This window comes from Mirounga angustirostris, unplaced genomic scaffold (genome assembly GCF_029215605.1).
Source record: "Mirounga angustirostris isolate CCGP_5_RB_7025 unplaced genomic scaffold, mMirAng1.0.hap1 SCAF_16, whole genome shotgun sequence".
Lineage (NCBI taxonomy): Eukaryota > Metazoa > Chordata > Mammalia > Carnivora > Phocidae > Mirounga > Mirounga angustirostris.
In genome coordinates, this window is record NW_026991724.1 from 46,741,936 (window position 1) to 46,872,000 (window position 130,065).

The 130,065-nt window shown below is 52.3% G+C and overlaps 11 protein-coding genes and 1 non-coding gene across 24 annotated transcripts; 9 read left to right on the plus strand and 3 right to left on the minus strand.

The window, feature by feature from the left end:
• The first annotated feature begins 919 nt into the window (after positions 1-919).
• ZFP36 (ZFP36 ring finger protein) lies at positions 920-5,774 on the plus strand. The gene is made up of 2 exons (XM_045891496.3): positions 920-3,289; positions 4,125-5,774. Exons 1-2 carry the CDS (start codon positions 3,266-3,268, stop codon positions 5,076-5,078), a joined length of 978 nt encoding a protein of 325 aa, XP_045747452.1. The 5' UTR covers positions 920-3,265; the 3' UTR covers positions 5,079-5,774.
• Positions 5,775-8,723: 2,949 nt separating this feature from the next.
• TRNAI-UAU (transfer RNA isoleucine (anticodon UAU)) lies at positions 8,724-8,816 on the minus strand. Its single transcript is given in 2 exon segments — positions 8,724-8,759; positions 8,779-8,816. It is a non-coding gene; the product is annotated as a tRNA-Ile (tRNA).
• A 158-nt stretch (positions 8,817-8,974) lies between these two features.
• PLEKHG2 (pleckstrin homology and RhoGEF domain containing G2) lies at positions 8,975-20,938 on the plus strand. Of its 9 annotated transcripts, none has more exons than XM_045891497.3 (19): positions 8,975-9,956; positions 10,616-10,745; positions 11,562-11,833; positions 11,911-12,011; positions 12,784-12,850; positions 12,962-13,008; positions 13,233-13,383; positions 13,684-13,821; positions 13,996-14,196; positions 14,682-14,774; positions 14,866-14,952; positions 15,316-15,349; positions 15,441-15,542; positions 15,676-15,723; positions 15,803-15,841; positions 16,024-16,040; positions 16,146-16,322; positions 16,433-17,360; positions 17,440-20,938. In XM_045891497.3, the coding sequence occupies exons 2-19, from the start codon at positions 10,637-10,639 to the stop codon at positions 19,029-19,031; spliced, it is 4,203 nt and encodes a 1,400-aa protein (XP_045747453.1). In that variant the 5' UTR covers positions 8,975-9,956; positions 10,616-10,636; the 3' UTR covers positions 19,032-20,938. The 9 variants fall into 9 exon arrangements, with proteins under 9 accessions (XP_045747453.1, XP_045747457.1, XP_054367383.1 ...); XM_045891501.3 differs by having other exon boundaries at positions 10,616-10,703; positions 11,565-11,833; XM_054511408.2 differs by having other exon boundaries at positions 10,619-10,745.
• Positions 20,939-22,896: 1,958 nt separating this feature from the next.
• On the minus strand, positions 22,897-25,204 carry RPS16 (ribosomal protein S16). The gene is made up of 5 exons (XM_045891502.3): positions 25,033-25,204; positions 24,797-24,898; positions 23,395-23,491; positions 23,231-23,278; positions 22,897-23,103 (listed from the first exon to the last, which is right to left on the minus strand). The coding sequence occupies exons 1-5, from the start codon at positions 25,078-25,080 to the stop codon at positions 22,958-22,960; spliced, it is 441 nt and encodes a 146-aa protein (XP_045747458.1). The 5' UTR covers positions 25,081-25,204; the 3' UTR covers positions 22,897-22,957.
• A 99-nt stretch (positions 25,205-25,303) lies between these two features.
• LOC123855015 (uncharacterized) lies at positions 25,304-29,235 on the plus strand. Its single transcript, XM_064581240.1, has 4 exons — positions 25,304-26,614; positions 27,093-27,251; positions 27,371-27,415; positions 28,098-29,235. Exons 1-4 carry the CDS (start codon positions 26,471-26,473, stop codon positions 28,344-28,346), a joined length of 597 nt encoding a protein of 198 aa, XP_064437310.1. The 5' UTR covers positions 25,304-26,470; the 3' UTR covers positions 28,347-29,235.
• A 1,423-nt stretch (positions 29,236-30,658) lies between these two features.
• On the plus strand, positions 30,659-58,370 carry SUPT5H (SPT5 homolog, DSIF elongation factor subunit). 4 transcript variants are annotated; one of them, XM_045891503.3, is made up of 30 exons: positions 30,659-30,791; positions 31,047-31,124; positions 35,705-35,870; positions 39,221-39,286; positions 39,827-39,838; positions 40,336-40,405; positions 40,522-40,590; positions 40,689-40,754; positions 41,006-41,036; positions 41,393-41,461; positions 46,462-46,713; positions 48,049-48,138; positions 48,248-48,318; positions 49,737-49,842; positions 50,089-50,182; positions 50,274-50,410; positions 50,877-51,032; positions 51,134-51,280; positions 52,104-52,250; positions 52,338-52,463; positions 53,327-53,411; positions 53,753-53,872; positions 53,955-54,057; positions 54,146-54,273; positions 54,376-54,481; positions 54,887-55,045; positions 55,162-55,330; positions 55,669-55,872; positions 57,785-57,880; positions 57,959-58,370. In XM_045891503.3, the coding sequence occupies exons 2-30, from the start codon at positions 31,050-31,052 to the stop codon at positions 58,100-58,102; spliced, it is 3,264 nt and encodes a 1,087-aa protein (XP_045747459.1). In that variant the 5' UTR covers positions 30,659-30,791; positions 31,047-31,049; the 3' UTR covers positions 58,103-58,370. The 4 variants fall into 4 exon arrangements, with proteins under 4 accessions (XP_045747459.1, XP_064437308.1, XP_045747460.1 ...); XM_045891504.3 differs by having other exon boundaries at positions 30,676-30,784; XM_045891505.3 differs by having other exon boundaries at positions 30,790-30,808.
• Positions 58,371-59,406: 1,036 nt separating this feature from the next.
• TIMM50 (translocase of inner mitochondrial membrane 50) lies at positions 59,407-66,082 on the plus strand. Of its 2 annotated transcripts, none has more exons than XM_045891507.3 (11): positions 59,407-59,780; positions 60,646-60,802; positions 61,332-61,456; positions 61,565-61,586; positions 63,070-63,128; positions 63,221-63,340; positions 63,748-63,852; positions 63,951-64,049; positions 64,401-64,557; positions 64,888-64,994; positions 65,874-66,082. In XM_045891507.3, exons 1-11 carry the CDS (start codon positions 59,673-59,675, stop codon positions 65,973-65,975), a joined length of 1,161 nt encoding a protein of 386 aa, XP_045747463.2. In that variant the 5' UTR covers positions 59,407-59,672; the 3' UTR covers positions 65,976-66,082. The 2 variants fall into 2 exon arrangements, with proteins under 2 accessions (XP_045747463.2, XP_045747462.1); XM_045891506.3 differs by having other exon boundaries at positions 59,417-59,780; positions 61,332-61,363.
• Positions 66,083-69,516: 3,434 nt separating this feature from the next.
• DLL3 (delta like canonical Notch ligand 3) lies at positions 69,517-80,555 on the plus strand. The gene is made up of 9 exons (XM_064581242.1): positions 69,517-70,773; positions 70,902-71,183; positions 72,023-72,077; positions 73,637-73,879; positions 74,899-75,113; positions 75,758-75,980; positions 77,792-78,383; positions 78,621-78,705; positions 80,285-80,555. Exons 1-9 carry the CDS (start codon positions 70,705-70,707, stop codon positions 80,348-80,350), a joined length of 1,830 nt encoding a protein of 609 aa, XP_064437312.1. The 5' UTR covers positions 69,517-70,704; the 3' UTR covers positions 80,351-80,555.
• Positions 80,556-85,011: 4,456 nt separating this feature from the next.
• On the plus strand, positions 85,012-88,747 carry SELENOV (selenoprotein V). Its single transcript, XM_064581620.1, has 5 exons — positions 85,012-86,610; positions 88,153-88,165; positions 88,305-88,358; positions 88,458-88,532; positions 88,638-88,747. The coding sequence occupies exons 1-5, from the start codon at positions 85,343-85,345 to the stop codon at positions 88,713-88,715; spliced, it is 1,488 nt and encodes a 495-aa protein (XP_064437690.1). The 5' UTR covers positions 85,012-85,342; the 3' UTR covers positions 88,716-88,747.
• Positions 88,748-97,780: 9,033 nt separating this feature from the next.
• LOC123855017 (EP300-interacting inhibitor of differentiation 2-like) lies at positions 97,781-98,986 on the minus strand. Its single transcript, XM_045890377.3, has one exon. It carries the CDS (start codon positions 98,897-98,899, stop codon positions 98,330-98,332), a length of 570 nt encoding a protein of 189 aa, XP_045746333.1. The 5' UTR covers positions 98,900-98,986; the 3' UTR covers positions 97,781-98,329.
• A 6-nt stretch (positions 98,987-98,992) lies between these two features.
• On the plus strand, positions 98,993-101,465 carry LOC123856055 (ferritin light chain-like). The gene has a single exon (XM_045892158.3). It carries the CDS (start codon positions 99,285-99,287, stop codon positions 100,065-100,067), a length of 783 nt encoding a protein of 260 aa, XP_045748114.1. The 5' UTR covers positions 98,993-99,284; the 3' UTR covers positions 100,068-101,465.
• Positions 101,466-115,935: 14,470 nt separating this feature from the next.
• LEUTX (leucine twenty homeobox) lies at positions 115,936-117,313 on the plus strand (the record flags this gene model as incomplete). The annotated part of the gene is made up of 2 exons (XM_045892159.2): positions 115,936-116,157; positions 116,912-117,313. Coding segments are annotated over 2 exons (624 nt in total), but the record flags the coding sequence as incomplete, so codon positions are not given.
• Between the last annotated feature and the right edge of the window lie 12,752 nt (positions 117,314-130,065).

A 130,065-nucleotide genomic window follows, 5' to 3' on the forward strand; every position in this document is an offset into this window, starting at 1 on the left:
GCCTCACCCCAAATAAGGACACAGACACTTGGACACACTGATTTGCGACACACGCAGCTGCGGGGACCATGCACACAGCCACAGCCAGCTACAGTCACGCAGGTGCTCACACACGCGGCTTCCACGCCGCGCTCACAGCCCCGCCTCCCGCCAGGAGGCCCGGCCAGCCAGACCCTCAGCAGGCACCCCTCAAGGAGCTCCCCACTCTTAGGCACCCCAGAGCCCACCGTGGAGCCGGGCTCCGCAGGTGTGCATGTAGGTATGCAAGTCACACGTTCTGGTGACGGCCCCCTCGGAGACAGCTGCAGTTGAGTACACACTCCCACACGCAGAGATGGCTAAAGTAAACAGTAGAGTCACCCACACAAGCGCAGGTGGTTTCACACATGTATTCACACAGCCATGGCGGGCGGCACTGGAAGGACGCGGCCCTCACACAGGAAGCGGGGCGCGCACCCTCGTGTCCCACACCTACTTCCCCTAACTGTGCGCCCCGCCACACCGGGGCACCCACGCTCGCACCTGCAGTACACACACACACGCACACACACACAACGTCCGACCCGGTCCCCCCCGCCCCCCGGCTGGCCCACGCAGCTGCACACTCGGCGGCGCCCGCTCGCGCCCAGGCACGCCAGGCGCGCACACGTGCCGCGAGGACACGCTCCCCGGCTCGCCCGCGCGCTCGCACCGACTCTCACACCCCCGCGTTTCCCGTCCCCGCTTGTTTTTCTGGAAACTCTGCTCTCCGTTCCCCTCCCCCTAGGCCGGAAGTGCCCGCAGTATTTTTAGCCGCTCTGGTTTCCGCCCCTTTCCTCCTCGCTCGGCCCGCCCAGGAGCTACCCCCCTGCACCCCCGCGGGGGACCCCGGCCATCCCCTTCCCCACCGTCATTCCAGAGGGGATTCCCGGCCGCCGCTCGGGCCACGGATTTTCCCGCTGGCTACGTGGGGAGCGGGGAGAAGTCCTGCCCTGAACTTCCTCCCGGGCTGGGCGTCTGGGGCCTGGACGGGGTGGGAAGGGGGATGGGAGCCAGACTCCTAGATGGGAAGGGGGGAGAGGCTGGGGGCTCGGACTTGGACTGGAGAGAGAGAAGGGGGCTGGGCGCCCGGACTTGGGGGTTCTGACGTAGGAGGGGCTGGAGGCCCGGTCTCCTGGATCTGAGCAGAGAGGTGGTTTGGAGATCCGGACCCCTAGATCTGAGCAAGGAGGGGCCGGGGCCCGGGGCCCGGGGTCCCACCCGTCTGCGTTTCGGTGGAGGGTCGGCCCTTCCCCGCGCGAAGCTCCCTCTCCAGCCTCTTCGAGCGTCGCCCAATCCCAAGCGTCCTGGCTCTCGGGGCCGATGACTAAGCAGATAGGAGAGGGGAGGGGGTCAGCCTGACTCAGGGCTGGGAAATGCTCCCTGTCCCTAGGGAATCGAAACTCCTCCGGGATCGCGGCCGGGGCCGAACCAGACTCCGGGGACCCCGGGGTGTCTCCCCACCTCCCGTTTCCCCGCCGCCTCCGTCCTACTAGCGGCACAGGGATCTGGAGCCCAGCCGGGAGGCGGGTACCGGACACCTCCCCTTTCCCCTCTTTCCCGTTGTCCCCGAGGCTGTGTTTACAGGCGACACAAGCCTTGGTTACAAGAGAGGAACCCGAGCGTCCGGGTCGAGCCTCCTCGTCACGGCTTCCAGGAAGCCCCCCTCCCCCGCCCCTTGCGAATGAGTCACGGGCGAGCGGGAGGCTGCAACCGTGCCAAAGCCGCCCGCAGCCGCCCAGCTCACGGGACTGGCCGGGAAGGCCCCTCAGCCCCAGAAAGCGCCGCACCAGGGATTCCCCCGAGCTCTGTCCGATGAGGCAAGTCGGTGTGCCTGCCGACTCTTCCCACCTCAGTACGAGCCCGCGGTCGCAGCTTGCAAAAATAAACTTTCCACCTTTATAACTGCACTCTGTGGCAATGATTTCTACCCCCAGGTTTTCACTCAGGGCAGCCAGCTCACCAAGATCCCCTTAAAAGTAAACTTTCTTCCCAGGTCTCTGTAACAGAGTGTCACTCAGGGCACCCCCTTGACAATCACAGATTTGCCAAACTGGGGCGTAATCCCCGCAAATTAAGAGTTCTCTCGAGGCACACCCCTTTACAAGACACCCCTGCAACCATCGGTCGGGGGATGACCCATTTCTCCCGCCTCCAGACGACTTTCCATCAAGGCAACCCTCCACCACAACAAAAGACCTCCCCCTTTCCAATCTTGAGTTTTCTCAGAGGGCAAACTCTTAGTAATAGGCACTAGGAGAGTAACTTGGCCTTTCTGTGCCTGAGTTTCCTGGTGCGTAAAATGGGCATAATACGCCCTTGAGTCAATCAATGTATGTAAAGCACTTTCATAGAACAGTCGGAAGTGCCATTCATTATCTGTGTGAGCATGAGAGGCTCCCTTCCTGCCTCTCCAGGTATCCCGGGCCCCACGCCCCCGGCGAGTCGGGGTAGGAGGATGGCGAGCGATCAAAGGTCTCCGGATCTGGGCTGTTTGGGGGTGAGACCCAGCCAGGCGGGCAGGTCTCAGAATTCCCCATCCAGCCTGTTGGTCTCCTCTCGGTGTTGCTCCTACGGATTTGTGTTTGTAGGTGTTTGTTTCTCCCTGTTTTTCTCCCTTTTTCTGTTTATGTGGCCCTCCCTCTCGCTTCCCGCTTCGAGTTTGTCTTTCTGGAACTGTCTCTAACATGTCTTTTCTGTCTCCCAACTTCTCTTCTCCCTGCCCTGTCTCACCCTCTGTGTCTGTGTCTCCCAGCGTGTGTCTCTCCCTCCACGTCTGTCTCTCTTTGGGTCTCTCCATTTCTGTCTCTTTCTCTCCCTGCGTCTCTCCCCGCCCCCGTCCGCCTCTCCGGCGCACGCCCTCTTGGCCTCAGCCCGTGTCAATTCCCCCGGGAGCCCTGCCCCCACCACGGCGCAGTTCGATTCTCCACGCCTCCGTCTCCAGCCTTGAAAACTGGGCCGACACCACCCCCACCCCCCCCTCCCAACCCTGGGCACTCCCCGCTGGGTCGGGGCCGCCCGCGGGCCGGGCTCTGGTCCGTCTTGGCCGGGGGCCGGGGGCCCAGAGGGCCTTGCTGGGGGCGCGCGTCCGGGAAGCGCCCCTCCTGGCCCCACCCACCGGGGCCCGCCCCACTGGCCCCGCCTCCACCGCCTCTATAAAAACCCCGGCTCCGCCATCCAACCGCAGCCTGACTTCAGCGCTCCCACTTTTGGCCGACTCCGCAGCCCATCGGCGTTTCGCGCCGCCATGGATCTCGCCGCCATCTACGAGGTGAGCCCCGCCGACCGACACCCCCGGGGTCCGCTGGCTTGACTCCCTTCTAAAACTAGGGCTTTCTAGCGCCGAAAAGTCCGGCCCGGGACCTCCGGCTCCCTTCGCCAACTGCAGCTAGGAAGGGTCGCACACTCCGGCCCGGGGTCCCTGTCTCCCTTTTGAGACCAGTGCGAGTCTCGGGAGGTGCAAATGGAGCTCGCGACTTTCGGGTCTCCGCCGCAACATTGGTGGGGTGGCCCTCGGAGATGGAAAGTTGGAGGACTTTTTTCAGACTCGGGCTGTCTGGAGGCGGAAATGGCCCCACACCTGGCTTACCCCCCTAGGAGTTGCTGAGGGCGCGGTTTTGCGCGGAGGCGTTTCTGGGGTTGGAGTCTCGGGGTGAGGGGAAGCCGACTTCTGTCTCTCCACCCCTTGACCCAGCGGAGAACTCTGGGAACTCTAAACTCGAAAAGATCCCGACTCCTGGGTTAAGTTTGCATGCTTCTCCAGTTGTGAAACTGGAGAACCCCATGCGCGGGGTCGGATCCCGAGGGGCCCAGAGGCTCGAAATTGGGAGGACAGTGGTGGTTGTCTGACTTTGGGGGTCTCCTCTTGATCCGGTCGGGGGATCCGGGGTGCCTGCCTAGGTCCCTCGGGATCGGCGCCTGTCGCGAATAAACTCAGAACGCCCAAAGAGGGATCCCCGCGATCCGGCACCCGTATTTTAATGTGGGCAGGTGGGGCTCAGGCCGCGAAGCCCACAAACCGGACTGGCAGGCTCTTAGGTGCCCTGCAGCTGTGGTGGGGCGTCACCCAGCATTTTCGGTGTCTTAAACAATCCCTGTTCCCACAGAGCCTCCTGTCGCTGAGCCCTGACCTACCATCTGACCACGGAGAGACCGAGTCCAGCCCGGGCTGGGCCTCCTCCGGGCTCTGGAGCCTCAGCTCATCGGACAGCAGCCTGGCTGGGGTGGGTGCCCGCCTGCCTGGCCGCTCCACCAGCCTGGTGGAGGGTCGAAGCTGTGGCTGGGTGCCGCCACCCCCAGGCTTCGCCCCCCTGGCTCCCCGCCCAGGCCCTGAGCTGTCGCCCTCACCCACCTCACCTACTGCAACCCCCACCACCTCATCCCGGTACAAGACTGAGCTATGTCGGACCTTCTCAGAGAGTGGGCGCTGCCGCTATGGGGCCAAGTGCCAGTTTGCCCACGGTCTGGGCGAGCTGCGCCAGGCCAGCCGCCACCCCAAGTACAAGACCGAACTCTGCCACAAGTTCTACCTCCAGGGCCGCTGCCCCTACGGCTCACGCTGCCACTTCATCCACAACCCCAGCGAAGATCTGGCCGCCCCAGGCCACCCCCATGTGCTGCGCCAGAGCATCAGCTTCTCGGGCCTGCCCTCCGGCCGCAGAACATCACCACCACCAGCAGGCCTGGCAGGCCCTTCCCTGTCCTCCTGCTCCTTCTCTCCCTCCAGCTCCCCACCACCACCACCTGGGGACCTTCCACTTTCACCCTCTGCCTTCTCTGCCGCCCCTGGGACCCCGGTGGCCCGAAGGGACCCCACTCTGGCCTGTTGCCCCTCCTGCCGAAAGGCCACCCCCAGTAGCGTCTGGGGGCCCTTAGGTGGCCTCGCTCGGAGCCCCTCTGCACACTCGCTGGGATCTGACCCTGACGAATACGCCAGCAGTGGCAGCAGCCTGGGGGGCTCCGACTCCCCTGTCTTCGAGGCTGGGGTTTTTGGGCCACCGCAGCCGCCTGCAGCCCCCCGGCGACTCCCCATCTTCAACCGCATCTCCGTTTCTGAGTGACAAGTGCCCACCCAGTACAGACCAGCTGGATCTCAAGGGGGCCATTTCTCTTTTGCCGCGGGCTCCACAGGGGCCCCGGGGGCTGTGGGAAACTGCGGGACTCAATCAAGTAGCCTCCCCGCACTTTCCAAAGTGCATTAACCCACTCCCCTGACCCCACGCTGGGGCAGGTCCCCAGTGTACAAGCTCGGTGTTGGTGGTGTTGGGGGAAGGAGAGTTTTCCGGGGTCTTGTAAAAAAAAAAAATGTAGCAGATTTGAGGAAGGCAGTGAGCCCTCTACCCACCCCTCCCTTTCCCAATGCTGTGAATAATAGGCTCCCACTGCCCCCTTCCAATTTCTCCTAGACCCTGAAGTTCCAGTGTCTGGTGGTGATTGGAGCGTCCCCCTGAGGGGGAATCCTGGTGCTCAAATTTCCCTCCAAAAGCAAGTAGCCAAAGCCATTGCCAAACACCACCCCCCCACACACCCCCAGCCATTGGGCCCCTTATTTATGACGACTTTATTTATTCTAATAGATTTTATAGTATTTATATATATCGGGTCGTCTGCTTCCCTTGTATTTTTCTTCCTCCTTTTTGTAATATTGGAAACGATGGAATAATTATTAAGTATACTATAATATATTAAGTAATATATTATTAAAAGTTTATTTTTGTGTTTTTTGGAATTTTTAAATAAAAGGAATCTGCGTGTAAGCTGGAATCCTGGATTTTCTGCGGTCTAGAAGCTGTAAAAAGGAGCGGGGAGGGTGGCGTGGGCTGTTTTCAGAAGCGGGATAGGTAGGTACGGTCGACCGATCGCCCCCTCGAACCCTCGCAGAGCCGCCCGCGGCGCTTACCTGGCAGGAAGTGACGTCACCTGGCCCGGCCGTCTACCTGAAAGGGCGGGGCCCAGGTGAGGTCACCCTAGGAACTCGGAGAGCCGGTTCCCGGGGCGTGGGGGCGCAGGCGCTCCCGTCCAGCCGCCTCCTTGACCCAGCTCGCGGCCGGGCGGGGACGGGGACGGCATGTTTCCGTCCCCGCGGGGCCGAGGGAAGAGGGCGGGGCGGAGCGGAGAGGACGGAATGTGCCGGGGCGCGAGCCCAGGACGGACGGGGGTGGCGCGGCGGGTGGGGGAGGGGGCAGCCCGAAAGTCGGGGCGCCCCAGGGTTCCACCACCCGGCGTTCCAGGACGTGAGAGCCTGGGGGAACTCAGGCTTTCTTAACCCCGGGGCAGGCAGCGTGAGAGCCCCAGGATTCCAGAATCTCAGAGGTAGTCTTGGCGACTCGGAATTCCAGCCCCCTCGTGTTTCCGAAAACTTGCAGGGACCGCAAAACGCAGCATTCTGGCTTTTCGGGCCCCCAGAGCCTCGGGATTGCAGAGTCTTGGCCCGTCGGGACTCGAGAAGTTCGGCATTTGGGGAGCCTTGGAAGATCAAGGGCTCGCGCTCCAGGCGGGGCCGGGGGGGGGGGGGGGGCTCGGGCTCGCCAGGCCCGAGTGTGGGTCGCGGCCGCGTCGGGCGGGGCCCCGGAGACCGCGGCGTCCTCGGACCATACAAGGCAACAGGCTGCGGGAACCACCCTGGGGCGGGGGAGCCGGCCGCCCCGCGCCCGGAAGCCGCCCCGCGTCAGCGCCGGGGCCCCGCCCCCCTTCCGCCGCCTCCTCCGCCCCCCCTCAACCCCTTTCCCCCCCTTCCCTTTCCTCTCCCCTCCCCCACTTCCCTCTCCTCTCCCCACCCTCCCCCCTGTCAGTTCCTCCTGCGCCGCCCTTCCCCTCCCCAACTCTTCTCCCCCAGTAGTCCTCTCCCTTCCCCCTTTTTAATGTGTTCCCCTTCCAGCCCCCACCCCCTGTCCTCACCCCCTCCTTTCTTTCCTTCAGTTCCCCTCCTCCTCTCCCTTCCCCCCTCTCCCCCCCACTCCGCCCTCTCCACCCTTTTCCTCCCGGGCTCACTCACTCATTGTCTTCTCGGTTCCACCTCTCCTCCCCACCCCTCTGCTCCCTCCTGCTGGTGTTCTCCCTCACCCTCTCCAGGCCCTTCCCCTCCTCTGCCTTCTCCCCTCCCTTCCCCCTGCCTCCTTGCCCTCTCTTCTTTGGCTCTTTCTCCTTGCCCACTGGCAGGCCCCGACCACTGATCTCCTCTTCCCAGAAACTGCCCTCCCCTCATTTTTGGGAAAGGGCTCAGATACCCAGACTTAGGAGAAAGGGTTGGAATAAAAGAAAACACGGAGACCCAAAGACATTAGGGAGGTAGAGAGCAAGAACAAGCCACGCAGAGACAATTTACAGACACTGAAAGAACAAGAAACTGACATCTCTGGCCCTTCCCTTAGCAAAAACAGATTTACTGCCCCTTCCTAAAACAAAAGCCTCATTTGAGAAAATGACCCCTACCACCAGCTACCAGTGCCAAACACCTGGAAGTCCCCTTGACTCCTCTTTGTCAAACCCACAGCCCAGTCCAGGAGCAATTCTGTCTGATACCTTCTACATAGATCTACGTGTCTCCTGTGGCTCCCACTCTGGTCTTATCCAGCATCATCTTGCACCTGAACCTTCCTAGCAGCCCCTTCCTGGTTTCACCGGCTCAGGACCTACCCTCAGTCTCTCCCCACTCCCTAACAAGACAACCCCAGGGAACCTGTCCTGACACCTGAGTCAGAGTCAGATCACATAAAAGGCAAAGTCCTAAGTCCTTCACCAGCCTACATGTCCTGGTTCTTTGGCCACTACTGAACTAGTCACGCTGGCCTTCTAGTTATACCTGACCTGCTGCTTCAGCCACAGGGCCTTTGCACTGGCTGCTACCTCTGCCTGGACTATTCCCCCAGGTATCCCCATGACTTACTCCCCTCCTATGGGTCTCTGCTCAGATGTCTCCTCAGTGAGATGGTGTTTGACTATTATTATTACAACCCACACTGAAGCTCTGACACCCTCATCCTCCCTACTTTGCTCTACTTTTTCCATGACATTCACCACCACCTACCATATAAAATGTAGTTTTCATGCTTATAGAAACCTGCCTCTCCTGCTAGAATGTGAAATCCTCAGTGGCAGGGACTTTGTCTTGTCATTGCTGTATCACTCATGCCTAAATCCTAAACAGGAGTCAGTCACAGAGTGGATGTTCAGCATTTGTTGAAAGAAACAAATCAGTTCAGAAAAAGGGAGGAAAAGAGAGAGTAAACTCCAAAACACTGGAGGAAAAAAATAGTAACTATGTGATGTGATTGATGTTAACTGAACTTATAGTAATCATTTCACAATTTATACATATATTGAATCGTGTTGTATACCCTGGACTAATACGGTGTTATATGACAATTATATCTGGGGGAAAAAAATCCAACACAGAAAAGATGGAGAAAGAGGCAGTGCCATACCGTTTGCAGAGGACCCGACACATCTACAGAAGTCTTAAACTGAGATTTGCAGACCCAATTAAATGCTCGGGCATTTAAGAGGCGACACTACCCTCTGGCGGCCCGGATGGAAACGGCACCTCCCCACAATACAGAACACTGCAGGGCGGTCGTCAGAATTCCAGGAGTTTCAGACCGAAAACTCCGAAGATCGAAACGTTCATTCCTCTAAGTGATGATGTAGATGTTTTGGTTGATTTCTAAGATGTATAAACTTATAAAAAGAGACTAAGAGGAAAAAGATGCTCCAGGTGAGGATCGAACTCACAACCTCGGCATCGCTACGCTCGCACTGTCGTATAAGTACCGCGCGCTAACCGATTGCGCCACTGGAGCTCCGGCCGCACCCTCGCGTCGCGAGGTCCTTCAGTCGTTCTTGGCCACGTGACCTCGCTGGACAGCTCCGCCTTTTGCTGCATATGCAAATGAGAGTGTTTTGGCTGACCAATGGGAGAAAGTGCCCTGCCAGTTCCGGATTCTCACGCCCCGAAGGCCCTTGCTGTAAAAGGGAAAAGTCTGAGAGGCGTTTGGAATGTGGGGGCGTAGCCTGCCCGGGGCTCGCCTTCTCATGAATATTCAGAATACGGGGGGAGGGGTCTTAACCCTTTACCGGCTGCCTGGCCGGAAGGCAGCCCCTCCCCCCCGCGGGCGGGAACAGGATATGAGCCCGGGCGGCTGGGGGGGAGGGGAAGCCCCAGGCGCCCGCCCCCCGCCTCACAGCTGGGACCGGACTCTCCCGCCACAGATGTGGCGCCGCCGCCGTCAGAGCCCCGTGATACTCATCCCAGAGCCTGAGGGGTCCAAAGTCGTGGACTCCGGAGTCGCGAGTCTCTGCACCGTGCCCTGAGAGACCCCAAAGCTCAGGCTAAAGGAACGCAGATACCCAGGTGCCCAGCGCCCCCTCCTGGAGGAGCCGGGAGGCCGAGCGATCCTGCAGGCCGAGCTTCCTGCACCCCGGCTTAAAGAACTTGGGATCCCAGACCGGTGATTTACCTCCAGGGGTTCCCAGATATCCGAACCCAGATATCCGAACTCGGCATACGGACTCCTCGCGCCCCAGCCAGTTCTGTTTGGGGCTAAAACGCCCGCTACTTCAAGGGGACCCAGGAATTTGGGACTCCCCTGCGCTCCCGCCTGGAGATGGTTTAATCTCTGCTCCAAGAGTTAGGGAACTCAGGAATCCGGTCGCCCCACGGCCCTATCTAGAAGACTCAGGAGTTTGGGTCCCCAGCGCCCCATCTGAGACCCAGGAGTCGGGACTCCCAGCATCCCTCACTTAGAGGACCAAGAAATTCGGACCGCTGCATCCCATTCTCCGAGAGACCCCGGATTCTGATTCCCGGAGCCTGAGAACCCGAAGTTCACGCCCCTGACTTGCAGAGACCCAGGAGTCCGGCTGTGCGCCTCCCCGGGGACCGTGCTAGGGTCGAATAAGAATCGAGCAGCCTCGGTTCGGGGCTGGAGACTCCCTGGGAGGTGAGGGGGGAGGCGAGGGGCCCCGACGGGCTGGGGGGAGGGGGCGGCGCCGCAGCCGCTGAACAATGAGGGGGCGTGCCGGCGGGGGGCGAGCGGAGGCGCCGGCGGGAGTTTGGGTCTGGAGGGGTGTGGGAAGGCACTGGGGACCCGGGCCGCGGCGGTGGGGACAGTAAGCGGATCGCGGAGGGACTGGCTGGAGGGGGGGGAGGGGCGTCGAGGGCTCAGGGCCAGCGCCCCAACTCGCAGCCTTGGGCGGGGGGAGGGAGCCGTCTGCAGGACCCTGGCATCCGGTCCCCCAGCCTCCTCCGCCCTCCCCTGGGACCCCGCGGCCTCCCGCCCACGGCTTTTCCCAGCCCTGCCCCTCGCCCTCGGCTCCAGCCAGAGCCCAAACGTTCCCAGGATCCCTGAGCCTCCGGCCCCAGACAGACCAGACTCCCAGCTTCACTCTTCTTTGTCTCCACCTTTCCATCTTTTTCTCCGTGTTATTTTCCCTTGTGCCCCGGTTTCTGTCACTGTGCCTTCGTCTGCCCCATTAGTTACTCCCAGGGGGTCCCTCCTGGGTGTAGACCGCGCTCCTGATTCTCTGGCCTAATCCGTGAGTGTGGGCGGCGGGGGAGGCCGATGGGCTCCTGATATCCGAGACGGGGATCTTTCTGAAGCAGCCGCTGAGCCACTCAGCCATGCCCGAGGGAGCCCGTGGACCGAGCCTGTCCAAACCCAGCCCTAGCCTTGGCCGTGGCCCCACAGGTGAAGTGTGTGACTGTGCAGCTGTGTGTGAGCCCCAGACAGGTGAGCGTGCAGGGTAGGGTGGGGTCCGCTGGGCATTGAGGCGCTGTGCAGGCCTGGGTGCTGGGCCCTGCTAGCAACGCGGGGTGACCGAGACGGCCCCAGCCCTGCCTACACAGAGTTCCGGATCAGCTGGGGCAGATGGAACCATCCCCGGATGCTGACAGTCCAGAGGGGGAAACCCAGGGTAGAATGGTCACGGCTGGGACAGGGTTGGGGTGGGGGGTGGAGAAAGCCCCATCCCCTCACTGTGGGAGTCTAGTCCAGTTGCGCAGCCAACAGCTTGGTGCAGGAGGGGACACCTAAACAATTCAAAGATGAGGAGCAATGAGTTGGGGAAAGCAAGGAAAAGTATTCCACACGGAGGGAACAGTGTGTGCAGAGGTGAGAGGAACTGGTTTTTCATAAGTAACTGAAAGCAGTCGAATAGGACTGGAGTCTGGAGTGTGAGAAGTGGTGTGGCTGTGGGAAGAGAGCAGAATGGAAAGGACTCGATGGCCATGTTGCGTATGGCCCTGTGGATCTGAGGAGTTTGGACTTTATCCTGAGGACATGAAGGGGTTGTACTTGGAGTGACGGAGTCAAATGGGCAAATTAATAAAGATCTCCCAGGTTGATACATGGAGGTGGATTAGAAGAGTGGAGGCCAGAGCCCAGAGCAGACCCTGATGGGAGAGGACTGGACAGGACCGGGGCAGTGCAGTGGGGGGAGGAGACGGGAGCCCGGGGGAAAGATAGTGACCTGGTGTGGGTGAGTGTAGGGCAGAGAGCACTCACTCAGTTGGGGAGACCCCCTGATCTCCTGCTCCACACCCCCAGCAGCCCCTGCAGCCCCTGCCATGGCCTCCCCCCGAGGTTCTGGGAGCTCCACATCCCTGAGCACGGTGGGCTCTGAGGGGGACCCGGCTCCAGGGCCCACCCCAGTCTGCTCAGCGTCCAGGCCAGAACCCCTTCCAGGGCCCCCCATCCGCCTGCATCTGTCACCCGTGGGGACCCCGGGTTCGGCCAAACCCTCGAGGCTGGAGCGAGTGGCGCGAGAGATCGTGGAGACAGAGCGGGCCTATGTCCGGGACCTTCGCAGCATTGTGGAGGTGAGGCAGGCCAGCACCTGAGCACAGTGGGAACCCGGGCCAGCCCTCCACCCCCATAACCCCAGTCATCCCCACAGGACTACCTGGGCCCTCTGCTGGATGGTGGGGTCCTAGGGCTGAGCGCGGAGCAGGTGGGCATACTGTTTGCCAACATCGAGGACATCTACGAGTTCAGCAGGTCAGAGGCGGGAAGGATGGGCAGGGGCACCAGTCGGTAGGGTCAGGGGCGGTGGGCTATATCCTAACCCAAACCTTGGAGCTCCGTAGTGCCCTGTCCAGGCTGGTACCTGGGGTGCGGTGACATGGGGCAGGGATCGTGATGGGGAGTGAGGGACCAGAGTGGTGGAGGGTGAGATGGATGGGAGCCTGAGGACCCAGATGAGGTCTAAATACTGGGATGGGTCTCAGCACTATGTCAGGTCTGGGGTCATGATGAATCCAGGGCTCTTACGGGGCCCGAAGGTCATGCCAGTGTGAGCATTTGTGTGACCACCTCGGCCTGGGAACTCCCTCAGTTCCAGATAAACCAGGTGGTTGGCCAGTGGGACCCAGGGAGGAGGATGCTGGGGTCCAAGGATCATGACCCCTCCGAGTGTTTTCATGAGATCTTCATGTTATTGCAGGAGATGGGAGAAAGCATGACAAGATCTCAGGATCGCAATAGGATCTTAAGATCTTCATAGCTCTGAGGGTCATGACACCCCTCTTCCTGGGTCATATCACAAGACACTGCCCCCCCACCCCAGCTGATTTTGAGCTAAGGAATAGGGCGCTGTCCATGGACAAAGTCTGAGCGGGTTGTGACCTCCTGGGTCACAGTCAGAAGACTCCCTCTGGATGTGGTGGCCCCTTGAGAGATCCTGGCTGCCACCAAGGCCCCAGATCTCCTGCAGTCCTCCCACGGGGCTGTGGGGATGGGGCAGTCCCTCACCACCCTCTCTCCCTCACAGCGAGCTCCTGGAGGACCTGGAGGGCAGCCGCAGCGCGGGGGGCATTGCCGAGTGCTTCGTGCAGAGGGTGAGTCGGGGCGAGGGCGCTCAGTCTGGGAGGGGGTCTGGGCTAGGCCGGAGGGGGGCCCCCCTGGGGAGGTGGGACCTCGGGTCTCCCTGACTCCCGTGTCACCCGCAGAGTGAGGATTTTGACATCTACACCTTGTACTGCATGAACTACCCGAGGTGAGGGGTGAGGAGCCCCTGCTGGGCCCCAGGCCTTGCCCAGAGTTGCTGTGCCAGCCAGCCTCCCTCCACCTCGACCCATCCAGCTCCAACCCCTGCCAGACCGTGACAGTAACTGACCTCGCCCTAAGCTGCCCTTGACCGCCCACCCCGCCACTCCCCGCCCCCTCCCAGCCCCACCCATGTGGGGCCACCAGCCTCCCTGACCTGTGCTGTGCCCCCAGCTCCCTAGCCCTGCTCCGGGAGCTGTCGCTGTCCCCGCCCGCAGCCCTGTGGTTGCAGGAGCGCCAGGCCCAGCTCCGCCACTCACTGCCCCTGCAGAGCTTCCTGCTGAAACCCGTTCAGCGGATCCTCAAGTACCATCTGCTGCTGCAGGTAGGCTGTGGCCCTGGGGGACTGCTCGGGGAGGGCAAGGTCCTGTCCGTCGGCCACCTGGTGGGATGTCTGGGGGTGGACCTAGGACAAGTCCCCAGAAGCAGGGACGGCAGTTGGGGCAGGGGCTTGCGGCCAGTAGGGACTGGTCCTAGCTGACCCCACTTTCTGTCTCTGCCTGTGTGTCTTTCTGCTCTGGGTCGCCACTTCTGCCCCTACCTTTTTTTTCTCTCTGTCTCCTGTCATTATCATTCTTACTGTTGTTTCTGTCCCCTCCCTGCGTGCCTGGTGGCTGCCTGGCAGGAGCTAGGCAAGCACTGGGCGGAGGGCCCGGGCGCCGGGGGCCGCGAGATGGTGGAAGAGGCCATTGTGTCCATGACCGCGGTCGCCTGGTACATCAACGACATGAAACGCAAGCAGGAGCACGCCGCGCGCCTCCAGGTGAGCCCGGGGACGGGGGCTGGGGCTGCTGGATGGGGGCAGGGGGCAGGAGGGCCTCCGGTGGGGGCGATCAGCCTCCAAGGGCGAGCTGGGGCAGCACAGCCCTGTGGCTGACGCCCCCGTCTTGGTGCGTGTGCACTTCGGTGCCTTTCGCACCTGGCGGGGTCCCGGCAGGAAGTGCAGCGGCGGCTGGGCGGCTGGACTGGCCCGGAGCTCAGTGCTTTCGGGGAGCTGGTGCTGGAGGGCGCGTTCCGAGGTGGCGGAGGGGGCGGCCCCCGACTTCGAGGGGGCGAGCGGCTGCTCTTTCTATTCTCACGGATGCTGCTCGTGGCCAAGCGCCGGGGACCGGAGTACACCTACAAGGGACACATCTTCGTGAGTTCAGGGTTGGGGGCGAGGCCAGAGTGTCCCCCGCAAGGTTTCTCGTGTATACCTATACCCGTGTCCCTACAGGGAGGCCCGGGGAACGGGGTCTGCAAAGGAGGGACCACCCAGCTCAAAAGGGCCACGTTTTCTTGAGTCCAAGGATAGGGCATGAGGTTTAATGAGGGGTGAGGCCAGCAGGATGCAGGTGAGGGCCTGGGGGGGGGGGGGGGGCTGGATTTGCCCACCAGGCAGGCATCTTCATGAGGGGAGCACATCTTCTTGATCTAGATGAAGGCGAGGGGCTGGTGAGGGGGAGCAGAGCCAGGCCTGGTGGGGAGGCTCAACAGGGGGAAAGGGGACCCACCACGCAACCTTACGGGGCACGTCTTTCTAGAGGGTTCCTAAGCTCAGATACGTGCAAGGTGCACACTGCTGAGTCTAAGGGCTCTGAGCTTGCTGCCCTTTTCTGTCCCCCCCCCGGCCCCCTTATTCAGTGCTGCAACCTGAGCGTGAGTGAGAGTCCTCGAGACCCTCTAGGGTTCAAGGTGTCCGATCTGACCATTCCCAAACACAGGCACCTGCTCCAGGTGGGTGCAAGGTGGGGCTGGGTGGTCAGGGCTCCCCTCAGCCTCTAGACCTTACACCCAGCTCCCGACTCCACCCCTGTCCCACCCCCAGGCCAAGAACCAAGAAGAGAAGAGGCTATGGATTCACTGTCTCCAGCGCCTCTTCTTTGAGAACCACCCCGCCTCCATCCCTGCCAAGGTATGGCTCCTGCCATATCAGTCGGCCTTGAGCGCGCTGGAGGACCACACCCCCATAGCCCCCCAAGACCCTGAGGACAGGGGGACCCTCTTAGACCATGATCAATAAATTGCAGAGTTAGGCTGCCTGGGTTTGAAGGCCAGCTTCACCATGTCCCTGCTCTGTGACTTCGGGCAAGTAGGGCAACCTCTCTGGTCTCCATTTCCTCACCTGGAGGAATCAGCACCGACCCCGTGGAGTTGGGGGGATTACTAATAATCATCAGTCACATGACGTGCCTCGCGTACAGCACCCATTAATGGGACTGTGACCGGGGTGCTTAGGCCCCCTCTGCCATGCAACCCTCATCCTTGTCTCTTTCAGGCCAAACAAGTTCTCCTTGAAAACAGCCTGCACTGTGAGTTGGGGCCTTGGATTGGGAGGATGTGGAAGTAGAGGATTACTCCCAAGGAAAAATAGATTATCGGGTTCCAAATGTCTCCCCATAGGTGCTCCTAAAAGTAAGCCTATCCCAGAGCCCCTGACACCCCCGCTTGGGTCTCCCCATCCTCGGGATGCTAGAAGTTTCACCCCTGGACGAAGGAACACAGGTAAAGATGGAACCCTGAGCTTCTCCCCGCCCCTCCCCCGGTTTCTCCCCCAGGAACCGTCCCCCCAGCCTTCTCCCCCTTCGGGAGCCTGGAGCTGGGCCCCTCATGGGCTTCTAATCTCCCTCTCCCACAGCCCCATCTCCAGGACCCTCTGCCACCCGCCGTGGCCGCAGACAGTCCGGTGAGTGTCCTCCACCTAAAAGTTGACTAGAGAACGCGGTGGGAGCTGGGCCCTTGACATCACTGTGTCCTCTCCCCAGAGCCAGTGAAGGACCCGTATGTTACATTTCCACAGAACGGTAAGTGACCGCCGTAGCCCAGCCGGGTCCAGCCCCGTCTGTCTGTCTGTCTCTTCCCTGTCTCTTCCCAGGGGATGTCCTGTGTGCATGGGGGCGGGGTGACAGGGGCAGCTCATCAGCTGTCAGGAATGACCTTGTTCCCACATCTCACTCTTTTCTCTTTCTCATCTCTCCATCCCCAGCTAAGCCTAGACTCAAGGTAAGAAACACCCTACGACAGGGCCTGGGGACCTGGACTCCTGGGTCTGGGAGAAAGGGATGGAGCCCTCGACTCCTGCCCTCCATCCTCTCTCCTTGCTCACAGCATGCTGGCAGTGAGGGGGAGCTCTACCCCCCCTTAGAGCCTCAGCCACCAGTGCCGGCTTCCGGACCCCCTGAGGACCTGGAGGACTCTGGACCCCCCACGCTGGAACCCTCCGGGACCTCCATCACTGAAGAGATCCTGGAACTGTTGAACCAAAGAGGCCTCCGGGATCCAGGGGTGAGCTGGGCATCACATCATGGTGTGCTTGGGGCTGTCGGCTGGGGCGGGCACAGCTCCGGGGGCTCAGGAGGGCCGGCCCGCCCTGACATCTTTGGTCTCTTGCCCAGTGCCCACTGCAGCCATCCCCCCACGACATTCCCACGTTCCCTGGAGACTCCCAGGTGCCGGGCGACAGTGAAACCCTCACATTCCAAGCCCTGCCCAGCCGGGACTCTTCAGAAGAGGAGGAGGAGGAGGAGCTAGAGATGGACGAACGGGGGCCTTCCCCACTCCACGTCCTGGAAGGACTCGAAAGTTCCAGTGCGGCTGAAACTCGCGACGTTCCCGGCCTTAGCAGAAGTCCAGACGCACCCAGCCTCCCTGAAATTCCCGGCCTGTCTGAAATTCCCAAGATTCCCCGCCTTCCCAGTCTCTCTGACATTTCCAGTGTTTTTGAAATGCCCTGCCTTCCAGCCATACCTAGTGTCCCGGACATTCCTAGTCTCGCCGGTGCCCCCGCCCTTCCCTGTGACTCATGGCTCCAGGGACCTCTGCGGGGGCCCGATGAGGCTCTAGCCACCAGGAGAGAACTGGTCCCCGGAGGCAGCTCGGCAAAACTGGGAGAACCCTCCTCCGGCGGCAGGGCAGGGCGGGAGGAGGCTGAAGAAGGGGAACCGTTCCCAGATTTCCAGCCCCAGGATGTCCCCCGAGATCAGGGATTCCCGGATGGGCTGGAATTCCGCTCTTGTTCAGAGATCCGGAGCGCCTGGCAGGCCCTGGAGCAAGGGCAGCTGGCCCGGCCTGGGTTCCCAGAGCCGCTGCTGATCCTGGAAGACTCGGATCTGGGCGGAGGCAGCGGGAGCGGGAAGGCAGGAGCCCCGAGTTCCGAGAGGGCAGCTTCCCGCGTGCGAGAGTTAGCGCGGCTCTACAGCGAGCGGATCCAGCAGATGCAGCGGGCCGAGACCCGGGCGTCGGCCAACGCCCCCCGCCGCCGGCCCCGCGCCCTGGCGCAGCCACAGCTGTCCCCCCGCCTGCCCCAAGAGCAGGCCGAGCCAGGTGAGGTCCGCGTGTGTGGTCGGCAGAGACGGCGCAGATGGAGACCTCCGTCCTGACTCCGTTCTTTCTGTGCACACAGGGCCCCTGCCTGCCTTCGGACATGTGCTGGTATGTGAGCTGGCCTTCCCGCTGACCTGTGCCCAGGAGTCTGTCCCCCTGGGTCCTGCTGCCCGGGCTCAAGCTGTCACACCGCTGTCCAAGCAGGGAGGCGGCCTGGATGGCCGGGGTCTCCATGTTTCAACTTCGCCTGACCCCGCCACTACCCCTGTGCCCGAGCAAGGAAGCCCCTGGAATATACAGAGTGTGGCTGCAGCCACCACAGCCTTGCCCCGGCAGGAAGACCCCCGAGATGTGCAGGCGCCCACTGCAGCTTTGCCTGATCCGGAAGGCCACCTGGAAATCCAACTTCCAGCTACCGCTTCTTTGCCTGAGCAGAGAGGCCATGTGGATGCCCAGGTTCCAACCAGCCCAGCTCTGCCCAGGCAGGGACGCTGTTCTGATGTCACGGTCTTAGCCACCGCCACTGTGCCCAAGCAAGAAGGCCCCCTACGTAGCCAGAGCCCGACCAGTACCCCGTTAGCTAAGCAAGGAGCTTCCAGGGATGTTCCGTTCCCAGCTGGTGTTTGCGACCAAGCCGTCAACGTGGAGCATCTGCACGGAAGCAGCCTGGACCATCCGACCCCAGGCAGCACGGCACTGCCCTTGCAACATGACCTCCCGGACGTTCCGGTTCCGGGTGCTTCACCTCTGCCTGCCTGGGAAGGCCCCCCAGACCATCAGATCCCAGCCAACAGCCCAGTGTCTTTCCCCCAAGATCCCTCAGACATTCAGCTTCTGGGCACCTCACCCTTGCCGGCACACGGAAGCTGCCTAGACCGTCGGATCCCAGCCAACACCCCACAGTCTTTGCCCCAGAACCTGAATGTTCCAGCCGCCACACCTTTGCCCCAGCAACCAGGCCTCCCGGACACCCAAGTCCAGGCCCTCCCACCTTTGCCCAAGCAGGGAGGCCTCCCAGACATCCAGGGTCCTTCTGCTGCACCTTTGCTTCAGGAACAAAGCTTCACAGACCTTCAGGTCCAAAAACTTACACCTTTGTTGGAGCAGAAGAGCCTCCCCGACGTCCGTGGTCCGGCTGCAACACTTTGGCCTGAGCAAAGAAGCTCTCAGGACAGTCAGGGCCTGTTATCCACCCTGGGTCAGACCACCGTGGTTTTGTCCAAACCAGGATGCCACTTGGCCTCTCCTGTTGCCAGGTCAGAGTCTTCAGAGTTGACCCCACCCCACAGTCCCCCTCCTCCAACCCGGCAACTCCTGGGCCCCAATGCAGCTGCCCTCTCAAGATACCTGGCAGCCTCGTACATCAGCCAGAGCCTGGCTCGGCGGCAAGGGCCTGGGGGAGAAGCTCCCTTGGCCTCCCGGGGTCCCTGGTCCTCCTCTGCCCCCGCATCACGGGCCCCTTCACCCCCACCCCAGCCCCAGCCCCCACCCCCCCCAGCCCGGAGGCTCAGCTACGCCACCACGGTCAACATCCAGGTCGGGGGTGGCGGGCGGCTTCGGCCAGCCAAGGCCCAGGTCAGGTTGAACCACCCTGCTCTCTTGGCCCCCGCCCAGGAGTCTGTGGGCCTTCGCAGGGCCCAGGGAGCTCCTGATGCCCCGTTCCACATGTGAGCCAGGAGACCAGGCTTCTTGAAAAGCAAGGACTTCAGCCAGATGCCACAGACCCTCAGAACTTCACCCAGAAGTCCAGACACTGAACACAGGTGTAGAAATTGCTGCAGCTTTCCAACTCCTGGGAGCTGCTTTGGCGAATGGTCCTTTTTACTTACCTTTATTAACTCAGCAGGGATGGGGAAGGGGATGTCATTAATATTTTGTTAATATTACGAAGTTATGTATCTTTTCCCATTCTGGAGGCAGTGGGGGGATGACAAGACAATGAACGCGAAGGTCGGACACATGAATCAGTGGTTCTGAAAACAGGAGGAATCTCAAACTTGAGAATTACCGACAACCGCCCATTACAATTTGGTGTTTGCTTTTAGGGAGTTTATGAACTACTCGATGCCATCCAGGAAAGGCAAGTTAAGCAGCTTGGTTCCAGGCAGACTTAGAAGTCCATTTCCTTAGCAATTTATCCAGCTCATGCATCCTAGCATCTCATCTGTTCAGCCGTCTCTATGTCTAGCCATCGGCTGTGTGTCCATCTCCTGCCTGGCTACCTATCTCATCTTCCAATCCATATGCCGTGATTTAGTCAACTCTACCCTATTCATCCATTCATCATCCTACCCATTCTTCCATCAGTCCATTCCTCCATTATCCCACCTGTCCATTTTGTCCAACTAACCCTCTCCATTCATCCATGTTCCTCCATATTTCCCCCTTTACCCATTTGTACATCTCATTCACTCAACCATCTAATCCATCAGCACAACCACCCAACGTTCTCTACCATCCATCCATCCAACCATTTTGATCTCTCCATCCATCCTTCCATAATCAGATTCTTCTGGGTCCTGGTACTACAGAATTTCTGAGATTGTTCCACACTAACAACAGAGTCAATTGAGTTTGGGATTCTGCAAAGTCCGTTCCACATCTGATTTCTCACTCCCCAACACATTAATGTCCCAATTCTTGTGCCTGCCTACACACATCAGATCTTTCTACCCCCTCGCTCTAGTTTGGGACCTCTCCAGTGCCTCAGCGTGCCCCCACCCCCAAGAAAGAAATTCAGGTCAGAGACAAAGGCTTTTATGTTAGAATCATTCTGCGCCCCCCAGCAGTGGCATGCTGGGCGGGCAGCATAATTTAAGCAGTTTCTTTGGTAATACTAGCTTCATTCAATGCTAAACCTCTTGTACTTAGCACATTGTCTTATTTAATTTTTCCCGGAATTCCCTGAGGCGCCACGTCATAGCTGAGTTCAAATCCTGACTTTTCTAGTTGGCGTTATGACCTCCCTGAGTCTGGGTTTTCTCAACTGTGCCAGCTGAAAAACTACAACAGTACCTGCCCTGTAAGATCGTTGTAAAAATTCAGTGAGCACAGCCTCATTTCCCAAATGTATTTGAGCCTCTGACTCACCAGGACACTGTTCAACTAACAGATCCCCCAGGATCCAGGATCTAATTCCAACTTATGGAATCAGAACTTCCAGGGCAGGAGCCTGGGAATCTGAAGTTTTAACAATTGGCTAAGTGGACATTTATTGAGTACTAACTGCACAGCAGTTAGTCACTTTATGTGAACTCATTCACTTTGAATCCTCTCAAATGTCCCTAAAAGGCACGTGAGGATGGTTTCTGATCCTCACTTTAGAGATGAGCAAACAGGACAGAGTAAGGGATTTGCCCAGTCACAGCTAGGAAGGGGCAGAGTTGGAACTCAAGATCCACACAGCCTAGCTGGGGTCCATACTGTTAAGTGTTTATCCTGTGCCAGGCACAGTTCAAGAACCACTTCCCTCTGGAATAAGGCTTATAACCTAGTGCCTCAAGGGCCCTGGGTGATTCTTAGCTGAGTGAGGTAGCCAAACAAGGCCTGGCTCAATAAATGTTAGCTGCTGGCTTCTATTTAGTTATTTATTGGATGGTTACTGTGCTCTACAGCAAAGCCGGGGCTGAGCTGGACTCCTCAGCCTGGGCCCGCTCCACTGCAGCCTCCCGGAGGTCAGGACTGAGCTTGGCCCTCCCCTGCTCCACCCCCAGCTACACATTCCCAGCTGAAGGAAAGTTCTCAGCCTGGCCTGGGCTCCCAGTGGCGCCGGAATTCCCGGTATTTGAGGAGGCGGCTGGGAGGGAGAAAGGGGCTGTCTACTCCAAAGCCTCAAGTGGGGAAGGAGAGGGGAGCCCCCTCCGCCTTTCCAGATGCAAGATGCATCCCAGCTGTGCCTCTGGCAGGGAGCCAGGAGCTTCAGAAGGGGGTCTCCAAACCCTGGAGAACCATGGACACCAGGCTTGCTTCAGGCCCCTCCTGAACCCTGTCCCTGGACTCCATTACTCCCACCTGCCAGACTCCTAGCTCTCCTTCACAGCCCCAGCTGACACCTCCTCAGGAATACCTTCCTTGCTGGTCCACACTAGTCTGCCCACTGTTAAATTTGCCCAGCCTTCCTTAGAGTCACAGTTCGACTGGGCTCAAAGTGGGAGGGTGGTGCCCTGCTGCCTTCTTTGGGACATTTACGTTAATGCCAGCCAGACCCTTAACTCATTAACTGCATCTCCAATGCAGAACTAGGTGAGCTGCAGTTTGTGGCCACTAGGCTAATTTCCTTACCTAACATCTAGACACCTGCCTGCCACCAACCTCACAGGGACAGTGCTTACCTGGGCACCTAATTGGTGCCAATCAACCCCACTGTCCATCTGTAAGAAGCACTATCCACGTACACTCCCTGTGTATCCATGTGGTCCTGCAGAATGTTCCTCACAATGGAAATGTTCTCTCATTGGTGCAGCCCAGTATGGCAGCCACATGGGGCTAATGTATTGAGTGGGGCAGATACAAAAAGGGCAACTGGATGATAGATTTCAAGTCCCTTCTTTTATATATATATATATATATATATATATAACTTGTAAAGTTTTCCCTCCTCCATCAATGTCGAACTGCCTCCCAACGTTCTTGCCAGTACCCCCGGCAGCAGGGGGAGCAGTGTGGGCCCCCACCCGGGGACGGATGGCTGATGTATCCAGGTAGCTGCAAGGCTAATGTGGGCGGAGATGCCCTTTCCACTCAAGCTCATTGGCTTCCTGCAAAAACGCGAAGGGTTGGGGGGGTAGGGGAGAGGACCAAAGGTAACTGAATCCACAAGCAACACTTTACTTCCCTAATACACATACATCAGTGCTGTCCCACAGAGCTTTCTTCGACAAGGGAAATGTCCCATGTAGCCCGGAGTAGCAACTGAGAGCCCACTACGTGCTGGCTCTTACTATGATGAACAAGTCCTCAGACACACATTCTGAGCCCTGTAAGAACAGTCACCACAATGAGTGCAACCGGGACCTTTTCCCAGGAAGGAGTACTGACATCCTGAAAGATGAACCAGTCGGGGAAATCCCACCCCACCCCACCCCCACATCCCAAGCCTGTCTCCCTACAGGTTGGCACTAGAAAAAATTCCTTTCCAATCCAGGCACGCCCTTAGCGGTTGACTTCAGAATGCACCCAGGAGGTTCCTTCTGCCTTCGTGTTCAAGTTTACTGATCGTACTCGTTTCTACCGCTCCTCCTTGAAACGCCATCACGACAGCAGCAAAGGGACTGAAAAAAAGACAAGCTCACAAGGACACCTCACACAAGCAATGGCCCACTTGGCCTCCACCGTGCCCACACGTACTGGACTCTACTGGAGGTGCAGGGAGACTGGGAGCAAGCCTGCTCCCACCTGCCTCTCCCACCCATCCACACTGACCCTGGAGCGGTGTCTTCTGCAAAGGCTTGCGATCCAGACTGGCATTGGGCTGGGGCATTTTTTGCATTTGTTTTAGTCCAAGACCCACCACAAACGACCAAAGCACAATCTCTGAAACCGTTAAGTCCCGTGACAATTGTTTATTATAAAGATGAACCCTCATCCTCACGATAGGCTTATCGGTAGGATTTCTGGTAGCGAGCACGGGCACCAGGACCGCCAAACTTTTTGGATTCGCAGCGCCGGGGATCAGCTACCAGTAGGGTCCGGTCATATTGGATGAGGATGTCTTTGATCTCCTTCTTGGAAGCCTCATCCACGTCTGGGAATGAAAAGAGAGTGAAGACTGAGATAGCCATGGAAGCGCCCTCCTAGTCTCTCAGGCTAAAGACGGGGGGTTGGTCCTCCACTTGCCACCCACCCATCGGGAAGGAGCCATTCTCACTCACATTTCTGGTAATAGGCCACCAGGGCTTTGGAGATGGACTGGCGGATTGCTGTGAGGGAAATACATGCACGAGAGAGTGTTGTCAGCTTTGTGAAGGCCCAAGAATAGGGCCTTGCTCTCAAAAGTCACCTCCCCACCTCCACGTGCCCAGTTCCTGGGACTCACCATAAATCTGGGCCACGTGACCACCACCCTTCACTCGGACTCGGATGTCCACCCCGGCAAATCGCTCCTTGCCCAGAAGAAGAACAGGTTCCAGTAGCTGGAGGAACAGGGAACATGACAGGATTTTAGGTCACAACCCGGGCAGCTGAGTGAGCCTGGATGCTTTTGTTTTACCTACTTTAGGTCTCAGCTCACAGATCCCCACATTCACCTCCACCTCCCCCAAGCCTGTCCTGATCCTCCCACCCAGGCAGAAGCCTTCTCTGGGCTCCCCCATCCCCGCCCGGACTATGTTGCAGCAGGGTCTGGTGCTGAGTCCAGTCTGCCTTCTCCACTGGACTAGGAGCTCTATGAAGGCAGGGCCTGGGGATACCTGGATCACTGCTGTGTCCCCAGCACTCAACATAAACTACACAAACAAAACCTTTGTATAAATGACAATTAGTAAGAGTAAACCACAGTGCTTGATGTCTGCAATGCAAAGGAATCCCAGACACTGTCATATTAAATTCTAACTAAACCTGCAACACAAATGTTGTTTTTCAGAGTTAGAAGTGACACTTTTATTATACCTTGCACACCAGAAACTAACATTGCATTTCGAGTACGCTAAAATTAAAAAAAAAAAAGTAATAAAGTAAGAGCAACGCACTTTAAAGAACAAATGCGTTCTCATACACACTAAGAAGCTTACACCGACAAACTATCCTCAAAACAGTCCCTCGAGGTAGAAAATTATCCTTTTATAAATGAACCCAAGGAAGAAAAATGGAGTTACTTGCCTCAAATAACAACATAGGTAAAAGAGGCAAAAAAACAAACCCTGCTCTTTCCATTCTGAGCTCAAGAAACTGTGGCCAAAACTGGCAGGGGAGGAACCCCTTTCACAGCAAAGCACGACAAACCCTAATTCTGTTCCTGTTCTTCCAATATTTAATTATTAAGCACCTACAATGTCCAAACTCTACTTTTAGACACAGTGTGTTTAAGAAACCAACTGATTTCTGTCCCCAGAAAGTGTATACTCTAAGATGCAAGAAAGACTTTAGACTGTAAACACGACACACGTCCCCCATTAACTTACAAGAAACCAAGCCGCACAAGCTCCCCTTATCCTTCAGTCCCCAAATAAGTGGGTTTCCAAATGTCCCCGTTTTGAAAGCACCCTTTTAATCTGCACGTTTTCACTCTGTCCGCTCCTATCACAATATCTGAAGCCCCAAAAATCCAGCTCCATCTCCAAATACCCTTTTTTCTGTCCCCAACTCAGCTTCTAAACATCCCATTGTTGATCCCAGATCCCTCAGCTTCCAAGACCAATGAATTCCAGGAACCCATTTATTTAACTCTCTCTCTCTAGAGCCCTCCACTCAACCCAAACGCCCACCCTCAATGCCAGCACCTTATATTGCAGCGTGCGAGGCTCGATCATCTCCAGTGGCCGCCCATTCACCTTGATGAGGCCGTTGCCCCGTTTGCAGTGCGCCACGGCTGTGGCCGTCTTCTGCGGAAAGCGAGAAGAAACAGCGGAGCCACGTGAGCTTCGGCCCCCGGATCCCAGGTCGACCCCAGAAGCTACCCATAGGCCCCTGAAGACCCCGGCCTCCCTCCGCCCCTCCAATCGGGCACCCGGCCTACCTTGCGTCCGAAGACCTGCACGGACTGCAGAGGACCCTTGGACGGCATGGCTGCGAAGGCAAGAGCTCCTCACCGCGCGGCGCCGCAACCGGAAAAGGAACATGCGGGGCCACCCCGGCCGCTTTTCAGGGTCTGCGCAGGCGCTTTGGCTGCTGTGTCGCGACGGGAGAGCGCTTTACGGCTCATATTGCAGTCAGAGGGCGGGACTTCGGAAAAGCGGCGGGAAGGTGGGTCCCAGAACCGGAGGAGGCGGGACCTGGGAGTGGAAGGGGCGGGGCCTGAAGTGCGGAGGGTGCAATCGCGAAGGAAGGGTAAGGGCGGGCTGTTCTTCACATTCTCGGTCCTCGTTGGTCACCGCCGGTTCATTTGCATTTCGGATCTTTAATAATCTTCCTCCACCCAAAGATCAATTCTCACCCTCCTCTGAAGAGGCTCCTTTTACCCTGTACCACTGGTCATCATCCTCCCCTGTAGACTCCATCCTGCCCTCTAGACACCCTTCTCCCGAAATCCTCCTCTGTCAAAATCCGCAGCAGGAAGTCGGTCAGGATTTCCAGATTCAGGATTCAGAACCCACCTCCTCCGAGAGTCCTCTCCCAGAATCTTTCCTTTTAGCGCCCCTCGCCCAGAATCCACCTTTCACCAGGATTTCCTTCCTTTTAGAGTTTCGTCCTCCCAGAATCCCCCTCCTCAGAGCCCTCACCCAGACTTTCTCTTTCCCTGAATCCTCCTCCACTCAAGAGCCCCAGAATCTACTTCTGCCCGCAATCCACCTTTCCCAGAACAGCCCCGTTAGAATCCCCTTTCACAAAATCTCTCTCGCTTTCAGAGCCCCCTCCTTCAAAATCTAATTTCCTAAGAATTCCTTTCCCTTCAGAGCCTCCTCTTCCCAGCAACTGGTTTCCCCTCGATTCTCCACTCCTTAGAGACCCTCCCCCCATATTGCCCCCCTTCAGGGTCCCTACCCTAGAATCCGTTTCTCCAGGGTCCTTCAAATCATCTCTTCATTTCCTCTGGCAAATCACCCTACTCTCCAGGCTCCTCCCCCACAGAATTCTCCATCCCCAGCATCCCCCCCGATCCCATCTGAGGAACCTCAGGATTGAGTTGCCCTCTGCTCCCCCACACTCAGGATACTCCCTTCCCAGGCAAAAGGCTTCTCTCTCAGAGTTGCAGAGAGCCCACGGTTGCTGCTTCGTTTCTCTGGCAGCACTGACTCAGAGGTCCAAGGTTCAAAGGGTGGTGGTGACTTACCTTGTGCTTGGAAGGTGGAGACTGGGTGGAGGTTGGTGGGCGGGTCTGTGGCAGGAGGGAGGATCCTCAAGCCCAGAGTCCAGCTCCAAAAGGGTGAGAGAGGGGAGAGGTGGAGGGAGGGAGCACCCAGAGGCTGACCTGGGGGGACACAGACCGATACACAGCACAAGAGAGACAGGCACACATGAAGGAGAAAGACAAAGAAGGGGCCAATGAAGAAGAGGAGAAAGAAGATAGACACAGGGTCAATTACAGATGGACCCAGAAAACACAAGTGACGGCGATTCGGAGGCAGAGAGGCCAGCCCTCAGAGAAAGAAGACGGACAGGTACAGGGAAGCATGGAGATTCCAAGATATTTGAAATATGGAAATACATGATACAGAAATAGAAGTAGAAAGGAAAGCAAAGACTCCCAAATATGCACCTGCAAACACAGATAAAGCCTATCAGGGGTGTTTTCCAATGAGAAAACAGGCCACAGGATTCACATACTCTCATGCATTCTGTACTGCCTTACGGACCTGTTGGGGGAGGGGGGTGGGACGGGACTTCCCCAAATCCTCCAATCTCTCTGGGCTGATCCTCCTGCCCTTGCTGAGACTTTTATCTTCCTGTGGGCAGTGGGGGAAAGGTGTCAGGGAACCCTCTGACCTGGACCCTCCCTACTGTAGGGTGACCATCTTCCGCTGGGGCTCTTGGAGAACATTCCCTGAGTATCTGTGGGTTGAGTAGAGCTGGGCAGGAAGGGGTCAGAACACTTCAGTCTTCTAACTTGCTCTGTCTCTCTGTACTTGTTGCTTCCAGGATGCTGGGCTGGGACCAGAGAAAGCCTGGGGTGTGGGCAGGGTGCCTGTGTGGCCTCTCTGGACCATCCTCCTCCTGGTACGGCCCTTGGGAGGCCTAGGATCACCCCTCTGTCCTCAGGAGCCTTTCTACTTCCTCGTTGCCATAATGAAGATGCTGGTGAGGAGGAGGGAGGGGAAAGACAGCAGACAGGCAGGGAGGGGGTGGGAGGGCATATCTGAGGAAGGGTCAGGCTCTCCCCTCCAAGATCTGATTCTTCTCCCTGCCCCAAATTATAGGGAAACAAAAATGATGGCACTCTCTACACCCCAGATGATCTCTCGGTGAGTATTTCATTATCTCCTTACTGGACCTTGGAAGTTTAGGGAGAATCCACTAGGCTCAGTGTTCTCAGCCTTCACAAATACGGTTTGTTCACTGCTGTCTCCAACACCTTTTTTTTTTTTTTTTAAGATTTATTTATTTGAGAGAGAGAGAGAGCACATACACACGAGCAGTGGGGAGAGGGAGAAGGAGAGAGAGAATCCCAAGCAGATTCCCCACTGAGTGGGTAGCCCAATGCAGAGCTCAATCCCAGGACCCTGAGATCATGACCCGAGCCTAAACCAAGAGTTGGTTATTTACTTATTTACTGTTCACACTGACCCTATGAGGTAGATAGGGCCACCGCATATGGATGTGAAGAATGTGTACTGCACAAGGATCCTGCCTCAACAAGGGCAGTATTCACACCTGGACATATTTGTCAATTTCTGGAAGATAACAGTAATGTATCTTGTTCTAACAAACACTTCCAAGTGTTTTAAGAAAGAAGTGTCATTTTCTGGGTATAGGCTAGTGTCAGCCCTGAAGGTAGGAATTCTTCAGAGTTCTCTTCTACAGATGAGGAAACTGAGGGCCAAAGAGGTGAAGGGGCTTATCCTAGGCCATGGTTCAGAAACCCCAGGGTTGGGGATTTGGGTTCAGACCCTTGCCCAGAGACACCAAGTCATTCTGTTCCCACAGGTGTGTCCTGCTGAGACTCTAGGGTGCTTCCGGCTGGAGCTGTCTGTGATCCAGTTTGAAGAGGGCCCATCCTTGGGGATTGCCGTGTTCCGGCTGCAGCGTCTGCTGGATGCACTGGGGTCCCGGCTGTGGGTGACTGGCCAGGGCCCTTGTCCACCCTGCGAAGGACATCCTCAGAGACCTGTCCCTCTCTTTCTGGCCAAACTCTTGGAGTTATTACAGGGGGCCTGTGCTCGGCACCGGCCCTGAGCATGAGCCTGGGAGGACACAGACTCCCTGGTACTGCTGGAGAGGCTGAGTGCAGAGGAGAGAGGACTTGGTCTCCAGCCTCAGCTAGAGTCCTAAGCCTTCTCCTTCTCCTTTTAGGCCAGAGGACTTCATGTGCAGCCCAAAGAGCCAAGGGGAAGAGGAGAGAAGGAGGAAAATAAGATCCGAAGCCTGAAGTCTCTGACCTCCTGGGGTGGGGGGGTAGATAAATTGGCCCCCATCTGCCCCTATTCTCCCTCTCAGACACTCCCTCCTCTCTCCTCTTCCAGGAAGGGACAAAGCATGGCACAGGTGTCTTCTAACTGAATCCCACCCCTAGAGGACAGGGAGGGTCTTGTACCTCAAGTCCCTGATTGCAAATAATTACCACCTGGAGAGATTTAAAGTAATGCTGATGGCTAGGCCCCAATCCAGAGATTTTGATAATTGGTCTCTGGTGGATCCTGAACATCATAGTTTTAAAATCAACTTCACTGAGGTGTATTTGACATATAGTAAAAAGCATACATTTTAAGTGTACATTTCAATGAGTTCTGACAAATGTATACACACAGCCACATTTCCATCACCCCAAAGCATCCCTCATGCCCCTTCCCAGTCAATCTTCACCTTCAGTCGTAGATACCCACTAATCTGCTTTCTGTCTGTATAGATCAGTTTTGCTTTTTCTGGAGTTTCACATGAATGGAATTATAGTATGGACATATATATTATATATATTACATATATATATCTTAGTGTCTGGGTTCTTTCACTCAGCATGATGTTTTTGAGATTCATTCATGTGCATAGCAGTAGTTTATTACTATTCCATTGTATAGACACACCCAATTTGTTTTTTTTTTTTTTTTTTTTTTTTTAAGATTTTATTTATTTGACAGAGAAAGACACAGTGAGAGAGGGAACACAAGCAGGGGGAGTGGGAGAGGGAGAAGCAGGCTCCCCGCAGAGCAGGGAGCCCGATGCGGGACTCGATCCCAGGACCCTGGGATCATGACCTGAGCTGAAGGCAGTCGCTTAACCAACTGAGCCACCCAGGCACCCCACACCCAATTTGTTTATTCACTGTCCTCATGATGGATATTGGGTTGTTTCCACTCTGGGTCTACTGTGCATAGTCCTCTTCTTGCGTCTTCTTATGTACCGCTGGGCTTGAGCGTCGAGAACCACTGATACACCAAGGAAGAACTTTCTATGGGGAGGAAATTACTGTTCCTTCTTGTTCCTGGAGTAAATGTCTTCCTACAGCAATGTCAATAGGCATTTTATATGTGGAATCGTATTTTGAAGAGCTGCCGTTTAAAGGAACCGAGCTTATAGAGGGAAAACATTTTTATAGTGCGACAGCCCCTCCCCAGTCTGTCTTGGTTTCAGTCTGGGATTGCTGGATCAGGGAGTGTATGCTTATATAGACATGCACCTGTGGTATTGGTCATTCCCTGGTCTTGTGAGCCAGCTGGTTGCCCAACCACACCATGCTACCCTGTAACTAGGTGCATATTAAATTTCTGTAAATTGAATCCAGGTGTCTCAATACTTCTGCAAGAAATTTTAGCAATTTTTTTTATTCTTATGTTAATCCCCATACATCACATCATTAGTTTTAGATGAAGTGTTCCGTGATTCATTGTTTGTGCATAACACCCAGTGCTCCATGCAGAATGTGCCCTCCTCAATACCCACCACCAGGCTAACCCATCCTCCCACCCCCCTCCCCTCTAGAACCCTGTTTGTTTTTCAGAGTCCATCGTCTTTCATGGTTCGTCTACAGCAATGTGTTTTAAAAGTTTCTGATTTGTTTTCCCCTTCATCAGATTCATTTTTCTTATCTCTCTCATGCCTGGTCCTCTTTGCCACCGTCAGACAAATAATTACTAATATGTAAATTCACATTGATTTAACTTAGGTATTTGTAAAGGAAAACAAGGATTTTCAGGGTCACCTAAACTTGGGGAGGAGCCTTAGGTCTGCCACTGTGCAGTTAGTTTATTTCTCTGAGCTTCAGTTTCCTTGTCGGCAAAATGGGGGTACTTACCTCCTAAGAATGTTTTAGGGGCTCTAGGAGATAAAGTCTGATTTCTTTGCTAATTCATTATTGTTTGGTCATTCCATGACTCCTCACGGCCTGGCACACGGCATTAGTAAATTCAAGCACGAATTCCTGGCTGGAAATGCGGGTCGGAGAAGGGGAGTACTTTAACCCCTCTTTGACCCTCCCAAGATGTCGACTCCATGCTCTACGTTAAGATAGATCTGCCACTTTCAAGATGGCGTCCTGGAAGTGCGTCGCCGGAGATTAGCGCCGGAAATCTCGCGTTAGGCGAGGCCAACGGGTAGGTTCTCGCGAGAAGGCACGTCAGTCCCAGCCAGGCGTCGTGTGAACAGCTGCTGGTACCGAAGACTGAAATAAAACCGGAGCGGTGAGGGGTGGGTCGGACGCCTAGGTAGCAGGACCGGGGGTCGCCGGGGCCCAGGGAGGCTTAGAGCCCGGATTCGGGGACACGGAAGGTGTAGCAGGTGGCTTAGGGGGTAGCCTTTCGGGCTCACGGTTGCCAGAACGAGGCTGCCGGAAGTGCGCTCAGGGATTTTTCTTCTCCCGGGAACTGGTGGGGAAACTGAGGCTGGGGTGGGGCTCCTGTCTGGAGGACGCACTGAGGCCGCCGTCTTTTCCTGCAAGAGCAGAAGATGTCGGACAGTGAGGACAGCAATTTCTCCGAGGAGGAGGATAGCGAGCGCAGCAGTGACGGCGAGGAGGCCGAGGTGTGTGGCTGGGACATGGTGGGGAGGCATAGCGCCTGGGGACAGGACCAGGGCAGAAAGGCCCCTGTGGGAGCTCAGAGGAGATCAGAACGAGCTCTGGCCTCTGGGAGCTTCCAGGCTGTTGGTAGTGATAGAGAAGTAGGTAAGCCTAAGTCAAGCAGAGGGACAGGTGCGGGAGGCCCGGGAGGCCCCAGGTACAGTGAAGTAACAGGTGATGTGTATAAAGAACCTGGCATATAGCAAGCACTCACTGTTAGTTTTTATGAAGAAGTGTGCTCCGTCATTTCGAAAATACATTTTTTGTGCCTACTGTGTATTAGGCACAATTCTTTGTCTGGGGGCTGCACCAGTAAACAAAACAGATTTTGAAAGTCTTCGCCTCTGTGATCGTAAATAAACATAACTGATAAGTATATCGTTTAATAAGGCAGAGGGTACCCTGGAGAAAAGTAAAGGGGAATAGGGAGTCTTGGTCAGTTTTAAATAAGGTGAGTCTGAGAGGGTGATTGAAAAAACATGTGGGAGTTGAGGGAGTGAGTCGTGTGGAGGAAAAGTGTTGCGGTAAGGGGAAGCAGCACGTGCAAAGTTGGGAGTTTGCATGTTGAAGAAATAACAAGGAGTCGAGTTTGGCTGGATCAGAGTGAGTGCAACAAAGAAGTAGCAGGAGCCAGATCATATAGGATCTTGAAGGTTCTGGTGAGGAATTTGTCCTGATTGAGTGCGACAGAGCCGTGAGAAGTTTTGGAGCAAAGAAGGGGTGTGATCCCATGTTTTGAAAGGATCACTCTGGCTTTGGATTTGTTTCAGGAACCAAATAAATATTTCCTGGGACATACCTGATTTTAAATATTCTGCTATTAACTGTTTTCTTCTTTTGTTTGTTTCTTTCTTTTTTTAAAGATTTTATTTATCTGACAGAGAGACAGTGAGAGAGGGAACACAAGCAGGGGGAGTGGGAGAGGGAGAAGCAGGCTTCCCGCTGAGCAGGGAGCCCGATGCGGGGCTCGATCCCAGGATCCTGGGATCATGACCTGAACCGAAGGCAGACGCTTAACGACTGAGCCACCCAGGCGCCCCTTCTTTTGTTTATTTCTGACTTATTTGTTGATTAAATGTTTGAGCATCTACTACTGTGTTCCAGATTCTTCTGGGTGTTGGAGAGAGTGGAGCAAGGCAAATTTTTGCTTTCACAGAGTTTACACTTAGTAGGCAACAGTTAACAAACAAACAAAGAGATGACTCAATGATTGTAGATGTCTCCTTTAACCTCCAGAAACGTAAACCAATTTTTTAAAGTTAATTGCCAATACTTGTAAGGGCTATTTCATGTAAAAATCATGATTTTTCTGGGAAAGTGAGAGAAGCCAGCAACCTGAGACCCAGGATTGTTCTACCTAGCAGCTCTTTGCTCAAAAAGTATCAGCCTGCTGGAGAATGGGGAATTTTCTCCCAATTCCTGGGATATATTAGTTGCCATCTATCATCATGCCTACCTTATGGGGGATTTAAGTAAAGGAAAGATTTCATGTACTTGTGTCCTGGGGAATATCAGGTAGATAGAGAGTGCCATGGGTTTCCTTTGAGCTGTCCTACTTACTTTGGTTCTTTTCTTGACCTCTGTAGGCATTTGATTGTCAATCCTTGTGCTCTCTGGGGAGTCCTCAGCTTCCAGTGAAGAGTTGGAGGAATTGGGAAGCCATGGTGGGGCTGAGGCAAATGGGAGGATGCTAGGAAGGACTTTTGTTTCAAGCAGTAGCACTGGGTTCTTGGTCTCTCTGACTCATGGCTTCAAGGCATTGCTTGTGGTTAAATCCTGGTGGTAATGAGATCAGGATCCTGGGGTACTTTTCCTGGCTGCGACATCTGGTTTGCTATGTGCAAATGTCACTTACCGAACGCCACACCAGGCTCCTGACTCACCTGCTGGCTCGTCTGCTGTCACCACATGAAGCAGGTGGACAGTGAGACGCCAGCCAGAGATGGGACTACATAGGCTTTTTGGACAGCCAGAAGTTAGCATATCCTTGAAGGACCAGGCCCTGTAGAACGAAGAAGGTAGGGATGGCAGATGATGAGCCACTATTGGGGGAATGATCTGTTTCACCATTCGCAGCCCCAGTAACCTGCTCATTCATTCATTGAACAAGTGTTCCTAGTTTCGGTCATGTTGGAATCACTGGCTCCCTCATGGAGCTCTCTGTCTTGGGGTGGAGATAGTTTTATAAACAGATGGTTCCTTCAGGGGATTGTGAGGATGGACAGTGTAAGAGCACATTCAAGCCCCAAGATAACACAAAGATAGTAACGGGAGTCCTCTTCTCGGGGACTGGGGAGCCAGGTTTAGAGAGAGGGTTTTGCTGGGACTGAGCCAGGGGAATGATGACAAGGTTCCTTGAAATCAGGCTGTGGTCCTCTTGTGGTTTGAGTTGGTAAGATGTGGGACATTGTGGATTAGTCAGAATATGTACTAAACAGATCTTTCAATTGTCTTCTGTTCCCATCCCTGGACTGAGTGATGTTGGGAACCCAGCAGTGCCTGAGATAGCCTGGGCCCTGCTCTTAGGGAGCTCTCAGTGGTCAGGGCTGTGATGGAGGATGATATGCCTAACTTTGCTGGGGGCGGGGGATAGGCATGACTTCCTGGAAGAGGGGATATTTTGATTGAAGTAGGAGTGAGAGGCAAAGGAGAATAGCTTTTTTTTTTTGCAGAGGACTAGCATGAATGCTGGATAGCACTGAGAGAGCATGGTACAAGTGTTTCATTGTGGCTGGGACCTAGCATTTGGAGGGGGAGCCCAAAGAGGCAGGATGAAAGGGAGAGGCAGTGTGTGTGTGTTTCTAGTCTAGGCTGCTAGGGAGCTTGTTCTTTACCTGAGAGCAGTGGGGAGCCATGGCCATGTTTGAAGCAGGGGACCAAATGATCCGTTTCATGTTTTAGATCATATTTAGTTTGCCAAGACTACAGAATATACTCTAGGTCGGGGGTGATGAGAGGTGCTTTTAGGTAGGAGAAGAACAAGACCTTAAGCCACATTGAATCATCATGAAGTTATTTCCTGTATAAGTTGCATGTCCTGTCTTTTGATTGGGTCACGGAGAAAGTTTTACTTTGGTGCTACTGTGTCTGAACACTTTTCTGAAATTTGCTTGTCTCCATGTTTATCAGGAGAACAGGCTTTTGGCTTAGAGCCTGCAGCCGGCAACAGTATCATGCTAGGACCTAATAATAACATTGTTTTGCTTTTATCTTTATGGTTACTTGTTGCTTGTGACAAGCTAAATTTGAAAATGTTTTTACTTCTGAACTATTTCAAAGTGTGGAAAAGTTTCTCTGTTAAGCTAAATGAAAACGTGAGTGAATTTAAAGAAAATACCAGGTAAATGAATTTAAAGAAAATAAGTAAAGTGAATTTAAAGAAAATATCAGGAATATCAGGTAAATATTAGGTGAATTCACACTGATGTGAACTTGGCAAAAAAGCCTGAAGTAAGTGAAGAAAAGATTGGAGTTTGGGGAACACTGTTTTGTCTGGATCATTTCCTTTTGTGACTGGTTTGACAAGAGGGATTAGAGGCCAAGAGGCTGGGCAAGGAGCTAGGATTTAGAGGGCAGTGTCCCTGTCCAGACTAGGGGCTGTAGGGATGGGGAAGAAGGGACAGATTGGAGGGACAACGTTCCAAAAGCAGAAAGGCCAAGAGTTTGGTGCCTAATAGAAGCTAGAGGGAGCCAGCACAGGTCTGGGGGAAGACATTGAGGTCAGTGTAGGATGTGGTATGTGTGCAGGGCTCAGAGGACATCTGGGGGAGCCATTTGTGGAGGCTGCTGACACATGGGGGCCTCTAGTTCTGGAAGAAAGTGTGGACTGGAGACAGATGGGGTATCACCTGCAGAGACAGGATCTGAGGCTATGGAAGGTAAAGTGGTCCGGGGAGAGTGTATGCAGCGAGAAGCAGAGTGGGCCCCCGGCTGAAACCTGGGGACAGAAGCCAGCACTTGAGGGGTGAGCAGAGAAAGAGGGGAGTGCAGAGGATCAGCCAGAGAAGTTGGGGAAAAGCCAGGGTACTGTGATGTGACAGATGCCAAGGGAAGAGCTTTTCTCTAGCGACGGAGGATCAGTGGTGTGAAGTGTTTTGTAGGTAAGGAGTAAAGATGGTTCATGGAATTAGCAACAAGAGGCAGGCAATGACCTTGGGGAGCAGTGTGGACTGGAACTAGAGACGTCCAACAGCCAAGGGAGCAGATGAGATGGCCTAGGGAGTTGTAGGGTGGAAAGAGATGAGGGCCAAGGACCAAACTTCATGGAGCTACATTTACGGGCCAAGCGGAGGCTAGCAAGGAGCTCTAGAAGAGCAGGGGGTCTGGGCCAGCTCCCAGGTATTGGGTGGGTGGGTGACAGTGCTGTTACTGAGATAGGATGGCTAGCAGAGAGGCCCAGCCAGGGGGGAAGGGAGTGTATGCAGAGCAGAGGGGGTTATTGACTAGCCAGGCAGAGCTGGCATCAGATTTGAGGGTGGGGGGGCTTGGTGTCTGGATTTGGGGGTACAGAGCCTTGGTGCCCCAACCCTACCTGACTCTCCAGGTGGAGGAAGAGCGGCGGAGTGTAGCAGGCAGTGAGAAGGAGGAAGAGCCTGAGGAAGAAGAGGAGGAGGAAGAGGAGGAAGAATATGATGAGGAAGAGGAAGAGGAAGATGATGACCGGCCTCCCAAGAAACCCCGCCACGGCGGCTTCATTCTGGACGAGGCTGGTACGTCACAGGGGTGTCCGGTGCTGAGCAGCAGCTGGACTTCCACCTTCGCTTCTATTTCTTGAATGTACTTTTTAAAAAAAATTTGGGTAAATGTCAAACCCACAGTAGTAGGATAGTGTGTGGAACCTCCGTGTCCCATCAGCTTGCCTCAAGAGTTAACAGCTTAGTACCAGTCTTGTTTTGTTTCTTCCTCCTCACTTCCACCCACTGCTGGATGATGTGAAAGCAAATCCCAAATACATAATTTTGCCCTGAAATATTTCTCTCTGTATTCCTAAAACATCAGTCCTTTTATTTTTTTATTTTATTTTATTTTTTTAAAGATTTTATTTATTTATTTGACAGAGAGAGAGACAGCAAGAGAGGGGGAGTGGGAGAGGGAGAAGCAGGCTTCCCGCCGAGCAGGGAGCCCGATGCGGGGCTCGATCCCAGGACCCTGGAATCATGACCTAAGGCGAAGACAGACACTTAACAGCTGAGCCACCCAGGCACCCCACATCAGTCCTTTCCAAATACAACCGTTATAGTACTGTCATCGTCCTTTAAAAAGCTTGAAATCTGTGCTCGTCATGAAAAGCTCCCAATGACCTAGACGTAGGCAGGACAGCGTCGTGGAGGCCGACAGGCCTGGGTCCCTCCTGGCCTGCCTCTGCTCTCTTCTCCATGTGGCCCTGGGGGAGTCGCTGTCCATCCCTTGGAGCCCCTTTTCCCCTCCGTAGAGCGGGGACAAACAGTCCTTCGTATTCCAGAAGGGATATTTTGAGGACTGGGGGGGGCCGAACACATAAAGTACATCAGGTAGATGGCAACCCAAAGCGATGTGCCCAGCCTAGAGGGGGTTACCTATCAACACTCTATAGTCCCATGTCACACCTACCGTTCTGTAAACTGCTTTTTTTACTTTCAGCGATGGTGGAGGAGCATGTAACGTAGCGTAGATTAAATGAGTTAAGTCATGTAAAGAAAGTTTTCTGAACAACTTTTGGCACCTCAGTGCTCAATAAACTTTAGCAGCTATCATCATCATCATTGTCATCATCCTGGAAATACCCATTCTTTTTCCCCCATGGCTACATAGTACTTTTTCCATAATCTGTTTTATTTGACCAGTGTCTTATTGGATATTGAAGTTTGTGTTTTTCATTATTACAAGCAGCATTGCTGGGAACACCTTTTTATGTACTTAGACACATAGACGCAAGTTATTTACCTAGATCGGGGGTTCTTAATCATAACCTTTTTTGTGCTATGGCTCCTTTGGCAGTCTGGTGGAGTCTGCAGACCCCTTCTTAGAACCATGATCTGAAATGCTGAGGGGGGAAAATAACAGGATTCCGAAGAGAACAATTATACTGAAATACGGTACCTAAATATTCACAGAATGTGTGGGCCTCATCATGAATGCATTGAAATAACAAGATTTAGTGGAGGGTCTGATAAGAGTCTAATTTGGAAGTAGCAATGAGTGCAAATGACATTTTGAGGTATCTGCAGCTGTAACATGCTGGGAAAATATCAGAGTTCGCTGCTAAGGTTGTTGTGATTTATTTCCATTGTTTGTAATTGACATAAATATGACTTTTCAGTTAGAGATGAGTGAAAATGTAGTATTTTATCTGTCATGGAGCCCGAAGATTTTCTACATGGTAAATCCCTATAAGTCAGACTGTTGGGCAAAGGGGATGCATATGATTTTAAAGACTTTTCGATGTCTGCAGCCAAATATTGGCCCCTGAAAAGGCCATACCCGATCCTCCCACCAGCCATCCATGAGGGCGCTTCTTCCCTACCCATGTAAAGGAGAACCCTTGGAATGCCATCCGCCGTTTTCTTGGGACCCTCTCCCCTGAGGGAACAGAGGGGCAGGAGATGCTCGGGACACTCCTGGTCCTCCCCTCAAAGGCTGAGGGGAGGGAGTCCTTTCTTTGAGAAGAGGTCTCAGATAGCAGAAGGGCCAGATCTAGAGAAGGGATAACACGCCGTGTGACACGGACTGGACTGCCAGGGACAAGCCCGTGTTGGGGTGGGAGCTTTGTCGGGCACTGCGTGTGGGAAGGCTGTGCAGCGGTGCCCGTTGATGTTTAACAGGCAGGGACCCTTTGATCCAGGAGTTCTTTTTTCAGAATTCACCCGACAATTAAACCCGCACAGGCGTGTAAAGACACGAGGCCAAAGACAGTTGCGGCAGTCCTGTTTTCAATTGTAAATGTCTGGTGACCTAAATGTCCACGTAAGGGCCTGGGAAAAGAGTTACAGGGCAGGTCATCAGATAGCAAATGAGGCATGGGCTTCTGTGGAAGCGCCCCAGGCTCGTAGGATTGTTTAGAAAAAGAGGAAGGTACCGAACAATGTGTTATAAAGTTGCATTGGGGCAGGTGGTGGTGGAGGGTTTAGACGCATTTCTTGTATATGCACAGGTGATCTCTAGGCAAGAAACTGGTTATGGAGTTGCCTCTGGGGAAGGAGACTGAGCTAGCGGGGGCTAGAAACGGGAGGGAGACTTCCCTGCACACTGTACAATCCTCTGAACGCTTTGGGTTTTTTCATCACGTATGGGTATCACTGTTCAGTTTTTAGTATAATACTCGCTACATACGGAAGAGCATGAGTAACGTAGTGAAGAGGTCGGTGCATGAACCCGGGAGCTAGCCTGATTCTCCGGGACCAGCTGAGAGTCTTGGGCCAGTTAGGTCCCCTCTCTGGGCCTCAGAGCCCTTGGTGGACAATCCGAACGGTGCAGGTACTGGAGGATTCGGTGAGGAGTCTGTGGCAAGTGCTCACAGCAGGCAGGGCACGCGGGACACTCTCAGTGAGCAGTAGGGTCACAAACCTGAGGGGATAATAACAAAACCAACAGATTGTGGATCGTGTCTTTAAAAAAAACTATATACTGGTCTTGATAGTTGGAGAGAACTTTTGTGTCTGCTTCTTTTGATCTGATTTTTTTTTTAAGTTTATTTGATTATTATTATTTTTTTTTAGTAATCTCTACACCCAACATCGGGCTTGAACTCTTACCCCAAGATCAGGAGTTGCACGCTCTGCTGACTGAGCCAGCCTGGTGTCCCTGTCCGGATTTTTTAAATGGACTTGTGGGTGGGGTCGGGGGAGGGATGGGTTTTAGAGCCAGGTGGGGTTGGAGCTGCCTGGGAGACGCGATCCTGTGGCCTGAAGCAGCTCTGTGGTATTGGGCGAGAGCCTCACTTGTGCGGGCGTCTCTGCCCTGTCCTGACCTGCAAGGTGCATGGTTGTCCTGCCCACCTCCCAGTGATGTCTCCCGGGAGCCACTGTCATGAGGTCACCTCTGCTGCAGCTGCCTCCCTGACCTCTTGGCTTTCCCGTTGCAGATGTGGACGATGAGTATGAGGACGAGGACCAGTGGGAGGACGGAGCAGAGGACATTCTAGAGAAAGGTTTGTGGGGTCCCCACCTCTGCAAGACCGCTTTGGGGTGTGACCGAGAGGGTCTTGAGAACCCATCCCCCACCCATGCCCTGCACCCCCCCCCACCCTCCTCACCTCGCTTCTTTCTGTCGTTGCCAGAGAGACCAGCTCTGTACCCTTTTCCTTTTAGGCCCATGAGTTGGGGGGCGGGGGCTGTGGGTGGTGGGTGTGGTGGGAAGAGGACTCTGGGATCCCAGGGCCCCAGTGAATCCCTTCTGGGGGTTGTGGGGGGGGGTGGGCTCTGTCCCAAGATACCCCCCACTTCCTGGGCCAGTGCCCCCACTTCCCTGTTATTTTCCGTTTTGTGCGCCTCATACATTTCGGCTTCTCCCCCAACCACCTGGTGCCTGGCCTTTACTTTTGATTTTCAACCTTCCTGTGTCCCTCCCTTCCCCTTCCCCCAACCCATTGGTTGATTTCGCTGCTATAATTTGGCTCATACTTTGTCTGCCCTCGCCCACCACCACCACCACCACCACCACCACCACCACCTCCTCTTCCTCCAAGTAGAAGAGATCGAAGGTAAGAATCTGGAAACTGTGATTCCCCGACCCTCCTCCCGTATCCTGACATCTCCTTCCTGCCCACAGCACCCTTCCTCCACCCCTGACCCCCGTCTGGCCCTGGGGGCTCTGACTCATAGAGGGTCCAGAATCAGGGAGTTCTGAGGCCAGGTCTCTAGCCGTTGGCCTGGGAAAGTGTGTATGTGTTTATGTGTGTGGGGGGGGGCGTTGTGGGCTGCAGCGATGGGTGGGGTGGGATGGAGTTCAGGGCATAATTAGTGGCTGTGAGATGGGGAATGGCTGGGTGCCCCCACCTGTTGGGCCCTGTCCCCCCAAGTCTTTTTCATGAGAAGCAGGATTGCTGAGTAGGACAGAGTAGAGGGTGAGGGTTGGGGGTTCCTAGTGAGGTCTCTCCTGCCCCAGGGCCCAACTCCGGCCCTCTCAGCCCCCATCACTTCCTCCAGGCCCCTGCCTTTCACCTCCCCTTACTCACCCCATTTGCCCATTTTTCTGTAGCCTCCAATATCGATAATGTTGTCCTGGATGAAGACCGTTCTGGGGCTCGCCGCCTACAAAACCTCTGGAGGTAAGCAGGAAGGCGGAAGGGTGAGACTGGTTCCCAGGGGAGACTTGAGGGCAGGTCAGCCCACCCTTCTCTCCACAGCCTTTCATTCATGTTTACTTTCCCCCTTCACACCCCAGGGACCAGCGAGAGGAAGAACTGGGCGAGTATTACATGAAGAAATATGCCAAGTCGTCTGTGGGAGAGACGTAAGGGCACAGGGTGGGGGCAGGTGGTCCCTTTTCCAGAAGGGTCAGGGCTCTGACAGAGCATCACCCCCCCTTCCCAACTGCTATCCTCTTTCCAGGGTGTATGGAGGATCTGATGAGCTCTCGGATGACATCACCCAGCAACAGCTGCTCCCAGGAGTCAAGTAAGGGGGGATGGTGTGGGCGGGCTGAGATGGGGGAATCTTGTATTGGGGTGATATGTGTACACAGACACAGAGTGGTCGATGGTGGGGACTAGTGGCAGGTTGGTGCTCAACCTCTTCCTCCCGCTTATGGATGGAAGGATGGAGAAGGAGAGGGGGTGGAGGGAGAGGAAGGAAGATGGGTGTGGTGATTCGGGTCTTTCGTGATGAGGCCATTTCACTGAAGGGCTTCCTTTTCCTCTCCTGTCTAGGGATCCAAATCTGTGGACTGTCAAATGTAAGGTGTGTTCTCTGGGAGGCAGGGGAATAGGGGAGGTGGCCTTGTCAGGGAGAGCTCACCACCTTTCTGTCCTGGGTCTCCTTGGCATGTCAGTCTCTCGGTCCTGTCTCTGCCTCTTCATCCCCCACCTCCCAGCCCCCTGCCCTCCCCTCACTTACTCACTGTCTCCCACCCCTGTCTGTCTTGCCGCCCATCCCTCTTGCTCTGTACCTCTTCCTCTCCTGCTCTCTCTCTCTCTCTAGTGTCTTTTATCTTTCTTGCCTGATGATTCTGTCTGCCTTGCTGCTGTCTCCTGTCCCCTTCCCTGTGTCCGTCCTTCATGTCCTCATCTCTCTGAAGTCTGTCTCTCTTCTTCCAGATCGGGGAGGAACGGGCCACAGCCATTTCCTTGATGCGCAAGTTCATTGCCTACCAGTTCACAGACACGGTAAGTCGGGTAGGCAGGCAGCATGGAAAAGAGAGTGAAGCCCAGAGGGAGGGACAGTATAGGTCCAAGGGTACTAGGTGCCCGTTACATGAGCTGCTTTAGCTAAAATGATCCCTCCCTGGATTGAAGGGCTCTTCATTATCTAACAGAGGTGCCATCTTCACTGTCTTTGCATTCCTGGCAGGGTCACCGGCCCCTGTAGCCCTCCAGAAGTCAGCCTTCTTAGCTTCCTGAAGCTTTTCTAAGCCAGTTCTGCCTTTTCACCAACTCTGTTGGGCAACTGTCACCCTTTTACTGTTTGGGAGGACTCCTAGGATGGAACAGTGTGGCTGAGTGTGTCAGGGGACAGGCCTGTCAGGGGGAGAATTCCTTCCTTCTCTCTTTCATGCAGTCATCACATATCCGCTGAACCCCTGCTCTGGGCAGGTCTCTGCACTGGGAGGTGCTAAGGATACATTGGTGACCTTTCCAGAGCCAGTCCCGCCCCTTCAGGGCTCACTCACAGCACATAAAACATGAAGATGCTACATTGAGTTCACAGATCTTTCTTTAGACTGTGGGAGTTTGAATCCTGCCCCTGCTGCATCCTGTCCCTGCTGCGTCCTAGTCCTGTGACCTTGATCAAGCCACTTCCCCTTTCTGGGTGCCCTGCTTGCCCCTCAGCATCATTAGGATTAAGTAGCTTTAGACATGTCCAGCTCTCAGCCAGGACTTGTTCTGCAGCTTGTATTCAATAAATACAGTTATTGTTGGAGGCATAATTGTCAGTTTGGAACACGGGCAAACCCTGTGAAGGATATACTCAAAATTGACGAAACATGGAGCGAATACTAACCCTGTGCTGGCTGCTGATTTTCTCACTTAATAGGATCCGTGTTAGGCCGAGTGCATTGCTTTTACTTGCTGAAACAGTGGATGTGTGTCAGTGGGGCCAAGTGGATAGTTGTAGGATTTGCAGATCATTTGAAGTGTGCTCAAACCTCGATCATGTGTCCTGGGCAAAACACTAGTGACCATTTGAGTTAGGACTGATTATTGTTTTAGGTTTTGATGACCAAAGTAGTATATGTGTATTGTAGAAGGCCAACTCTCCCTCCCTGAGTCCCAGTTTTCAGAAGGAATTACTGTCAGTGTGTGTCTTTCCAGGTCATCTTCTCTGCAAGTCAAAAAATGTCAGTTTTATTTGTTTTTGGGGTTTTTTTGTTTGTTTGTTTGTTTGTTTTTCTTAAAGATTTTATTTATTTATTTGAGAGAGAGAGAATGAGAGACAGAGAGCATGAGAGGGGGGAGGGTCAGAGGGAGAAGCAGGCTCCCCGCCGAGCAGGGAGCCCGATGCGGGACTCGATCCCGGGACTCCAGGATCATGACCTGAGCCGAAGGCAGTCGCTTAACTAACTGAGCCACCCAGGCACCCCTGTTTTTGTTTTTTTAAATATTTATTTATTTGACAGAGAGACACACACACAGAGAAGGAACACAAGCAAGGGGAGTGGGAGAGGGAGAAGCGGGCTTCCTGCTGAGCAGGGAGCCCAATGCGGGGCTCAATCCCAGGACCCTGGGATTATGACCTGAGCCGAAGGCAGACGCTTAACGACTGAGTCACCCAGGCGCCCCATGTTTTTATTTTTGTTTTAAACAAAATGGTATTACATGATATATGTATTATTTTGCGGTGAGCTTTTTGTCAATGCCTTAATCATCTTCTCATGCCCAGTAAATAGAAGGTGGTTTCCATTTTCCGCTCCCACAAGCAATTCTGAAACAATTTAGTTGTTTCTTTTTTAATTGAGATACAATTTCCATACCGTAAAATCCAGGGTCATGGTGTATGATTTTTCTTATATGTTGCTGAATCCAGTTCTATTTTATTAAAGATATTTGCATCTGTGTTCATAAGAGATACCAGTCTGTAGTTTCTTAATGATGTCTGTTTTTGGTATCAGGTTAATATTAGATCCATAGGATGAGATGGGAAATGTTCCTGTTCTAGAAAAGAGCTTGTGAAGGATCGATGTTATTTTATTTTATTTTATTTTATTTTATTTTTTTAAGGGTCGATGTTATTAAAATGTTGGGTAGAGAGGATGTCTGGGTGGCTCAGTGGGTTAAGTGTCTGCCTTGATCAAGCCCCACGTCGGGCTTCCTGCTTAGTGGAGAGCCTGCTTCTCCCTCTTCCTCTTCTCCTCCCCCTACCGCTTATGCTATCTCTTTCTCTCTCTGTCTCTCTCCCTTGCTCTCACTCTGTCTCAAATAAATAAATAAAATCCTTTAAAAGAAATAAATAAAACGTTGGGTAGAATTCACCAGTGAAGCTGTCTAGTCCTGGCTGTGTGTGTGTGTGTGTGTGTGTGTGGAAATTTTTTCTATTGCTAATTCAATATCTTTACTTCTTGTAGGTCTATTCAGATTTTCTCTTTCTTTCTGAGTCAGTTTTGGTAGTGTACGTCTTTCTACAGAAAACATTCGTTTCATTGAGGTTATCTAATCTGTTGGTGTGCACTTGTTCATACTATTGCTTCATATAATCCTGTCAGGTAGGTGTTAATGTCCTTTTTTCCATTTCTGATTTTAGTAATTTGAGTCTTGAGTGACTTGAGTCTCTTGTCTCTTTCTTGGTCAAACTGGCTAAAGGTTTGTCAAATTTGTTAGTCTTTTCAAAGAACCAGCTTTTGGTTTTGATGGACTTCTCTAGTTTTCTGTTGTCTCTTTTATTTATTTGCACTCTCATCTTTGTTATTTCTTTCCTTCTGCTTGCTTGGGGTTTAGTTTTACTTTTCCTTTTTTTTTTTCCAAGATTTTTATTTATTTGACAGAGAGAGAGAGTGAGCACAAGCAGGGGGAGTGGAAGGCAGAGGCAGAGGGAGAAGCAGGCTCCCCACAGAGAAGGGGGAGACCGATGTGGGACTCGATCCCAGGACTCCGGGATCATGACCTGAGCCAAAGGCAGTCACCCAACTGAGCCACCCAGGCGCCCTTCTTTTCCTTTTCTAGTTTCTTTCTTTTTTTTTTTTTAAGAGGAGGGGAGGGGCAGAGGGAGAACGAGAGAGAGAATCCCAAGCAGGCTCCATGCCCAGCACAGAGCCCGACGTGGGGCTCGATCCCACAACCCTAAGATCATGACCTGAGTGGAAAGCAAGTCGGACGATTAACAGACTGAGCCACCAGGCGCCCCTCCTTTTCTAGTTTCTTTTTTTTTTTTTTTTTTTTTTTTTAAAGATTTTATTTATTTATTTATTTGAGAGAGAGAGAGAGAAACAGCATGAGAGGGGATAGGGTCAGAGGGAGAAGCAGGCTCCCTGCTGAGCCGGGAGCCCGATGTGGGACTCGATCCCGGGACTCCAGGATCATGACCTGAGCCGAAGGCAGTTGCTTAACCAACTGAGCCACCCAGGTGCCCCTTTTCTAGTTTCTTAAAGGTGAAAGGTTGGGCTATTGATATGAGACTTTTTTCTTTTTTTTTCTTTTTTAAAGATTTTATTTATTTGAGAGAGAGAGTGAGCGAGAGAGAACATGAGCCGGCAGAGGGAGAGGGAGAAGGAGGCTTCCCTGCTCGAAGGAGGCTTCCCGCTGAGCAGGGAGGTCAATGCGGGGCTCGACCCCAGGACCCTGGGATCATGAACCAAGCCGAAGGCAGACACTTAACCGACTGAGCCACCTAGACGCCCCTAGACTTTTTTTGTTTTTACAGCTGTAAATTTACCTCTAAGCACAGCTCTCTCATGTTCCGTAAGGTTTAATGTTTTTGTTTTCATTCATCTCAAAATATTTTCTAATTTCCCTTGTAATTCTTAGGTTTTTTTGTTTTAAAATATTTTATTTTTAAGTAATCTCTGCACCCAATGTAGGGCTTGAACCCACAACCCCGCGATTTAGAGTCGCACACTCCACCCATTGAGCCATCCAGGCGCCCTGTAATTCTTACTTTTAATCCATTGGTTACTTGTTCTATTTCCACATAGTTGTGAATTTTCTAAATCTGTTACTAATTTCTAATTTCACTCCCATGTGGTTGGAGAATGTATCTCATATGATTTCAGTTCTTTTACATTTGTTGAGACTTAACTTAATGGCCTAACATATGGTTTATCCTAGAGAGTGTTAAGTGTGCCCTAAGAGTATGCATTCTGGTGTTATTCGACAGATTTCTATCTGTAGATGTGTGTGAGGTCTAGTCGGTTTATAGGATTGCTCAAGTGCTCTGTTTCCTTGTTGGTCTTCTATCTAGTCCTATCTATTTTTGAAAGTGGGGTATTGTCCCCAGTTATTATTGGTGAACTCTCAGTTTCTCCTTTTATTTCTGTTGCTTTTTGCCTTGTGTCTTTTGAGGTTCTGTTGTTAGGTTCATAAGTATCCGTACTTGTATTTTCTTAAATGATTAAACCGTTTATCAGTATAAAACATCCTTGTTTGTCTCCAGTAGCTTTTGTCTTAAAGTGTGTTCTGTTTGTTATTAGTATAGTCATTCCTGTTTTCTTCAGTCCAGTTATTTTTTACACAAAGTATACGTTGTTTACCTTTCTTTCTTTTTAAAGAGAGAGAGCATGCTTGCAAGGGATTGGGGAGGGGCAGGAGGAGAGAGAGAATCTCAAGCAGGCTTCACGCCCAGTTTGGAGTCCAACGTGGGGCTCGATCTCACAACCCTGAGATCATGACCTGAGCTAAAATCAAGAGTCGGACACTTAACCGACTGAGCCACCCAGGCGCCCCTATGTTGGTTACCTTTCTGTGTCACTACATAGAGATTTGTTACTTTTTAAGTGCTACGTTATATTTCGTGGAATGATTATGCCATAGTTTAACAAATTCCTCTTGGGGGCATTTACAAACATCCAGTCTGTTTGCTGTCATCAATAACTCTGCCACGGATATCCTTGTGTCCGGGTCGTTGCACGAACATTTCTGTGGGATGAATTCCCGGAAGAGCGAGCACTGTGGTGGCAGCGGTAACTGTTCGGGGCACTCGTGTCTCACTGTCCCCTGCCGTGGGCTCGGCCCTGCAGCCCCTGCAGATTAAGTCAGTGGTGGCGCCGGAGCATGTGAAGGGCTACATCTACGTGGAGGCCTACAAGCAGACGCACGTGAAGCAGGCCATCGAGGGTGTGGGCAACCTGCGGCTTGGCTACTGGAACCAGCAGATGGTGCCCATCAAGGAGATGACAGATGTGCTCAAAGTCGTGAAGGAGGTGGCCAACCTGAAGCCCAAATCCTGGGTCCGCCTCAAGAGGGGCATCTATAAGGACGACATCGCCCAGGTGCCAGGGCTGGGGGTGGGGCAGGGTGGCTGAGGGGCTCGCGGCGGTCACACTCCTGCTCCCCTGTTCTGTCCCCCCCCTTTTCTTTTTATCATTCCCGGCCCCTTCCTAGTTCAGAGAGCAGACCTCCACTCAGATTAGGTGATGCAGAGCCTAGATTTTGTTGGGAGCACACAGGATTGTGTGTGTGTTCAAGGCATACTGAGTAAGATCTGAAGGAGGTGAGGGAAGGAGCCTTGTGGAGGTCTTGGGAAGAGTGTCGCGGCAGAAGACACAGCGTGCAAATAGGTCCGCCCTGGCTGAAGCAGAGTGTGCGAGGGTGAGAGCGGCGGGAGGTGGGCTCAGGGAGGGGACTGCGCCGGTGGCCCATCATAGGGCTTTGGCTTCTACTGGAGGTGGAGGGACACAGTGGGACTTGGATTTTATTTATTTTATTATTTTTTTAAGATTTTATTTATTTATTTGACAGAGACACAGCAAGAGAGGGAGCACAAGCAGGGGAAGTGGGAGAGGGAGAAGCAGGCTCCCCGCTGAGCAGGGAGCCTGATGTGGGGCTCGATCCCAGGACCCTGAGATCATGACCTGAGCCGAAGGCAGACGCTTAACTGACTGAGTCACCCAGGCGCCCCGAGACTTGGATTTTAATAGGATTACTCTGGTAGCTTCACTGAGAATAGACTCCTGGTTCTCAAGCAGGGGCAATATTGTCCGCAGGGGACTTGTCTTGGTTGTGTCAAGTGAGGAGGGAGTTGCTGTAGCATCCAGTAGATAGAAGCCAGGATTGCTGCTAACGTCCTGCAGCATAGGGGACAGCCCCCCACAACAAAGAATTACCTGGCTGTCAAGCCCTGGGCTGGACCGGATGGGGCCACAGGAGCATGGAGACCAGCGAGGAGACTGCCGCCATAGTCCTGGTGGCAGGTAATGGGACAGGCCCAGGGTTGCAGTAGGGAGGAGGGGGAAGAGGTCAGAGCTGAAGACAGAGCTGACAGGAGTTGCCGGCACACTGGAGATGGAAGAGGAAGGGAGAGTCCAGAACAACTCCCAGGCGGTGTGCCAGAGCAGAGGGAATGATGGAGGGGAGAAGCAGGCTTGGGGACCAACAGGAGGTTAGTTGTGGGTGGACGAGGCTTGAGGGGCCTTTCAGATGTCCGAGGAGAGGTGTCAAGCAAGTAGTGGGTATTGTGCTTCAGAGTTGAGGCGAGACAGGCTAGAGAGAATGTGGAGAGGTGTCTGCAGTGTGATTTCTTCACCACCACCCCCTGTCCTGCCCTTCCTGTGTCTAGGGTTGGGGAGGGAAGGCCAGGGCCCTCCTGACCACCTCCTTCTCCTCAGGTGGATTATGTGGAACCCAGCCAAAACACCATCTCCTTGAAGATGATCCCCCGCATTGACTACGACCGCATCAAGGCCCGCATGAGCTTGGTACTGGGGGGTTGCCCTGGAGCTCACGGGTGGGGAGGATGCTTGATCCTTGCCGGTGGCCGGGCCCTCCTCCTCCACCCTTCCCACCCACACCCCCTTTCCTCCACAGAAAGACTGGTTTGCCAAAAGGAAGAAGTTTAAGCGGCCTCCACAGAGGCTGTTCGATGCCGAGAAGATCAGGTGAGTGCCCCTGGGGCCTGGCCGGGCGGGGTCCCCTGAGCTGGGATGCAGGGCGTGCCTCTGACCCATCCATGGTTTGCTTTGCGAGTGGTCAGCTTGGCAGCACTGCCTCCATCAAGTTATTGAACGTCCCTGGGCCTCTGGCTTCTCTGCTGTAACCACCAACAGTGACGCCCCCTGCCTCCTGGGGTTGTCGTGAGAGATGAATTAATGCGCACGTGTACCCAGAATAGCACTTGGCCCCAGGATCACGGACTGAAATGGGATCTCTTGGCACATCAGGCTTTGTGAGGTCTGTTTCCCTGACCTCCTGATGCCCGGATAGCGGAGGTGGGGCTCCGGAGCCCTTCCCCGTCAGGGTGTGTCCCTCGCCCTCTGCCGCTGGAGGGAGCTTTCGAGCAGCCCAGTGAGCCCAGCGTTCCGGGGCTAGCCAGAGGCCTCCCGATGGGGAGGGCGGGAGAGGAGGCGATGCAGGAACAGAGCTGCTGGTCCTGTTCTAGAATGCCTCGTGAGCCACCAGATGGTTTTTCATTCCTTTAAAGGGGGATTACAGAACGCATTCTGAGCTGCATCCCAGGACTTGGCTAGTACTTCACATGCCCGAATTAGGCCCCCTTGCCCCCCTGCTGTCCACCTGACTGGACCTCCTCTTACTGAGTGCCCTGACCTGCCCCGCAGGTCAGCGAACTCAGCACGCCAACGAGAAGAGGATTGAGTGGCAGGAGGAGCTCGGCCTGCTCCCCCATGCTCCCTTTTTTGGGACTGGGGCAGGCTTTCCCTCCTCACTCTAGAAGCGTGGGCCAGAACTCTGTCCACCACCCCACATGCAGGGCCAGGAGAGTTAGGGCATAGGCTTGGGAGTCCCATCCCCCGAATTCGAATCCGGACACAGACCAACCTAACCATGAGGTGTGCCCCGTGCGAACCTCACTCCCTCATTTCCCTGGGAAATGTGGGTCATGTGTGATGTCAGAGGCTTTGGGGAGAAGGTCCGTGAGGTGTGTGGCCAGGCCAGGCACAGGCTGAGTGCTTCATGTGTGAACCATTGGCGCGCTCCAATGCTGGGTCCAGCTACTATTCACCGAGTGCCCCTGCTGTAGGGGAAGTAGCAGTGAATGAAAAGTGTTAGACCTCTGCCCTTCAGGAGCTGCCATTCTGGTTGGGGAGACGCATTAAACAGTAGCTCATCAGAGGTGAGGTGCACTATGCTGCGCAGTCAAGCAGGGAGAGAGCGCAGCGGAGTGCAGGGAGGAGTCTCTGGGCTCAGGACATGTCACTTGGCCAGGAGGGCACACGGTGGGATGGGATGGGGCAGCCATCCTGTGATCCTTCCCCATCAGCCAGCAGAGGAGCCTGAGGGCCAGCAAGATTCTCTTCTTAATCCCCCTCCCAATCTTCTCTCCCCCACAAAATCCCAGGTCCCTGGGCGGTGATGTGGCCTCCGATGGTGACTTCCTCATCTTCGAGGGGAACCGTTATAGCCGGAAGGGCTTTCTGTTCAAGAGCTTTGCCATGTCTGCCGTGGTGAGGGTCCCGGAGGGCATCTTGCTTACCATGCTGGGAAGCAGGGAGGCCAAGTTTTCTCTCCCTCCTTCAGTCCAGGCCCCAGAGCAGTGGGTTATCTGGGTCTGTCCTGGATAATCTTCCAAGTCAGGAGCGTAGGAGCGTCCCTAGGGAAATAAATCTCACCATCTCCCTAGCCTGCTCAGCTGGGCTGTGACACCGACCTTTGTCTACTTCCTTCTTTTTCCCTTGTCTCCTGGGGCTCAGATCACGGAGGGTGTGAAGCCCACGCTCTCTGAGCTGGAGAAGTTTGAGGATCAGCCGGAGGGCATTGACCTTGAGGTGGTGACTGAGAGCACAGGTACTTGGTCCCTGTTGGTAATTCAGGCCAAGGAGGAGGGGGCGGCTCATGGCGGGCCGCCCCCAAGTCAGCCACGCACCTGCCCCTGCAGGGAAGGAGCGGGAACACAACTTCCAACCTGGGGACAATGTGGAGGTGTGTGAGGGCGAGCTCATCAACCTGCAGGGCAAAATCCTCAGCGTGGATGGCAACAAGATCACCATCATGCCCAAGCACGAGGACCTCAAGGTAGGTGCCGTGCTGCCCGTATGTGTGTACTGGGCTGAGAGCACGGTGTAATTGTGGGGTAATCCAAGGTGCTGCCTGGTTTGAGTTTGCTTTAAGGGCGCATGTGTCTGGGTCTTTGTGTCCGTCTGAGGGTTTGTCCGGGCTAGCACGGTGTGTCTGGGGTGAGGCTTTCTCCGGAGAGGCCTGAGGAAGTGTCTAGTCTGTGTCATATGTTTTGGGGACCGGCTTTCTGTGTGTGGAGTAAGGAGTATCCGGGCTGATACCCTTAGTCTGAGGTGAGCTGTCTCTGGGGTAGTCTGAGGGTTGTCCAGGCAGCCTACAGGAGTCTGTGGTTGGGTGCCCTGAGCCTGGAGTGGGTCTTGGCAAGGTCTTTTCTGTGAATACGAGTGGCTTCTGGAGACGGGGAGGTGGGCAGGATGTGGTTGCTTCCCTTCCCCGGCTCAGCGTGCCCACACCCAATCCCCAGGACATGCTGGAGTTCCCAGCCCAGGAGCTTCGGAAGTACTTTAAAATGGGGGACCACGTAAAGGTGATTGCTGGCCGATTTGAGGGTGACACAGGCCTCATTGTGCGGGTGGAGGAGAACTTCGTCATCCTCTTCTCTGATCTCACCATGCATGAGGTAGGTGGGGGGAGGTGGGGAGCAGCGTGGAATGTGCCAGGACCAGACCCAGGCCCAGCGGCTGCTTGGACCCTGCTTTACCCCTTTCCCATTTCCCACAGCTGAAGGTGCTCCCCCGGGACCTGCAGCTCTGCTCAGAAACGGCATCGGGCGTGGATGTAGGGGGCCAGCATGAGTGGGGGGAGCTGGTGCAGCTGGACCCTCAGACCGTGGGTGTCATCGTGCGACTGGAGCGGGAGACCTTCCAGGCATGTGTGTCGTACTCAGCGGCGGGGCTTCCTTGTGGGGGTCTCCCTCTCCCTCGAGCTCCTCATCCTGGGAGGTGGCGGAGCGTGGTGGCCAAGAACCCAGACTGCTCTGGGGGGCCGATTGAGCTCTGTCAGCCAGGGTTGGCTCTGTGGTGTCGGGCAAGTGGCATGTCATTTACCCTCTGTGTGTGTTTTGTGCCCTGTAAAATGGAATGGTAGCATGTACTTTTGTTATGACTAAGGCCCTGAGATCAGGTGCTTGCTCAAGGGCTGGGGGCTGCAGGTGCCCTCCTCCCCTCCATCCGTACCCTGTGGACGTGGGAGTCAGAGCCTGATGCTTAGGACCCTGGACTCTGGATTCATATCTTGGCCCTACTGCTCCATGCTGTGTGACCCGGGGCTAGGGACTTGCCCTCTGTGGGCCTGAGATTCTGCCCTGTGTAAAATGGGAACCGTGACCACATCCATCTCAGAGGGAAGTTTTGAGGCTTCAGTGAAACCTTGTGTGAAGAATTTAGTAGGGGGCCTGGCACACAGTGACGGGTAAACATTATGTTAACATCTACTCCTGCACCCATTTCTCAGGTCCCTGGTGCTCATTCGGGATGGAGTCTCCTCCTGAAAGGTGTTTTGGAATGATTGGGAACATTTTTGTTTGACCCAGTGCCTGGGCGGTGGTGCCCCGAGACTGCCAGGGGGTGTAGACTTCTGCAGAACTCGAGGCGGTCTCCCACAAGGAAAGATCATCCCACCTTAGGGAAGCCCTGCTCTATGTCACCCCTTTCTACTCTCACGGCTCAGCATCCTCCCCTCCGTCCGTTAGGTGCTGAACATGTATGGGAAGGTGGTGACCGTCAGGCACCAGGCTGTGACCCGGAAGAAGGACAACCGCTTTGCCGTGGCTCTGGACTCGGAACAGAATAACATCCATGTGAAGGACATCGTCAAGGTCATTGACGGCCCCCACTCAGTGAGTATAAGCTCTTGCCCGTCGGCCCCACCTGAAACTGCTGGGGTGGGCCACAGCCCCAAGAGTGACCATCCTTTCCCCGTCCAGGGCCGGGAGGGCGAAATTCGCCATCTGTTCCGCAGCTTCGCCTTCCTGCACTGCAAGAAACTGGTGGAGAATGGGGGCATGTTTGTCTGTAAGACCCGCCACCTCGTCCTGGCAGGGGGATCCAAGGTGAGGCGGGTGCAGTGGCAACCTGGCTCTTGGGTTCCTGGCCTTCCCCGGCCCTAGCAGTGACAAGAATGGGCTTGTGGGGGATTAGGAGGGCAGATGTCAGGCTCAGGTCCTTGGCAGGGTTTACTGGGATTCCAGGCTTTTTACCAAATCATTCATCCATTCAGTTTTTTTGAGCACCTGTCCAGGCTAGCAACTAGAGCTACAACAGTGAATAAGATGAACGTCTCTGCTTTTCTACAGCTGCTAGCCCGGAGATGAACAAATCAGTAAATACAGACGTTGTACAGCATGAGGCGAGGTGATGACAGGCACCACGAAGAAAAGTAGAATAGGATAGGGAGAGAGAGAATCATGGGGGGCTGCTGCTTTAGATGGAGAAGGTTCAGGAAAGGCCTGCTTGAGGTAACACCTGCACAGAGACCTGAATGAAGGGACCCAGAGCCGCGTGACTGTCTCTGGGGAGCAGCAGATACAGATGAGGTGGGACGTGTGGGAAAGCTGTACAGAACCACGTCTCAGGAAATGAGGCCCGGGCTCTGGGGAGCTGGGACCAGGGAGTGGTCCTCACAGCCTTGTGCATGGGGTGAGGAATTCTCCTGACTTGCAATCTTTATATCACCGGGGCCAGAAAGCCCTGGCCAGGGGAGAACCGGGCCTCTTCATTGACCAGCCCAGAGTGGCCTCGAGGCGGCAATTTCCCCAAAGGGAAATGGAGGCATCGTCACTAGAAGGAGGGAGGGATGGCCGCCAGGCCAGTTCAAGCAGGAACTGTTCCCAAATGGAGGCAGGCAGTGGCATGGGAGCCGGGAGCCTGTCCCCCAGGCCCCTGCCTGACGGTTCACTTCTCGTCCCTTCCCTAGCCCCGAGATGTGACCAACTTCACAGTGGGTGGCTTTGCCCCCATGAGCCCCCGGATCAGCAGTCCCATGCACCCCAGTGCTGGAGGTGAGGGGGAGTTGGGCAAGGATGTGTCTGGGGGGCTGGGGGAGGGCAGTTATTCAGCCCCCACTCTGGGTGCCTGCTCCGCTGGCCTGGCCATGTTGGGGTTCAGGGCTCACAGAGACCAGGACCCTCCCCCACCGCGGCCCCCAGTGGCAGGCCAGGGTGGTTGTGGCAGTGTCGGGGCTCTGGCGGGGGCTGCCCGGAGGAAGCTTCTAAACCAGGCGGTGTGCGTTGGGAGAGTCAAGCAGGTGGAGAGGGGGCTCGAGGGCTCTCTTGTCTGTGGACATAGCATGGGAGGGGAGGACATGGCCCTGGGGACTGCTGACGTTGTCCTTCCTCCGCAGGTCAGCGCGGTGGCTTTGGCAGCCCCGGTGGCGGCAGCGGAGGTATGAGCAGGGGCCGGGGGCGGAGAGACAACGAGCTCATCGGCCAGACTGTGCGCATCTCCCAAGGACCCTACAAAGGTGACCTTGAGGGCCATATTGGAGGCCTGGGGAGGGGCACGGTGGGGACCGCACCCAGCCTGACCCCCCGTCTCCTCACCAGGCTACATTGGTGTGGTGAAGGACGCCACCGAGTCCACAGCCCGCGTGGAGCTGCACTCCACCTGCCAGACCATCTCTGTGGATCGTCAGCGGCTCACGACGGTGTACGGGCCGGGGCAGCACCGGGCCAGGCGGGGGGTTGTTAGGTGGCGAGAGGGGCTTACTCATCTCACTGGTTCTCTGTGTCCACAGGGGCTCACGGCGCCCGGGAGGCATGACCTCAACCTATGGGCGGACGCCCATGTACGGCTCCCAGACGCCCATGTATGGCTCTGGTTCCCGCACACCCATGTATGGCTCTCAGACCCCTCTCCAGGATGGTGAGCATGCCCTGGGGGACGGGGACGAGGGCTGGCGTGGCGGGGCCTGGAGACAGGGCAGAACGGACAGACATACACATCTGTCCCATTCTCTCATTTTAGGCAGCCGCACCCCGCATTATGGTTCACAGACACCCCTGCATGACGGCAGCCGCACTCCTGCTCAGAGTGGGGCCTGGGACCCCAACAATCCCAACACGCCGTCCCGGTGAGGATCAGGGGTGGGGAACAAGGTTCCCTGATCCCGTATGTGTGAGTGGTTATGCTGGGTGTCTGCGGGATAGAGGGGTCTGTACGGCCCTCCCTGAATTCTCTGCTCCCAGCGCCAGGCTGCTCACATGCGAAGGGGTACGTGGGGCTGGGGCTGGTGGTCAGATCTCCAGTCCCCACCAGACTAGCCTGCTGCCGTTAAGACCTGGGCTCAGAGACAGATTTGTGTGCTCTAGGTCACGTGATCAGTTGTGTGCCCTTGGGCAGGCAGCCTTGTCTCTGCCTCCCAATGAAATGGAGGCCTCTGGATGGGGCTGTTGTGAGGTGTTCAATGTTATTCTGGAAGCATTTCCTACATCGTTGTGATTACCAGTCATTCTCAACAGACTTCTCTCTCCAACAGGGCCGAGGAAGAATACGAGTATGCCTTCGATGACGAGCCCACCCCGTCCCCACAGGCCTATGGGGGCACCCCCAACCCCCAAACACCTGGCTATCCTGACCCCTCATCCCCACAGGTCAACCCTCAGTATAACCCACAGACGCCAGGGACGCCAGCCATGTGAGTCCACTGGGGCTGACCCTAATCAAACGTTGCCCAGACCCTCTGTGCTGCTGTTACCTTCTTCTCTCCAACACTGTCCCCAACAAATGTCCTTTTTGTCTTTGACTCTCCAGGTACAACACAGACCAGTTCTCCCCCTATGCCGCCCCCTCCCCGCAAGGCTCCTACCAGCCCAGCCCCAGCCCCCAGAGTTACCACCAGGTGGCGCCAAGCCCAGCAGGCTACCAGAATACCCACTCTCCAGCCAGCTACCACCCCACACCCTCTCCCATGGCCTATCAGGTATGGGTGAGCTTGCATGCCCTTAAGGGTGGTGGACTAGGGGGCGCCAGGGTGGCGCAGTCGGTTAAGCGTCTGACTCTTGGTTTTGGCTTGGGTCATGATCTCGGTCTTGAGATCGAGTCCCGAGTCGGGTTCCAAGCTCAGCAAGAAATCTGCTGAAGTTTCTCTCTCCCTCTGCCCCTCCCTGTGCTCGCATGCTCACTCTCGCTCTTTCCTCTCTCTAAAATAAATAAATTTTTAAGAAAAAGGGGGGGTGGGCTAGGATGGGCCTTCGGCCTATGTGGACAGCCAAGGTAGAGGAGCTGTTTGCAACAACACTGTCCCCCTTTCACCCACAGGCCAGCCCCAGCCCGAGCCCTGTTGGCTACAGTCCGATGACACCCGGAGCCCCCTCCCCTGGTGGCTACAACCCGCACACGCCAGGCTCAGGCATTGAGCAGAACTCCAGCGACTGGGTAACCACTGATATCCAGGTGAAGGTGCGGGACACCTACCTGGATACGCAGGTGGTGGGGCAGACAGGAGTCATCCGCAGCGTCACAGTAAGTGGGGCCCAGGCCGGTGGGTGGGCAGGTGTCCTCTCCTTCAGGGTCCCCAAGCTCTGTGGTTACTGGGTTTTTGCTTTTAACCACCTAAACACATTTCCAGTACTCTGGGAAAGCAGGGTTGGAAGGGCTGGCCTGCAGGGCAGGGGTTTCTCCTCGGCCTGGAGCAGTGACTGGCACCCAGGAGCTAGATTACACTTTAACATAGTCCTCTGAGACCAGTTCCGTAGCACGGACTGAGCGTTCCTCTGTGCCTGGCTTTAGCTTAGCGCTGGGCACCCCTACCCTTAGCATTCCCCCTGCTCCAGCATTACTGGCCTTTCCATTCCTCACCGTCCCCGAGTTCCCTGCAGCCTCAGGGCCTTTGCTCATCACTTCCCTCCGTCTAGAACTCTCTTCCTTCCACCCTTTTTCTAGTAAACTACTACTCATCCTTCAGGGAAGCCTTTGAGCTATCTCAGATCTGTCCTCTTATAAGTCTGTGTAATTTTTTTCATGTTACCTACCTGCTGCCTGAAAGCTTAAAGTTTACTCAGGGGGTGATTCTTTGGTTACTGAGCCTGTATTTCATTCCTAAGTAGTCCTAGTTCCTAGATGAGGGACCAATAGCCTGTTGGCCTTCCAGTAAATATTATTTGAATTAATTAATTAAACACCAGAGTCTAAAACAGCTCCAGGCCTTGCCCTCACATAGCTCACATTCTAGTTGGGGAGGCAGACATGTCCCCAAGAGGGAGAGCCTGAGTGACCACAGAGCTGGGAGACAGGAAGCCCCAAGGGCAAGGGGAGCTATGGGAACCTAGAGGAGGCACCCTTACTCAACTTTGGAGGGGCTCGGGGGGTGCTTACTGGAGAAGGAGGCGTCTGCATCGAGACCTGAAGAACGAATAGGAGTAAGCCAAGAGAAGTGGCTGGGGAGGGGGTTAAGTGTGTTACAGAAAGAGGGGACTTGCAAAGGCCTGGAGGTGAGGGAAAGCCTGGTACATCTGGGGAGTTGAAGTATGTTCACTGTGGCTGGAACATAAAAAGCCTAGGGGGGGGAGGTGAGTGAAGGCCAGAGAAGTGACTGGGTCAAGTCACGTGGCAGGCTGGGGACCTTGGACTGTGTCCTGAGGAATCTAAGCAGGCAGAGCAGTGGTGGGATCAGGTCTGTGGTTTGGAATTAACTCACCATGTTGCTCTAGCAGGGATGGATTAGGGGGGTGAGACTGGGGGCTGGGAGCCCTGGGGGAGGTCAGGCTAGCCTGTAAGGCTGTGAGGAAGAGAGGAGGGGGGGAGGTGGCAGAGACCTTTAGGAGGCCAAATGATCACACCTCAGAGCTGGAGGTTGTCGGTGAAAGAGCTAACATGACGTCAGAGCTCCGTCCAAGGACTAGGGACTGTGAGGACATCCCTGAGATACGGGTGGGCCCAAGAGGGGAAAGATGAGATCCACTTGGGACATGAAGAGTCACGTGCCTGAGAAGCAGTCTCTTTTGGCCTAAGTTAGCTTCATTCTGGTGCTTCCCATGCTGTCTGGTCACCCTGCCCCCACACACCACACGCCCAGGAATCAGGCCCAGCTTTTGGCTTTTCTTGCCTGTATCACCTTGGGAAAGCGACTTGTAAGAATGAGCCCTGAGGGGGCGCCTGGGTGGCTCAGTCGGTTAAGCGACTGCCTTCGGCTCAGGTCATGATCCTGGAGTCCCGGGATCGAGTCCCGCATCGGGCTCCCTGCTCAGCGGGGAGTCTGCTTCTCCCTCTGACCCTCTTCCCTCTCATGCCCTCTGTCTCTCATTCTCTCTCAAATAAATAAATAAATAAATAAATAAATAAAAAAAGAATGAGCCCTGAGCCCATGGCCCCTGAGTATGGGCAGCAGTGCCGCACTGGAAGCAGGCCCGACTGACCAGGCTGTCCCTACCCACAGGGAGGCATGTGCTCTGTGTACCTAAAGGACAGTGAGAAGGTGGTCAGCATCTCCAGCGAGCACCTGGAGCCCATCACCCCCACCAAGAACAACAAGGTAAGGGGGGGCCAGGGGACGTGGGGGCCCTGGGCTGCTGACACGGACCCTGACCCCGTGCCTGCCCCCCCTCCCCAGGTGAAGGTGATTCTGGGTGAGGATCGGGAAGCCACAGGGGTCCTGTTGAGCATCGATGGTGAGGACGGCATCGTCCGCATGGACCTTGATGAGCAGCTCAAGATCCTCAACCTCCGCTTCCTGGGGAAGCTCCTGGAGGCCTGAGAAATGCAGGGCGGGTGGACTTTGGCAGATATCTGGCAGATGGAGAGTGTCCCTCCTTCCTTCCCTGGCCCTTGGCTCTGACACAGGGTCTGGGGCCTGGACTAGGGCTAATCTGGTTGTTCAGGATTTCCTTTCTGGGTTCCTATCTCCCTCCCTGATGTTCATAGGAATCAGAATAGAGTCTGGGGGAGGGTCCCCACCTTCTGTACCCTCTCTTCCCCAGCTTGCTTTTGTGTTATGGTCTTTCAATAAAAAGCTGTTTGGTCAAGGGTGTGTGTCTGTGTTTTGTAAGTGGGGTCATTTGCAGACCCCACTTACTTCCTGGGCAAATAACTGAATGGTACCTAAGCCTCAGTTACCCCATCTAGAAAATGATACTGCCCACGCCAGAGGACTCCAAGATGAATGTATGAGGAGACATTGGAGATTATTAGACCAGAGCCTGCCTGTGATTGAAGTTACAGCCCATTCTCGCTTATGTGAAGATCCTTAACCGCCCCCCAGGAAAACCTAAATTCCCCCTACAGTGCAGGGTACCGCAGTTGATGGTCCTCTCCCTGGAGCCCACATAGCAGTGACACCAGAATTGCTGTGGCTTGTCTGATGGCTTGAGGGTGGAGATGAGCAAGGTAGAGAATGGAGCTTATTAGTACCTTGACCTTCCTTCACCTTCCTTATTTGACAATCAAATGTCTTTTTTTTTAATAAATGCAATATAAAATATATTTCCGATGTTCAAAAAAGATATGACACCCGGAACACCCATGTCCCCACCACCCAGCTCGGGAAACCGTACGTAGCAGGTGGGACCCACTTTAAGCAGCAGCCCCAGTCCATTCCCCTACAGAGGTGACCAGAAGAAGCTTGACCTTAGTTAACTACCCCTAAATGTTTCATGGTCGTTTCCCATGTTTTGAAAGTCTACATAAGCAGTATCTGACCTCCTTTCCTCAAAGTAAGGAGGGAGATTCTTCGTGGCTACCTGTAGCCCCTTATTTATCGACTTCGTCTCGATACGCCTGACCTCGGAGAGCCAGCCGCGACTCCTCTGGCTGGGACCTCGCTGAAATGGCTTGCTTTCCAGACCCTTCCTCGGACGCTCAGGGGAGGAGGAGCAAGGAAGGGCTCTGAGGACGGGAGAGAAGGCTGATTCGGCCTCCAGGCTCCACGTGGGGGAAGAGCTTGGGAAGGCTGGCTTCCAGTCCGCTTGCTGGACGGACCTCCTCTGGGCGAGACGAGCTAGCTCGCGGGTTTCCTCTCTCAGGACACCATCCGCAGCCACAGGGTTCCCACGCGGCGGCCTCAGCCGCACCGCCGGGCACTGGGTGTGCCGCCCCGTGGGGCTGCAGGGGCCGGGGAGCGCCCCGGGGCCCGAGAGAGGTGTGAGGCCGGCGGGCTGTGTAGCCAGGTCGGCCGAGGTCAGCACGCCTGCCGCTCTCCGCCCGCAGCCCTTTGTCTCTCTCCGGCTCCCGTCCGCCCGCCCCACCCCTGCGCCCCCATTGGTCAGGGCCCGGGCCCGGGCCCCGAGGGGAGGGAGCGAGTGGGCGGGGCCGCGTGGCGTCAGCGCAAGATGGCGGCCTTCGCGGCGCTGTTCCTCCGCTTGCGGAGCGAGCTCCGGCTCGGCGCGCGGGGGCTGTGCGCGAGGCTGGCGACGCCGCCCCCCCGGACCCCGGACCAGGTGAGCCGGATGGGGGTGGTCCCCCGAGTGCGGGAGTCCCTTTCTGGAGTTCCGGGCGGACCGCCGCCGCGTGCGGGTTCTGGGACGCAGCACCTCAGGTTGCTGAATGGAACGCCGCCCGCGTTTCGGGGCGCTTCCCTGCCTCCCGGGGTGGGCAACGCTTGCGCCCCCCAGCTAGATGCTGCGGGCTGAAGTGCGTCCTCTGAACGCCACTTCCTGTGGACCCCACGTGGGTGCCGGGGGAAGGGAGGTCACCTGTTTCCCGTCCCAGTGACCTCTCAGGTAATACTTGAGGAGAGCTCGGGATGCTGGGGTCCCAGCCTGGCGTTGGGGGTACTTTCCCCGAGGTGATGATGAGGTAGATGTCTGGGCTTTTGATATCAGCCTGCCTCCACATTGACAGAGATCCAGCCATTCTGACCTCACTTCGTGCCCTTACTTCCCCAGGCAAGCGATTGCCCGTCTGTCCCCGCTCCCATCCCTTCCCCTCTATACCCCACTACTGTGAGCCCCGGGCATCCGGATGCCTTAACTCCCCGTCCAGTCCCCTTTTGTGCCCTCCATTGCCTTGCTCCCGGCATCCCAGTGTCCAGCCAGGCTCCCTGATTTCATTTCCCTGCCCCACAGGATCCTGGGCACCCGGCCTATCAACTCTTGAACCCCTGGGATTCTGGCCCCAGACAGTCTAGTTCTTGCCTATTCTAAGAGACCCAATCTCCTGGTTGCCCCTCCAGAGACTGAACACCCTGAGGCTATGTGGGTGTCTGCTTCCTGGCTCCTGACCTTGATTCTTCTACCAGGGTACCAGAATAATCCTGCCTTTTCGCACTTCCCTTTGGGCTAACCTACCTCCTGTCAATTGCAGGCCACGGAAATTGGGAGCCGCACAGGCACCAAGGCCCAGGCTCAGGGGCCACAGCATCAGCGGGGCACAGAGGGTCCCAGCTACGCCAAAAAAGTCGCACTCTGGCTTGCTGGGCTGCTCGGGGCTGGTGGGACCGTGAGCGTCGTCTATATCTTCGGTGAGACACATATGCCTGTTTCCTAGTTTTGTTCCCTTGGCCCTCTCTTCTGCATAGCCTACCCCCTTTTCCCTCTAAGGGTTTGGCCCATCTTCATTGCCTGGCTCCTCCCTCATTAAGGCAGCCATCTAGAACATCTGCCTTGGAAATGGAGGACCTACTTTGCTCAAGGTTCCACTCTTAGTTGGTTCTGCACTAGGATCCAGAGAGTCATTTAGAAGAGGGAAAGTTGGGGAAGGAGAGGCCTGGACCAGCCTCCTAAGCTGCCTCTTCCTGCAGCACCCCAAACTCCAGCCCTCCCCATCATCCCCTCCTCCTTCAGAGACTGAGACCCAGCCCCAGTCCCAGTCCCTCTTCTCTCGGAAACCCAGGATCCTGACTACCAGCCCCCTCCTCTCTTGATCTTAGGAGACTATGCCTTTTCCTTCTTCTCTCAGACCCAGGAATCCAGGCCCCCTGCCCTCTTCCTTCCTCAAGACCCAGGAGACCAGGCCCCAATTTCTCTCATTCCTCCCTGTCTCCCTTACAGGAAACAACTCTGTGGATGAAACGGGTGCCAAGGTGAGGGGGAGAGAGACCCAGAGGCTATGCCAGGGGTCCCAGCCTGTGGGTCCTTTCCCCTTTGGTCTGCTCAGGCTCATTTCTGGTCTCGGGGTGAGCCCTTTGCCTACTCCTCCCTGGGCCCTGGAGATTCCTTTTTTGGGTTTGATGGGGTTCTGCCTCTGCCATCCCAAACCATATATTTTTGTCTCCACCTTCCAGATTCCTGATGAATTCGACAATGGTGAGTGAAAACAAGCACAGATTCTGAGGTCCCCGAAACTCCCTGTTCTGCTGTTTATAGGGATGTTGCCTTTCCCATCTGGTGCCCCCCCAACCCCTCCTCCTTCCATTGGTGGGTAGGGGAGTCAGCAGCTGGGTGGCTTTGTGGGGAAGGGCATTACAAAGCCTCAGTCCTCTTCAGTCCTCTTCACTGGCCCAGGAGCAGATGGTCAGGGACAGATGGGGGAGGGGAGTCCACAGTAGGCCTGCTTGGAGAGAGGGGGCTGTCTATCACCGGACACATGGCTTCCTGTGCCTTAGATCTGAGCGGCTGCAGCCCTTAATCCCCTCCTCTTTATAACAGCCTCTTGTTTCCCCCCAGCCCCCCACCCCATCAGGCTCTTCATTTCCAAAACAATGTCTCTTTCCTCCCTCCTCCTTTTAGTTAACCAGCTTTTGGTGGAGAGTTTCTGACAAATTGGATAGTAGAGAGTAGTTATCAGTCCTGTCACACCTGGCCCTTCCCAGGAGAAAAATAAAATTGGTAGGTCCAGAAAGCCGCCTGTTCGTGCTGGGGAAGTCTGCAAACCCACATGTTAATACATAGGTTACTTAAGTTGGGCAGGTGGGTAAGTATGATCTTTTAACTGGGTAATCTTTCTGGTTCAGATAAATCAACACACTGATGTAAATGGGGCAGGTAAACACGCAGGTTTAAAAAGTGTGTGTTTGCGAGCATAACTCGTTTCAGTATTTTGGCTGTGAAAAGGCAGGCCCATACATAGATAGTGGCTTAACTAGACTAAAAGTACTGTAATGAAGTAGGCAGTCAGGTAAACTTCCTGCTTTCAGCTGGCTTCAGTATATCCATTTAAACCAGGATTTTTCAGACTTGGCCCCCTTGGTACTTTGGGGCAGGTAGTGCATTGTTGTGGGGGGTGCGCCCTGTGCCTTGGAGGGTGTTGAGCAGCATCTTGGGCCTCGGTCCCCTAGACGCCAGTATCTTGACAATCACACGTGTCGTCAGACATTGCCTAAGTTCCCCGGAAGATGGTGGACCAGATTGCTCCTAGTTGAGAACCACTAGTTTATAAAGTATATAAACGTATGTATATAGTTAGTGCGGTTTAAATAGACTTGGCGTGTTAGCTTAAAGCAGACAGATCTGGAGGCCTGGTGGTTCAAAATGGACTGAACACACTGGCATAATGTCAGCAGAGTTCTGTGTATGTGGGTTCTGAGTGGGCAGACGTATCAACGTTCTGTTTTATATGGGGGGTGGGGTGTAAGTATTCACATTAAAACTGGGCAGATGAATAAGTGTATTTACTCCTGCCTGGCGGTTATGTCCTTGCCATCTACCTTTGGACTTAGGAGTGAGCTCATTCAGACCAGGTGGGTATGTAGGCTTGTTTGTGTTGGGTAGGTAACTAAACCCCTGGTTCGTCCTGGAGGTTGTGCAGTGGCTCATCTTGGAACCCCTTTGTGCCCTGCTATCCTCCTAGATCCGATTCTGGTACAGCAGTTGCGCCGGACATACAAATATTTCAAAGACTATAGACAGGTGAGCAGGAGCCCTGAGCCCAGTCCCCATCCCTCCAGCCCGGGCCCCCGCCTCCTCATCTGAGTGCTCCCCACTCCGTCCCTCTCCCACAGATGATCATCGAGCCCACCAGTCCCTGCCTCCTCCCAGACCCTCTGCGGGAGCCGTACTACCAGCCGCCCTACACACTGGTCTTGGAGCTCACAGGCGTCCTCTTGCACCCTGAGTGGTCGGTGTGTCCTGGGGAAGGCAGCGGGTTGAGGACACTAGAGAGACATGGTGGCGGGATCGCGAAGATAGGGCTAAGAGCAGAGATGCTGGAGCCCACTCCACTGTGTGATGTTGGGGAGGAGGCGTCGCTCTCATTGCTTTTCTCACCTGTGAGACTGCCTACCCCATAGCTGCTTGTGAGCGTGCCTGGGCGTGCGTTCCGTGCTACCGAGGAGTCAGCTCTTAGTCTGGGACCCAGACCCTGTAGACTCCAAGGCCCTCGGTCACGGCCATGTACCTCTGAGCCCCACCCCAGAGCTAGAAAGATGGGGGAGAGCACTCTCGTTCTGGGGACCCCCCCCAGGCTGGGGCTTTGTTCTTTTGGGGGTTTCTGGGTCTTGGTGTTTCACTGTTCTCCCTGCCTCCCTAGCTGGCCACTGGCTGGAGGTTTAAGAAGCGTCCAGGCATCGAAACCTTATTCCAGCAGCTTGCCCCTTTGTATGAAATCGTCATCTTTACATCCGAGACTGGCATGGTAAGGCCCCGGGACAGCGGAGGAATGGTCAGTGTGGCCGGAGAGTGGGAGGGTCAGGGCTCAGCCTGACCCTGTTCCCCTCCCATCCCACCCCCCAGACTGCATTCCCGCTCATCGACAGCGTGGACCCCCATGGCTTCATCTCCTACCGCCTCTTCCGGGATGCCACAAGATACATGGATGGCCACCATGTTAAGGTGCCATGTGGGGGCCCATGGGTGGTCCTCTGGGACTTGGGGGCGCTGGCACTTCCTGAGGGAATGAGGCCCCAGCTCTGACCCCAGCCTCAACCCTGCTTCTGCCCTAGGTCTGATCCTGCCCCTGCCACAGGCTGGGCTTCTAGGTTCTTCTTCCTTCCCCGGTATCTGGGGATGGGAGTGGGCCGGGGGGATGGTGGGGGGTAGTGTCTCCAAAGGAGACAGTTGGGGATAACGGAGGGATATGAAGTTTGGAAGCCATCTGCTGTCTCTGTGTCTGGAGCCGAATGTCTCTGGGACTGTGTGATTGTGGTAGCTTATATGAGACTCTGGGCCTTGTTTGCCTCCCAGGACATTTCGTGTCTGAATCGGGACCCTGCCCGTGTAGTCGTCGTGGACTGCAAGAAGGAAGCTTTCCGCCTGCAGCCCTACAATGGCGTCGCCCTGCGGCCCTGGGACGGCAACTCCGATGACCGGGTCTTGTTGGACCTGTCTGCCTTCCTTAAGAGTGAGGCTGACCCCTGACCTCCTGGCCTCTGACCTTGGAGCCCTTGACTCTCAAGAGGAATGATAGATTTTACCCATGTAAAATTGGGTACTTCAGTGTGGGAGGTTCACGAGCATCTTACCGTCTTTAGAAGTTTCCGAGAATGTTTGGGGGTTTGGGGTGCTCTGGAATATTTAGGGAATACTTGGGGGATGTCCAGGGGAGCCCTTTTAGAGCGTTAAGAAATGTTCTAGGTAGCTCTGACCAGCCCCAGTGTCTGACGTTACCCTTGCGGGCCCTGCTTCCCTGGGGCCTTTCTGCCTGGCCGACCCCTGCCTGCTGTGCCCATAGCCATTGCACTGAACCGCGTGGAGGATGTCAGGACTGTGCTGGAGCATTACGCCCTGGAGGATGACCCCCTGGAGGCTTTCAAACAGCGGCAGAGCCGGCTAGAGCAGGTGGGTCCCCGGATCTGCAGGGGGATGGGTGGCATCGCATCAGTTCCCAAGGCTCCCAAGAGAGGGGCCCTCGAGCAGCCTGTCTAGCCTGTCTTTGCTCTGGCTGTGAGACCTTGAGCGAGGCCCTTGTCTTCCACACAACCTGTCCTGTAGGGCTCTTGCAATGGGGGAGGGGGTGGTTGATTCCACAGCCTGCTCTGAGAACAGGAGGCATGAAACGCCAAGCATAGATCTTGGAGAGGGGTAGTCCATGATGGTTTCCAGCGGATCTGAAGGCCCCGGTTTTGTGTGGACGGGAGGTTTGGGTCAGGTCTGGGGAGAGGGATCCCTGGACACTTGGCCCAAGGGACTGGGCAAGGAGTTCTGGTGGTCTCAGTGTGATCCTGGTAATTTGGAAGTGGGGGCTAAGAATATGGATTGAGTCTGGGAAAGAGATCCTCGGATCTAGACTGAGGTTGACCAGGTGGGTTCCTGGGAGCAGGGCTGGAGCTCCTGAGTGCCCAAAGGAGGAGTCCTGGAGATTTGGGCCTGGGATCCCCCAGCATCCAGACAAGGGTCATGCGGCTGAGGGCTGGGCACCGGGGCCCAGGGAGCAGAACAGTGCAGTCTGATGAAGGGCCTGGGGTCTCGCCAGCATCCAGGTTAGGGTAAACAGGGTAGGTTCCCAGGGTTCAGGGGAGGGGCCTCCTGGGATCTGGGGAACGGGATTAGGACAGTACCGGGATTTGAGTCTGGGCTCCTGTGTCTGGGCTGGTGTTCTGGGGGCTTGGGGAAGGGGTCTGGGCTGGGCCCAGGTTTAAGGAAAGTGGCCCCTTGGATGAGGGAGCCTAGGAGGAGAATACCCACCCCGGTCTGACCCTCCTCTGTCCCTCACCCCAGGAAGAACAGCAGCGCCTGGCTGAGCTCTCCAAATCCAGCAAGCAGAACCTCTTCTTCGGCTCTCTCACCAACCGCTTATGGCCTCGCTCCAAACAGCCCTGACCTCTGAGCCTCCTCAGACTCACTGCCTGGGTCCTGGGCCCTAGGCCCCAGTGCTCCCAGACCATGGCTTGGGCAGCCACATCCAATAAAGTCCATCCCAGATGCCACACTCCTGTGTCCGGAGAGTCTCCAGCTGGGGCCATCGGGGTGAGGTCCGGGACTCTTTGGTCATCGTCCCACGGTGGCTGATGGGCTGCCCAGCACGGAGTAGGTCCTTTGGTGGATCAGGATTGGTTTTGAACACTGGCCTGGGAATCCGCAAACCTGGGTCCCTCTGGCCACGTCTTCCCATGTGCCATGTGACCTCAAAAAGTGCGTCTCACTCCGTGGCCCCAGATTCCTCATCTGTGGGAAAGGGAAGAGAGGGCAGCAGGGGGGTTGGAGAGGCAGGTTCCTGCGAGGCCGCTGTGTGCACACCCCAAGTGTGGGCTCGGGGAAGGAGGAGGGTGCGGGGGGAGGGGGTCTCTGGCAGAGCAGAGCTCCTCCTGGCCCGAGAGGGTGGCTGCCGCCCCCTCTGTCGGCTGTGGCCCTGTGGGAAGGTGGCCTGGCGTTGCTTGATCTGCTTTTCCAATAGAAGCCCGAAGTTGGGATTTTCATACTAAGTCTCTTGTGAAATGTTGGCTCCTAACTGGGACAGACAGATGGTGTGGCGGCACTGTGCGCTGGAACTTTCTGTGATGTTTATCCCGTGTCCCGTGTCTGCACTGTCATGGTCGGATGGAGCCATGGAGTACCTGCAGCGTCATGAGGGTAACTGAGGACTGGAGCTTCTGCTCGTATCATTTTAAGTAACCTTGATTTAAGCAGCCACCTGTGGCTCGTGGCCCCTGCAGGGGATGGCACAGTCGCATGCCCTTCCCCAGTCTGGGTTCCCGAGTGGCCACGTTCAAATCCCAGCTTTGCCACTTCCCGCTTTGTGTGGTCTCGGGCAGGTTACTTTGCCTCTCGTGCCTCAGTTTCCCCATCTGTAAAGGTAACAGTACCTAGCTGGTAGGCTAGGCTGGAAGGCTGAGTGAGGCGCTCAGATGGGAGCTGTGGACCCTGGGCCATGCATCTGTGTGCCTCTGCCACCTCAGCTCACAGGTGGGGGTGACGGTAGGACCTGTCTTCCAGCAGTTGTGAGTAACAAGACGGCCCACACTCAGTGGTGTGTAGATTCCCGTGGGCCTTCTCCCCCGGTCCCCGTACTGGCTCTTCACAGACTGAAATATCCTGGACTGCTTTGACGTGGCCCCCACCCCCAGCTGGCCCAGCCTCTCCTCCAACCAGCACTTAGTGCTAGTACCAGTTAAATATTTTTAAAAGACATCCCCTGGTGTTTGTTACAATAATTAAAATGTAACTGCGTGGGCCAGATCGAATCTCTGGACTCTAAGTTTTGTTTTTGTTTTTTTAATTTTTATTTATTTGACAGAGAGGGAACACAAGCAGGGGGAGTGGGAAAGGGAGAAGCAGGCTTGACCTGAGCCGAAGGCAGATGCTTAACGACTGAGCCACCCAGGCACCCCACTATGTTTTTTTAAAGTCTCACAGAGAAGTGTTAAAATTTGCATACCTGCCCAGCCCCAAGGTGTACTATCTATAACCCGGGCTAGGTCTCAAGGGTCTTGGTTTATTCATTCCTAAGAGATTCATTATAGTACCTCCCTCATTCATTGACTGACTCTCGCCAATATTTCCTAAGTGCTGATTGCCCAGCCTTGTTCTAGTCACGAGGGTGCGTCAGTGAGCAAATTAGATAAAAAGCTCTCCCCTCGTGGAGGAAACAATGGTCAGATATTTCTCGAGGTAATAAATGCATAAAGAAAAATAAGGTATGGTAAGTAGAGTGGTTTGGGGACTTGAGGTGCTGATTTAGATTGGATGAAGCAGTCAAGGAAGGTCTCTTGGGAGGGTGTATCTGACAGATCACAAGGAAATGAGGAAAGCCATGGGGATCTCTGTGTCAGGCACGGTCACCTCAGGGCCTTTGTACTTGTTGTTCCTTCTGTCAGGAATATTTTACCAGGATGCATATCACTTCCTCTTCTTCCCCCCACCTTAGATCTTTGCTCAGATGTCACCTCAGCATGGCCTGTAGGCACTAAGATCAGCTGGTAAGGAAGAGTCCTGAATAGCCAGAGAGACTCCATGAAAATCTCTTAAAAGTATACCTCACACACAGATGTGACAGAATTCACCTGAAACATTATCATGTCTGGCACAAACTTTCAATAAAGCCTGGCTATTTTTATAATCTTTAAAATGTTTGAGATAGACCTGGAATCTGTTACCTTCCCAAGTTATCATCCAGGGCAGGACTTTGCCTTCTCCCACAGCCGGTTCTAAAGACTGTCCAAATTCCATTTGAATATCTCCCGTGATGGGAAGCTCACTCCTCCACCTACCCCAGTACAGGGCCTAACTTGACTCCCAGTAGTTGGTCCATGAGGTTTGGCTCTCTGCTTTGGGCAACAGAGCCAATTTGAGTAGGGGGACGTGGGGGGGGGGCCTCAAATGTCAACCTTAGAGTCTTGGAGGGTATTTTTCTTTCTTTTTTTCTTTTTGTTTTTTTAAGTAGGCTCCATGCCCAGCGTGGAGCCCAATTCAGGGCTTGAACTCAACCTGAGATCAAGACCTGAGTTGAAATCAAGAGTCAGACGCTTAAGCAACTGAGCCACTGAGGCATCCCTCAGAGTGTACTTTGAAGGCACTGGGGAGCCATGCAGGAGTCTGCAGGAGAGGGACATGGTCAGATTTGTACTTAGACCCATAGACCAGAGTGGTCACGGCTGGGAGAGAGGAATCGGGGCTATGGGACTCAGAGAAGGTGCGTGGCCACCTTGGTGAGTGTTAGGGAAGTGCCTGCAGGAGGGGGAATCTGCCAAGAAAGGAATTCAATAGAGGAGGGAGTAGAGAGGACTCCAGCAGAGGAAAGACCTGTGTGAAGGAGCCTGGGGTGTCTGCACAGTGACCATGACCCTCCCCTGCTCAAAAGACTTTCATGACTCCAGTCCTCAAGATTAAGAGGAAACTTTTTTTTTTAATTTTTTTTGGGGGGGGGCCTGGGTGGCTCAGTCGGTTGAGGGACAGACTCTTGATTTCAAAAGGCTCAGGTCATGATCCCAGGGTTGTGGGATGGAGCTCAGCATCCAGCTCTGAGCTCACTGGGGAGTCTGCTCTCCCTCTCCCTCTCTCTTCCTCTGCCCCTCCCCGCACTTGCGTGCTCTCCATAATTAATGAATCTTAAAAAAAAAAAAAAAATTGTATTTTTAAGTACTCTACACCCAATGTGGGGCTTGAACTCACAACCCCAAGATCAAGAGTCGCACGCTCCACCAGCCAAGCCAGCCGGGCACCCCTAAGAGGAAACTTTAACTGAACTCTCTCCTTCATTAAGAATTGATGAGCACTTGTGTATGCCCCGTTCTGCTGGGCTATACTTTACTGATCATTCTATCTTCTCTAAAACAAAAATAATTTTGTAAATCGAACCTGTATTTCCCCCTGTAAGTATTAGCCTGTAAGTATTTAAATGTTTTCTTGCGGGGCGGGGGGGGCGGGGAAGGAGTTGGCGTCACCTAAGGACTTTACTCAGCACCTGGCACAGAACGTTTATGACCAAGAGGCTGGAGCATCTGCTCCCACCACCGGGTTTTTCTTGCCGTGGTCCGGGAATACTTAGGGGCTTCTGGGGGTGCCCCCTCGCCCCATTGTGAGGGAGCGGGTTCCCCTTGATCTGTGAAGACGGAATTTCCTGCCCATTTGCTCCTCACACCTTCCGGAGGCCAAACGGGCGGCCCAGCTGCGGCCCAAAGGGGGAGGGGCGCGGCCGTCCGGCAGATGGCGGCATTTACATACAGCTGGAGCCCCCTCGCAGGCGGGGGGCCCCTCACCCCGGCGTCTGGTGCATCCGTGATGCGGGGTTTGGAAGGGTGGCTTTGTCTTCCGGAGGGGAGCACACACACCGCGCATGTACACAGGTCCACAAAGAACCCCGGATCTTTATCGTACCCACACACGGCTACACCCATGGACTTCCCAACACCTAATCTCTTTCACACTCGGACGCTCGGGCGCTCGGTTATTCACAGCTGACACAGACCCTACCACACACACACACAGCCGCCTAGAGGGACCTGCACAGACCACAAAGAGGTTCATGTGACTCCACACAGTGGTTCAGGATCTCACATTTACTCCTATACACACACAGAGAAGCATCCACAACAGCCGCACAATCCCCCAAAGTCACACAATCATGAAGTCACGTACGCCTATGTTCTCCCATGCAGGTGCACACGCATACACGCACACACACAACCACAGACTCTTACAACCTCGCAATAGTCTTAACCATATACAACTTTAGGCACACGTGGAGCCACGTAGTCTCAGCTAGGCACACAATCACAAAGTCACGTACAGCCTCCAGCCAGCTCTTGCTCACACCACACGCACGCACAGAATCTTAAAATCATATATAACCTCACACACTGGCTTAACCCCCTAGCCCCACCCCATCCTCACACACAAAGTCGTGCCCAAACCACACACAAGATCGCACGCTCACTACATTGCCAGTGCCCATACCACCATTCACGGTTGCTCCAGCAAGCTCCCCTTCCCCTGCGACCTCCTCCCCTGGGGTCTCCCGGAGCCCGGCGGCTGCCTGAAGGGGCGGAGCCGTCCCCTCAGATATAAGGCTCGGGAGCTAGCCGCTGCGGCTCCCAGCACCCCCCGAAAGGCCATGGTCAGCCCGCAGATGCCCCAGCTCCTGCCCCGGACGGTGATCCTGGCGCTTATTTTCCTTCCCCAGGTCAGAGCAGGAGTGGAAAGGGAGGAATGGGAAGGGGTGCGACCCCGGGGTCTTGGGGAGGGGCCGCGGGGCGGACGGGACGCCTGGGCCCCGACACCTCCTCACCCTGCGCCCCTTTTCGGCCCCAGGCACGGCCGGCAGGCGTCTTCGAGCTGCAGATCCACTCTTTCAGGCCGGGACCAGGCCCGGGGGCCCCGCGGTCCCCCTGCAGTGCGCAGGGCCCGTGCCGCCTCTTCTTTAGGGTCTGCCTGAAGCCGGGGGTCTCCGAGGAGGCCGCCGAGTCTCCGTGCGCCCTGGGCGCGGCGCTGAGTGCGCGCGGACCCGTCTACACCCAGCAGCCCGAAGCGCCCGCGCCTGACCTGCCTCTGCCCGACGGCTTCATGCGCGTGCCCTTCCGGGAAGCCTGGCCGGTGAGAAACGCGTGCTTGGAGGCCTTACCCAAACCTCTACGGCCTTCTGCCCTCCAACTTCCAAGACCCCAACCTTTCCCTCTGGGGACCCCAAATTCCCAGACCAGTAACTATCATCTAGAATCCCACATTCTTAAGACCCTGTGGGCTACCCACAGTGGACCCCAAATTTCTGAATCCCACTTCCCCTTTAGGGATCCCAAATGTTCTGACGCCCACCCTGCATGCTTGGGACCCTAAGTTCCCAGAACCTCAAACTCACCTTCTGTAAATCCTAAATTCACAGAACCTTACCTCTGTTCCTTGGGGATCCCTAAACACTGGAATCCTTATCTTTATCTTCAGATCTCCCTGCACTTAGGGACCTTCCCACACCCTGTCTCCCCAATCTCCTCTCACCTTATCCCTACTCAGATCTTCCAGTTGGGGCCCATATTCATGACTTTTACCTCCAAAATCCTATCTCCTATCCCACAACCCCAAAAGCAGACAGGTGAACAGACCTGTACTTGAATTCTAGACCCCTGTCCTTTTGGACAAAGTGGCTTTCCCTGTTCCAGCCTTAGTTTCCCCATCTGTAAAATGGGATCATCATGGTACCTCACAAGGGTCCATCTTGAGGGATTCAACCAGGTATCTCCAGTCTAGTGTTTACCCATAGGAAGTGCTCAATAAAGGAAGCCCAAACTGTCATTCCTTCCGTGGGCCAGCCCCTCTGGGAATTGCCCCTTGTCTGCCTGGTCCCTGAATGACCTCCCCCCCACAAAGTCTGGCCTTCACTGAGTACCCACCCTGACCACAGTCTTCCATTCTTTCCTCTCCTTCCTCCACCCAACCAGGGCACCTTCTCTCTCATCATCGAAACCTGGAGAGAGGAGTTAGAACAGATTGGAGGTGAGTGTCTTCAGTCATCAGACTAAAGTGCAGACTGTGGGGGCTCCAGGGAGTTGGGGCCCCATGTAAGATCCAGGATGGTGACATGGGGCTGTCTATAGGGTGGAGCATTCACGGGACTCCCCCCCCCCCCCCCCCCCGCCGCCCTGCGGTGTCCTCACAGCTCCTGGAGTGCAGTGCTGGGTGTTGGTAGTCCCAGGGCTCTTGGCAGGTCGTGTAGGACTGTCCTGGGACTGGATGTAGGAGTCTGTGGCCTGATGCCAGGCAAAGTACACTCTTACTACCTTGGAATCGAAGCCACCAGAGCAGGAGGATATAGCCCAGTCCTGTACTATCACCATCGGAGTTTGATAAGCCGGGGTACAGAATGAGTTACTTCTGGTTCTTCTATTCAAAGCTCTGTCATGGTGTCTACATAGGGGTCCCAGAAGCCCTACAGGACATCGCATGTTGACCAGAGTGAATATTGAGCAAAGGTTTCAGGGAGGGAGATGGGGTGATTTTATTCTTTTCTAAAAAAGATTTTATTTATTCATTTGAGACACAGAGAGAGAGCATGAACAGAGGGAGAGGCAGAGGGAGAGGGAGAAGCAGGTTCCCCGCTGAGCAGGGAGCCCGATGTGGGGCTCGATCCCAGGACCCTGGGATCACGACCTGAACCGAAGGCACACTTAACCATCTGAGCCACCCAGGGGTCCCTGGGGTGATTTTATTCTTAATTTGAGGGGATTTGGGAGCCATGTAAGGCCCACAGTGTATGTGTGTGTGTGTGGGGGGGGGTTCTGTCACCATTTAGATATAGAAAACTCCTGTGGCACAATGTGGGGGTGTGACAGCTTTGCTGGGGAGAAAATGCCACTCTCTCTGTATCCTGAGGCTTCAGGCAATGAGGGTAATTTATGGTCTAGTAATTGGGGTCTCTGTCACCATTTTGAAATAGGAAGATCCTGAGGCACAGTTTCGGGATGTTATGATCTCACTTCAAAAAAGCCTGAGTTGCGCCTTGGCCATATAGCGATATCAAATGGCACAGGGTGTTAGTGTTAGAGGTCTCATTACTGCTTTAAAAAAAAATTTTTTTTTTTTTTTAAGATTTTATTTATTTGAGACAGAGAGAATGAGAGACAGACAGCATGAGAGGGAGGAGGGTCAGAGGGAGAAGCAGACTCCCTGCCGAGGGGCTCGATGCGGGGCTCGATCCCGGGACTCCAGGATCATGACCTGAGCCGAAGGCAGTCGCTTAACCGACTGAGCCACCCAGGCGCCCCTCATTACTGCTTTAATATACAAAGATTCTGGGGCAAGATCTGGGGGTATTCCGGCTTCTGTGGGAGGACTGTTATCATCGCGATGGTAATAGGGTACTAATGGGATGGCGACCTCATTATGGGAGTTCACAGCCTTGCTAAGGGGGTAACTGCCATTCTCAGGGCTCAAAAAGGGGTGTTTTGGCCTCGCTAAGAGCGGCAGGGAGAGTGCAAGCTCCATCTGTATCGCCAGAGTCCGGTCGCGGCCCGGCCCGGCCCGGCCCACCCCAGCGCCGCTCCCTTGTCCCGCAGGACCCGCCTGGAGCCTGCTGGCGCGCGTGGCCGGTCGGCGCCGCCTGGCTGCCGGGGGCCCGTGGGCCCGGGACGTGCAGCGCGCAGGCGCCTGGGAACTGCGCTTCTCCTACCGCGCGCGCTGCGAGCCGCCCGCCGTCGGGGCCGCATGCGCGCGGTTCTGCCGCTCGCGCAGCGCCCCCTCGCGGTGCGACTCGGGACTGCGCCCCTGCGTGCCGGTCGAGGACGAGTGCGAGGCCACGCGTGAGTCCTGCGTTCCACCCCACCCCATCCCCGGCCCTTCCTTACTTAGCTGCACTTACGGCCCCCAGGCCCCTTTCACAACCCGGTTACCCTCCTCAGGGAACTGGGAACCCGAGAGCTCTGCCTGGGTGCCGCAGACCCCCCTCTCCAGGAAACGGCGGAATGCTGCTGACCGCTTGCCAAGTACCCCAGGCCCCCCTCTAGCCCCACTCGCGGTCCTCAGCCCCCTCCCACGATCCAGCTGCCACCCTCGGGGAAACTGAGGACCCTGAGCTTCCCTCCAGACTTCTGGGCACTCCAGCCCCCTTCCCTTTCTCTTCCCTAACAGGAACCCCACACCAATATCCCATGCTGGTACTACCCACCCCCCTTCGTCCTCTAACGCATGCGCACACCCCTTTCCAAAGGCGAGGCCCCTCTAACTCTTCTAATGCTGGGGCCCTTCCTACCCCCACCCAGGAGCTTTGGAAACTCCTCGCAGTTTCCCTCAACCCCCTCACCAAGGGTTACTTTATCCTCCCTTCCTGCAATTGCAGGCCAGATCTAAAGCTTGGATCCCCGACTTCCGTTATGGGGACCCTCAGACTCCTCCCCAAACTTCTGAATCCCACTGAAGCCCCTAGGACTCCCGGGCTTATCCAGATTCTCCCAGGGCTGCCCTAATTCAAGACCCCCCTATTTCCCCTGAAAGACCAGGGGCCCCTCCCTAATCCCCAATCCCCTTCTCTCATTCTGCTCTCTCCAAGCTCAGACCCTGCAGGCCCCACTCCAGTCTCCTTCTAAGAGCACAGAGTCTGGAGCTCAATGGCCTAGGTTCACATCCTCCATCTGCCACTTCCTATGTGCCTCTCTGGGCCTCAGTTTCCCTGTCTGGAAACTGGGGGTCACAATACCCTCTAGCCCAGAGGGCTGTCTGTCACAAGGATGAAACAAGGTGGCGCTCAGAAACTTCTGTTTCCTATCCTCCTGACCCTGCCCTCGTCAACGTCACTCTCCCTCTGCCTCTCCTTCCCCCATAGCGGCGTGTCCAGCGGGCTGCAGTCCCGACCACGGCTTCTGTGAGCAGCCCAATGAATGTCAATGCCTGGAGGGCTGGACTGGGCCCCTCTGCACCATCCCTGTCTCCAGCAGCTGCCTCACTCCCAGGGGCCCATCGGCTGCCACCCCTGGATGCCTTGTACCCAGGCCTGGGCCCTGTGACGGGAACCCGTGTGCCAACGGGGGCAGCTGTAACGTCAGTATCAGCCCCTCCTACCTCATCCTGGGGAGGGCTTCCTGGAGGTGCCCAGGCTTCATCTGGGGCCTTGAAGGATTGGGGAATGAATGGGTTTGAGTGAATGAATGAAGCGCCCGTAGTAACCAGGTGAGCGAGCGGCCTGGGGTCAGCAAAAGTGTGGCGGTGGGAATGAGCCTGGTGTGTGTACTGGGATAAAGTGGAGCCCAGCGTGGGCCACCTGGACACTGCCACCAAGGGACAGTGAGAAACAGGGTCAGGTTAGGGGGAGGGCCTGAGGAGGGGAGATCCAGAGAAGGCTTCAAGGAGGAGGTGGGCTTAGGGCTAGGACCCGGAGGTAGGATTCGGCTATGCGGACGGAAAAGCGGGGAGGGCAGACCCAGCTGGCAGCATTTGTAGGCAAAGGTGAAGAGGTGGGAATGGGTCGCTCTGGGCCTCCAGAGCTTCCCCTCTGCGGGGTTGGCCGGGCAGAGCCAGAAACGTGGAGTGCAGCGAGGGCTTGTTTCAGGGGACTCCCTAGGTGCGGCCCCTGAAGACTGGGAGGTAGGACTGGACAAGGTGCAGCCCTCCATGGTCAAGATAGGACGGGGGAAGGATTTTGCTCCCAGGAGACCCCGTTCTGAAGTCCTCCTGCGGCTGCCCAGGAGACCCCAGGATCCTTCGAATGCGCCTGTCCCCGCGGGTTCTATGGACTGCGGTGCGAGGTGAGCGGGGTGACATGTGCGGATGGACCCTGCTTCAATGGCGGCTTATGTGTGGGAGGCGCGGACCCTGACTCTGCCTACATCTGCCACTGCCCGCCGGGGTTCCAAGGCTCCAACTGTGAGAAGAGAGTGGACCGGTGCAGCCTGAAGCCATGCCGGAACGGTGAGGTGGGGAGGCCAGGCGGTGAGGGACGGGGCAGGGGGGTCCCTGCGTGGTCAGTGGCAAAAGCGGGGCTTGGCTCAGACAGCCCTGGGTGGGAATCCTGGCTGAGCTTTCTCTACCCTCTGGCCCAGGGAAGTGACCCTCCCCCTCTGCCCAGCCTGTTTTTGTTCTTTTTTTCTTTGTCTTTTTTTAAGATTTTATTTATTTATTTGAGAGAGAGAGAACACAAGCAGGGGCGGTGGGAGAGGCAGAGAGAGAGGGAGAAGCCCTGTCCTCATAGAGCTGATGGAGCAGACAGACAATAAACAAGATAAATAAGTAAATTATAGGGGAAGTTAGATGGTGATAAAAACTAGAAGAAAAGAGACACCTGGGTGGCTCAGTTGGTTGAGCAGAGGACTCTTGGCTTTGGCTCAGATCATGATCTCAGGGTCATGAGATCAAGCCCTGCATCAAGCCCGTTTGCTTGTCCCTCTCCCTCTGCTCCTCCCCCTGCTCACATGCCCTCTCTCAAATAAATAAACAAAATCTTAAAAAAAAAAAAAAAAACTAAGAAGAAAAATAAAGCCAGAGGGGGATGGGGAGTGTGTATGGAGTGGAGGGTTGACATTTTAGCCAAAGTGGTTAGCGAAAACCTTGCTGAAGGGTAGTGAAGGAGGGAGCCATATGGGGATCTATGGGGAAGAGTTATGTTTCAGGGAACAGGAATAGCAAGTACAAAGACCCTGAGGTCAGAATGTGCCTGGCTTGTTGAGGATCACAGGGAAGCAGGTGTAGATGGAGCAGAGTGAGAGAGTGAATGCAGGGAGAGTGGTGAGATATGAGGTCAGGGAGGTGAGCGAGACAGATTGAGGGGGCCTTCATGGGCCATGAGGAGGATTTTGGTTTTATCATGAGGGAGATGGAGCCACAGGAGTGTCCCTAGAAGTGGAGAGATCTCATCCGATATAGGTGTTACAAGGTTAAATGAGATCATTAATGTAAAGGGCTCAGCACACTTTTTTTTTTTTTCAAGATTTCATTTATTTATTTGAGAGAGAGAGAGCAAGCGCGAGTAGGAGGGAGAGGGAGAAGCAGGCTCCCCACTGAGCAGGGACCCTGATGCGGGGCTTGATCCCAGGACTCTGGGATCAGGACCTGAGCTGAAAGCAGACCCTTAACCTACTGAGCCACCCAGGCGCCCATGAGCATTCTTATAGTACTAATTCTCTCCAAAACACTGAGTGTTCACTCTGGGCTGAGTGGAACTAGGGACACAGCAGTGACTAAGACAGCTCTGGGCCCCATCCTCATGGGGGTACCAGCCCAGGCGGGAAGACACACTTGTCCTCGGAGCCCAGAGTTGTCAGGGGTGTGATGGGGGAGCGCAGGGTTGAGGGCTTCCTGGAGGAGGGGACATCTGAGCAGAGACCTGAAGGCTGAGCTCGGGGAGAGACAAGGTGAAAAGAACGGGAGGAAAGGAGGAAGGGAAAAGGGAAGGGGCATCCCAGGCAGAAGGCATGGGCAAAGGCCAGCTGGTTCACACATGTTCTGGGACTACTATTTGAGTATGGTTGAAGCCGAGAGAAGGAGGAGAAACAGAGCGCCAAAGAGGTGAGGCTGACTCAAACCAAGACTTCACTGGAGAGGAAAAGAAGCAGGTCTGCTTTCCAGGCCAACTCCCAGAGGCTGGCCCTAGAGTTAGATGGAGACAGCGGGGGCTCAGAGGAAAGGGCGGGCAGGACTACACAGCGGAGGAGCGGACGCGCGCACAGCTCAAGGACTCCCGTCCGGGCCGCCCCCTGACGCCCCTGACGCCCCTTCCCCGACAGGCGGGCTCTGCCTGGATCTGGGCCACGCCCTGCGCTGCCGCTGCCGCGCCGGCTTCGCGGGGCCGCGCTGCGAGCACGACCTGGATGACTGCGCCGGCCGCGCCTGCGCCAACGGCGGCACGTGCCTGGAGGGCGGCGGCGCGCGCCGCTGCTCCTGCGCGCTGGGCTTCGGCGGCCGCGACTGCCGCGAGCGCGCCGATCCGTGCGCCGCGCGCCCCTGCGCCCACGGCGGCCGCTGCTACGCCCACTTCTCCGGCCTCGTCTGCGCTTGCGCGCCCGGCTACATGGGCGCGCGCTGCGAGTTCCGGGTTCACCCCGACGGCGCGGACGAAGGCGCAGGTGCGTTGCCCGCGGCGCTGCCGGGCCTGAGGCAGGGGGACCCGCAGCGCTTCCTTTTGCCTCCGGCTTTGGGACTGCTGGTGGCCGCCGGCTTGGCCGGCGTTGCGCTCTTGCTGGTCCACGTGCGGCGCCGTGGCCCTGGCCAGGATACTGGGTCTCGCCTGCTGGCGGGGACTCCGGAGCCATCGGTGCACGCGCTCCCAGATGCACTCAACAACAGGAGAGCGCAGGAGGGTTCGGAGGATGGGCTGAGGTAAGGGGCCGCGCTCTCTCTCGCCTTGTCTATCTGGCAGCTTTCGTCCATCTCCGTAGTGCAGTTGGCCTGATTCCTTGATAGACCTCGATTGGTCCCTTCCTCTTACCTGCTCCCAGCCTTTTCTGATTGGGTCGTTCCGCAGTTACGCTAGTTGGCTTTGGGTTCTCTCCATGGTGGGTGGGGAAAACAAGATCGGAGAATTGGAAGGGTCTGGATCTTCTTTTCCTCCCGCAGCCAGCCAGCGGATTGGAATCACCCCGAAGATGGAGACTCTCGTGCGATTTACGTCATATCTGCTCCTTCCATCTATGCCCGGGAGGTAGCTACCCCCCTGTACCCGCTCTGCACACACTGGGCACGCTGGGCGGAGGCAGCCCCTGCATTTCCTGTAGCCCTCTTTTACTCTATCTGTAAAACGAGGAAGGTAGGGTCTCTGGGAGGTCCTTAAGCCAACTTTCACTTGTGGCTTAATTTAGTCCTGTCTTGTAGCCCTCTTGCTGTCGTTTGGAGCTATGTGCCATCTTCTCTTTGGAACATCATATGACCTTCAGAGGTCACGATGGGGAGCCCCAGCCAGAGCTTCACTGTTTCCCACTCACTGGGGAGAGGGAGAGGAGGCCGAGGGGCAGCCCTTTCTAATGCCTCCTACTCATTTCATTTCTAGGCCTGACCTGCCCCTTTTCCATCAGCGCCTGGAGACAGAACCTGGATATTTTTGTATTTACTTGGTGGTGTCCAATCTCTGCCTCAGACACTTTGGAACTGGAGGGGGTGTCTGCAAGGATTTTACCTTTGGGAGTTGTACATAATGGTTATTTAGATCCTATTCCCCCTCCCGCCATCTCTCCAGAGACCTCTATAAAAAGGCTCTTATTGTGATCAGCTTTGACTCATTGGGCTAAGTGCTTTGTACTTAGTGTTGGGACTGAGGGGAGAGTTATTGTCTCCTGAGAAGAATAATAGGACTCTGCTGGAGGGATCAGAAACAACTCAAAGTGGCTTAAATAAGAAGAATTTATTAGTTCATAAAAATGAAACATCTTGTGGTAGGTGTAGCTTCAGCAGGGCTGGATTCGGGGACCAGGTGCCTTCAGTATGTTTTCATCCAGTTGTGTCTGGGAATGACTTCATTTGTAAGCGGGGCTTTCATTGGCTCCAGTTTGTCACATGGCCTTGCTTGGAGGGGGGAAGGCTGAATGGCTTATTCTGATTGGCCAGTCTTGGCTATTTGTCTAGCGTGTGGCGGGAAGTAAGGTCAGTCAGCCTCTCCAAATTAAGTGGAGTGCGCGGGTAAAGCAGCGTCCCTCCCTCTACCCCAAATCTGGGTTTATTACTAGACATGAGTATCGTAGCGGGCCGGCAAACCCACTGTTACAGAACAAAAACTCAATAAATTTGAAGAGTTAATTGGCTTTATTAAGCGATTCATGAATTGGGCAGCGTCCTGTCTGGGGAGTAGAGGGGAGGTTTTTATGGGAAGGAGGGTGGGGCCACGGTCACCTCCCACTAGGGGAAGCGCAGGGAATCTTTTTTTTTTTTTTAATATTTTATTTATTTATTTGAGAGACACAGCGAGAGAGGGAACACAAGCACGGGGAGTGGGAGAGGGAGAAGCAGGCTTCCCGCTGAGCAGGGAGCCCGATGTGGGACTCGATCCCAGGACCCTGGGATCATGACCTGAGCCGAAGGCAGCCGCTTAACGACTGAGCCACCCAGGCGCCCTGTGCTTTTTTTTTTTTTTTAAGATTTAAAAAAAAAAAAATTTTTTTTTTAAAGATTTTAAGTAATCTCTACCCAACATGGGGCTTGAACTCACAACCCCAAGATCAAGAGTCGCCTGCTCCACCTACTGAGCCAGCCAGGCGCCCACAAGGTGTGCTTTCTTTTTAATACAACAGAACCAGTCAATGAAAGTGGAAAGGATCCATTTTACAGAAGAGAAAGCTGAGGCTCAGAGAATTTGAAGTAACTGCTGCAAAGACAACGAGCGAGTGTGGGGTTTGGGATGCAGTCGTCCTGCACGATGCCTTTGTGCTAAAGAGCTTGTCGGATTTTTGTGGACCTGTGTTGTACTTCCTTGTTTCTAAAAACCGAAATGCAGCTGTGTTGGCCACCTGCAACACCCTGATGTGTTTAAGGTATCACACAAAATAAAACATCTTCTAAGGAGTCATTTACTATAACTTGCAGAGTGAAAAAATTCACATTCCCTTAAATTGGATGGTTTCGTGTCTAGGACTTTACCCTACACTTACACTTTGACTTGTGCACGAAGGTGTCTGTAGTTCAGTGGTTGTTGGTGATGGCCAAAGGCTGTAAACAATCTAAATGATGAGGGGACTGGTTACCTTAATTAGGGGCCATTTATAAATAAGATATTACACAACTGTTAAAATGACGAGATACAGAGATATAGATGTGCTCGTATGAATTTTTTTTTTTTTTAAGATTTTATTTATTTGACAGAGAGCATAAGTTGGCAGGGAGGCAGGCAGAGGGAGAGGGAGAAGCAGGCTCCCCGCGGAGCAGAGAGCCCGATGCGGGACTTGATCCCAGGACCCTGGGATCATGACCTGAGCTGAAAGCAGCCGCTTAACCAACTGAGCCACCCAGGCGCCCCTCGTATGAAATTTCTTTGATATATTTTGTCCAAGGGGGAAAAATACAAGGTACAAAAGAACGAACAGGGTGCTATGGTTTGTGTTTTAAAAATGGACTGTATGGAGTTCCACTTCTGGCATGACCAAATGAGGAGCTTGGCGGACCTGCCTGCCCGCAAACTGGTGCAAATTATAAAAACAAAATGACAAGGGCGCCTGGGTGGCTCAGTCAGTTAAGCGTCTGCCTTCAGCTCAGGTCATGATCCCAGGGTCCTGGGATCGAGCCCTGCGTTGGGCTCCCTGCTCAGCGGGGAGCCTGCTTCTCCCTCTCCCTCTGCCTGTGCTCCCCCTGCTTGTGTTTGCGCTCCCTCTCTGTCAAATAAATAAAATCTTCAACAAAAAAACAGAATGGCAGCCCAACCATTTGAAGCTTCTGGGGATGATCCGGAGGGCATGTAGCAAATTAATAAACAAAATCTAAAAATTTGGTGAGAACAGGGAGAACCAATGATGGGTGAACCAAGACCCTCCCCCTAGCCCCTCCATTTCTGACTGGGCTCCCTCCCCGCCTCCAACTCCCAGTTGGAGGGCAATACTCTGGGGAGGGGCAGAATGTCAGCCTTTCTCATCCTGCTCCCAGCTACCTGTTGCTGAGGCCAAGTTCTGGGGGAGCACAGCCGAGAGGGGGGTCTCCCTTCCTCAGCCCAGCCCATACTTGTGGAGTGCTTGAGAATACTGGGGCCCCGGTTACCCCTCCCTGGCTCCTGGGGCAGGAGTTTCACATCAAGAGGACAAGCTAGAAGATGGGGGGCCTGCCGCCTCACCCCACTGAGGACTCAGCTCCGAAAGTGGGGTCCCTCTGAGTGAAGCCGACCATTGTCCCCACCCTGGTATCAGAGCCATGGCTCAGGGATTTTGTCTGTGGGAGAAGCAGCCTGCAGAGCAGAGAGCTCTAAATATTTCCTCAAAGGAACTGACTCTTTTTGGGACCGAGTGAGAAGTTCAAGGCTAACCATGCCTCAGAGACCGCGGAGGTCGTGGTGTACGTAAGGCAGATGGAAGGAGATTGACAGACTCTGGCTAGTTTGCCGGAGAGCCAGGGAAAGAGACAGCTGGTGAGAACCCTCCTTGGGTCAGAACTAATCTCAAACTGATTTGGGGGACTTGGGGAGTAACCCTTCCAAGGATCCCTAATTTGATTGGATCAGTCTCTGAAAAAGTTTATGCCCCCTGAAGTGCTGAGAACAACGAGAACAGTAGAGCAAGCAGCTGACGATGGGTGGAGCTCCCCTGCCCAGCATGGTCAGGGAAAGTCCCGGAGAACCTGCCCAAACCCACCAGCCCAGGATGACTGGGCATATCTAAGGCTCTGCACGCTCCCTTCCCTGGCTCTGCACTTGCTGGAGGAAGCAGAGGGACAGACTGAACAAATCATGTGACCAGTCACTAAACAGACATAAACCCCAGGACGGGGACCAGCACCTGGAGTTGCCACAGTGCGCTATCTGAAATGTCCAGTTGCCAACGAAAAAAAATGATATAGGCGAAGAAACGAAAATAAGACCTGTACACTGGAGGGGGTGGGAGGAGACAGAAACTGCCGGGGAGAGGGACCAGAGACGAAGGTTGGGATGAACAGACAAAGCCTTCAAAGTAGGCTTCGCAGGGGCGCCTGGGTGGCTCAGTTGGTTGAGCATCCAACTCTTGATCTCCGGGTGGTGAGTTCAAGTCCAGCGTTGGGCTCCACACTGGGCGTGGAGCCTTTAAAACAAAACAAAACAAAAACCAAAGTAGCCATTGCAAACAGGTTTGGAGAGGGGCAGGCAACTGGTAAGTAAAGAAGTGCAGGGAATAACAACGTTGCACCAAGTAGAGAACAACAGAGGGGCGGATGCTATTTTAAAAAGAATCTGATGGAAATTCTGGAGTTGAAACGTACAGTATCTACAATGAAAAATTCTCTGGAGGGGCTCAATAGTAGATTTGAACTGTCAGAAGAAAGCATTCTCAAGCTTGAAGATAGATTGAAAGAGATCCTGCCATCCCAACTGGAGAGGGAAAGAGACAGAAAATGAACAGAGCCTTGGAGAAATGTTTTATTTATTTTTTTAAAGATTTTATTTATTGGGGCGCCTGGGTGGCTCAGTCGTTAAGTGTCTGCCTTCGGCTCAGGTCATGAACCCAGGCTGGTCCTGGGATCGGGCCCCACATCGGGCTCCCTGCTCTGCGGGAAGCCTGCTTCTCCCTCTCCCACTCCCCCTGCTTGTGTTCCCTCTCTCACTGTGTCTCTCTCTGTCAAATAAATAAAATCTTTAAAAAAATAAAGATTTTATTTATTTATTAGAGAGAGAGAGCGTGCAGAGGGAGAATGAGAGGGAGAAGCAGACTCCCCGCTGAGCAGGGAGCCCGATGCGGGGCCCGATCCCAGGACCCTGAGATCATGACCTGAGCTGAAGGCAGACGCTTAACCAACTGAGCCACTCAGGCGCTGAAGAAATGTTTTAAATATGCACAAAGCATTTAATATCAGAGGCTGGCAGATAACAGATGCTCAGTGAGCATTAGTTCTCAATATGACACTATAAGAGGAAAGCCCATTTCACAGAGAGACAAACTGAAGCCCAGAGAGGGGTAGAAACTTGCTTAGCATCACACAGAAAATTCAGTGTCTCTCATGATCTTCATAGCTTTTGAGACGCAGGCCCAAGGTTTAACACAAGAAGGGCTCAGTGCTTGCAAAGCACAGTAGGTCATAACTTTCTTCCCCCCTCCCCGCTTTTTTTAAGATTGATTTATTGGACAGAGAGTGAGAGAAAGTGCACATGAGTGGGTGGGTTGGTGGGGGAGGGGCAGAGAGAGAGGGAGAATCCTAAGGAGACTCCCCGCCAAGGAGCCCGATCTGGAGCTCCATCCCAGGACACCAAGGTCATGACCCAAGCCGAAATCAAGAGCTGGCCACTCAACCGACTGAACCACCCAGATGCTCCTAACTCTCCTCCTTTTAAAACCCTCCCATGGGGCCCCTGGGCATCGCAGTCAGTTAAGCGTCACCCTTCGGCTCAGGTCATGATCTCAGGATCCTGGAATGGAGCCCCATATTATGCTCCCCACTCAGCAGGGAGTCTGCTTTTCCCTCTCCCTCTGCCCCTCCCCCAGCTCATGCTCTCTCTAAGAAATCTTAAAAAAAAAAAAAACCCTTTCATGATTCAAAATAAGGTCTGTACCTGACCTAATGGTATCGGGCCAATGTCACAGCCCTGGTTTTGACAATGTACTGTGGTTACATCTTAAGTTCCCATTGGGGAAAGCTGGGTGGAAATGATACAGGATGCTCTGTACTATTTTTCTAATTTCTTGTGAGTGTTACACTGTTTCAAAATAAAAAGACAAATATTTAGGAAGCACCTCCTGTGCATCTCCTGTGAACCTCCCGTGAACATGCCAGGCCTCCTTCTAGGAGCTGTGGATTCAGCAGTGAACAAGACAGGAGTGGTTAAGTGCCAGGACGCCCAAGCCTGACAGTTTCCATTTGAATCCCAGCTGTGGGGACGCCTGCGTGGCTCAGTCGTTAAGCATCTGCCTTCAGCTCAGGTCATGATCCCAGGGTCCTGGGATCGAGCCACATGTTGGGCTCCTTGCTCAGTGGAAGCCTACGTCTCTCTCTCCTCCTGCCTGCCGCTCCCCCTGCTTGTGCTCTCTCTCTGTCAAATAAATGAAATCCTTTTTTTAAAAAACTGATTTAGTTTTTTTTAAAAGATTTTTATTTTTATTTATTTTTAAAGATTTTATTTATTTGACAGAGAGAGACAGAGCGAGAGAGGGAACACAAGCAGGGGGAGTGGGAGAGGGAGAAGCAGACTCCCCTCTGAGCAGGAAGCCCGATGCGGGGCTCGATCCCAGGACCCTGGGATCATGACCTGAGCCGAAGGCAGATGCTTAACAACTGAGCCACCCAGGCGCCCCTGGACCAGGGCTTTCCTGATTAGGGCTCTGACGTTGGAGTCTCTCAGCCCAGGAATGTGCACACAGCAGGTACTCAAGAAATATATACTGAACGGATGAATGTTTAGCGACAGTGAGGAGAACACTGGAGCAATCTCTGTGTTCCTTACCCTGGAGGTGGGGTTTAGGGATGGGAATTTTTAGGTGAGATCTAGAGGTCCCTCCCGCCTGGTGCCTGGTCCTGAGCAATAGAACCTACGCACCGGGTGGAACACGATGTCACAGTGCCCCCTTGTGGTCGTGTCCCATTTTAGAACCCTGGTGTGGGTGAGGCTCTCCCCGCTCAAGGAAGGAGCACCGGGCAGGATCCCACCCCCCACCCCCGTTATCCCGGGGGGCCCCCCTGCCCCCACCATGAACAACCAGGCGAGGGCTCCTTCCCCAGCCCGGATTTCGACCTTGGTCCGGGCTTCAACCCCAGTCAGGACCTTGACTTCGGCCCGGACCCCAAAAGCCGTCCAGATCCTGACCCCCGCCCGGACCCCGACTCCCGTCCCCACCCGGGCCTGGACCCCGACTCCCGTCCGGGCCCCAGCCTCAGCCTGGGCCCCCACTGCCGTCCAGACCCCGGCGGGAACCCTGGCTCCCGTCCCGACCCTGGCCCGGACACCGACTCGCATCCAGACCCTGACCTCCGCCCGGACCCCGGCTCCTGCCCAGACCCGGGCCTCAGCTCGGACCCCCACTCCCATCCAGACCCCGGCCTCGGCCTGGACCCACACTCCCATCCAGACCCCGGCCCGAGCCCCGGCTCCCGTCCCGACCCTGGCCCGGACCCCGACTCGCATCCAGACCCTGACCTCCGCCCGGACCCCCACTCCCGTCCAGACCCCGGCCTGGACCCCCACTCCTGTCCAGACCCAGGCCTTGGCCTGGACCCCGAATCCTAGCCAGACCCTGGCCCGGATCCTGAATCCAGTCCAGATGCTGACCCCGGCCCGAACCCCGACTCCCATCCCGACCCCGGCCTCCGCCCGGACCCCCACTCCCGTCCAGACCCTGGCCTCGGCCTGGACCCCCACTCCCATCCAGACCCCAACCCCGGTCTGGACCCGGACTCCCGTCCGGACTCTGACCCGGATCCGGACCCCGACTCCTGCACGGATGCTGACCCGGGTCCAGACCCCTATTCCAGCCCGGATGCCTACTCCAATCTGGACCGTGCCTCCGGCCCCGGCCCCAACTCCAGTTCCATCCCGGGTTGGGATCGAGATCACAGCCGCGGTCCCTGCCTCGGAATCCTTCCCGGACTCAGTCCTGCCTTTGGATCCACACCCAGAACCCGCTTTGGAGGAGCCCGCTTTGTCACCTGACAAGGATCTTTCGCCCAAGCCGAGCGTGAAGCACTTCCCATCCGTCGCCAGTGGATTCGGGTCCAAGCAAGAGTCCATTCTTGTCCACACTCCATCGGCCACTGATTTCCTGGGGCTCACCCTTGGCTCCACCTCGAGGGCAGACTCCTCGGCCGCGAAGTTGACAGATTCCACTCCCAAGTTTGTTCTGGTGCCCATCCTGGGTCCCGACCCGCTCGCCCCCACCTTACCCGAGTCCACCAACACTTTCACTCCCACCATTGAGAGCTTCCCGATGGACAGCAAAATCGTGATTCGAGTGATCTACTGGTGAGGGGTGCCCTCGCCCACACCTGCCTCCCCCCCCCCCAGAGGCTGGAGGGGGTGGGGCGCTGGGGCTTTGGGGATTTGCTGGGGTGGGGGGGAGTCAAGATTCCCAGGTGGAAACGCCTCCACCTGTCACTCTCTCTGCGGCTAGAGATCTGTGGCTTCACATCCCTGCTCCGAGCCTCACCCATTCACCCTCACTCCTTTATTTGGAGTCTGCTGCCCTCCATGGGCTGGGCCTATGCGGGGATGGAGCGCTCACCTGAGCCCCCAGCTTCTCTCTCCAGGCCGAGCTGGGCTTTGCAGACGCAAAGCCAGATTCGGGGCGGGGGAATTGCAGACTGGACGTCAGGGATGGCCTCTCCGGGCGGCCTCTAAGTGAAGATGGGGCGTCGGGAGGGGATCTGGGTAGGAAGGCGGAGGAGGAGCCCAGGTGCAAAGGCCCAAGGAAGTTGGCTTCAGTTCTCATCGGCCCCAGAGCTGAGTCTCTGTGTCAGTGGTCCCAGTAAGGGCAGTGGCCTTCCCAGGCGGGGGCTCGGTCTTCCCCTCCAACCCGCTCACCTCTCTCCCGCTTTAGAAGGTTCTCTCCCCGTCATCTCTCCCAGTTTCACTCACTCCCTCCCCTCCCACCCCGTTCCTATCTGCCCAGCTAGTCTCTCCAGGCAACTCAGTGTCTTTTCCTTTCCCCATATTGTGGATCTTTCTCCTCCCCATGTTTCCTCATTTCCCCTCTCTTTCTCTGCCTCTTTTTTTTTTTTACGATTTTATTTATTTGATAGAGAGGGAAAGAGAGAGCACAAGCAGGGGGAGTGGCAGGCAGAGGGAGAGGGAGAAGCAGGCTCCCAGCTGAGCAAGGAGCCCGATGCGGGACTCGATCCCAGGACCCTGGGATCATGACCTGAGCCGAAGGCAGACATTTAACTGACTGAGCTGCCCACACACCCCTGCCCTTCTCCTTTCTAGCTCTTTCTCTGACTCCATGGATTCACTAATTCACTAATTCATTCCGTTGATAAGTACCCACCTTGTACCAGGCCCCGTCCTTGGCACTAGGGGCACAGCAGTGATTAAGACAGATCTTTGGGGCTCCTGGGTGGCTCAGTTGGTCACAGTTTTAGCTGGGGTGGTCAGGAAGGCCTCCCTGAGAAGGTGATGTATGAGCAAAGACCTGAAGGAGGGAGAGAAGGAGCCATGTAGATATCAGGGAAAGAACATTCTGCAGAGGGAGCAGGCAGTGCAAAGGCCCTGAGGCAGGCATGCCTGGAGTATTGGAGGAGGAGCTCCAAGGTCCCTGTGGCTGGAGCAAAGTGGGCCAGGGGGAGAGTGGAGGAGGAGATGGGGCAGAGAGGTGATGGGGAAGCTCCCGTGGGGGCCTTGTGAACCATGCTTTTTTTTGCTCTGGGTGAGCTGGCACTGTGGGAGGGTTCCAAATGGGAGGGACGGGATCAGACTCAGGTGTTCCCAAGCTCCCTCTGGGCTGGAGGAGATCCTGATGCAGTGTCTTCCCTCCATCTCTCTCTGCCCTCCCTCCAGCGGCCTCTGAAGCTATGGCCTTCGGGTAAGTAGTTTTGACTTTGGAGGTGTGGGGAGTATAGGACATGAAGTCTGGAAGGAGGTCCTGTTTCCCCTCCCTCCAAGACCTGTGACCCCACAGTCCTGGGATCCCCTGACCCCACAATCCCATCTCCACTCTGCAGTTCATTCTACTGAGAAAGAGTCTGGAGCAGCAATTTCCAAATCGACTTCTCTTTGTGAGTGGCCCGGGGGAGGTGGCTGGTCAGGGCTCTGAGACCCCAGGGGCCTGGAGGAGAGTGCTCACCTTCTCCCAACCCCCAACATTCCCTCTCCAGCAGGAGGAAAGAGCTGCCCAGGCTACAGGGGAGTTTGAAGTGTTTGTGGATGGGAAACTGGTCCATTCAAAGAAGGTGATTCTGAGCAAGGGTCCCAGACAGGGAGGGAGGGCGGTGGTGCTGGGATCCCCCCGGGGGCGGGAGACCCACATGTCCACGCTCTTTCTCCTTTGTGTCCAGAAAGGTGATGGCTTTGTGGATGAGGCCAGGCTGCAGAAAATTATGAGCATTATCGAGGAGGAGATCAGCAAAAGGTAGCAGGCAACTGGCTGGAGGTGAGATGAGGGAGGTGAGGGGGGTGAGGTGGGGGGTGGGCAGGGGCCGGGGCACTGTCTTGGAGTCAAAGGCACTGGAGTCCCAGTCCTAGTTCAGCCTGTCCTCCCTGTTCAGATCAGGACAAGTCAGCTACACGCTTTTCTGAACCTCAGTTCCATCCTCTGTAAAATGGGTTTGTTGAGATTCTTCCATGAGACACCTCACATAACGTAATAAATTTACATCGCTCAGAGAAGGGCTCAGTGGATGTCAGCTAAATTTTTTTCAAAAGAGCTTAAGATCTTTTTTTTCTTTCTTTCTTTTTCTTTCCTTTTCGTTGTAAAGCTGTACTATCTAATAACATCCTGCTGCTTTGCAATTTACAATTAAAATGAAATGCAATAAAAACTCAGTTATTGGGACACCTGGGTGGCTCAGTCGTTAAGCGGCTGCCTTCAGCTCAGGTCATGATCCCAGGGTCTTGGGATCGAGCCCCACATTGGGCTCCTTGCTCAGCAGGGAGCCTGCTTCTCCCTCTGCCTGCAGCCCCCCTCCCCCCAGCTTGTGCTCTCTTGAGCACGTGCGCTCTCTGACAACTAAAAAATTAAAAAAAAAAAAAACACAACCTGTTATTAGTCACACTGGCCACATTTCAAGTGCCCTGTAGCTACATGTGGCTACTGGACTGGACAGTGCAGATATAGGACATAGAACCCATCACTGCGGAAAGTTCCACTGGTAACGTTGTTTTAAGGTATTAAAGCATTTGCACAATAATTTATTTGCCACCAGTACTGGATTTTATTTATTTGCCCCATATACTGGATTTTTAAAATCACTTACTATATATACACATTTGCAAGCTGGTACTGACTTAATACTTAATCTGTTGTGTATCTATTTTTTACAAAAAGTTGTCACTTTTTTGGGGTATAAGTGATGTCTAAGAGATAGTACATGTTTAAAGCGTATGAGTTAATGAGTTTTGACATATGAACGTACCTGTGAAACCATTTCCAAAATGAAGATAATTAACGTATCTGTCATACCCCCAAAATTTCCTCGGGGACCATCAGTAATTTCTCCTGCCCTTGTCCCTGTCCCAGGCCTCTGCTGATCTGCTGTCCATTATCATAGATTAGTTTGCATTTTTCTAGACTTTTTTTTTTAAACTTTTATTTATTTATTAGAGAGAAGGAGGGAGAGAGAGAGCAGGAGCAGAGGAAGAGGCAGACTCCCCACTGAGCAGGGAGCCCGACAGGCTCGATCCCAGGACCCCGGGGTCATGACCTGAGCCGAAGGCAGATGCTTAACGACTGAGCCACCCATGTGCCCCTACATTTTCTAGACTTTTTACATAAATGGAGGTTATAATGTTCTCAAACATTTTTGTTAGAAATTTTTAAATATATATACTAGTTGAGAGACTAGTGTAATGAGCTCTATGTACTCATCAACCAGGTCTACTATTACCAACGTTCTCTTATTCCATCTATTTTCCTTCTTGCCTTTTTTTTTTTTTGGCACAGTGGTATTTGAAGGTATATTCTAGACCTCATGTTATTCCACCTGTAAGTACTTCAGTATGCATCTCTAATAAGTTTTAAAAACAAGTATAAGGCCATCCCCACACCGAACAAAAATTTAATTACATTAATTATATATTTTTTTATTTATTAAAAAAAAATTTTTTTTTTTAAGATTTTATTTGCAAGAGAGAGAATGAGAGACAGAGAGCACGAGAGGGAGGAGGGTCAGAGGGAGAAGCAGACTCCCCGCTGAGCAGGGAGCCCGATGTGGGACTCGATCCCGGGACTCCAGGATCATGACCTGAGCCGAAGGCAGTCGCTTAACCAACTGAGTCACCCAGGCGCCCAATTATATATTTTTAAAGCTTTTATTTATTTGAGAGAGACAGATAGTGACAGAGATAATGAGAGAGAACGCAAGCGGGGTGGGGGAGGCAGAAGGAGAAGCAGGCTCCCCACCGAGCAGGGAGCCCAACGTGGGACTCGATCCCAGGACCCTGAGATCATGATCTGAGCTGAAGGCAGACGCTTAACCACCTGAGCCACCCAGGTGCTCCTATTTTATTTATTTTTACGTAGGCTCCACACCCAACATGGGGCTTGAACTCACAACTCTGAGATCAAGAGTCATATGCTCTATCAAGTGAGTCAGCCAGGTGCCCCCCCCGCCCCCAACAAAAATTTTAAGATGTCTTAATGGCATCTAATACCTCAAGTGTCTCAAAAATATCTTTTTAGAGGTTGTTTGGGAATCATGATCCAGACAATGTTCACATGGTATTTTAGCTGTTTTTAAAATAATTACAAACAGGATTTCTGGAATCCCTACTATGTGTCAGGCTCAATCTTTTCTCTGTCTAAAAAAAAAAATCTTTTTTTTTTTTTTTAAATCTGTAAACACCTGAAAGAAGTAAGGGATTGAACCATGTGGATATCTGGGGGGAAAGTATTCCAGGCAGAGGGAGCAGCAAGTGCAAAGGGTCTGTGGTCAGAATGTGTCTGGTGTGTTGAAAAATGGCAAGGAGATTCAAGTAGGGAGCATTAGGATGGTGCCTGACACATAGTAAACCCTAATATAAGTGCTATTTTTTTTAATGGAGTTGTTATTTTAAATAACAACTATTTATTGTATTTTAGATAATTTTCTCTTTCTCTATTTCAGGAGCCTCAGCAGGATGCCGGAAAGGGCTGAAATGTTGCCAAGTGAGGTCCTTTTCTGATGGTGGCTGGGGCTGGGGTGGGTCGGGGAGGGGAACAGGGAAATACATACAGTCTGCCTCCCTGCATTCTGGTCTGACCGCGTCTAATGTTGGCCCACCGTCTCCTGAGGTCTATGGCAATCGCCTGCTCCTGGGCTCTGGGCATTGCCAAGGGTCTGGACTGGGAGATGGGGGTGGGGGGAAGGGAGGGAAGCTTTGAAGAGAAGCCTCATCCTGTTGCTCCCCAGGTTTGCTCCTGTCATCTAGCCTCAGGTCCTAGAATCCCAGTATTAGGAGGGGTCTCGGTGACCTGGGGGGGAGGGCCATGCGTGGATTCATGGAACATTGATGGGCCCCCTATTCTGCACCTGGCACTGTGGGGTCACTGGGCATGAGCCAAGAGGTCCCTGCAAGGTGTGGGAGTCAGACCTTTACCACATAGTTGCTGTGACCTCCAACAGGGACCCTCCCTCTGGGAGCCTCAATTTTCTCCTCTGTAAAATGGGCATCATAACACTATTTAATCATGGAATTCTCAAGGCCTGGCACAGAATAAGTAGGTTTCAGTTGGGGTGTTCTTCTCTCCAAGTAACAGCAAACCAGACTATCAGTGGCTCACACAACAGGACAAATAAATTGTTTTTCCTGTGAACTGGCAGGAGGGGGCCGGAGTTGGCTGGCTGCCCAATGATGCCATCAGGGACCCAGAGTCTCAGGCCAGATCCTGGAAGAACTCTTGAGAATAAGCGCCTCCCTGGGTAACCTGATAAGCAGGAACTCCAGGCTGACCTCCCAAACCCAGGGAGACTGTTTGACCTTGAGATACCCACCACAGCAGAGAGCGAAAATGGCGCCTCAGCAAGACTACTTTGCAGGTTTATAGGTCATGGGCTTATATTTAGTGCCTGCCGCCCTCCAAGTTACCACAGAGTGCAAAGAGAGGCATCTGATCAAGAAAGTCAGTCACTCTGAGTCCGTGAGGACACATTTGTCTTCTAAGTCCCTACAAATCCACTGCTCTTACCACAGGGCAAAGGAGGGAAAGTGGCGACAGGACCCTCACCCTCACCACCCCAAGCACGGACCCAGACAGTCCCAAAGGAAATGCTACCAAACCTTAATAAGATGATGCCAGTGCATTTTAAAGTGTTCCAGAATTTAGGAAAGGAAGGCTTCGGATTATTTATATGATGTGATGATAACATTAGTATCTAAAAGTAATAAATACTGCACAAGAAAACAACACAGCAACCTCACAGAATACTCATGCAAACCTCCTTTAAAAAAATTAAAAAAGCAGAGGGGCGCCTGGGTGGCTCAGTCCTTAAGTGTCTGCCTTCGGCTCAGGTCATGATCCCAGGGTCCTGGGATCGAGCCCCGCATCGGGCTCCCTGCTCTGCAGGAAGCCTGCTTCTCCCTCTCCCACTCCCCTTGCTTGTGTTCCCTCTCTTGCTGTATCTCTGTCAAATAAATAAAATCTTTAAAAAAAAAGAAAAAAAAACAAAAGAACAAATCTACTTAAAAAAAAAAAAAGGCAGAGGGGCGCCTGGGTGGCTCAGTCAGTTAAGCCGCTGCCTTGGGCTCACGTCATGATCCCAAGGCCCTGGGATCCAGCCCCACATTGGGTTCCTTGCTCAGCCGGGAGCCTGCTCCTCCCTCTCTCTGCTGCTCCCCTGCTTGTGCTCTCTCTCTCTCGCTGTGTCAAATAAGTAAATAAAATCTTTAAAAAAAAAAAACAAACCAGAAGCACATTAAAAGGATTATACCTCATTTATAAATAAGGATCATTTGAAGAATGCAAAGATCATGCATTATCAGTAACAAATTCATCATGGTGATGAATATAAAAATAACCCTAGGATCACTGAAGACTCTGAAAAGGCCTGAATAGGTCTTTGACAAAATTCAATAATCATTCTTGGTAAGACACACATCCACAGAGTGACAGATGCATATGTGAAGAATTTCCACAAAATCGGGAACAAGACACGGATGCCTGATTATCCTTCACATTATTTTACATTAGGCAGAAGGTACTGGAATTAATAAGGAGAAAGAAGTTCAAGGTATAAAAGTTGTAAAGCAGCGGGGCGCCTGGGTGGCTCAGTCGGTTAAGCGTCTGCCTTCGGCTCAGGTCATGATCCCAGGGGCCTGGGATTGAGCCCCGCATCAGGCTCCCTGCACAGTGGGGAGCCTGCTTCTCCCTCTCCCTCTGCTGCTCCCCCTGCTTGTTCTCTCTCTGTCAAGGAAATGAAATCTTAAAAAAAAAAAAAAAGTTGTAAAGAGGCAATACTTTCACTATTTGATAGCACCTGTTTTCCAACATAAGAGAACCACATGAAAAACTAAACCAGAGAATTCAATGTGGTAACAGGCTATCAAATAAATATGTACATATCAATTCCTTTTTTTTTTTTAAGGTTTTACTTATTTATTTGAAAGAGACAGCGAGAGAGGGAACACAAGCAGGGAGAGTGGGAGAGGGAGAAGCAGGCCTCCTGCTGAGCAGGGAGCCCGATGAGGGGCTCGATCCCAGGACCCCGGGATCATGACCTGAGCCGAAGGCAGATGCTTAACCGACTGAGCCACCCAGGCGCCCCTCAATTCCTTTTTTAAAATAAATTATTTTCAAACACACAGGAAAACTTTTAGAAAATGTAACAGAAACAATCCTCACTTATAGAAAAAACAAAGAAAGGTAAAAGTATCTAGGAATACATAACTAGATCTGTGAAAGGCCTGCTTTAGGAACATTCATTTGAGGACAAACATTAATACTCTTCTGAAGGACACAAAGGAAGTCTTTTAAAAATGGGAAAATAGGGGGCGCCTGGGTGGCTTAGTCGGTTAAGCGGCTGCCTTCGGCTCAGGTCATGATTCCAGGGTCCTGGGATCGAGCCCCGCATCGGGCTCCCTGCTCGGCGGGAAGCCTGCTTTTCCCTCTCCCACTCCCCCTGCTTGTGTTCCCCTCTCTCGCTGTGTCTCCCTCTGTCAAATAAATAAAATCTTAAATAAATAAATAAATTAATTAATTAATTAATTAAAAAAAAGGGAAAATAGGGGCACCTAGCTGGTGTGCAACTCTTGATCTCGGGGTTGTAAATTCAAGCCCCAAGTTGGGTATAGAGATTACTTAAAAATAAAAAACTTTAGGGGCGCCTGGGTGGCTCAGTTGGTTAAGCGACTGCCTTCGGCTCAGGTCATGATCCTGGAGTCCCGGGATCGAGTCCCGCATCCAGCTTCCTGCTCAGCAGGGAGCCTGCTTCTCCCTCTGACCCTCCTCCCTCTCATGCTCTCTGTATCTCATTCTCTCTGTCTCAAATAAATAAATAAAGTCTTTAAAAAAAGATTAAAAAAATAATAAAAAAATTAAAAACTTTAAAAAAAAAAAAAGGAGAGGCGCCTGGGTGGCTCAGTCGTTAAGCATCTGCCTTCGGCTCAGGTCGTGATCCCAGGGTCCTGGGATCGAGTCCCACATCAGGCTCCCTGCTTGGTGGGAAGCCTGCTTCTCCCTCTCCCACTCCCCCTGCTTGTGTTCCCTCTCTCGCTGTGTCTGTCAAATAAATAAAATATTAAAAAAAAAAAAAGGGAAAACAGACCATCAGGATAGAAGACTCAATATCTTAATGATAGCAGTTGTCCCTAAATTAACTGTCGTGTGATTCTAATAAAAAAGCCTTGCCTGAGAGGCCCCTGGGTGGCTCAGAGTTAAGCGTCCTGACTCTTGATTTCAGCTCAGGTCATGATCTCAGAGTTGTGGGGTTGAGCCCTGTGTTGGCCTCCGCGCTTAGCACGGAGTCTGCTTGAGATTCTCTCTCTCCCTCTCTCTCTGCCTGCCCCTCCCTTCTCTCTCTCAAAAAAAAAAAAAAAAAAAAAATGCTTTGCCTGAAACAAGGTAAGTTGACTTTGAGGCTGACTTAAACAAAAACAGCTAGAAACACTCTGAAAAAGGAGTATAATGAGGAGTTTTAGCACTACCAGATTTAAAACTATGTAGTCAGAAAATCGAAAACACACTTTAGTATATGATGAAGAGGCATCTTTAAACAAAGTTAGTGGGGAAAAGGTGGACTAGTTAGTAACTGGTGTCAGGACAACCAGTAGCCATCTAAGAAAGAAAGTTTTTAAACTTACCTCCTACTATACATCAGGATAAATTCCAAGTGCTTCAAAGACACACACACACTCACACACACACCCAAGAAAATCTTGAGATTAAAAATCTTACCTGTTTAGGGCGCCTGGGTGGCTCAGTCGTTAAGCGTCTGCCTTCGGCTCAGGTCATGCTCCCAGGGTCCTGGGATTGAGCCCCACATCGGGCTCCCTGCTCAGCGGGAAGCCTGCTTCTCCCTCTCCCACTGCCCCTGCTTGTGTTCCTGCTCTCACTATGTCTCTCTCTGTCAAAAAAATAAATAAAATCTTTTTTAAAAAAATAAATAAAATCTTTAAAAAATAATAATAATAAAAAAATAATAAAAAATCTTCATGGCCATAACTCACAATTTAGACAAAACTGACAATGTTCCTAGTAAAATTAGAAATAACATAAGCTGGGCGCCTGGGTGGCTCAGATGGTTGGGCGTCTGCCTTCGGCTCAGGTCATGATCCCAGGGTCCTGGGATCGAGTCCCACATCGGGCTCCCTGCTCGGCGGGAAGCCTGCTTCTCCCTTTCCCACTCCCCCTGCTTGTGTTCCTGCTCTCACTACCTCTCTCTCTGTCAAATAAATAAATAAATAAAATCTTTAAAAAAAATCTTACCCGTTTAAAAGAAAATCGCAAACAAAAACAAAAGCAAAAAATCTCTGTGCCAAAAGGCTTTCAGGAAAACCAAATGCAAATGACTAACTGGGAAAAAATACCCGTAACTCACATTACAAGCTATTATATCTCATATCACTATTACACAAATAGCCCTGGACAAAATTCTTCAGGAGAGAAATGGATAAAAGATAGGAACAGTTCATGGAAAAGGGAATATACAGAACTCTCAGAAGAGATTTTTCGCTCGTACAAGAAAAGCAAAACTGATTCTGTCGGGGCGCCTGGGTGGCTCAGATGGTTGAGCCTCTGACTCCTGGTTTCGGCTCAGGTCATGGCCTCAGGGTCCCGGGATTGAGCCCCTGGGAGTCTGCTCGAGCGTCTCTCCCTCTCCCTCCCCCTGCTAGCGTGCACGCTTGCTCTCCAAATGAACCAACGATATACTATCTTTCAAGTATATAGATTGGCAAAATGCAGACATCTGATGGCTTACTGTGTCCGTGGGCTGTAAGGAGATGCCCTTCGGTTGCTGGCAGAAGTGGAATGTGGTACAACACGGCGGAAGGCAACTCTGCAGCGTCTGTAACATTTCAAATGAGTACCTTTGGCCCAGGATTCTCAATTCTGTAAATTCACACTACGGCTATAATACATAACAAAGAATCTAAGAAGCTGCTGATTATAAGATGCCCTGTTGTTTTATAAAAGTTAAGGAAAAAATGCTGTATTATATTGTCAAGGGGCGCCTGGGTGGCTCAGTCGGTTAAGCGTCTGACTTCAGCCCAGGTCATGATCTCAGGGTCCTGGGATCGAGTCCCGCGTTGGGCTCCTTGCTCAGCGGGGAGTCTGCTTCTCCCTCTGCTCCTCCCCACCCTGCTTGTACTCTCTCTCTCTCAAATAATAAATAAAATCTTTAAAAAAAAAAATCTAAAGAAAAAGATGGGGAACCACCCAAATGCCCATCAGTGCATTCCTGGATAAGTAAATTACAACATAACCACCACAGAATTAAACAAAATGCAGCTCTAAAAAAGAATGAGGAAATGTAGTGGTTTGGAAGGATCTTCAAGATACGTTCTTACTGGGGCGCCTGGGTGGCTCAGTCATTAAGTGTCTGCCTTTGGCTCAGGTCATGATCCCAGGGTCCCGGGATCGAGCCCCACATCGGGCTCCCTGCTGGGTGGGAAGCCTGCTTCTCCCTCTCCCACTCCCCCTGCTTGTGTTCCCTCTCTGGCTGTGTCTCTGTCAAATAAATAAAATATTAAAAAAAAAAAAAAGATACATTCTTACTGAAAAAGCAACTTTTAAGTCAGTAAATATACCAACTTTTGTGAATTAAAAAAAAAAAATCACCCAAATTCGCATTTGCTTGTGTGTACATGAGGAAATTGCAAGGACAGAAGAGGCACCTACAGATGTGGGTTGTGGTACGCACTGGATGGAGGCGACAGGGATGGAAGGCTTTTCAGCGTGTATTTTACATTTTGGAGGTGTGTGAATACATTTACCAAAAACAACAACAAAAAACCCCCAAAAAACCTTAAGTTAAAAAAATGAAAGAAAATCCAGAAACTTCAGAAATTCTTGAACACGTAATTTATCACGTAATATATACAACAGTTACATCGTTTGCCACTTGAAATGCCTCCGAGAACACAAAATCGACTTAGACAAAACCTTCTGTGGAACCTGCGGGCGAGGGGAGCACATATTCTGACAATTTCAAGTTCCCTCCGTGGGCTTCCAGTCTCTCCACAGGATAACTCAGCCGTGACTCCTGATTCCCACCACCAGTTATCTGACAATTTCTCTCATCACCACGGGCTCCATTACGGGCAATATTTCTTCATCGAGTCTCAGGTTCATAAAACTTCTCCTTCACGTTTTGGGGCAGCAATTTTTGAGAGACGTTTCCACCACGCAGGGCAAAGAATCTGTTATCAACCGCAAACCCAACGTCAGAGGAGTCACGAGGCTTTGAATCTTTTCTCGCTCTTTCCCGACGCTTTTTTCATGATAAACTTCCCTCCCTCCCCCAACTATGGCCTCATCCCGTATACAGTGACTTTTCAAAACGCGACAGGACCGGTGTTTAAGTCCCGCTCTCCTCGAGGCAGTTCCATCACCAGACTATTCCCTACTGATAAACTTATCACAGCCAAGTTCTTCTATCAGAGGATTGATGACCTCAGATGCGGTGAGAGCTATAGTAAATGTCAAAATGTCAAAATCCATCCTCTGGGGATTCCGCTGATACTCGGCATCGAACGCGGCTTCCCGGGCTCGGCAGGCTTCCACGAACCTCCTGCGGCGTTCTTCCAGCTCCTGGATTCTGCCCGGAGCGATCGGGTAGTGTTCCAGGTAGTGGCGGAGGAACTGCTGGTAATTAATTCCTAAAACACTAAGTGGGTGACGGAGGCGGAGGTACGGCAACGCAGCCAGGCCCGGGCCGTTCGCCGGCCGGGACCGGGGTCTGGCCGGCGCGCCCTCTTCCTCCGCCGGCCCCGCCAGCTCGCGGGCGACCGCTGCCTCGCGGGCCTCCCCGGCCGCCGCCGCCGCCGCCGGACCTTCTCCGGGCTCCGCGGGCCGCGCCGGGGCCGGCTCCCGCCTCCCGCCGCCTACCTCCGCCTGCCGGACGTCGCGGTGGCCATTCGCGGCGTCCGTCTGCCGGACACTGCAGTCGGCGGGCAGCTCGGACATCTCGGACGGCGGGGTCAGCTCGGCCGCTCCCAGGAAAACTGCGAGAGCCGGACGGCACGACGACGGCCGTGCAGCTGAGTGCGCGTGCGCCGGGCGCGCCGGTAAACGCAGCGTGCGAGCCCGTGTGCGCGAGCGTAGGCTACGGATCAACCTAGGAGCAGTGCGCACGCGTCATTCCCGGGCGCCCGCGCTCCGCCACACGCCACCTAGCGGCCGGATGTGCCATCACAGCTGAAACTGCCCCGAGGTAACCGAACTTCCCAGGGCGGAGCCATATTTTCCATCTGGACCAGCTTAAGGTTTACGAGGAAAGTCTTACAAGACTGCTTCTTGTTGGCTTTCCCAAGATCCCATCCAACATGCTTCACTCTAAGCTTCTTCTCCCATGATTATAATGCCCCATCAACAGTGCGCCCGGCGGGCCCCTGGATCGGTCCCGTGTTTCAACAGAACTTGTACCGAACAGACCCAGGGACACCCCTTATTCCAGCCTCCGAGCACCCTCCAGCCGCTTGTACAGCCTCAGTCCTCGGAACCATCTTCCCGGTTACCCTCCGCCTCCGGGGCCAACCAACACCGGTTTGTGAGCTTAGCTCCCTGTTGCCAGTCAACCATGAGCTGTCAGATCCGTCAGAATTACTCCGCCGAGGTGGAGGCCTCCGTCAACAGCCTGGTCAACATGTATCTGCGGGCCTCCAACACCTACCTCTCCCTGGGCTTCTATTTCGACTGCAGCGATGTGGCTCTGGAGGGCTTGGGCCGCTTCTTCCGCGAGTTAGCCCAGAAGAAGCTCGAGGGTGCCCAGGAGCTCTTGGTGTTGCAAAAGCAGCGCAGCGGCAGCTCCCTCTTCCAGGACGTGCAGAAGCCGTCCCATGACAAGTGGGGCAAAGCCCTGGACGCCATGGAAACTGCTGTGGTCCTCGAGAAGAACCTGAACGAGGCCCTTTTGGATCTGCATGACCTGGCTTCTACCCACGCAGACGCCCATGTCTGTGACTTCCTGGAGAGCCACTTCCTGGGCGAGGAGGTGAAAACCATCAAGAAGATGGGCGACCACCTGACTAACCTCCGCAGGCTGTCCTGCCCCCAGGCCGGGCTGGGCGAGTATCTCTTCGAAAGGCTCACCCTCCAGCGTGACTGTCAGCCTCTGGAGCCCAGCGGCCTTTGAGGGGCTCCTCTGGCATCCCCTTAGTGCCGGGGCTTCTGTCTGGGTTTGTCCGAGCAGCCGCCAGGCAGCTCTTTAACCACCCTGGAGCCCGCGCCCAAGCTGTGGACCAAATGAAAACAATAAAACTTTTTGCAGGGGAAAAAAAATGCCGCCTGTATTATATACCAGAATAGTCTAGATTCAGGGGCTTTTGTTGGGGGAGGGGGAGGGTGTTCTTTATTATTTTCCATTCATTCATTTGTCTGTCTTCCTCACAACAATCCTCTTAACTACTAAAGCTTTCTAATCACAGCCCCTTCTTATCTTTAAAATTTCTTTGGCCACTCTTGGGCATTTTTTTCCCCTAAATCTTACCTGTGCAGTATAACATATGCAGAAAAGTATATGAAATATACAGCTGGATGATTTATCAGAAAGCGAACATCCATGTAACTACCACTGGAAATTGAATTTCCAGTATTCCTGAACCCTTCCCCCTGCTTCACTGTCCTTTCCCTCCTACCCAGAGGTAACTACTATCCTGGTATTTATGGTAATTGTTTCCCCGCTTTGCTTTTTGTTTTACTACCTAGGGGTGCATTCCTGTATTTTAGTTTTGCTTATTTTTTTTAACTTTATATACTCTTGGATATAACGTGTCTTTCACACAACAGTATTTTTATGAGATTCACCCGTTTTTCATTTTTTCATGGTTATGAATAGTTCATTTTCTTAAAAAATTTATAAAAAGTTTTTAAAGATTTTATTTATTTGAAAGAGAGAGAGCGAGCGAGAGAGAGAGAGCAGGAGCAGTGGGGAGGAGCAGAGGGAGAGGGAGAAGCAGGCTTCCCGCTGAGCAGGGAGCCCGACTAGGGGCTCGATCCCAGGATCATGACCTGAGCTAAAGGCAGACACTTAACCGACCGAGTCACCCAGGCGCCCCTTTTTAAAAAATATTTAAGTAAACTCAGCCCAATGTGGGGCTCTAACTCAGGACGTGGAGATTAAGAGTCACATGCTTCACCCACCCAGCCAGCCAGCCACCCCAATGGTTCATTTTCTTAATAGTGTCTTTTTTTTTTTTTTTTAAGATTTATTAGAGAGAGGGAGAGTGCAAGTGAGCTGGGGGGGGAGGGGCAGAGGGAGAGGGAGAGAGAGAATCCTGGAGCAGACTCCATGCTCAGCACGGAGCCTGATGGGGCTCCATCCAAGGACCCAGAGATTGTGACCCCAGCCGAAACCAAGAGCGCCACCCAGGGGCCCCCCTGTACAAGCGATTTCTAATAAACATCATCTGTTTTCTTTCTCTCGCATTCACTGTTCATTTCCATGACGCTGAGACTCAAGAACCTGGTCTTGGGGGTCTAGTAACACTCTCATCAAGAAGTAGGGTTCTTTTTCTCCACCCCTTGAACCTGAGCTGACCTTACCACTTGGCTCTGACCAATGGGATGTGGCAGAAAGGATGGTGTGTCAGTTTTGAGACTGGAACTCGCGAGGCATTTCATGCTTCTACTGTCTCTCAGACTCCTGTTGGCACCGGGAGAACAACCCTGCACCAGCTTGTTGGAGGGCAGAAGACAATATGGAGCTGAGGAAAGTGGCTTCAGACAAGGCACCCAAGATCAGTCTGTCTCGGGGCGCCTGGGTGGCTCAGTCGTTAAGCGTCTGCCTTCGGCTCAGGTCATGGTCCCGGGGTCCTGGGATCAAGCCCCGCATCGGGGTCCCTGCTCGGCAGGGAGATGGCTTCTCCCTTTCCCGCACCCCCTGCTGGTGTTCCCTCTCTCGATGTGTCTCTCTCTGTCAAATAAATAAATAAAATCTTAAAAAAAAAAAAAAGATCAGTCTGTCTCCAGTGGACCTCCCAGCCGACCCTTAGGCTCAAAGGCTAAATAAATGTTTCTTGTGTTCTGCCACAGTGTTTGACGAAGCTTGTCATGTAACTGCTCCAGAAACTGGTACCAGGAGTCCCAAGTAACAAAAGAGTGACCTATGTGGAAAAAGTAGTGAAGACATTGTTATCAAACCAGGAAAAACGATGACCCATGTTATGATATATTGAAGTCACCGGTAAACTGTTGCCTGTGGTTACTCAGCAGATGGAAAATATTTATTTATTTTAGAGAGAGAGCACACAAGAAGGGGGGGCCAGGAGAGGGAGAGAATCTCAAGCAGGCTCTGACTCCCTGCTAAGTGCACAGGACCTGATGTGGGGCTCGATCCTACGACGCTGAGATCATGACCTAAGCCCAAATCCAGAGTTGGCCGCTTAACCAACTGAGCCACCCAGGTGCCCCTTTATTTATTTATTTATTTATTTATTTATTTATTTATTTATTTATTTATTTATTTATTTATTTATTTTAATTTTAAAAAGATTTATTAGAGAGAGAGGGAAAGGGGGAGAGGGAGAGAGAATCCCAAGGGGACTCCACACAACCTCGAAGTATCTTCCCATATTCGTTAGTTACTGTGGTGGTTTTCATATATGAAGACAAAGTCTTTGACATTTTCCCCTCCAGGAACAGAGGACGGACAAGTATGCTGGGGACTCGTGCAAAACTAAATGCTATGGTCAAGGGTTTGATCTTTACCTGAGAGCAATGGGAAACCACTGATGTGTGACAAGGGAGTGTGACATGCTTCCATATGCATCTGGAAGGATACATCTTGCTACATCTTGGAGAATGGGGTGTGAGGGGCAGGGCCCTGAGTCTTGGCAACCACAGCTGTGCGACTGGGAGATGTTGATAAGCGGGCCTAGGGTTTGACAGAGATAGGAAAGTGGCCATGCCTGAGGGACATTTAGGAAGAAAACCTGACTTGCATGGACGGAAGGGGATTGGTTCTCTGACTTGTTTGCCATGGACGGGCGATGTTGCTAGTCACTAAGATGGGGAACACTGGAGGATGTTCGTTTGGGAAAAAGACATCAGGATTTTGATTTGGGAGATACAATGATCCTTTGAGATAGTCAAGATGAGATCAGAAGTCAAGATACACGAGCCTCCAGCTCAGGGGAGAAGCTGATGACAATACTGTTGTGATTAAGACAGGCAAATTTTAGACTGGAATTGGCTGGATTCAAATCCTGATTCTGCTACTTGATTAGCCCAGGGGTAGAAACCGGTTACTCAAAACGTCTGTCCTGCATCACAGGGTTTCTGTGAAGATTGGAGGAGATAATATACCAAGGCACCTTAGCACCGTGCTTTAAAACACTGTAAATACCCAATGAATGTTACTTCTTGCCATAGAACTATAGGCAAATCTAAAGCTTGAAATGGTGTTATCTTTGTCTAGAGTGGATTAGCTTCTCACGCAGTGAGAATGGTGGGGGACACATTCTTTTAATCCAAATAGTGTCTGAGCTGATCAGATTTAGTCCTTGATGGCTTTGAGAGCTGATTGGTGCACTTCTTCCCCTAGGGTGCATCCCTCTCGGGGCCCCAACTTCAGTCGGAGGTGTTAACCAGATCCCCTCCCCTTGGCAGGCACTAGGCTCCCATCTTTGTACCTTCCACAAGACCCATAGCCGTTCTGCTCTGTCCTGCTAAAGAATAAGTGACTAGTACACACTCCACATTTAAATCTCCCCAGTTGTCCAAAAACATGTCCTTTATAGCAGTTTTTTAAAATTTTATTTATTTATTTGAGAGAGGGAGAGAGCGCACAAGCAGGGGGAACGGCAAAGCAGAGGGAGAAGCAGACTCCCCACTGAGCGGGGAGCCCGATGTGGGGCTCGATCCCAGGACCCTGGGATCATGACCTGAGCCGAAGGCAGCCACTGAACCACTGAGCCACCCAGGCGCCCCACCTTTTAGCAGTTTTAAAAATCCAGAATCCAATCAAGTGCCCTGCATTCCATGGGGTTGCTCTGTCTCTTGAGTCTCTTTTAATCCAGAACATTCTCCCTGCATTTTGTGAAGTTTCCAGGACAGCTGTCATATAAAAGCCTCCAAGCACAGGAATAAGCTTGGTGTGTCTCGGGAAGTGAAAGGAGACCAGTATATCATGCTTTTTCTGCACCCTATTATCGCCTCTCAGGCTCCCCTTTACTGCAGCCTTTACTGAGGTGACCAGGGCCACACAGTTTCCCTGCTAGTTTCATCTTCATGCAGGTGCATGCTGACAGCGCCTTTCCTCAGCACTGTTCTTTGCTTACCCCTGGGCTGCTTTGACCCTTGGCCCCACACCCCTGCAGAAGCCCTCTCAGCACCCATGTCACTTGCAAACCCACACTGCAGGGAAATTAATGCCAAGAGCACAAGCACAAGCAGGGGCGAGGGGGAGAACAACTGGGGATGAGAGCAGATGAATAAATACTTCCTTTTATCTCCTAGGCAGGGAGTATGAAGAAACACTGCACCATGTAGAAGGAAGGGTGGAAACCAAGCTGATGCCAGAAGAATCCTAAAAGACAGCTGGACCCTTATAATTATGGGAAACTGAAGCTGGATCTCTCATTGGTCTGGTCACAATAAAGACCTATCGCTAATGGTGAAAACCTATGACATAGTATCATGCTACTAAGCCGTCTTCTTCTTTAGAGAGGGAAGAGAGAGAGAGAGAAGAGGAGGCAAGGGAGAGAGAGAGTCTCAAGCAGGCTCCACACCCAGCACAGAGCCTGACATGGGGCTCGATCTCACAACCCTCAGATCATGACCTGAGCCAAAATCAAGAGTCGGATGCTTCACTGATTGAGCCACCGAGGCACCTCACAATGTCCTAAATTTAAGACTTTTTAAAACAAAACTACCATTAAAACTTAAGGTTGGTAACATTTATAGTAGATATAGAGTTGGCCTAAGGCTTCATAGTTCATCCAAGAAGTCACCAAGAGGTCTCAGTATCTATGAAAAGATGACCCTGGGATTGCTAGGAACAGTGGTTCTCAAAGTGTGGGTCCCAGACCGACAGCATAAGTACACTTGGGAACTTCTTAAAATGCATATTTATGGATCCCAGCCCATACCTACTGAATTAAACTCTGGAGGTGGGACCCAGCTGTGTTTTTACAAGCCCTCCAGGTGGTTCTCATGCACACTAAAGTTTAAGAACCACTGGCTATAAAAGATCTTTCATCGGGATGCCTGGGTGGCTCAGTGGGGAGCATGCTTCTCCCTCTCCCATTCCCCCTGCTTGTCCTTGTGCTTGTGCTCTCTGTCAAATAAATAAACGAAATCTTAAAAAAAAAAGATCTTGTATCATCTGGTTTTTTAAAAAAAAGAAACCTACAAACTCTCAAGAGATGAGAAGACAAGCCACAGACTAGGAGAAAATGTAGCATACATACCTGTTTTTTTTTTTTTTTTAAGATTTTATTTATGGGGCGCCTGGGTGGCTCAGATGGTTAAGCGTCTGCCTTCGGCTTAGGTCATGATCTCAGGGTCCTAAGATCGAGCCCCGCATCGGGCTCCTGCTTGGCGGGGAGCCTGCTTCTCCCTCTCCCTCTACTGTTTTCCCTGCTTGTGCTCTCTCGCGCTCTCTGTCAAATAAATAAATAAAATCTTAAAAAAAAGATTTTATTTATTTACTTGAGGGAGAGCAACAGAGAGAGAGCACAGAGGGAAAGGGAGAAGCAGACTCCCCAATGAGCAGAGAGCCCCATGTGGGGCTCAATCCGAGGACACTGGGATCATGACCTATGCCGAAGGTAGATGCTTAACCAACTGAGCCACCCAGGCACCCGAGCACACATATCCGTAAAAGAAATAAACAGCTCTTTTTAACAGTAAGAAGATGAACAACCTAATTTAAATATGGGCGAAAGGGGTGCCTGGGTGGCTCAGTTGGTTAAGCGTCTGCCTTCGGCTCAGGTCATGATCCCAGGGTCCTGAGATCAAGCCCCACATCGGGCTCCCTGCTCAGCAGGGATTCTGCTTCTCCCTCTCCCTCCTGCTCATGCTCTCTGTCTCACTATCTCTCTCTCTCAAATAAATAAATAAAATCTTAAAAAAATAAAAATGGGCAAAAGGCCTGAACAGACACCTCACCAAAGACATATAGATGGCAAATCAGCATAAGATGCTTCACACCATATGTCATTAGGGAATTGCAAATTAAAACAATGTAGGGCTCCTGGGTGGCTCAGTCAGTTAAGCATCTGCCTTTGGCTCATGATCCCAGGGTGCTGGGACTGAGCCCCACGTCGGGCTCCCTGCTCAGCGGGGAGTCACCTTCTCCCTCTCCCACTGCCCCCCTCCCTGCTTGTGCTCTCTCTCGCTATCCCTGTTGCTATCTCTGTGTCTCTCTCTCAAATACATAAATAAAATCTTTAAAAATAAATAAATAAGTGAAACAATGAGATACCACTTTATACCTAGTAGAATGGCCCAAATCTGGAACACTGAGAGTACCAAGTGCTGGTGAGGGTGAGAAGCAACAAGATCTCTCATTCATTGCTGGTGGGAATGCAAAATGGTACAGCTCCTTTGGAAGACAGTTTGGTGGTTTCTTACAAAATGAGACATACTTTTACAATATGCAGTTGTAGGGGGCACCTGGGTGGCTCAGTCATTGAGCGTCTGCCTTCGGCTCAGGTCATGATCCCAGGGTCCTGGGATCGAGCCCCGCATCGGGCTCCCTGCTCTGCGGGAAGCCTGCTTCTCCCTCTCCCACTCCCCCTGCTTGTGTTCCCTCTCTCGCTGTGTCTTTCTCTGTCAAGTAAATAAATAAAATCTTAAAAAAAAATTATACATCAAATGTTAAATGTATAGGGGCGCCTGGGTGGCTCAGTCGGTTAAGCGTCTGCCTTCGGCTCAGGTCATGATCCCAGGGTCCTGGGATCGAGCCCCGCATCGGGCTCCCTGCTCCACAGGAAGCCTGCTTCTCCCTCTCCCACTCCCCCTGCTTGTGTTCCCTCTCTCGCTGTGTCTCTCTCTGTCAGGTAAATAAATAAAATCTTAAAAAAAAAAACAAACAAAACAATATGCAGTTGTACTCCTAAATATTTACCCAAAGGAATTGAAAATTTATGTCCACAGAAAAGCCTGCATGTGAATGTTTATGGAGGCTTTATTGATAACCGCCCAAACTTGGGCACAAATAAGATGTCTCTCAGCAGGTGAGTGGATAAATAAACTGTGGTCCACCCGGAATATTATTCAGCGCTAAAAAGAGATAAGCTGTCAAGCCACAAGAAGACGTGGAAGACCCTTAAATGCACGAAGACCCTTAATTTCACGACTAAGTGAAAGAAGCCAATCTGCAAGGGCGTCCTACTGTATATGACATTCAGGAAATGGCAACATTATGGAGACAGTAAGACAATCAATTGTAAAGTCTAAAATTTTGTTGATAATAATGTAGCAATGTAAATTTCTCAGTTTGGGGAAATGTACTTGGGTGTGTAAGATGTTAACAGCAGAGGGATCTGGACAAAGTGTATATGGAAACGCTGCACTGTCTTCCCAACTTTTCTGTAAGTCTACAATTATTCCAAATGAAATGTTTATTCAAACAAATGGAAAACCACTACAAACTCTACCTGGAAATCTTAAGAGTCTAGGAGGCTACAGGAACCAGTTCAAAAAAGAGCACACAATTAGAAATAAGTTCAACAAGGTACATACATATGGTCTTTGGGGAAGGGTAATCCCCCAGTCTGGATCTTGGGAAAATCTCAGAAAATATGGAACATACTCTTACATATGTTCACCAAAATACACGTACAAGAATGTTTACAGCGGCGGGCGCCTGGGTAGCTCAGTTGGTTAAGCGACTGCCTTCGGCTTAGGTCATGATCCTGGAGTCCCGGGATCGAGTCCCACATCGGGCTCCCTGCTCGGCGGGGAGTCTGCTTCTCCCTCTGACCCTCCCGACCCTCCCCCCTCTCATGCTCTCTCTCTCTCTCAGTCTCTCTCTCAAATAAATAAATAAAATCTTTAAAGAAAAAAAAAAAAAGAATGTTTTCAGCGGCACTGTTTGTAATAGCCCCAACTGCCCAAATACCCATCGATATTAGGATGAATTTACAAACCAGTGCATTTACACAATGGAGTATGATAAGAAATGCAAACGGATGAATAAATTATTGATGGAAACAGTATGTGTAGCAAAAGAAGCTAGACACAAAAGAGCGCCATACTGTGTGATCCATTTTTTTTTTTAAGATTTTATTTATTTATTTGACAGAGAAAGACACAGCGAGAGAGGGAACACAAACAGGGAGTGGGAGAGGGAGAAGCAGACTCCCTGCCGAGCAGGGAGCCCGATGCGGGACTCGATCCCGGGACTCCAGGATCATGACCTGAGCCGAAGGCAGTCGCTTAACCAACTGAGCCACCCAGGCGCCCCTGTGTGATCCATTTATATAAGGCTCAGAAACAGGCAGAACTACTCTGTGAGGTCATCAGTCGGAAGAAGAGTTACCATTAGATGGGCAGAGACTGGAAGGGGATAAAAGAGGCCTTTAGGGTGCTGGTCATATTCTGTTTCAAGATCTGGGTGCTGACTGTGTGTGTGTGAGAAATCACCAACTAATACACTAATCATTTGTATACTTTTCTACATGTATGTTAAATAAAAATAGAAAATAAAACTGTGGCTTATAAACTTATAAACATGCCTGAGACAGGCCAGTGGAAGTGTCTTGTGGTGCAAAGTACAACCTAAAGTGACAAACGATAGATAGATAGATAGAAAGATAGATGTAGCTAGTTAGTTTGGGCTTTTTGTTTTTAAAGATTTTATTTATTTATTTGACAGAGAGAGAGAGAGAGAGAGAGATCACAAGTAGGCAGGCAGGCAGAGGGAGAGGGAGAAGCAGGCTCCCCGCTGAGCAGGGAGCCCAATGTGGTGCTCGATTCCAGGACCCTGGGATCATGACTGGAGCTGAAGGCAGACACCCAGCTGACTGAGCCACCCAGGTACCCCATAATTCACCAATTTAGAATTTACAATCCTGCAATAGACACTAAAAAGAGTGGACCCTTGAACAATGCAGGGGTTAGGGATGTCGACCCCTGGCATAGTTGAAAATCTGCGTATAGCTTTTGACTCTTCAAAAACATAACTACTAATAGCCTACTGTTGACTGAAAGCCTTACAGATAACCTAAATAGTTAATTGACATGTATTTTGTATGTTTTATGTATTATATACTGTATTTTTACAATAAAGTAAGCTAGGGGCACCTGGCTGGCTCAGTCGGTGGAGAGTGCGACTCTTGATCTCGGGGTTGTGGGTTTGAGCCCCACATTGGGTGTAGAGATTACTTAAAAATAAAATCTTAAAAAAAAAGAAAATTAAAAAAAGTAAGCTAGAGAAAAGAAAATGTGCTGAAGAAAATCAAAAGGAAAATACTGTGCTATAAAAAATAAATAGACTCGTACAGTTCAAACCCATGTTGCTCAAGGGTCAGCTGTAATCGAAAGTTCTATTTATGTTCAAACTCCTGCAGTAGCAAGGTCAACCACAGCCACACTTTTCTCCAGAAGGAGTCCAACATTTTTTCACGCCTCCTAAACCCTCGTAATGAGCAACTACCATGGACCGGGTCCACTGAGGATCCTCCCACTGAGGATCACTGGGGAGGGAAGGAGCCCTTCCTCCTGGGGAGAAGCATTATCAGAACCCACACAAATAAACCCAGGAAGGTTATAAAAAGTACAGGAATGCTGGCAGCATAAAACAGAGGTCCTGACCTGGTTCGGGGGGATCAGAGAAGGGTTTTATGAGAAGGTGGTGAACGGGGCCAGGAAAGCCGATGCTCAAAGTAGGTGGAACAGAAAGAGAACATCAAATCCTTTCCAGCCCCAGCTGAACCTGCCTATCAGGTGAATGCCTGGCACCTCTGGTAGCCCTCTCAAGTTGAAGTTACTTTGTCTCTCATTTCTCAAACGTCATGGGAAAAGAGTGGGCTGGGTGTCTTCTTCTCTCCAGGGGCCCCTTAAATGGTGTTCTACTTCCCTTGGAATAAAGTCCAAACTCCTTCAATGTGATCTGGTCTTGGTCTGTCTCTCCATCTTCATCTTCTCCCACTATCCCCCTTCCATAAAATACCTAGGCTACAGTGCCCCTCTGTCCACCCCTCAGATGTCAAAAGGTTTCTCGTGTCTCCAAGCCTTCGAGTTTGCTGTTCTGTTTGCTTAGAACACTCTTCCTTATCTTTCAGTAAAAAAGACACTTCATCAGAGCCGTCTTGCTTGGGGCACCAGTCTCATGCGGTTCCTCTCACCAGCGGTGTTGACAGCATTCATAATACCAGTACACATCACATTGGCTTGCTTGCTCATTTATTTTCTGCTTCCCTTCCTAGGGTGCCAGCACTTTCGAAGGCAGAGATAAGTTCTATTTTTCTAAATCTTGATTTCCCGTTCACCAGAACAAGATGTTGGCAGACCGATCACTCAAATTACTGTTAAGTGAGCAAGTTGAAGAAGAGACAGGATTTTTTTTTTTTTAAACATGAATGCCTGCAAAATCCTCTGCTATTTTGACTTTCATACTTTTCAAATACACCACCCTCTTCATCCTCATTCGCTTCACAAGGAGACTCCAGGGTTTGATTCTAAAAGTTTTTTTTTTAAGATATTATTTATTTATTTGAGAGAGAGTGAGACAGCGAGAGAGAGAAAGAGCATGAGCAGGGGGGAGGGGCAGAGGGAGAAGGAGAAGCAGACTCCCCGCTGAGTGGGGAGCCCGATGCAGGGCTCGATCCCAGGACCCTGGGACCATGACCTGAGCTGAAGACAGATGCCCAACCGACTGAGCCACCCTGGCGCCCCTCGATTCTAAAATTTACATGGAAAATTCGAGGCCTGCCTTTACCCCTTTGAATAGATTTTTGGAGAGGTGTCTCTATAGTTGATCACTTCAAAAGTTTCCCTGAATTTTCTTCTTGTATGAGACACAGATAGGCCCTTCAATCGTTGCGGCCTTGGGCTACCCACCATGTTTCCAGAGCCAGTGTTCTTCGGCTCTTTCAAGACCTCTCCAAGCCAGGCTGATGTGGGGATGGGGGATGAGGGTGGAGTGGGGGGCAGCTGAGACCGGCCAAGGCCAGAGTCCCAACTCCAAGTCAGAAAAGCTGGGTCCACATCAGGTGTGGGGCGTCCAAGGCAGATGACCAGGAACTAGAGCCAACTCATTCACCCAGTTAGACCCCTCTTAGGAATAACCAGTCCTGGAGAAGAACATTATGGGGAAGAATAAGTAAGCGAGCAGATATGTCACCCGAGAAGGGGAGAAAATGCAGAACAGAGGGACGGGGAATGGGAAGCTGGGAGGCAAGAGGGAGGCGTGATTTAAAAAAAAAAAAAAGGCAATTTATATGTTGAGTTCCTTTGCTCAGAACTCTCCTTGGGTTTTTGACGATCCCAAATGCAAACTCCTTAACAGAATTTACAAGGATGTCTATGATTTAGGCTCTGCCAAGAGCTGCACCCTTGCCTGTTGCTGCCTCATTTGGGAACAGCTGGGTAGGGGGATGGTGAGAGGCTTTCCCGTGCTCCCCGTCCCCTCTCCCCCTGCTCTGCGGGTCTCACCAGGAGCTGACCATGCATACAGCCCATCCTTCGCCTTCTGGATTCGCTCGTCTTACCATTTTTACTCTTTTTTTTTTTTAAGATTTTATTTATTTATTCATGAGAGAGAGAGAGAGGCAGAGCGAGAAGCAGGCTCCCAAGGAGCAGGGAGCCCGATGCGGGACTCGATCCCAGGACCCTGAGATCATGACCTGAGCCGAAGGCAGACGCTTAACCATCTGAGCCACCCAGGCGCCCACCATTTTTACTCTTTACCATGTTTACCCTTTTGTCCTGAGTGCCAGTTTTGGACATTTTATCCATTTTTCTGTTTGCTTGACTTCCGTTTGTTTTCCTCCACCATTTGAGGTCAGAGATTAAGTCTGGGATCCCTGCTTCATCCCAGGACCCAGCACGGCACCAGGCACAGAATAGGTTCTTAATGTGCATGTATTGAATGGATTATTAGAGGGTGTGACGTTAGGGAGGGATTGGGCAGGGACCTGATTACATCAAAATTTTGCTTAAATGGGAGAACCCTAAACCCAACAGATACATAGACGAAATTCAGGAGCTCGGAAAACACAGCTGAAGGAATCACTGCACCTCAAGAGGTTAATATGGCAGGTAAGCTGGGGCAAAGTGTTTCGGACAAGCAGAGGTAAGTGGGTGGGACTTTGTTGGTAGGCTCTTGCCAACACCAAGTGGCCAGTTGGGAAACCAATAGGTTATACCAACAGGGAGCACTGGAAAACACTTTGTAACTGGACTCCACCATTACTGTGAGATTTTGTTTTTCCAAGTCCTTTTTTTTTTTTTAAAGATTTTATTTATTTATTTGAGAGAGAGAGAATGAGAGACAGAGAGCATGAGAGGGAGGAGGGTCAGAGGGAGAAGCAGACTCCCTGCCGAGCAGGGAGCCTGATGCGGGACTCGATCCCGGGACTCCAGGATCATGACCTGAGCCGAAGGCAGTCGCTTAACCAACTGAGCCACCCAGGCACCCCCAAGTCCTTTTTAACACTTGGTCCTGTCAGACTTTCAAATGTCAGCCGTTTGGTGGTGTTAAATAAGGAAATTCAACCGAGTAAATTGTTAAGATCCTACTGGCTGTGTTTGACGATTTGTGAACCAGGCAGCATCCAATCTAGCCAATAGAAAGGACCTCTGTGGAACTGTACTAAAAGAAAGACTTTTCTGGGCAGAAGGGAGTGGGGGGAGAAAGGAAGTTATACTAGACAAACAAGTGGATTGGTTATTGCAAGGTTGGTTTCCTGTGGGGGATGGCAGGGGTCTATCAGGTGATTCCCTAACTAGTAGAGATCAAGCAATTCCTGATTGGTTTAAGAGTCCATTCTTGGGAGAGCAGAAACTATGGTATATGACATCATCAGTATGGTGATGTGGGGATTAGCATGAGCCACTCCATTTTGGGCTCATTGTCTTGTTTCTAACAGTGAGTATAAAATAGTACTTGATATTTGATCCATTTTCCATTTCTTTATTACCTAGTGAAATTGAGACTCCTTGCACTATTTTTCTTTTTTTGAGAGAGAGAGAGAGTGCACTGGGAGGGGCAGAGAGAGAATCCTAAGCAGGCTCCACACTCAGCAGGAGCCTAACTCGCGGGGCTTAATTCTACGACCAACCCTGAGATCATGACCTGAGCAGAAGAGCAGAAATCAAGAGTCAGATGCTCAAGCAACTGAGCCACCCAGGCACCCCTCCTTGCTCTATTTTAAAGTCCATTCTGCTTTTCTCTTGTGTGAATTCTCCACTTGTCCTTTTTTATTTTCTAGTATTTTTTTCTTGAGGCTTAGAACATTTTTGTTGTATTTTAGACACTAATAATTTCTCTTATTTGTTGCAAATATGTTCTCTCATCTGTGGTCTGTATTTTTCAATTACTTATGACTTCTATTGTCCAAATATTTTAAATATTGATGTTGTGATATTTATCAATATTTTCCTTTTATTATTTATTTTGAAAGCCTAGTTTAGAAGTGTCTTTCTTTCTTTCTTCTTCTTCTTTCTTTCTTTCAAGATTTTACTTATTTATTTGAGAGACACAGAGAAAGCACCCATGTGGGAGGGGCAGAAGGAAGAGGGGAAAGAATCCCAAGCAGGCTCCACACTGAGCACGGAGTCTGACACAGGGCTTGATCTCACGACCCTGAGATCATGACCTGAGCTGAAACCAAGAGTTGGGTGCTCAAATGACTGGGCCACCCAGGCACCCCTTTAAGACTTTATTTTTTAGGGGCGCCTGGGTGGCTCAGTCAGTTGAGCGGCTGCCTTCGGCTCAGGTCATGATCCTGGAGTACCAAGATCGAGTCCCGCATCGGGCTCTCTGCTCGGCAGGGAGTCTGCTTCTCCCTCTGACCCTCCCCTCTCTCATGCTCTCTGTCTCATTCTCTCTCTCAAATAAATAAATAAAATCTTAAAAAAAAAAAGACTATTTTTTATTTTTATTATTTTAAAAAGATTTCTTTCTTTCTTTCTTTCTTTCTTTCTTTCGACAGAGAGAGAGCACAAGCAGGGGGAGCAGCAGAGGGAGAAGAAGAAGCAGGCTCCCCGCTGAGCAAGGAGCCCGATGTGGGGCTCGATCCCAGGACCCCGGTATCATGACCCGAGCCGAAGGCAGATGCTTAACGGACTGAGTCAACCAGGCACCCCGACTTCTATTCCTTTTCTTTCTTTTTTTTCTTTTTTAAAGATTTTATTTATTTATTTGAGAGAGAGAGAGAGAGGTAGCGAGAGCAGGAACACAAGCGGGGGCGTGGGAGAGGGAGTAGCAGGCTTCCCGCTGAGCAGGGAGCCCGATGCGGGGCTCGATCCCAGGATCGTGGGATCATGACCTGAGCTGAAGGCAGACGCTTAATGACTGAGCCACCCAGGCGCCCCTTCTATTCCTTTTCTTAAGAAAAATGTTTCTGTCCGTTAATTTGTACCTCTTCCTCCTGCTTCATCTTTTCTCTTGCTCTGTCTCTGTGTCTTAGTCATGTCTGAAGGCTTCCTCCCAGGTCTTATAATTTCTGCCCCCCCTCTCTGTGTTCAAATAGATGCTGAAAAACTGTGAGAAATCTCTGACTGACCTCTTGTCTTCACATTGGGGTGCTTAGCAGCATGCTGGCTTTTTTGTATGTATGCCTTTGTATGAAGAATAAGGGCCTCCTACATAAATAGAATCTCCTATAGAAAATGGATCAAATATCGCTAGATGACGTGGTTTTACATTTATATTTTAAACAATAGTAAAAAAACTCCCATTCTGTACCTATTATGCACCAAAGCCCATAATTAACAGACTTGCTTTCTGGATAGTCATCTCTTCCCCAAAGCGAGTGAATTATAATGGGACCATTTTACTGATAGAGAAAAGAGGCAAAGAATATAAGTGTCACGGTACTCCCAGAGTGACAAAGCTAATAAATGGGATAATCAACATTCTTTCTCAGGTCACTAAGCTTCATACCTGCTTCCCTAACTGGCCTCATTAATAAGTGGCCAAATCAATAGCTTCAGGCTCTCACACATCTACCAGTGTAGAGAACAGTGCCCCTAAGCCCTGTTTCAATTACTTATGACTTCTATTGTCCAAATATTTTAAATATTGATGTTGTGATATTTATCAATATTTTCCTTTTATTATTTATTTTGAAAGCCTAGTTTGAGACAGGGTCTCAAACACTCAAATACTCTCTGAATCATATGAACTCAAATGAATCCCATGTTGATATCATGTCACTATGTTATCCCAATGAGGACAGATATCTTTTCTCCCACTAGTCTGGTTCATTTTTCCAGGCTATGAGTTTCCAGTATATTCCTCTAGAACAAGTGGACAGTTACTTACCCTTAAAACCAGGCTTGAACCATTTTCTAGTAGGGGAAACTGAATTTCAAGGGCACAGAGCAATCCCAGCAAGATGGTGAAGAGTGGGTTCCATGAGTCAACTTTTTAGACCAAGCTCTTAGCTCCCAGGTCAGTCTCAGGTCAGAAGTTTACCTTAGTGGGCGCCTGGGTGGCTCAGTTGGTTAAGCGACTGCCTTCGGCTCAGGTCATGATCCTGGAGTCCCGGGATCGAGTCCCGCATCAGGCTCCCTGCTCATCGAGGAGCCTGCTTCTCCCTCTGACCCTCCGCCCTTTCATGCTCTCTCTCTCTCAGTCTCTCTCTCTCAAATAAATAAATAAAATCTTAAAAAAAAAAAAAGATTTTATTTATTTGGGCGCCTGGGTGGCTCAGTTGGTTGAGCGACTGCCTTCAGCTCAGGTCATGATCCTGGAATCCCTGGATCGAGTCCCGCATGGGGCTCCCTGCTCGGCAGGGAGCCTGCTTCTCCCTCTGACCCTCCCCCCTCTCATGTGCTCTCTCTCTCTCTCATTCTCTCTGTCTCAAATAAATAAATAAAATCTTTAAAAAAAAAAAAAAGAAGTTTACCTTAGAGTGTTTTTTTTTTACGAAAGCCTTTTGTCTATTTCTTCTGCAGAAAATCCAAGGTATGCTCGCCGGGCCCGCACACACTTTAGTGTGGAACAGCTCCAGGCCCTGAAACGTGTGTTTGAAGAGACCATGTACCCAGATTGGGCGACCACGGAGGAACTTATTTCAGTTACTCATCTTGATGAGTCGGTAATAAAGGTATGTCCCTGAGGATGTCTCTAGATAGCACACCTAACCCAGAGCGTCACACACATTTAAAATTCACACATCTTGTAAATCCTGTTTATTGAACAACTGGTATGTGTCAGGACAGATGTTCTATATTTTCACTCTTATGACCATCCATTTTATTGAGGAACACTAAGGTTCACAGACTCCTCCAAGAATTATAAACACAAGAGCTAGAATTTGAACCCAGACCTTTCTGACTCCAGAACCACAATGCTACAGGGGACCTTTTGGGGATGGATCTCAGATAATCCCCTTGGGGTCTGTTCCTGTTTATATTTCTAGGTTCTCCTTAATCAGGACATTCACAGTCATTTAGATGCCTTGTAACGAAGTTCCCACAGAGAATTTGGGGCATGAGGACCCCTGGGTGAATCCTGAAGGCACCCCAAGCTAGACTCCTACTCCATATTCTCAATCTTCAGAATTCTCTCTGAAAATGCTGAGCATCCACCAAGACAGAAGCACCTTGCCTTCTCCCCATCCTGATCTGGTGTTTGAGTGCTCTGTCCCATTCCACCCACTGCAGGCACGATCTTAATGCCCCCTTTGCCTTCTGGAACTCAGGACAGCAGAGGATAGAAGGAACTTCCCTTGTTCAGATAACCGAAGAGATGCGAGACTAGCCTTCTCATGCCAAAAGAGCCTAATTCCTGAGGAACATGAGGATTCCCCTTTGGACCCACCCCCCTTTTATTAACCTTCTCACCTCCTCTCTCCTCAGACTTGGTTCAAGAACCAGCGCGTCAAAAGGAAGAAAGAGCAGCAACCAAATGGATCAAATTCATCACGAAAATCACCAAACCCGACCGTTCCAGGCAAGGAGGAGGAGGAGTCCTTACCTGTAACCTCGGCAAACACTCATCGCAAGAGTCCCAGCATTTCGGATGCCTCTGACCATGAACTGCCTCAGTTTTCTGAGAATGATGAACCTGGTCCCTCCAGAGGGAATTCATCTTGGGATTCTCAGCCTTCTGATCTCCAAGAGCTATGTCTGGGGGACTCTGATCCTCCTTGGGCCTCCAGTCCCTATGACATAGATCAGTTTATACAGCTATATGCCTTACCTGGGGATGATGATCCCAGCAGTCTAAATCAGTACCTCTCCCCCAAGTGCCGCAGTTGAAGTGGTATGGCTGACACACCCATTTACTAATTTATTGAGCAACTGGTATGTGCCAGGACAGATGTTCTGTGATCCAAATCTTGACCAACTTAAGAGACATTTTCCATATGTGTTTAATGGGTCAACTTGAGTCTAAATGGATTAGAGTCCACCAATTCATCTAGTTCTGTAAGAAGAAAGAAATCTCTCTACCTCGGGCGCCTGGGTGGCTCAAGTTGGCTAAGCAGCTGCCTTCAGCTCGGGTCGTGATCTCAGGGTTCTGGGATGGAGCCCCGCATTGGACTCCCTGCTCAGTGAGGAGTCTGCTTCTCCCTCTCCCCCTGCTCATGCTCTCTTTCTCTCAAATAAAATCTTTTAAAAAGGGGCGCCTGGGTGGCTCAGTCGTTAAGCGTCTGCCTTCAGCTCAGGTCATGATCCCAGGGTCCTGGGATCGAGCTCTGCATCGGGCTCCTGACTCAGCGGGGAGCCTGCTTCTCCCTCTCCCACTCCCCCTGCTTGTGTTCCCTCTCTTGCTGTGTCTCTGTCAAATAAATAAATAAAATCTTTAAAAAAATTAAACAAAGAAAACCCCAATGATTTAACAAACTACTTACTGGTGAAAACAGCTCGGAGAAGAATTGTGGAGAACAAGAAGCTGCAGCAACCCAGGGGAGCACGAAACCCAGGCCCTCCTAGAAAAGCAAAGGAGGCGGGCGCCTGGGTGGCTCAGTTGGTTAAGCGACTGCCTTCGGCTCAGGTCATGATCCTGGAGTCCCTGGATCGAGCCCCACATCGGGCTCCCTGCTCGGCAGGGAGTCTGCTTCTCCCTCTCCCACTCCCCGTTTGTGTTCCCTCTCTCGCTGTGTCTTTCTCTGTCAAATAAATAAATAAAATCTTTTTAAAAAAAAAAGAAAGAAAAGCATAGGAGGCATTTTACCTGTGTCACCTCATCCCCAAATTCTATAGCGTTTGCTGCCAAGAGGGATCCCCTTGGCTGTAATGCAACCCCCCAACTTGAGGAGAAAAGGAGAAGACTCCAGCAGCTTTCACCATGAGGACCCAAGGGGGGACACCTACACTTTTTGCCACCGAGGACTCACCCAGGGTTTGCCCACGCTAATCCCAGCTGATGGAGCTGCCTAGAGTCCACGCCACTGAGCTGAGCTCCTGCTGGAGGAGGTCATAGAAAGGATGTGATGGCTGGTGGACCCATGAGCGGGACACCCGCAATCAGAGGCTCCTTAGCCCCTTCCTTGTCCCTGGAATGTGCTTTCCACTTGCCTTTCCCCAGTCCTAATGTGAATTCCCTTGTTTATTAAACCTTTCACTTACCAAGCTGGAGTAGTCTGCCTCTTTCTTTTGTCTCTCCTTGCCCTTTCTGTATGGTCGCCAGTTTCAATAATACTTGCAAGCCAACAGCCCCGGGAACAGGTGCGGACGCTTCTACCCCATCCACACGGGTCCTGGCCCACCACATGAACATCCACACCCATGCTGCCTAGGTGGTTATTAAGAAATGGGGTGAAGAAAGGGAACACTGATGGGGCGCAAAGGTTTTACTAGAGTACTACCAAAGGTTGGGCAGGCCAAAAGGACCCCCTTCGTGGCCTCCCGACATTAAAGAGCCCCAAACAAGTCTGTTCTATTTACCTTAGTTTGGAGAATTTTTAAAGCCAAGAGCCCAAGATTATAATGAGAGAACTGCCTGGCAATTGCCGCAGACAATGAATGATTAGGCAGATTACTCACGATGAAGACTGACAAAAGGTCTCTTGGCTCACCCCCCTCCCCGGAAACCCAGTCTTTTGCACAAGAGCTGGTTAGGGGGTGCGGCAGAGGTGTCTGTCCTTGGACGAACTGGCAGCTGTGTCTTACATCGCGGCCAAGCAGGGGTCCTGATGGTAGGAACCTGACTGGGTAGTGTGACCCCGAAGGGCACCAAACAATGTCCTGAGAGTTTGGGACAATGGGTGTAGCCAAGACCTGGACACCTCCCGGTTCGTGGCCTCATTGCCTAACTCCAGGGTCATCACCCACATTTGAGCTCTAGGGGGCGCCATTCGCACATAACATGCAAGACGGTGCTCCCTGACGGTGCGATCCTCTATTCCCTCTCCTGCGGGTGGGCATCACTCCTCCCCCGGTGCACAGGGACCACTGCTTCCCGGGTCCACGAACTGGTCGCCAACACGAGTGGAAGTGTGTGGAGCCACCGCGACCCGCTTTGCCTGAGGACGTTCTCTCCAAGTTTCCTGCGGTGTTTGCAGCAGTGTCACTCAGGGCTTAAGACCCACCCCTTACCCTTGATGTCCAATCAGGATCGAGGGCTGGATCCTAGAGGCATCAACCGAGCAGAGGATATTTTATACCCCCCCAAAGTAAGTAAACAAACAAACAAATAAATAAAATGAAGATGGGGTTTCTCCATGGAAGTATTCATGATGATAACTGGCATTTGAAAAAGTAGAAAATCTAATACACCAATAATCAAAGAAGTAACAAAGGAAGTAAAAGATCTACACTCTTGAATGGCATTAGATGATTTATAGCCAATTCTGCCATATAGTCAAACAAAGAACTCCTAGGTTGTGGGAAGTGGTCCAGAAAAGAGAAAAAGAAAGGATGTTCCCAAAATCTTTTGAATGGTTGGCACAATTCCCGTAACAAACCTAGAAAAATAGGATAAAAAAACCCAAAACAACTAGGCAAATGGCACCTCATAAAACAGAAGGAAATTTTCCAAATAAGATATTAGCCAATTGAACTCAGCAATGTTTTAAGACAATGATTCACAAGAAATGATAGAGATGCTTCCAGAAACACAGAAATATCTCATTACAAAATGTGCCGGCGCCTTCCAGCCCATCCCAGGTTAAAGATGAAATCATATGGGATCGTCTCAGAAGGTGGAGAAATGTTGCAAATTAATGGGAGAGGCCCACCGTTCAAGCTGGAGGGGCAGGAAGCTGGAGCACAAATTGGCCGTTCGTTATGGCTTGGAGGAGAAAGAGCAAGGACAGGGAGGAGAGTCAGAACTCTGAACTACCTCGAGGGCAGCCGGCAAAACAGGGAGAACTGTACAGATGGGAGAGGGGGGAGAGAGAGAAAGAAGGAGGTGGAGAGAAGAGGGGGAGGGGGGACACTGGGAAGTTGAGGCACAGAGGGAAACGTAGAGACAGAGGGGGAGACTTGAGGGGCAGATGGAGGGAGACTGAGGGGCAGAGATCCTGAGAGACATTTCCTCATCTGAAAACCATCACAGTGACGTTCAGCATAGGAAGGGCTCAATCAATGGTGTCTACATGATTTTATGAATTCTGAGCTACTCCGTTTTTTCACCTTTCAAGATCTCTAGAAATCAGACTGAATCATTGAAGGCATTTTACAGTTAGTTGCTTTCCGCTGGACAGCAGTCCTAATCACCAATCACTTGCTTGGTGATTGTTGCTGGTGATGTGCAATCCTCTGTTTCAGCACGGATCGCTTAAAAAACCTTTGAAGAAGGAATATGAGTTCTGGTTGTTGTCTGGAAACCCTGCCATTGACACACTGAAAGGAGCCGGGAAGCAAATCCAGAGACAATAAGTGAGCCCTTTTCTAAGAAATGCTCCATGGACAATGCTTTTGATAGCAGAAGGATGATATTTATGGGGAAGCACAAACGTGAAGAACTCTAAATCAGAAGTTAAGAAAATGAGTCAAAATGTCTGCAATGATGGATGGATAGATGGATAGCTGTGTAGAGAGCAGGTGTAAAAAAATATATGTGTATTAATGGGAAACCAGGTTGATAGATTTAAGTTCCCTCTAAAATTCTTGCAAATTCACTGTATGTTCAACAATTTTCACAATAAAATTTTGGGGGAAAATGATGCAGAAATCAGGTTCTGGGCATGAGGAAGTTGTAGAACTATCTTAACCAACTAATTATGTTTGTGTTTTCCATTGTAGATATCAAAGAGTGATCTGTTAAAGCAATCTTGTTCCGAGGGCGCCTGGCTGGCTCAGGCAGTGGAGCCTGGGACTCTTAATCTTGGGGTTGTGAGTTCAAGCCCCATGTTGGGTGTAGAGATTACTTAAGAAAATAAAATCGTAAAAAATATTTTTTTCTAAATAAATCTAAAAGTGCTCTTTTAGTAAATATATGCTAAATATTATGTTTTTCTTTCTTTGTGGTAAATGGAGCAGCAATGCCGTGTTTTATAATACAAGGCATCTTGGGCGCTGGGTGGCTCAGTCGTTAAGCATCTGCCTTCGGCTCAGGTCATGATCCCAGAGTCCTGGGATCGAGTCCCACATCGGGCTCCCTGCTCAGCGGGAGGCCTGCTTCTCCCTCTCCCACTCCCCCTGCTTGTGTTCCTGCTCTCGCTGTCTCTCTCTCTGTCAAATAAATGAATAAAAATCTTTAAAAACAAAAACAAAAAACAAGGCATCTTAAGTTTGATCAACTATGGCATATAATTTTATAATCAAAACAAATGTCAAATCCAGTAGCAACAAGCGCACCTAGTGCTTAGATCTTGATATGAAGTAAAAAAAAAATTGGTTTTGTTTTTCATTTTATATTCCTCAGTACCTTAAAATTTTGGTCATTTTAATGTTTGCTTTACTGAAAAAAATTATATACTGCCTACTTCTGTTTCTGGACAGTGTAAATATTGCTCTCTTGGAACAGAACTTCTGTGTTCTAGAAAAGTCACTAGAGTGACTCTCTAGTCATACAAATGTAAAGCGAGTATTTGCCCCTGACTGGTGATTTTCACTTTTTACTTTCTATGTGTCTCATGCCTTTTATCCTCCTCTATTCCTCAACTGCTTTCTCTTACATTATGTGAATATTTTCTAATGGAGCATTTAAATTTCTTTACTGATTGTTTTCATTAATTTTTTGAGTTATTTCCTTAGTGGTTGCTTAGGGCTTACCCTATACATCTTAACGAATCAGGATAACCTTCAGATTCATATGAACTTTATTCCAGTGAGATACATAAGCACCGTTCCTATATAGCTCTATTACCTTCACCCCCTTGTTGTATTATTGCTATCCATACCACATCTATCAGTGTTACTCCAAATGCATTGTTATAATTATTACTTTATATGATGTTATGTTTTTTTAAAGAGGCTGAGAGGAGAGCAAGTATATTATTTTGTTATAGCTTTTGTTATATATACTCTCTTCTTTTTTTTTTTTAGCTTTTGTTATATTAATCTTCTTACTTGCCATTTCTGGTTCTCTTCATTGGCTCTTGTTATTTTCAAGTTAATCTCTGGAGTCTCTCCATAGATGAGTATGACTTTGTTCCAATGTACTTCTTTTGGGTTGTTATCGGAAATTATATCACAATTCTTTTTAAGATTTTTATTTATTTATTTAACAGAGATAGAGCACAAGTAGGCAGAGCGGCAGACAGAGGGAGAGGGAGAAGCAGGCTCCCTGCTGAGCAGGGAGTCCAATGTGGGCTCTATCCCAGGACCCTGGGATCATGACCTGAGCCGAAGGCAGCCGCCCAACCAACTGAGCCACCCAGGTGCCCCTACATCACAATTCTACATGTTATAGGTCCAACAATACCATATTTATATGTATGTGTGTATATGTGTGTGTACTATTAGACTATTTTTTTTAAAGATTTTATTTATTTATTTGAGAGAGAGAATGAGATAGAGAGAGCATGAGAGGGGGGAGGGTCAGAGGGAGAAGCAGGCTCCCTGCCGAGCAGGGAGCCCGATGTGGGACTCGATCCCAGGACTCCGGGATCATGACCTGAGCCGAAGGCAGTTGCTTAACCAACTGAGCCACCCAGGCGCCCTATTAGACTATTTTTTAGAATAATTCTTAAAATAATTTTTCTGCTCCTTACTCTCCTCTCCTCTTGGCACTCCCATTGTGTGTATATTGTTTGGCTTAATGGTGTCCTGCATTTCTCTGGGGCTCCGTTCATTTTTCTCCACTCTTTTTTCTCTCCGTTCTTTGGATTGCATAATATCTATCTTTGATTTGCTAATTCTTTCTTCTGTCAGTTCAGATCTACTGGCGAGCCCCTCTAGTGAGTTTTTCATTTCAGTTATTATACTTTTCAGGTCCAGATTTCCACTTGGTACTACTTTATAATGTCCAACTCTTAATCCATTTTTTTCAATTTGGTGAGTCATATCATCATATCTTCCTTTTACTTTTAAAATCATGATTCCTCGGGGCGCCTGGGTGACTCAGTCGTTAAGCGTCTGTCTTCGGCTCAGGTCATGATCTCAGGGTCCTGGGATCAGGCTCCCTGCTCAGCGGGAAGCCTGCTTCTCCCTCTCCCACTCCCCCTGCTTGTGTTCCTCCTCTCGCTATCTAATAAATAAATGAAGTATTTTTAAAAAATCATGATTCCTCTTGGTTATTTGAACATATTTACAATAGCTACTTTGAAGGCTGCCTGCTTTTTAGGGGTCATACTCTCCTGTCTTACAGAACGCTTACCATGCCTCCTTCCTAACCAGCACTGTCCCACAGAACATTCTGCAATAATAGACATGTTCTCTGTCTGTCCAATATGAGAGACACTCGCCTAATGCGGCCACTGAGCCCTTAAAATGTGGCTAGTGTTACTGAGGAACTGAATTTTAAATTTTATTTCATTTTTATTAATTTAAATTTAAGTAGCCATATGTGACTAGTGGCTACCCTCTTGGACAGCGCAGTTCTAGACCATGCTCAGAGTACTCGGTTCTCTAGAATCCCCTACTCAAGTGTTCCTGAACCTGCTTCCAGCCCCTGTGTGCACCTCTTCCCAGCTTACCTTGAACCCTACACCCAGGCCAGGTCATGCTGGTGTGCAAGAGGTGATTTGGGAGATGGACCAAGCTCTCACATGGAGATGAGGGTGTCTGGATAAATGCATGGATGACCGACCCCTTGAGCGTTCAGGATGTAGACAGAAATGGGAAGAGAAGAGTGTGAGCTGCAGGGAGCCTCCATTTGTACATTTGGTCTGGGATCCACAAATGTTAGGGATGATTTTGACTGGCCACGTCCCATTTCTTACCTGTGCAGTGGCTATATGTGTGCTCATTGTATACTTTTTAAATATGTATAAATGTGCAAAGGTTGTGTGTGTACATGCAAAGATTTATGATATTTCACAACTTAAAAAAAGGATTTAAAAATTTTACCACTCTTAGGCTAGAGTCCCAGCTCTTCTTACGACATAAAGCCTTGTACAATCTCTTCTGCTTCTCTCTGACCTAATCTCCTGCCATCTCCCCTTCACTCTCAGCTCCAGCCACACTGACCTCCTCACTCCAGCTAGCAGGCCACGTTACAGAGGAATTTGTCGGAGGGGGCTTATTTGGCCCTGTCTTTACTTTTTAGTTTTTAATTTTTAAAAATGGAGCCCGACACACAATGTTACATTAGTTTCAGGTGCCTGGCCCTGCCTTTAAAGGCCTTTGTGTTAGCAAAGCCATGCCTGTGACAGGGATCGGGTGAGTGAGAGTGGAGGGGGCTGGATGGGGAGCCAGGGTCAGGAGTAATGTGGTACCCTCCCCGGGGTTAGGAGGAAAGGTGTCTGCTTATATAAGAAAGCTGGAGACAGTTCGGAAGGCTGCCCGAAAAGGAACAGTTGTGGTGGAAGGAACCATCAATCAGGTGCCCTGAACAGGTGGAGGCTGGGGCTACTCTCAGCGGAAAGCTGGGCTCAGAGCTCCAATTACCAGCTCAGAGAATCCAGCTATCAAAACTGATGCCAGAGGGGAGGGAGAGGAGGAGACAGAGGCCTGAGTCAGCCGAAAGAGCGATTCCAGAGCACCTGAGGTGACGGTGGAACCACCAGAAAGGGAGCTGGAGACCAGTAACAGTGACATCTAACTCAGCGGTTCTCAAAGCAGGGTCTCCTAGACCTGAGAACTCGTTCACAGTGCAAATTCCCAAGCTCCCCTTAGAGTCAGAAACTCCGAGGGGAGGTGAAGGCCCAGCAATCAGTGTTTCAACAAGCCCTCCAAGGTGATTCTAATGGGCCACCAAGTCTGAGAACCCCTGATCTCACTTTAACGATAGTGGACTGGGGGCCAGGCCCTCTTCCGAGTGATTTACCTCTAGTAACTCACTGGCCCACATGACAGCATTACAAAATCGGAGGTGCACCGTTTTAGGGGTGGGAAAAGTGAGGCAGGGTGACTTCTGTAACTCATCGGAGCTCAGAGTCAGAGGTAGAGGTGCAGCCGGAACCTCAAGCAGTGCTCTCCCTGAGCCACCGTGCTCCCTGGCAGGGCTCCTCCTGCGTCAGCACACAGCCCCTGCAGGGCTTCCTAAAACACACGCTGGAGCCCATTCCTCAGTTTGTGAGTCACTGACGGCGGGTCCAAGAATCTGCATTTCTTATGGGGCCCCGGGTGATGCTGATGCTCCTGGTCTGGAGTCCACACTCGGACACGTGCAGTACCGTGATCCTGCCTTTCCCCACGAGCGGATGGAGTCCAGCCAATGGAGAGGCTGACTGGGGCTCTGTGGGAAAGTCCACGGGCACACCCACAGCTGGGCCTCTTGGCCACAAATGAACAGAAAACCCAATTCAAATTGGCTTAAGTAGCCTCCTGTACCTGCAACAGGTTAAGTTTGCTTTTAAGCATGGGCGGACCCAGGGCCAAGGAGGTAGTTCGGATTCTCTCTCTCTCTCTCTCCATCTCTCGCTCTGCCTTCCTTTCTGTCTTCATTTTCAGGCAAACTTGCCTCTCACAGTGGCCCCCAGCAGCTTAGGGCCACTGGCCCATTTCTGAACAATCACTGTGGGCAGGGAGATGGAAGATTCTCATGAGCCAGGCCTGGGTTATGGGCTCACCCCTAGAGAGCCAGCAGGTGGACTTAGCTGCATCCAAAACGTAGAGAGAGAGAGAGAGAGAGAGTGTGTGTGTGTGTGGTGGGGGGAATTCAGGGTAACCAGAAAAGGGAATGGATGGATGGACAGGCTAATATATCCGACGTCTACTACACCACCATTTGGCACCGGAAAGGCAAATTGGGTACCTACCCCTTAAAACTCTCCTAAGATGGGCCCAAGCACAGAGACCATGGTAAAAGAGAAAACCCAGAAGTTGATATATTTTATCATTTCATTTATATAAAGAATCAGGCAAAAATAACCTATGGTGTTAGAAATCAGCAGGGTGGTTACCCATGGGGAGAGGGGGTATATTAGTTATTTATTGCTGCATAACAAATCTCCCTAAACTTAGTGACATAAAACAAGGATCACTGATTACTATTATTACTCATGTTGCTGGAAGTTGGCTGAGCTCAGCCAGGTGGTTTTTCGCTTGGGGGTCTCTCATGCGGTTATAGTCAGATGGTGACCGGACCTGGGGTCATCTCAAGGGCTCCCGCATTCACAGGTTTGGCAGTTGATGCTGGCTATTGGCCAGAATGCTCCCACATGAACCTTTCAGGTGGCCTGGTCTTCCCCACATGCCAGCTGGGTTCCAAAGGTAAGCACTCCGAGAGAGAGAGTGAGAGAGAGAGCATGCCAAGCAGAAACGATTTTTTATGATGTGGGCTCCGATGTCACATAGTGTCACTTCCGCCATACTCCCTTGGTCATCTTGTCATAAACGTCTGCCCAGGATCAAGAGGAGTAGTCACAGATTCCATCTAAGTGGCACGTTGTAAGAGGAGCATACGGTTATAAATATTTTTAGAAACTATGATATGCCACAGGGAGGGAAGGCTGGGAGGGGGCATGAAGGGGTGCTCCTGGGGGCCTAGTTAAGCTTCTTAATCTAGATGCTCTTTACAACCAGTTGCGTATTTTTTTCATTGCACTGCCATGTCATTTCTGGAGCCTCTGCACATGCAGTTCCAGACTTTTCTCATCCTCCCTACCTCAGCTTTACTGCCCTCTCCTTCAGAAAACCACCAACGACATCCCACACCCCCTCCCTGTCCTTAGTCCTCTCAACGCCACCGGGCCTAGTGAGGCCTCGATTATAGTACACACCACCTTACCTTCGGCTGTCCCCCCAACTGTAGACCAGAAGTCCTCTAACCTTTTTGACCATAAACCCCACAAAAGTCTCCCATATGCATCTCCACCATACGTGTGTAACTGACAAGTTGCACTGTATGAATATGTACAATATAAACCATGCACTCAAATAGAAATGCTTAAAAGGATGAGATAAAAGCGGTTCTGAATGGGCTCTCTCTGTTTTCCAACACCTAGAAGTTTTATCTCAAAAAGCTCTAGAGAACCAGAAACCTCTTCAAAGACCCGTGAGTTTCACAAGGGCCGGTGATGATCTTTCTCGCTCACCTCAGTATCTCCGGCCACGGAGCTGGATGTGGAAACTTACTCACCTACCTACACTAAACTCAGGATCTGCGTGCTTTATGGTATATATTATTATACTTGAGTGTACTTAACAACAACAGAAAGGTAAAACTTTCCAAGCTGAAGGACATCAGAGAAGGTCAGATAGAGTGAAAGCTTGAGCCACCTCTGGCCCTCCCCGCGGGAGGCTTAATGCCAGATGCAACTTCTGGCCTGGAGCCCTGGAGGTGGTAGCACCACGGAGAGAGGGGAAAGCAAGAAAAGATGGGGCTTGACGCTAGGCCATTCTTGGTAATGAGTCATAAGTTGACTGTAAAATGCCCATGAAGCAGACACCTGGAGTGGCTTCTCCCGTCAAGAGATGACTGAGCGCCCTCTCCTTGAATCCAGGCTGTGCTTGCTGATTTAACAACAGAAGACAGAGGGAGTGGCCTTCTGAGGCTAGATCATAAGAAGCCTTCCAGCTTCTGATTGGGTCTTCTGGAAAGCTCACTCTTGGAATGCTGTCGCTTGGAACCCAGCCGCCATTTTGAGGAGACCAAGACACAATGGAGAGCCACATATGGGCACTCCAGCCACAGCCCATGGCCACAGTCAGTGTCCACTGCCAGCCATGTGAGTGAGCCATCTTGACATCCAGCGCCTCCAGGTGACTGCAGACCCAGCTGATATCCAACTGCAATGGTATGAGTGTCCTTAAGCACGAACTGCCCAGTGGAGCCCAGTCAACCCATAGAACCATGAGACATAGTAAGAAGTTGTTGTTTTAAGCCCCCAAGATTTGGGGTCGTTTGTAAGCAGTAGATAACTGGAACCATTGGGATACCTCCAGTGGTTCCTGTAAGGTGAATATAGAAAACTTTCCCCTGAACTTAAATATGTGACTGCAATGCTGGAATTCCTTGGAGGTGATGGGTGGACACAGCAGTGTGTCCACAGCCAGGAGGCATCCGATGGATAGCAAGACCAAGCATGACAATCTCTAGTCTCTCTTAGGGCTCACTCAGTTAAATGGAGGACCCAAAACCAACCTCACAGGGGTGTTGTGAAGATTCAAAGAAATCATGCAGGTAAAGCCCTCAACACAGGGCGTGACACATAGCAGGGGTCCCCTCAAATGTTAGGGGTAACTCACTTACCAGGCAGGTCACCTATTATGATGCATTTGATGGCAGGTAAGAGGACCCACAAATCAACAGGGCTTGAATTGGAAGGAAATGCGTTATTTCAGAGCAAGAAATCCACAGGTAGGCAGTCCCAGGGTTGTTAAATTCAAACATTTAAGAAAAACTTAATGAAGTTATACCTCAATAAAAATGTTACTTAAAAATACATGTTGATTGGGCGCCTGGGTGGCTCAGTTGGTTAGGCGACTGCCTTCGGCTCAGGTCATGATCCTGGAGTCCCTGGATTGAGTCCCGCATCGGGCTCCCTGCTCAGCAGGGAGTCTGCTTCTCCCTCCGACCCTCCCCCCTCTCATATGCTCTCTCTCAAATAAATAAATAAAATCTTTAAAAAAAAAAAACAACATGTTGACTGAATACCAGCGAATTGCCAGGCACTGTTCTAGGAGCTGGAGATATAGCAAAGAAGAACAAAGTCCCTTGGTGGAGGTTGCTCAGTGACCTTATCAACAACTTAGGTCCTTTTTTCCTGCCCTATCCTTATCCTGATGGCGGAGTCCCCAGAGAGTGGCACCTGCCCCTAGTATCACCTCCTGACACAGAATATCTGGAGGCAGAAACAAGGAATTTGTTCGGGCCCATCTTTTCTTTTTAAGATTTTATTTATTTGAGAGAGAGAGAGAGCATGAGTGGGAGGGGCAGAGGGAGAGGGAGAGAGAATCTCAAGCAGACTCCATGCTGAGCATGGAGCCTGCCATGGGGCTTGATCCCAGGACCCCAAGATAATCCAAAACCAAGAGTAAGATGCTTAACCAACTGAGCCACCCAGGCGCCCCTGGGGCCCATCTCTTCTTAATTCAACTTTATGGAGGCATAATTTACATGCCATAAAACATACCCGTTTTACATGTGTAATTCAATGAATCCCGAAAGGTTCTCTCTTGCCCCTTGCTGTTTTAAGACATAGTCTCATCCCATATTTTTGTATGCCTAAACGATGTCTCCTTGTGCCTGTTTTTGAGATTTATAAAAACGTCATCCTAGGGCGCCAGTCAGTTAAGCGTCTGCCTTCGGCTCAGGTCATGATCTCAGGGTCCTGGGCTCCCTGCTCAGCAGGGAGTCTGCTTCTCTCTCTCTCAAATAAATAAAATCTTTTTTTTAAAAATGCCATCCTATATGGAGTTTTCTGAGTTTTGCTCTATTCCCTCAACATTATTTTGTGTGTGTGCGCACATCTGTAGGCCCTTCCTTTTCACTGTTGTGTAACACTCCTCTATGTGAATGCACCACAACCTACCCATTCTCCTTTCAGTGGACGTCAGGTTTGTTTCCAATTTTC

Coding starts and splice junctions, on each gene's coding strand:
- ZFP36 (XM_045891496.3), top strand. CDS start 3,266: ATGGATCTCGCCGCCATCTACGAG. Junction 3,290..4,124: donor ATCTCGCCGCCATCTACGAG/GTGAGCCCCGCC, acceptor CTGTTCCCACAG/AGCCTCCTGTCGCTGAGCCC.
- LOC123855017 (XM_045890377.3), bottom strand. CDS start 98,899: ATGTCCGAGCTGCCCGCCGACTGCAGTGTCCGGCAGACGGACGCCGCG.
- LOC123855015 (XM_064581240.1), top strand. CDS start 26,471: ATGAAGGAGAAAGACAAAGAAGGGGCCAATGAAGAAGAGGAGAAAGAA. Junction 26,615..27,092: donor CAGAGAAAGAAGACGGACAG/GTACAGGGAAGC, acceptor TGTTGCTTCCAG/GATGCTGGGCTGGGACCAGA. Junction 27,416..28,097: donor ACACCCCAGATGATCTCTCG/GTGAGTATTTCA, acceptor CTGTTCCCACAG/GTGTGTCCTGCTGAGACTCT.
- SUPT5H (XM_045891503.3), top strand. CDS start 31,050: ATGTCGGACAGTGAGGACAGCAATTTCTCCGAGGAGGAGGATAGCGAG. Junction 31,125..35,704: donor GTGACGGCGAGGAGGCCGAG/GTGTGTGGCTGG, acceptor CTGACTCTCCAG/GTGGAGGAAGAGCGGCGGAG. Junction 50,411..50,876: donor CCAAGCACGAGGACCTCAAG/GTAGGTGCCGTG, acceptor CCCAATCCCCAG/GACATGCTGGAGTTCCCAGC.
- RPS16 (XM_045891502.3), bottom strand. CDS start 25,080: ATGCCGTCCAAGGGTCCTCTGCAGTCCGTGCAGGTCTTCGGACGCAAG. Junction 24,899..25,032: donor TGCAGGTCTTCGGACGCAAG/GTAGGCCGGGTG, acceptor CGCTTTCCGCAG/AAGACGGCCACAGCCGTGGC. Junction 23,279..23,394: donor TCACGTGGCCCAGATTTATG/GTGAGTCCCAGG, acceptor TTTCCCTCACAG/CAATCCGCCAGTCCATCTCC.
- PLEKHG2 (XM_045891497.3), top strand. CDS start 10,637: ATGCCCGAGGGAGCCCGTGGACCGAGCCTGTCCAAACCCAGCCCTAGC. Junction 14,953..15,315: donor CCGCCTCCATCCCTGCCAAG/GTATGGCTCCTG, acceptor TGTCTCTTTCAG/GCCAAACAAGTTCTCCTTGA. Junction 15,543..15,675: donor CCCTGGACGAAGGAACACAG/GTAAAGATGGAA, acceptor CCTCTCCCACAG/CCCCATCTCCAGGACCCTCT.
- TIMM50 (XM_045891507.3), top strand. CDS start 59,673: ATGGCGGCCTTCGCGGCGCTGTTCCTCCGCTTGCGGAGCGAGCTCCGG. Junction 63,129..63,220: donor ATTTCAAAGACTATAGACAG/GTGAGCAGGAGC, acceptor CCTCTCCCACAG/ATGATCATCGAGCCCACCAG. Junction 63,341..63,747: donor TCTTGCACCCTGAGTGGTCG/GTGTGTCCTGGG, acceptor CTGCCTCCCTAG/CTGGCCACTGGCTGGAGGTT.
- SELENOV (XM_064581620.1), top strand. CDS start 85,343: ATGAACAACCAGGCGAGGGCTCCTTCCCCAGCCCGGATTTCGACCTTG. Junction 88,359..88,457: donor TTCCAAATCGACTTCTCTTT/GTGAGTGGCCCG, acceptor TTCCCTCTCCAG/CAGGAGGAAAGAGCTGCCCA. Junction 88,533..88,637: donor AACTGGTCCATTCAAAGAAG/GTGATTCTGAGC, acceptor CTTTGTGTCCAG/AAAGGTGATGGCTTTGTGGA.
- DLL3 (XM_064581242.1), top strand. CDS start 70,705: ATGGTCAGCCCGCAGATGCCCCAGCTCCTGCCCCGGACGGTGATCCTG. Junction 71,184..72,022: donor CCTTCCGGGAAGCCTGGCCG/GTGAGAAACGCG, acceptor CCACCCAACCAG/GGCACCTTCTCTCTCATCAT. Junction 78,384..78,620: donor GGTTCGGAGGATGGGCTGAG/GTAAGGGGCCGC, acceptor TTCCTCCCGCAG/CCAGCCAGCGGATTGGAATC.
- LOC123856055 (XM_045892158.3), top strand. CDS start 99,285: ATGATTATAATGCCCCATCAACAGTGCGCCCGGCGGGCCCCTGGATCG.